The sequence below is a fragment of the Adiantum capillus-veneris genome, chromosome 4, assembly GCF_014529385.1.
Source record: "Adiantum capillus-veneris isolate H3 chromosome 4, ASM1452938v2, whole genome shotgun sequence".
Classification (NCBI taxonomy): Eukaryota; Viridiplantae; Streptophyta; class Polypodiopsida; order Polypodiales; family Pteridaceae; genus Adiantum; species Adiantum capillus-veneris.
In genome coordinates, this window is record NC_140934.1 from 93326940 (window position 1) to 93471118 (window position 144179).

At 43.7% G+C, this 144179-nt stretch overlaps 2 protein-coding genes across 3 annotated transcripts; both read left to right on the forward strand.

Moving 5' to 3' along the window:
- The first annotated feature begins 16617 nt into the window (after positions 1–16617).
- On the forward strand, positions 16618–91353 carry EOL1 (ETO1-like 1). Of its 2 annotated transcripts, none has more exons than XM_086510831.1 (6): positions 16618–16983; positions 17639–17784; positions 17926–19641; positions 19738–20029; positions 20263–20572; positions 90386–91353. In XM_086510831.1, exons 2-6 carry the CDS (start codon positions 17639–17641, stop codon positions 90604–90606), a joined length of 2685 nt encoding a protein of 894 aa, XP_086366957.1. In that variant the 5' UTR covers positions 16618–16983; the 3' UTR covers positions 90607–91353. The 2 variants fall into 2 exon arrangements, with proteins under 2 accessions (XP_086366957.1, XP_086366956.1); XM_086510830.1 differs by having other exon boundaries at positions 16619–16983; positions 17376–17784.
- On the forward strand, positions 41436–43055 carry LOC147459612 (uncharacterized). The gene is made up of 3 exons (XM_086510025.1): positions 41436–42317; positions 42412–42640; positions 42673–43055. The coding sequence occupies exons 1-3, from the start codon at positions 41436–41438 to the stop codon at positions 43053–43055; spliced, it is 1494 nt and encodes a 497-aa protein (XP_086366151.1).
- Positions 91354–144179: the final 52826 nt, after the last annotated feature.

A 144179-nucleotide genomic window follows, 5' to 3' on the forward strand; every position in this document is an offset into this window, starting at 1 on the left:
CACCTTGGCCAAGGAGGTAGTCCTTTGGACCAATTTTCCTTCTTCGCCGCCTCTTGCTACTTTCTGGTTTGTCTTCTACCTTAGCCTTTCCTTTCCTTGCTCTTGTTTCCCTCTCTTCTTCTGTCTCTTTCTCCCTATCATGCCTAGCTCTCTTATTGACCAAAACATCCACATCTTGATGCTCAAGGGTAATGATGTTGATAGCCCTACCTTCTCCATTTCCAGGCAACGGTTGCAGTTGTTGTTGCGGCGGCGGTGCTTCTAGTGCTTGTTCTTGATGATTTTTTTCTATTCTTCCTCGACCACATCCATATAGGGGGTATATCCCTCCTCTCTCTCTTGGTGGTTCAGGACAATCAGGGGCGTAGTGACCCTCTTCATCACAATTGTAGCATCTTCCTTGTAGCCTTCGTCCCCTACCTCTCCCAGCTGGCCGCTCCTCTCTTTGGTTCCATTCATTATGTTAATTCTTAATTCTTGCAACTGACCAGCAAGATCATGCAAAACCCGGGCCATAACGAGATCTAGACCTTGAACCACTCGCTCCACTCTATCATCCATTGTCACAGGGACCATTGGTTGCACCACAACTGGCTCAGTATGTGTCAGGCCTTGCCCCCACCTTCTCTTGATCTTCTTGCTCTTGGCCTCGGCCATTTCCACATCTCTTTCAAATGTAGTAGGCTCATCTTGATCGACCTTCTCCTGCCAGCTTCACCTGCTCCCATGTTTGATTTTTTTCTTCCTCTAAACCTTCAAACCACTCCCGAGCTTCTCCTTTGAGCGCAAGAGGAAATACGTGAAGCTTGGCTCTGTCATTCACAATGTGTATACCAAGCGTATGCCGCTCGAAGTCCGCAATCCAATCCTTCAAATCCTCCTTCCGTGTAAACACTGGCCGACTATACGCCATCCCTTTGAAGTCCCTTCTCCCTTGCGTGAGTAATTCCACAAAATTTGAAGTCTTGCACCTCAACCAAACCACCACTTTTCTTCAATGAAGCTCGAAATTCACAGCAAAACCGCTTCACCTGGGTGCACAAACGGCAAATTTCCGCTCCCCAGCGGGATCGCCAAAGGATGATGGAGCAAAAGATGTCGTGCACACACTCACACACCCAGACAACTCAACAAAACACAAGGAATTTACTTAAATTCCTCACCTCACTCACTACCACTCAAGAGTTCCCTAAAAACTCTACCCACAAGCTCAATTCAAACTCCAAACGCCTCGACCTACAAGCCCTTGCTGCCCGCAGACACTACAAGGTGAGTCGAGGTGATGAACACTTGAAATCACGCTTGATGGTGACCAAAATATACAAGAAAAACCATCAAAAAACCAAAAACTCCCGCCACAAAAGGCCACTCTCAAACCATTGCAAAAGCTTCCCCAAACTCCACTCTGTTGGACTCTTTGGAGTAGCGCCAACCCTAATGGCACCGATACAGGGTCACATAGTCTTGCAGAAAGCCGCACCTTCTTCCCTCAATTCCTTGCACACACACATCCATGGAAACCTCAAAACTTCCATAGACTCTCTCAAGTGAAAAATTGAAGAGAGAAAGCTCTCATTCACTCCTCCATACACTCGAAAACAGGACGGGAACGCAACGGAACTACACTAGACCACCTGTAGGAACCCTGCTTCCTCCCACACAAGAGGGGTGAAAGTGTTGATATTGCTCTTCCAAAGTCCTCCCTCAGCCTGGACCATCACGGCACCATGAGTGATGTGGCAATTTTAAGCCATTTCACACCTTTTTTGACCGTTTTTGGCCCAGTTTTGGCCAGTTTTGACCCCCGTCGGGCGTTTTTCGCGGGAAAAACCCCTAACGGACTCCAAAATTCACCAAAATTCACCAAAATTCGCACGCTTGATCCTCGATACCCAAAGAACATTTCCACATCCCCACATTCCATTTTTAACCACTTCTAGGGCGATGCACGTATCACCGCAGATTAGGCGTCGCAAATAGACAGTTACCGCATGTGTCAAACTTCTCGAGTGGGATGAGAGTACCCACACTTGTCACTTGCATTATTTACATTCTAGAAAGCTCAAAAAAATTATCTAGAGCGAAAATAAGCCACCTAGAACCATATCGAAGGCCCCGGTACCCTATCCAGATAGGTACATATGCTCGACTGCCGACACGCAAGCACACATATTTACAATGTGCACACGTTGCACCTTTTTTCGAACTTGAAACCACTTTGCAAAGCTCCCAAATGCATGTATTTACATCTTTTTGTACATATGACCATGCATATAAACGCTACTTTGTACACGCCAAAAGCCGTCTATCAACGTGTTTCTTCTGCTGTCAATTTGTTGTGTTCTGAAATGCTTTCCATGCGACCACAGTGCCATGTATGCATGATACCTCCAGTCACATCCAATAGCCAGCTCTTCCTCTTCTAGAGATATGGGTTCTCCGATCTGTCGAGCTGCTCTCACTGTCTTGTCCAACCATGCCATTATAGGGAATTCAGGTAGAGGAGCTAGCTCTGAAATCTTGTATATGCAGGTCTGCACTTCCTCCGTTAAACACCCCTTGATATCAATTGGAAGAATGAATTGCAAGAACTTATGCCAGTCGTGCGATTTCTGTCCTGACAGTTGATCGTCACGGGTGAATGCTGTCTTGAGACATCACATATATCCTGTTGGCGTCCTGAACTCTGAAATCACCCTTTTAACTTGTCGCTCCTCGCTTTTTAGCAATACCCCTGGCGCTCTTGGAGGCTTTATTTGGCCAGTTGCATTGGCGAAAGGCCACAGCTCTGGCATCTTTCCAACTGACTGCAAATCATCCTTGTGAATCTCGATTGTCTTTCATTCCCATGATTGTCTTCCAAAGGAGCTCTCCCACATTCTTGAATATATGCATTGGATCCAGCAAATGGTTAATTAGTAGATCATCCCAGTACGGCAACGTATGGAGAATGGACAAAACGTTTCATTTCTGGAATAGGTTGCCCCTCATGTTGCTCCCATCGGTGACGCCACTCTTGTACATGCATAGGATGACATTCGACGCGACCAAGCTGACCTTCGCGCAAGTGATGGCCATCTGGAAGGTAACGGTGGTGGCCTTGATAAATTGTCTTTCGAAAAGAGGCAGAATAGCGCACATCCAAAGACGGGCTGCAAATTGGACATGCATTGTATCCCGAAGTTGTAAGCCCTGCATATATTAAAGCATGATTCAAGCCAAGGCAAAGTGCTTGCGAATAGAAAGAATTTTGTAAATCAAGAACCATACCAGAAGCTTCTCCGTATCCTGGCCAATCATGCATAGTCCACATAAGAAGTCCATGGATCCTTGCATGCTGTTGTCCTACTGGTTCAACAGCATCTGCTATGTCGATCCCATGCCATAACTCCTGGAGCTCGTCAACTAGTGGAGCTAGATAAACATCCATGTTTTTTGCCTTGAACTTACCAGGTACAATCAAGCTTAATATCAAATGACCCTTCTTGATGGCAAGCCACGACGGGAGGTTGTAATCGATAAGTCACACAGGCCAAGTGCTCCATGACAAGCTTCTCAAGCCAAATGGATTGACTACATCCATTGCCATGCCCAAACGCAAATTGCGTGGTTCACTCTTAAAATGTGGCCTGGTATCTTCAATGTGCCTCCAAGCCTTTGAATCAGCGGGCACCCTAAATGTTGCGTCAGTGGATCTATTCGTAGAATGCCATCGCATCAACTTTGCAATGGAACCACAACGAAACATGCTTTTTATCCTAGGAATAATAGGGAAATGCCGCAACACTTTAGCTGGCACTGTCTCGCCAACCGCATCTTGTTTGTAGCGCATTGCTCCGCACTGAGGACACGACAGACAATCTACAAATTCATTGCGAAAAAGAATGCAATCATTTGGACATGCATGAATCTTGTTGTAGTCCAAGCCAATTGAGATCAATAGTTGCTTTGCGTCTGGCCTGGAGGGGGGCATTTCATTGCCAGCCGGGAGAAGTTGCTCCCGCAACAACCTGTTTAAGCCACATTAAATAAAAAAGCTTCCCAAGCACGTCACCGTTGCAATCGAAAAATCTCTTTTGTAAATTACGTACCTAAACAAAGCAATGATGCTTGCATCTGACCACCCGTACACTGATTGAAGATTCAAAAACGTCAGACAAGTACGAAGCACATATATTTTGGCGCCTTCATAGATTGGTTGACGTGCCAACTTCCTCAACATGTCTTCAGGAGATAGGCGCACGGTTTCTGGTGCTACTTCACTAGCGTTCTCCTTGCTTGTCTGGAAGAAGGCATCCAACATCTCCGCCATGCGGTCGTCTTCTGTCTGTAAGCCCTTTTCTGCTTCCATCCTTGGCTCTATATTGGTCGGACCTTCACGCATAATCCTTTTCCTCTCTCTCTCTCAGATGTAGGTGTTATGTCGCGAAAATCAATGCCCATTCCGTAGGAGTCGTATCGTAGATTCTGTACGATTTCTCTAGCAAACTCTTCGTACTTGTGCACATGCTCTTTACATATCCTACGCATGCGCAGGATTTGATACTTGCAGAGCGTGCACGAGCATGCAATCTTTTCCTCCATGTTAGTTGATGACGTTGCCATCAATGTTGTTTTAATATATATACTCCTCACAATGTAAACTACCTCGCATTCTCTAGTCTTGCCCGATCTCCGTACACCTCGGTCCAGAGGTGTACGGAGATCAGGACCACCGAGTCAAAATCTCGTCTTTATTGGTCAATTCCTATATGGGTAGACACATACGTGCACTCCCAGGTGTACATGACAATGCATGTAGCGGGCAAAACCCCTTTGCCTCTTTTAGTTCCATTGTTTCTTCTAGGAGAGAGACAGAGAGAGATAGAGAGAGTTTCTATCCTTTTCACACAATTGGTCAGCCAACCTAACTCTTTCATGCCGACTTTCTCTATCTACTATCTATCTCTCTCTCTACCTCTGTAGCTATCTCTAGTTAATTCTCTCTCTCTCTCTATATATATCACTCTCTATCTCTCTATTTCTCTCTCTCTCTCTCTCTCTCTCTCTCTCTCTCTCTCTCTCTCTCTCTCTCTCTCTCTCTCTCTCTCTCTCTCTCTCTCTCTCTCTACGTACCCTATCTCTCGTTCTTTCTCTCTCGATCTCGCTCTCGCTATCTCTCTTTCTCTCTCTCTTGATCTCGCTCTCGCTATCTCTCTTTCTCTTTCTCTATTTTCCTCTCTCTCTCTCTCTCTCTCTCTCTCTCTCTCTCTCTCTCTCTCTCTCTCTCTATCTCTCTCTCTCTCTCTCTCTCTCTCTCTCTCGCTCTCCACTTCCCTATCTTTATCTCTCTCTCTCTCTCTCTCTCTCTCTCTCTCTCTCTCTCTCTCTCTCTCTCTCTCTATTCCCTATCTCTCTCTCTCTCTCTCTCTCTCTCTCTCTCTCTCTCTCTCTCTCTCTCTCTCTCTCTCTCTTCCCCATCTCTTTCTCTCTCTCTCTCTCTCTCTCTCTCTCTCGATTCCCTATCTCTTTCTTTCTCTCTCTCTCTCTCTCTCTCTCTCTCTCTCTCTCTCTCTCTCTCTCTCTCTCTCTCTCTCTCTCTCTCTCTCTCTCTCTCTCTCTCTCTCTCTCTCTCTCTTTAATTTATACGAACATCTCTCTCTTTGTCCCTCTCTACCACCGCAGAGCTCGTCGCTTTACACCAGAGGCATACTGATCGAACGAGCGATTGAGCTAGGGAGATCCAGACGCCCACGACTGCGGAGGACTACACAACATCGACAGAGGCTACATCAGAGGATCTAGGTCACTTTGGCTCGACATGCACAACGCCTGATCAGACTACTAACCATGGAGGAGATTGATGAGATCCACCAGCGACCGATGCTGGATCTCCTATGATCTACCTATCCCAGCTAGCTGTTTTAGCTGCTTAGTCCACACCCAACAGTTTAGGATTCCATAATATTTTATTTTGTCATTTTGTCATCTTGTTACTCTGAATTTGTATCAGATCCACCACATTGTAACTTTCTGGTCTCATAGGTCACTTTGGCCTTTTGAAGACGTTAATATAACATTTCATTTCATTTCATTTTCATTTCTCTCTTTAATTTCTCTTTCTTTAATTTTAATTTCCTACGCATACATTCTCTCTCTCTCTCTCTCTCTCTCTCTCTTTAATTTTAATTTCCTACGCATACATTTCTCTCTCTCTCTCTCTCTCTCTCTCTCTCTCTCTCTCTCTCTCTCTTTAATTTCTTATTTACATACACACACACACACACATTTCTCTCTCTTTCTCTCTCTCTCTCTCTCTCTCTCTCTCTCTCTCTTTAGTTTCTTACACACACACACACACACGTTTCTCTCTCTCTCTCTCTTTGATTACCTACACACACACACATCTCTCTCTCTCTCTCTCTCTCTCTCTCTCTCTCTCTCTCTCTCTCTCTCTCTTTCCTACACACACACACACACACGATGTAGAGAGAGAGAGGGGGGGGGGGGGGGGGGGGGGGGGGAGTTTCATAATACCTGCGCAGTAGGTTTCGGCCAAGAGATCTGAGCGCGTCGCAGGCGAAAATGACCGCTTGCGCGCGGATTTCTCTTTTTTTCCCCTAATTTTTTGCATCGAAATATGCGTCGATATACTCGTGGTAATATCCGTCGATATACGCGTGGTAAAGTATGCCTTGCCACGCGTATTTCCATGCGCATATCGACGGATATTCCCACGCATATATCGACGGGCTGCAAGTACGTCGATAACCGCGTGGAAAGGTACGGCCGTCGATATATACTGCATCGATATCTTGATGTTATGTTGTAGTGGTTCTTGGATAGAACTTGACATATCTTTTGAGTCATAATGCCGCTTTGCGAACTGATTCGTCCTCTTTGTGCTTGAATCTGTGAATTTGTGAGACCATATTGTGAGCTATGCCTTCTTGCAAGAATTCCTCGATGAATTCTTCAAACAGCTCGTCTAGAGTCTCAAAATCACGTCTTGCCACATTGAGTCGAACCATGTAGTCACATCATCTTCCAGAGTTAGTCCAAATCCCGCAAATTGTGTTGCAAAATCAAAAACTTCCTCTGCTCTAATTACTCTTCCGAAAGCCGCTACGTGATCTCTCGGATCGTTATCTCTGGAGTATTTCTTGTTTACCCATTTTTGGATGTGGGATGGTCTAACTCACCAATTGTCTACAAATCTAATCATAGACTCTCCCAATCCTTCTCTCGCTTCAGGACGTCTACTATGGCTAGGTTCTTCTTCAAAGGGATTGGTTGTTCTCTTGGAGATTGGTCCATTGGGGGGATTCACTTTAGGAGGCATGTGTGCCATCTCTGTGATCATTTCATCTCTCGTTATCACTCTAGAACGGAATCCAGGTGGCTCCCTTTTTGGAATTCTCGTGTTTGGTGGAGGTATCTGTGGCCCTTCATTGACCAAATAATTACCTATTTCTAATGCAGTGTGTGGGTTTGTGCTTTCTATAGCTTTGTATTCTCGTCATACTTGTCAACAACTATAGATTTCCATTAACAGTCGACTCCGTATGTATAGACATATAAGAGATTGTAATCCGTCAGCTCTCCTCGGTATGGCTTTGAGCACCTATAAAGGTGGACCTCACTGTCATCAATGTATCCATACAGCCCTTCACTCTCATGATCTATCATCTGAACTCTCTCAACAAGATTGGTCTACAACAAGTTTGGAAGATCCATTGTGGACGGATGCTCCTCTACCGCTGGGATCTTGAAGCTTGTGTAAGTTGAGTTTGAATCTAAAGAGGACATGATCCTGGGATTAACATCTCTAGCTTGATGCAAGAAGACTTATTCCAATGTGTTCAAGTGCTTTGGTTAGGAAAAAGTCGAAAGTATGTCCAAAACCGCGCTTGTTTTCTCACAATTCTCTCAAATTGTCACAAAGACCAGCCAAAGTATCATTAGACTATTTTACTAATTTTGTTGAGCGTATGTGATGAATAATAGTGCACTTCAAAGATAATGCAATCAATGCATGAGCCTGGACATCTCTAACATTGCAAACAACTCAGCTATAGGCAAAACAACTCTAGCAGCAACATACCTAGCCTTTTGAACATGCATGCGTCATAATGTAAGCCCACATTGAGTATTTATCCCCATTCAGTGCAAACATCTTGAAAACATACGTCTCGTTGTCATTGATGGCGAGTGACTGCAAGTGATCTGAAAACTGCTTTGAAAGAGGAAAAACAAAGTAGGCCTAACATGTGCTTTGTAGCACAACCAATAGAGCGCTCTAAGGGACCAATTTTGCAAAAAAAACGTATTGACAAAGATTCTACACATGACGGAATTGCATGTGTAGTTTTTGAACACACCAATGTCTATGAGCTTTCCCAAAGTATTAATGGACCTGTTTTGACACTCACCAAAGCTCACCCAATTCAGCCAAAATGAGCAGGAGGATGCAACCTACCCTGATATCAATTGTTGGAATTAGGGTTGTAGGGATGCAAAGACCAATGCAATGGCACATTTATCATGGAACAAATCCAAAATTTTCTACAATATTCGTCTTCTAGCTCTTCTGCCATTTCCACATCGTTCCATTCTTGGCTCACTAGGGAAACTCAAAAGCCACCCTTTTGGCGTGTTTGTCACCCACATGTAATTTTGAGGCCTTAAACAACATTTTTTTAGCGTTGATCGATAATGAATGACCAGAAGGATCTTTGATTGTTGTTCAAGGATTACACTGAATGTTGTAGAGCTACCTGGAGCTTCGTTTTGATAAAAAAAGTTTCTGAATCCAATACCAGGAGCTCAAGTTATGGCCAAAGGAGTCAACCTATGCCTGGAGACTTCATACGCGTATGATGTCTACCGACTCAGAATTGCTCGAAACTTTAACTATAGACTCTCCTTGATGTACTCTAACTACTACAAGTCTCAATTTGTGACTAACACTTTTGGATAGTCTATTACTCCTTTTTTGTTTGGTTTCTTGCAACTTCTTGGGAGGTTAGATAAGCCAAAAGTGATCCAAATTGAACGAAACTTGGTCTCTAGGCCTATTTTGTGATGACAAACACTTCTATGAGCTTAGATGTAAGTTTTGGCTTCTAATTTGGTACTTGAAACATCATACGTGTATAATGTCTTTTGTGGCAAAATGAAGTGACTTTTATCCCAAACACTCTTTATCACTCAAGCAACTCTCAACAACTTTCAGAATTCAATTTGAACACTTTTTGTGCAAGTTATGGTCAATACAAGCATGAACCTTATCCAATTTTTGTCTTTTGGCCCTTTTTAGCCCAAATGCAATGAAATTTTGGCTAGGGACTTCTTTTATGATCTAGGACACTATGGTATACTCAAATGTCTGATTTGATCCATATGTGGCCTCTAAGACATCATACACGTATGATGTCTTTTGGTTCATATTTCACTTTTGCTTCCCCAAGGTACTCCTTGATGCACACAACAAGAATTTGTGATCACAACAAATTTTTGGATGTCAAAATTGCTCAAAATCACTACTTTCTCACCTTGACCTTCTTGTATCGCCAAAAATCTCCTTAAATTCAAAGTTATGTGTCCAAATGAGATGAAATTTTGCAAACAAGCTTAAATCATCATTCCCAAACCTCCTACGTGGTCAGAAGAGCAATTGGTCCTTCAGATCTTGACCTGAGACATCATATGCGTATAATGTCTATGTGCTCAAAATTGGATGAAACTTGCTCTATAAGCTTGTCTTGTGGTGCTAAACACCCTGGTATGCTCGATGTCAACTTTGGTCCCTAAAATTGCCCTTTAGACATCATACGCATATGATGTCTATCTGGTCAGAATGAGGTGAAACTCACTCAGAGGTCTCTCACTGCACTGATAACCCACATCAACTTTCAAAATTCAAATCCAACACTTTTTGTGCTAGATATGATCAATCCAAGCAATCACTTTGCCTAGATGCGTCTTTTGGCCTTTACAAGCCCAAAAATGCTTCAAATTCAATGAAATTTGGCCTATTTGCTTTCTAATGCTCTAGATCACAAGGGTGCACTCCGATGTATCTTTTGACCAAAAATCTGGTCTCTAAGACATCATACGCGTATGATGTCTAGTTGGTCATAATGGACTTCTGTTTCTACCGCAGGTGCCCCTTGGTATGTAGATCCTGATTATGTGCTCACAAAAAATTTTGGATGTCAAAATTGCACAAAATCTCCACTTTTTGACAAGGAAAATCCCCAACATAGTAAAATCCCTTCAAAACTCAATTTATATGCCCAAATGAAATGAAATTTGGTGTATGTGCTCAATACAACATACAAAACATGGGTGTAAAGTCAAAAGTTCATTTTGGCTGCCAAAATTACCCTCCAGACATCATATGCGTATGATGTCTGCTGATGAATTTTTGGCCAAAATTTAACCACAGCATGCAGCACAATTTTCAGGCAAAAATATGCTAAGAATCACAATTTTCTCTGTTTTTTTTAGTTTCCGACACTACGTCTTTTGTCTTTTGGGTGTCAAGAGTTGGTCAAAACTCTAGTTTCAATGTGCACCTAGGGTAAAACCCCCCTTTTGAACAGCCTGGTGTAGTCAAATTTTTTGGTCTCCAAATGCCTCTTGAGACATCATACGTGTATGATGTCAAACTTTACAAAAATTTAGTTTTTCTTCACAGAACCCTTGCAAATGCTCCCTTATATGCACATCACCAATCAGTCATGAAAAAAATGCCAACCCAAATCTGTTTTTTGCATTTTTACTCTCAAAAGAAGACTTTTTAGAGATCATGAATGCAAACAAGCACTTCAGTAAATAAATCAGTGATGAATAGCTCTAGATTAGAATCATATCACTTACCTAAAGCTACTCCTACACATCATATGGGGTTTTGCATTTCTGAGTAGAAAAACGCTTCACTACCACACACGGACTAGCAACTACTTTTATCACCTCACAAATCACTCGACCACCAACAACTACTCTAATCTACAACTAATGTTACAAATCCTAACTAAATCTATCTAGTCGCAGAACCCTAGTGAGACACACGCTTCCTGGCTATCCACTTGACCTTGGAATACCCTCTTCCGGATCCACTTAAGAAAAATGCTTTCTTTAGTAGAAAATTGCGCAAGCAACCATCACATGAGTGTTAGTAGGATTACCTAGTCAAGTCTTTGTGTCCCCGACAACGGCGCCAATGTTGCAAGAGCAAACCACACCACCTATAAAGTGCATGCAGCACTCCCTAGATCAACATAATGTCAATCGAGGACACAGATGACACGATAGGTTCACGAAGGCAATCTCTTTAGCTTGTCAGACTGAGACCATCCCACACATACAACACTCTGGAAGACCAACCAAACCACAATCAAGAATCTCACTACTCTCAACTACACCACCTAACCTACACACAAACGGAAGGAAACTCACCAATCCATACCAGAATCATACGAAACTTAAGGAACACCATCCCCTCACTAGGATTCACTTGTCTCAAAGCCTCTACACTCAAAATCCTCACTCCAAACACATATGCGGAAAACTTGTATGACATCATAGTAGTATGACAACAGAGCAAAGTTTTGGAAATGCCTAAAAACGAAATCTATGAGTACCTATGCGTAGCTTATGCACCACGATTCTAATGACTACTTGCACACATAAAATAGACATCGTTTGATACACGTACGACCACAAATAGCTCGTAGATTCGCTAACACACGAGGTTCGTTTCACATGGAATGATTGATGTTGTTGCGTAGCTCTCTCCGAGCCTATCACAATGGTGCAGTCGGATCTCCAATGTGATGAGCAAGCAAGAAGTAGCGCTAGGATGGAGCTCACGCTCTCTCTCTTTCTCTCTCACACACAGTCGATGGCAGCTCAAAATTGTGATTACGACCAAAGTTTTCCTTACAAAATGACCTAGGTACCTTATATACTAGGGCTACCATAGGTTAAACCTAAAATAGAGTTCAAAGGGTCAAATGGATTTGTATTTACAATCTGGAAGTGCCATCGCACCTCACCTTCTGCATCTAGAATAACTACTCATTACAAATGATGTTTTTAACCATAATCCGCAACATTTCATAACTCTCAAAAAATAAGGCTTTGTTGAGTTATGTCATACTATTGACCAATGGGTCAATAGCTATCAAATGCTCCATTGTTGGAAGTCTATGAAGGCTGATCATTACAATTTCTCATAGTTTTGAGCACCTAGCATTTAGCACGTGGTTGTGTAGCATCAAGCTTTACAACTGCAAGATTGTGATAACAGTTTTAAGTGATCCTACAAAGTTTTTGTTGCTTACAGGGATTGGATGCATAAAAAAAAGTCTAACATTTCACTTCAATAAAAGATTTAAGAATAGAAAAATCCATCACATGATTTTCCCATTGAGCACCGATTTGACTTTGAATACCACAAGCATGTACTATTCTATTGCACGATGCACATGTGCATGAATCCAAGACAATTAAAAAGTACAACAACAAATTAAAGCTCATCAATCATTATAGTTTGGTGGGTATGCTTGTTTTTTGTTTTTTGTTTTTTGTTTGCGCGAACAAAAATTCTTGAAGAAAATTTCAAGCACATGAATGTCAATCTCACATAGAACATGTACTAACTTAAGTAGTTTCTTAGTCATTTGGTATCAAGGGGTCTAACTGATAAACTCAAAGGGGAACTATGCAGTCTTCCCTCTAGTTAGTTCAACTCAAAGTGTGACAAACATAGGGGTGTGAAGAGCACATTACAATGCTAGCTTTTCAAAAAATATCAAGCAATCTATGTTTAGTATCAAAGAGAGGAAACGCCACAAGAATTGTGTGAATATCTTGGTGCAAAAGTGGAGGGTTATGCAATGGTCACAATACACTTTGTATGTAGTGGACTACACTCAAGGTGAGCCTATCACTTGAAGGCAAGCCAAGTGGTGGATAAGCTTGCAACCTGAACCTATCATATGGGTGGAATTTAAGACATTCTCCCAAAAATCATTCCTTCTTATAATGAGCAACATTGGAACTACATTGATTGCACATGCGTAAGGACAGGGACAGACTTGTATCCAATACGTCTGTGAAAAAATCTAGATGATATCTAGAAGGTGTGAAGGTTCATATGTGTGCTAAACAAGGATTGTGTACATACCCGAATTCTAAGTTGTTGTAAGATGAGCACAACATTGATTAGATCCATGATGATTCTCTAAGTAAGAAGAACATTGGCAAACTTAGATGGCAAGGAGCAATGAGAGGAAGTCACATTTTAGTCTTGTTGAGAGCATGCCTGAAAGGCCCGAATTAGGATGCATCTCTTTCTCCTCCATGAAGATTTGTGAGGGCTTGAAAAAAGAAGCTAGGCCATATATGTCTCTCATAGAAGAAAAGAATTATACTAGGAATTAACAGAAAGCACTAGACAAAGCACAAGAGGAAGCAGAAAGCTGTACACCCTAGTGTAGGTTCTACCCTTGGTGGATGCCTCTCGTCATTATTCAGTAGTCAAATCACATATATAAGTGCACTCTATAGATGCTACTTGACCGCCTCTGTGCAGTGATCGAGAATTTATAAGTTGGCTCATATGCATGGTACTATACAAGGCCATTGAGTCAACACCCATGGATGATGTTGCTATCAATAACTTTCTTGATTGCAAGCTGGTTAAGAACTTGTGATTTACAAGAACACCAAATTATTATAGTTATGTTGTCTCCATGATGCATGGAGACAATGAGGATGTGTGGGACATGGAGGTGAACAATTCCCTTAGAAGTGCAAGATCACAAGAGAGAGCTTGACTTCAAAGTTATGAATATGATCCTTGTGAATGTAGTCTTACATACTGTACGGTTTTACAACTTGGTTCCTTGCTCCAATGTCTTTATACGCACAATATAATATTTTTTGTGGCCAATGTATTGCATGTGTTGTTCAATGGGAGAATGCGATGTTCCTAGATTGCCCCCTGAAAACATAAACTTTGTATTGAGAAGCAAGCCCATTAATAAGCCCTCCTATTGGTTTGGCACTTAGTAAGTTGAGGAGGAGGAATGTCAATTAGCTGCCACATCCAATGTGGTTTCATCAAGGGGAGTACTTCTCCATGGGATTCATTGGTAATACTTATGAAGAAGAATGATAGGTCCAAGCATACAGGGTGAGAGAGAGAGAGAGAGAGAGAGAGAGAGAGAGAGAGAGAGAGAGAGAGAGAGCACCCATCCCATATGATGTACATCATTACAACCCTCCACCCTACATAGACTAAACACGATGAAAGGTCTAATGTTTGTCTCTATTCAGTGTCCATTTTGCACACCACCTACTTCAATTTTCTAGTCACCTCAAAATCTTTATACTGTTAAATCAAACCTTCATTCAGAACCATTGATTTTCCTTGAGATGGAAGGTTAGTAAAGCATGTTCATTAAATATTATACTAAGATTGCAATGTCCAATATCTAGGACACGTTATTTTAGTGGAAGGTTACTAGATGGATTCAACACATGACGAGGCTATTCTCAAGGGGCTATATCCCCCAATTCCATTTATACAGGATTGTGCTAAGATTGCAATTAAAATCTCAAGAATGCTCTATTCCTTAAGGAGAGAAGTAGCAATGGAGCTTTGGTAAGCTTAAGATGGCTTTAGCTATACTGCTCCTATACTAGCCATTGTGGATCCTCATATGCCATCTTTGAAGGAAGCCATTAGCATGAAACCACTTATTTGTCAGTTATACTATTTTTCATGTTCATGTAGATACTTGGTCAAACCAAGTGAGCGAACCAAGCTCTTGCAGACATACTATAAACATACATAAGCAAATCATGACTAGTTGGAGATGCTTATTAGGTCTTCTCTCAACAATTGTCAACATTACATGGAAAGTAAGGTGCTTCCCTCGTTCTTCTCAATTTTGCAATAACATTTTCTCTTGTTTTCAAGCCTTAATGTAAGACTTTTCATCTTGTGAAAGCTTAGCATTCTACAATAGAACATGTGAGGGAAGGTCTCTCCTAGTGGGGTTGGCAAGATGGACCATGAGGGTCATCATTGCCCCATGTTAAGCCTAGATTTTTCTCCATGGAAGACACTGAAAACCTAGCCCCAAGTTTAGCTTCACATACACAAATAAAATGCTATACTCGAATGCATGTTGATCAACATTCTAAATCATAGGTACATGGAAGGCACTTCTATGCAACCTCTTAATGGTCTCTAAGTGACCACAAATGGTTAAACACACAAGAGCCAACCTCAACTTTTGCAACATGCTGCAACTCAAGACTTTTAAGTAATGCTTAGTTGATAGGCAACACTAAGATGCACATCTCACATAGTTGAGTAACTGGACTATTATCCACCACCACCTCTTGAGGTATTAATTATTCCACATTCTACATAAAGCATTGGCGCACATTGCTTTTGGCTCTCAACATTGCAAAATGATATTGGTTCCATTCTCAATGAGGCTTGCGCACAAAGAGATCATCCATGTCAATGTGGGTGGGTGTTCCAAAAAACATGCATGGATAATGTTGGCTTGGAGAACCTTTTTCAACGAGGTATGGTGCATTTTCTATGAGTGGCAAACACCACATGAAACTCAACGTAATAGACCTCCATCATCCTCTCATGACAGCTGCAATGGTTTCTTTTCCTACATGGAAGAACTTTTCCTCCTCATATGGAACCAACCAATTTTCAATGTTTTCATCATGGAGAAGAAACTAGGCTTAACATGGAACTCATGGAATACTCATGGCTTGACTTGACAACACCATCAGAAGAGGCCTTCACCACTTCTGTCACATGAACATGAGTATGGAAATGCTTGATGAGTGCAATTACTGGCCATTCCCAAGAATGTCCATCTCTTTGCAACTTTATCAAATGTGTTCATTAGATATGCTCAAAAGAAGAAACGTTTTTTTTTGAAGAACAAAAAGCAAACATTTCTCATCCTATATCTTTTGTTTCATTGTTGAAATACTTCTACAATGCTTCAAACATCAAGGATTCGACCTAGATATTACTTGTTGCTTTGAGAAAATAAGTTGAAAAATTTAGGAATACTCATGCTAAGCAAGAGCTTAGGTGTGTCTATGAGGGGAGGTGGCTAAAAGGGTAAGGATGAAGATCCTTCGTTGTTAAGAAGGCTATTCACCTGTCAATGTAGATAGATATGCGCTCTTTCACTTTCTGGTTGCAGTGTAAATGATTATGAATTTGTCGAATTGTTGTCTAGATATTGACAGAAGACATACATTCTTTTTCACTTTCTGGCTGTAGTGTAAATGATTGTGAATATGCCGGATTGTTGTCTAGATATTGGCAGAACATTGAAATTGATATCGTTTGAAATTGAATTTTGGTTATGTACAATCCCATGGGCGATGCAAATTTGGGTTAGGTTTTAGGATGTGTGAAGTTGGGACTTGAAGCTAGTACTCCTGTGTGACAAGGGGCTCAAAGTCCCACTCACATCACAATTCACCTTGGGTGTTCGATTTGAAAACGAAAGAACCAGATAGTGCCCGCATTGGCTCTTCCACTTCCGAGCTTTACCAGACGGTCGAAAACACACACCATCGTATGCCCCACCCCCATTTTTGCATCTCACAAATAGACTCTGAGAGAGAGAGAGAGAGAGAGAGAGTGAGTGAGTGAGTGAGAGGTGCATTGTCTTTCCACCTGTTCATGAGTGATGAGAGGGAGAGTGCATTCTCTGTCCACCTGTGTTAGAGAGAGAGTGGGACGCAAAGCCAGGCTCATCATTCTCTTTCCGGCCGTTTATCTGCACAGAAGCTTCTTGCCGTCGCAAGCAACCCTCATCTTCCTGCTGCAAACGCTTGATGCATCTGTGCTATAACGATCCCGTGGTTTATTGCTGGAGCTTGGGGCCATGAGTCAGAGGCTGATTTCTTTTCACTGCTTCAAATCGATGCGTGCAGGTAAATTTGTACTCCCGTATCTTTCTCACACACACACACACACACACACACACACACACACACACACACACCCCGCATTCCACTGTTTTATTTCATAAGAAGGTCAGGGAAAGGGGGGCCCTTCTGTTCGTTGTCTCTTTGAAAATGCTGCACTTTAGGAAATGTGCACTCAGTTTGTATGCTAGTTATCTGTTTTGATTGTGTATAGAAGTGACCTAGTTGCAGTGAAGTGCCCATGTACTGCATTGCTCACTTACCATGACTTCTTACATGACTTTGATGTCAATTCAGCAATGCTGATCACCTGTAGAATCAATGTGCCGAACATCTTGGTTGATAACGTCTCAGCACTCAATGTATGATGGGGTTAATATTTGGTGTTTTTGCTATAGGTTTATCTGCATAGTTCTGCATGCCACAACAGTTTTTGCAATGTTGGCATTGGCTCGTTGTTACGTCATCAGGGGACTATCCTTTGTCATCACTCCCTGGGTTAATTTCAACTATGGACAAGTCCTGATGTAGGCGCCTTGTCCTCCTTAGATGCAGAAACAATGCAAGAGGCAGATGATATACTTTCCTAGGGCTGCCGGAATTAGTTTGGATTTCTTTTGGTTCATTGCAAGAACAGCTAACTTCGACCTTCTTCAACCAGATGAGAGGCCTTTGGCTGGCAGATTCATGTAAGGGCAGCCAGGTTCATGCACTCTCTCCCTTGGATAAATCACCAGATTCTTGGGTACAATTAGAGAGACGGAAATGCAAAAAGCAGTGGGAGGGGATGTCAGAACGTCCGCGCAGGTCATTTTTCTCCCTCTGCATCATAGTGTCTTAGGTCCCTTATTGGGCATAGCACATTGCTCATGATATCAAGAGCAATATGTTGGCTTACTTGTTTGGTTAGTGTTTCTGAATAAGTGAATCTGTGCATGATTTGTGCAGCTCTTTGGCTTCCAAGTTGGCAGATCCTCCAATCGAACCACATTTCAAGCCTCTAGACTATGTAGAAACTTTGGCTCAGCTACACGAGGAGATAGAGAATGCAGCAGAACATGAAAAGGCAGGTTTATGTTTGTTGCAGGCTTTCATTTTCAAAGGGCTTGGTGAGAACAAACTAGTACGCCGAAGTTTGGGAGCAGCCATCAATCTGGCTAACTCTCCACTTGCAAAGATTGTTTACAAAGCTTGGTTGCAGTTGGAGAAAAGGGGGGAAGATCTAAATAGTAGGTCTTCCATATTAGACAAGCATGTGGGACCAGCAAATTTGGATAGAGGTGCCTGTACTGCAAGTTCAGAGCTGAGCAGAGCCAGTTGTGATTCTGCAGATATGGACACTATAAGTGTTGGTAGTTTGGATGAAATAATTACGTTTTCGATAGGAAGTGAAGAAGTGATATGTGGTCGACAAAGGATTGCTTCTTTGTCTGTTCCTTTTGATACCATGCTGAATGGATGCTTCACAGAGTCGAAGTTGAAGCGGATAGATTTTTCACAGAGTGGTGTATCTGTGGAAGCAATGAGAGCTGTTGATGAGTTTAGTAGGACAGGTAGCTTGCCTCAATTGGAGCCTGATGGTCTTTTGGAGGTTCTTACCTTTGCCAACAGGTTTTGCTGTGAGCACATCAAAGAGGCTTGTGATAGTGCACTTGCAAATCTGGTATATACCCGTCAGGATGCTCTCATGCTGATGGAGTATGGCTTGGAGGAGAGTGCACCTTTACTTGTAGCATCATGCTTGGAAGTTCTTCTACAGGGGCTTCCAGGTATATTACAAAATTCACAAGTAGCGTCCTTGTTAAGCAGGGCTGATACAAGGATGTTCATGATGAGGACGCACTCTGCTTTTGCTTTCTATAGTTTGTTGAGTCAAGTAGCCATGGAAGAGGATGCCGGATCAGACTTGTGCATCATGTTTCTTGAGCGCCTACGAGAGTCAGCAACATCTGGAAGGCAGAAGGCTTTGACTTTGCATCAACTGGGGTGTGCAATGCTGGAAAGGAAACTCTTTTTGGATGCCCATCAACTGTTTGAAGCAGCTGTTGAGGAAGGTCACCATTATTCTTTGGCTGGTCTAGCACGTGCCAAGTATGAGCTGGGACACAGAAATGCAGCTCTTGCAACATTTAGCACAAAGTTGTGCAGTCAAAAACCCACCGGGTGGATGTGCATTGAAAGGTCTCTGTTTTGTGACGAAGAAGAGAAAATGACGGAATTGAACAGGGCAACAGAATTCGATCCCACCTTAACTTATCCCTATAAGTATAGAGCAGCAAGGCTCATGGATGAGTCCAAAGTCGATGAGGCAATATTGGAGATCAATCGCATTCTTGGATTCAAAGTCACTACGGATTGTCTTGAATTACGGGTGTACTTCTGTCTGGCTGCCCAGGATTATGCAGGTGCTGTAAGAGATGTTCGTGCACTGCTAACTCTTAATCCAAAGTATACTTTATACTCTGGTCGGGTAAGGGCCTCCAAGTTGCTGGACCTCCTTTCTCCCCATGTCGAACAATGGAATGTTGCAGACTGCTGGATGCAGCTGTATGATCGGTGGTCATCTGTGGATGACATTGGCTCACTTGCTGTTGTTCATCAAATGCTTGAGTCAGATCCTTCAAAAGCTCTTCTCTTCTTTAGACAGTCTTTGCTACTCTTACGGTGTGCCCTCTTTATTAGCTACTCTATTGAATTTATGGTGCACAAACAAAATGTCAAAAATCTTTGGTCTTGCTTAGTTAATGGATGATTCTGCAGGCTGAACTGTCCAAAGTCTGCAATGCAAAGTCTCCAACTTGCTCGAGAGAATGCCCCAACGGAGCATGAGCGCCTAGTGTACGAGGGATGGATTTTCTATGATACAGGGCACTGCCAGGAAGCAATTGTCAAAGCACAGAAGTCAATCGATATACAGCGTTCGTTTGAAGCTTTTTTCCTTAAGGCTTATGCCTTGGCAGATACAAATCGGGATGTTGAAGTGTCAAAAGAAGTGGTAGATCTTCTAAAAGAAGCATTAAAATGCCCTTCAGATGGGCTCCGGAAGGGGCAGGTTGGTGTTGCAATTGCTCAATGATCTGGTACAGGGTTGCAAGTATTCTTGTGCTTGTTTTAAGTTTGCTTTGGGTTGAAGTCATAGAAATGGGAGTGATTGGGGAATAGCAATCTTGTTGCTTTCAAATACCAGTGTTGTGCTTAATAGGTCTCCTTATCAGCACATAGGATGATTAATGTATCCTTATTAGCACATAGGATGATTAATATATCTTTACATCTAACATACAGGCACTGAATAATCTGGGTAGTGTCTATGTGGACTGTGGAAAGTTGGATCTGGCGGCAGATGCTTATCTAAGTGCTCTTGAAATTCGGCATACAAGGGCACATCAGGGCCTTGCTCGAGTGTATTATCTGAAGAATGATAGACCTTCTGCCTATGAAGAAATGACAAAACTCATTGAGAAGGCAAAAAACAATGCTTCTGCGTATGAGAAACGCTCTGAATACTGTGAACGCACGAAATCATTGGCAGATTTGAACATGGTCACCCAATTAGATCCATTACGAACATACCCCTACAGATATAGGGCGGCAGGCAAGTACTTTGAATATTTTATATGGCATATTGAGAGTTTGCTTTGCTTTTTTTATGCATGGAACTTTTGTTCGTTTTGCTGGCGAATAGATTAGCTGACAGTCTTGCACTCATTTGCGCAATTTGTCTTTCATGATGCTAGGCTTCATCACTGAGTCTGCCCTACATCTTTGAAGCCAAATTCACGCTGTTGAATTGTTTTTGACTAAATGCCCATGTATGGTGTGTGTGCATGTGTGGGAGCATATATTGAAGCTGAGTTATACCTGGTTCGACATTCACTATTGCGCATTCCAAGGGATGTCATAGCACTTAGCCAATACAATGCATTGCGGAGCCTTAATTGGAGGATGCCCATGTTTGTGTGTGTGCATGTGGAAGCATTGATACCTAGTTATACCTAGATCTACTCTCTCTATTGCACATGGGAAGGGACGTCGTAATATTTAGTGAATACAACGCATTATGGAACTGATGATTATAATTTTGTGGATTACTAGCTCTACCTAGTTCTACTCTCTCTATTGCACACTGGAAGAGGGATGTCGTAATACTTAGTGAATACAATGCATTAAGGTACTGATGGTTATAATTTTGTGGATGACTACCATCAATCATTATTTTCCATAGGTGAATGAGAGATTTTTGTAGATTTCCTCATCAGCATAGGTTTTTTTGTAGATTTTTGTAGAATTCCTCCTCAACATAGGTTGCCCTTAGGTGATCATTATTTGAGCTTCCATTAGACGATCAATGCAAGGAAGAATTTTTTTGAAGGGAGCGATTTTTTTTTTGGTAATTTGTGACATATGAATATAATGGCTTTCTAGTGAGGCCATGTCGTCAACAATGGTAAGACTCCAAATGAGGGAGAGGGAGAGTGAAAGAAACAGTGAAGATCAAACCGTGACACCTCGCTCTCCCATTGTGAGGCCTCACAAGAGAAGATACATGGGTGCCCATGCATCGATTTGCCATGCTAAGTCTCCCTCTTACCCTTTGGGAACGAAATTGCCACCCCCTTCCCGTTTTGATGCATGGTGAGCCTCCATGATATAAAGTGTGCAGAAGCTTAGGTGTAGAGAGTTTGAGGGTGTGCAGACTCTCTCTCTCTCTCTCTCACACACACACACACACACACACACACACATATTAGCAAAGTTGGAGGCTCTGTTGAACCTTGCGCACTCTCTTCCATGTAGAGCACACTCTAACAAGGATTCTCCAGTGATTTCTGGCAAAGAATTGAAGAAAAGTGTCGATTCCAAGGGCTGAATTTTAGCCATAACTGTTGTACGACTCAAATTTTTTAGCCCTTGGGAGCATATTCCACTTCTGTTTAAAGAGGAAATTCAGCCGTTAAGGCTTGGTTTGCAAATTACAGCAAGTGATAATAATTTCTTTTCTGATTGATCAGCAGAATATTGAATGTATAAGACTCCATTAGAATGGCCTTCCCTGATAATAGAAACAATAGAAAACTCATCCAGGATAGGAGAAACCTTGCTCTCCATTAAAGAGAGAGGGAGATACAGTGGAGTACCAGCAGAGGACAGGACATGCCCCTTGTGCAACATGGAACCTGAGACAGAGCTACACTATACATGCCGCTGCCCCGTCTACTACGAGATACGAGGCTGCTTCCATTGCTTGTTCAGAGAGAGTTTTGGACCACTCTCAAGAGTCATGGGATACGAAGATCAGAGATGTCTGGGTTTGTTCTTGCTCGAGCTGCGCAGACACAGAGATAGCCTGATGAATGGCGAGGCTAGCCAGTCTCAAAGACGGATCACAGACTTCTTTAGAGCAGACACGGGACAGCCGCAAGAGCCACTCCCACAACAGAGCTCCCCCTCGTCTCACACCAGAGGCACACTGATTGACCGAGCGATTGAACTGGAGAAATCCAGGCGCCCGCGACTGCGAAGAACTACACAGCATCGACGGAGGCTACGACAGAAAATTCGGAGCACGCTGGCCAGGCATGCAAGACGCCTGGTCAGACTACTAACCATGGAGGAAATTGATGAGATTCGCCAACGACTGATGCTAGATCTCTTGTGATTCAGCTATCCCAACAAACCGCCCATTTTTCTGCTTAGTTTTTGCTTGACTCACATCGACCAACTTAGGACCCCATAGTATATATCTTTGTTTTGTTCTGTTCTTAGGTTATGTTATTTTGTTACTCTGACTTTGTATCAGATCCACCACTTTGTAACTTTCAGGTCTCATAGGTCATTATGGCCTTTTGAAGACGTTAATATAACATTTCATTTCATTTCATTTCTCTCTCTCTCTCTCTCTCTCTCTCTCTCTCTGTGCGGTGCTGACTTGAATGTCCATTTTCTGTCCATATTTGTGGAGGTTCTATTTTCCAAAGTTGGAATTGTCACGTAATCAAAAGTCTTGTGTTTTTGTCCTGTGAGTGGTATCAGAACAAGCTCTTCTCTCTCTTCTTAAAGAGGGACGACTCTTGGCAGAAAGGCTGTCGTGGCAGACCAAGCTGAGGAGAGCGCTCTTCTCAAAGCTCGTTTTCAGAGATGCAAGTGGCTCTTTCTTTGCCAGAAGTGCAAGAATTGCTTGCTTACATTGCAAAAAAGGAAGGCCAAAATGCCTAAGATCCGTCCTGCCCTCCAACTGACAACATGAGAGCTGCTCTTGAACCTCCTGAAGAAATTCGAGAAGACTCTCTGGGAAACAAGGATACTGAAATCCCTCAACCTCCTCAAAAGCCAATAAGAGAAAGAACCTCACAAAATCCCTATCTCTCTCTCTCTCTCTCTCATAGAGAGGATCCAAAACTGTTTTGTCGCTCTTATTCTCCTCCCTTGTACTTTGCTACCAGCAAGGAGAGTCACACACTTCGTACCAAGCTAATTGTTTGAGGCTTGTTTCCTGACAATGAACTTTGGAAGATTTTGCTACAATCTACTCTGGCTTAAGTAGTCCTGCGGTTTGGAGATAGAGATATACACCCCTGGCAACGGAGCATGCGGTTCCATTTTACTGATGTACCTCTGTCATTGTCACATGTCTCCTTTTATTATACAGGGGGGAGATGGAGCTGTAGTAGCTGTAGTACTAGGGATGTGTGCATGGTTATATGCTTAGAGAGAGAGAGAGAGAGAGAGAGAGAGAGAGAGAGAGAGAGAGAGAGAGAGAGAGAGAGAGAGAGAGAAGGTTCACACGATAGACATGGAGTAGCGGAGTTCCACTCCCAAAGCTCTGGCCCCAAAACAGGGTTGACACATACGATCACGTACGATGGGTACACGTACGAAGACGTGCGGTACCTAAAAAAAATTTAGACGTACATTAACATAACGTATGATGAAAAAAAAAATTCATATATCTTACACACTACAAAAGAGATCAAACTCAGAAATTAGAACATGATAGATCTGAGTCTTACAAGTTAGAACATGAAAGATCTGTCCATGGACATTGGAAACGGCAATGTCCTGAAAAAGAAGAATCATGATCTCCAAAGTGGTGGCGGCCATAGTAGATCCGCTACCCGAGCCTCGCCGCACATAGGTCATGGTTGTTTGAGCCAATGCAGCCATTGGGCTCTTGGTCAAATGCAGTCGAAATTGCGAAACGATCCCACCCCACAAATCCCCCCCCCCCCAAAAAAAAAAGATGAAAAAAAAAACCTGGACAAGTCATGTCCGGAACGTACGAGTCGTATGGTACGGTACGAAACGTACGAATCGTCCCATACGCTGTACGAGGACAACCCTGCCCCACCTGGTGTCCCTTTTGGTATTTCTTTAATATTGCTTAGCTTCCTCCTAGCTAGGAATGCCAAAGTGAGCCCCCTCAAGTACGAATTTAAAGGCCCCCTGGACTCAAAAAGCAACACACATGAAAAGCTTCATGTCCCAAACAGTGTAACCGCGAAACGCGTTTTAGCTCGCTTGAAATGCGAAACGGGTGAAATGGCCGAAACGTTTCACCCTATAGGTGAAATGCTTGATTCTTTTTTTCTATAAAAAGTTATTTATTCATTATGTATACGCGTGTTCAAGGTTAACATAGCTTCTTCTTCTCTCTCTCTCTCTCTCTCTCTCTCTCTCGTCACATGTGACAAGAGACTCAGAGAGTTGTGTTGAATTGTAATTGACATTCATGTACGATTATATCATATATCTTAATTAAGATCGATCATTGGGCAAAAATGTGTGAACATATACATCGCATTGTGAACACCTATTCTGTTTATACACAATTGTATACATACACAAAATTGGCATTTCAGTCAGAGGTTTCAGTGAGGCCTTAGCTTAGGGTGAAATGTTTCGGGGTGGAACGCCCACATTTTGGGTTTGAAACGTTTCGCGGTTACGTTGGTCCCACAAGCTTCCCACGCCAAATTTGGCACCAAAGAGTAGTTCCATAATCATAGTAACAAGAAACGGTGTTTTGGGGGCTCAAAACAAAAATGCCGTTTCCTCACCGTTTTGGATCGGAAGAAACTCCGTTTCGAACCTTATTTTTATTAAGGGTCAATTTAAAGGGAAAAGGTAGGGGCTTGAGCGTCTGCTCCAGACTGAAGAGCTACGAGAGGCCCTCAAGGCTTAGGGCACTCCCGAGGGGTAGTTGCCCAAGGGAGCATGGTTTGACTTTGAGTTTCTTCTTGGAGTACTAGGAGGTCACATGTGCTTGGTCGAGACCTTTGAAGTGCCTCATTTTCCGCATTGGGAGATGCTTGACAGTAGGTTTCTTGTAGATTGTAGGTTGAAAATTGTGAGTTTTTGTTATATAAATTCTGAAGTTTTGTAGAAATGAAATTATGAGCATTGAATCATCTTTCTAGGCTTCTTGTTTTAAGTACTATATTGGGTTTTTTTAATAAAAAAAACCCTCGTTTCTTAACCGTTTCGACCGAGGTCGAAACTCCGAAACTTTCGTTTTTTCTATTTCCGTTTCGGATTGTCACTATGTCCATAATTTGTGAGTGTTCGTATAGCCCATGTTAAGATCCTCCACTTTTTAGGGGATTATCGTATAGTTTGCCACGTCAGCATATGGCTCCGCGTTTCGCATTGGTTGTCCATGTCTTTAGTTTTTAGGGTTTGTGTCCTCCTTGGCCGTTTGTCCACAGTTGTGGTCTTTAATGGGTCTTACCCCCTAAGAGTCATGCCATGTCACCAACTTTTGACAAGATGCCTTCTGTGTATGATGGGTAGGGGGGAAGGGGAACACACCTGGTAAACAAACAACACGCCCCTATAGCCCAGGATAGCCATTGCACCCCTAACCACTAGAGTTCACTTCAAAACTCAATAATTTCGTAGGCAAATCACCGTTTGTACACTACTACACACGCACGCACACGTGTGATCACAAACACCATCAATCACACTGTTTAGTCCGACTCACTGCCTTCACCACACACACAACCTCTCTATCCCTTTGACCATCGGGGGGGGGGCACACGTGTCGACACACACCCGGAAACACACGCACACAAGCAAAGAAGAGAAGGGGGAAATCGACACAAAATGCTTCTCTTCATGTTCTATGAAGCAATGATGACTTCATATCATCTATACGACACCATATACAATGGGCTCCAAGCCGGCACAAGCATCGACGAGCTCAACACATACCCTGGCAGCCATCTCGGCTCTGCACGAGCTTCACTCCTCCATGGTTGCACCTCCCTGCTCGACGTTCCCTAGCGGAGCAAAAAATTGGCCCCCAAGGCTCAAGCTTCTCTCTCTCCCACTACCGCAAGCTCTCCTCCGAGCTCTCCTCTCTCCTGCCAAACGAGGTCCCCTCGCAAAAGATGGGTCCCCTTTGGGCGTGTGTGGCCCCCCCTATTCTTGGTTGACCCCTTCTATTTTCATCTCGAACTTTGCATGTGATCCAATGCTTCCTATTTTCGGCAATCTTTGGCCCCAAGCCATTGCATGTGTGCATCCTTTTAAGTCCAAGGACTCAAGCCTCACAGTCACGGCGTTGTGATTGTGGGCACTCCCTCCTCCCAAAAGATTGGCGCCGTTTCAGGCACGTGCGGGCATCGGCCCTTGGAAAACTGCCACATCATCATCTGTGACGTGACGGCGGCGCCACCCATCTGTGCCCAACTGCACCATCGCGCGCACGTAACGCCGCCTCAGTAGCACCGACACAGCCCGCCATAGCCCATGGAGCTCCAAGAACTCGCCTTGTGATGCCCTATTGAGGTGCTCGTCGTTGGATATATATCGTGCTCTCCTGCCCCCATTCCTCACATATGGGACTCAACGAAGCCACGTGGCAGCCCATAAACCCTTGGCCCTTCAAGGCCCTCAAAAATTCCCCACAAAGCACCAAAAAATTCTTTTTTTTACCCCACATTCTCTATATTGCCATTTTTTGCTCCCAAACCAGATCCACCTTTTGTAAAGCCATCATCAAGGCTTGTGTTCGCGACTCTGATCCGTGGAGATTCCATTGTTTTTGGACTTCGCCGAGTTTGCAAAACAATTGCCTCAAAATTGCAAAAAACACCCGGCTTTGCACCACCATCTGTAACTAAGTCAGACTTTGTAAATAATTAATTTATTTACGAGAAAAGAATTATCTAATTAGTTGTGTGCACACCAGAATAGACTTAGCAGTTCTAAGGCCTCAGGTGAGCCTAAATGCGGGCTAGAACACCTCAAAGGGACCTTAGCAGAAATTACCCTGAAGCCCTAGTGATTGGGAAATCGGGTCTTCAGAAAGGGGTAAGCAGTAGCCTCATATTTTAGGCTCAGAAAAATACGCGCGTCAGTACAAGCACATGAATGAGATGGGGTCCTTAGAACAGTGACCCTAAGGCTAATAAAGCTAATAAAGCCTTAGGGTAAGTTTCGTTAAATTAAATTTAACGGTCCGTGCCCGGGCGGGCGGCCGGACAAGTGTGAACAGGTAAAGGCGGTGCAGTGCCGGTGCGGCATTGCGCCGACAGACCTTTGGTGTTCTCATAAAAGAATCATTGGTAGCAGTTGTTAGTTAGTTACACATTTTTAATTAATGAGCTAGAAGTTTTTAAAGTCAAAAGTTGAATGGTTTTTAAGTTTTTAAAGTAAGTGTGCCAAGTGGCACACTTACCAATGCAAACTAACTCTCTCTCACTCTCACTCTCACCCTCTCTCTCTTCCTAGCGCCCCCTCTCCCTGATGGCTATTTAGGAGCCCCCCCTCCCCCATTTTCAGGGCTGGCAGTGCACCTACCCCCCCTAATGTGAGCATGCTCTACGCGGTGGAGCCCTCCATTGAAGCTTGAGAGCAGCCCCTTGCGACATATGTGGTAGCCTTGTGCTCCCATTGTCAAGAACAAGGGATCTCACAGTCATAGACACCTTCTGGTGAAGTTTCATCGCGAGAAGCTGCCGTAGACGCTCTCTTAGCAGAGTGCGGCTGCTGTAATTCTATGTTTTCAGCCCCTAATCACCTCGATTAGGGCTGTTTTCAGCAAATCAGCCATAGAAATTCTCTTCTCTTTCCTTATCCTAAGTCTACACCAAGTTTGGCGCGATTCCATCGCGGAGAAGACCTCTGTTTCGGCGTAGGGGTGTGCACAGGTAAGAATTTCAGGTTATTTACAGAAAATTACAGCAAGCATGTGCGTGTGCATTTTGCTTGTTTTCTCTTTTGTGTTCGATGCATGAATGAATGAGCATGAAGGCAATACATAACGGAAGATGGACTCTCCTCTGTGAGAGCTTCCGATGAGCTGTTTTGGAAGATAGACTCTCTTTTCGAGAGCTTCCAACCAGTCTCGCAGAAGATGGGAAATCCCCTAAGCAGAAAGAAAGTGGAAACACTTTCTCAGTCAGTAGTCAGAACAGAACAGAAGAAAGAATAGAGGACGGGCGTATGCCCCGTTCCTGTGCTTGTAAAGATTCTCCCTTAGTAATAAAGATATTCTCTTTATGGGGGGGGACCAGCCCATCTTCTGGTCTCCAATGAAGTGTCAAGTTTTCTCGCTCCCTCTAATTCTCTTGAGTATTTGAAGTGCAATTAAACGTCAGTTTATGCTTCCGTATTTTTGTGACAGTGGTATCAGAGCAAGGTCCTCTCTCTCTTCCTGAAGGGATTGACGACTCTTGGCAGACTGCAGAAATGGAAGGACGCGAGATAGAGTTCTCTCTCCTTCAACAGCAGGTGGAAGAGTTGCAAAAAGCTCTCTCCTATCCAGAAGTCCAAAAGATTCTCCATACTCTTGAAAAAGGGAAGGAGAAAATGCCGATGGGGTCGGGAGAAATTCCGCAGAACCCAAAGGCGCCACAACCAAGAAAAGATCCTTTGATTGGAACTTCCCGCATGCACGAGAGGCAGAAGAAATCTCCAGAACGTCATGTGCGGTTTAATCCAAAAGTTCAAGAGCAGGATCCCCCTGATTCCCCTCAGTTCTCTTTCATGAAGGATCTGGAAGACATAGTTTCTCCGGAAGACATGTTTCTCGACGATCCGTCGCAGCAAGAAGTACATTCAAGGGAAAGGACTCCTGTCCCCAAGGAGTCTAAGCATCGAAAGAAGGAGCACCATAAGAAGAAGCACCACAGGCAGAAAACATTCAAGTCGGGAGATAAAGATGTGAAATTCGACACCTACAATGGACGGCGTGATAATGACAAAGCTTTGGCTTTCATCCGCCAATTTGAAGTTGCATTTGCTGAAGGGAATTTTAAAGAAAGATCCAAGCTTCGCCATGTTAGTTTGTACCTGAAAGGCACCGCCAGCAATTGGTGGTTAACCCTTATCCTGGAAGAGCGCAAACCCCAAGATTGGAATGCTTTCAAGAAGAGTTCTACGCACAGTTCCTTCCTCCAGACTATGAGGAAGAGGTAAAGAAAGAATGGGATCGACTTTCACAGTCAGAGAACGAAACTGTTCCACGCTATGTGGATAGGTTTTGGGACGTTCTCTTGAAAGTCACTCCATTCAAGAAGATTGACGATTCGGAGAAGATGCGCAAGTTTGAAGCAGGATTGCATGAAGCCTTGCAAAAGGCTATGAAGCTTTACCCTCGAGGTAACTTGCAGATACTTATGGAATCAGCCCGCATAGCTGATGGAATACATGACAAGGGTACTCCAAGGAAGATGGAGCAAAGCACTTACCATGCCAAGCAGAAGGCTCTCCATGAGCAACCTACCTCTTCTACTTCTTCTCAAAAGAAGAAAAGAACCGCCTCCGAAGCAGAAGCAAAGCCAAATCAGCCCAAGAAAAGGAGATATCTCTCTCCTGCTGAGTTGCGAACCTACATTAGTGAAGGAAGATGCTTCAAGTGCGGACAAGTTGGTCATATGAAGGGTGACTGTCCAACCAAACCTCCACAACCACCCTCCTCCAATGCAGTCCCAGATGTACAGGGAAATACAACCAAGGATGGAAAAGAAAGAGCTCTTCTCAAAGCATGGGGTAGTATAAACAACCAGCGGGCTCTTATTTTGTTTGACCTTGGTAGTACAGACAACTTCATCTCTACCCAGCTAGCTGACGACCTGAACTTGCAGCCCAATCGTTTTGGAGTCTCTATTCAAGCGCAATCAGCTTTCAAAGGGCAGAACTCAAACTCTACTCCAATCATAGGGAAGTTGAATCTAAAGGTCGACGACTACAAGGATCAAGAGTCTTTCTTACTAGCTTCACTTGAAGGATGCGATGTTATCTTGGGAATGCCTTGGCACTACAAGATGCATCCCATTCCTGACTATGTTTAGAAAACCTTATCTTTTGCTCATAAAGGAAAGGAGTATCTTGTACTTGCAGATGCAGGTGATTGGCGTATTCCTATCGCCAACCACATTGCCATCAAGAAAGAAATGAAAAAGTGTGTTTCAGCGTACTTGATTTTTGCAAGAGAGAGAGATGTGTCTGTTTCACAACTTTCTTCCTCTTTAGAGCAAAAAAGACTTAAGTTAATAGAAAGATATAAAGATTGTTTTGCAGATGAACTTCCAAATGAACTCCCACCTTCGCGAACTGAGGATCATACAATTGATTTGATCCCAGGAAGTTCTTCTCCAAATCAGCCCCCTTATCGAGTTAGTCTCATGCAGCAAGAGGAAATTCTCAAGCAGGTTAACGAACTTTTGGAGAAGGGCTTAATAAGGCCTAGTACTTCTCCATATTGTTCACCTGTCTTGCTAGTACAGAAAAAGGATGGCACATTCCGCATGTGCATAGACTATAGATCTCTAAACAAGATCACAATCAAGAATCGATTTCCAATCCCTCGGATTGACGACATTCTTGATAAGTTACAAGGAGCCAGTGTCTTTAGTCGTATAGACTTGAAGAGCGGTTATCATCAAATCCGCATAGCTCCTCAGGATGTGCATAAGACTTCATTTAGAACAACCTTCGGGTTGTATGAATTCTTAGTGATGCCTTTTGGACTCACTAATGCACCAGCTACATTCAACAGAATGATGGATAGAATCTTCCACTCATACAGAAGCTTTACAGGTGTTTTCTTTGATGACGTCTTAATCTTCTCAGAGACGGAAGACGAACACTATAAGCATCTCGCCTTAGTGTTTGAAGAATTACGCAAACACAAATTATTTGTGAATGCTAAGAAGAGTGAGTTCTTTCTAAAAGAAATCCACTATTTGGGCCATATAGTATCTCACAACCAGGTGAGAATGGACCTTGATAAGATTCAAGCAGTTGTAGAATGGCCTACGCTAACTACAGTACATGATGTACGAAGTTTCCTCGGCCTCTGTTCTTATTATCGGCGTTTCATTCGAGCTTTTGCCGCGATAGCAGGTCCCCTCCATGACCTGACAAAGAAGCGGATTCCATTCCATTGGGGGTCTGGACAAAAACAAGCTTTCGAAAAGCTTAAGTATCTACTCAGTCACGGACCCGTTCTTACCGTCCCTGATCTTCGCAAACCTTTCGAGGTATACTGCGATGCATCTGGAGATTGTGTAGGAGCAGTTTTGAACCAAGAGGGTCACGCGATAGCCTATGAAAGTCGGCGCCTTAAAGATGCAGAGTTGCATGCCTCCATATACGAAAAAGAGCTAATGGCAGTAATTCATGCTCTTTCCATTTGGAAACACTATCTATTAGGAGCTGATTTTATTATCAAGACAGATCATCAAAGTCTTCGCTACTTTCTCACACAAAGAAAGTTATCAGAAAAGCAGATGAGATGGACCAACTTTCTTTCAATGTTTCATTTTCAGATTTTACACACTTCTGGAACAAAGAATGCAGTTGCAGATGCTCTCTCCAGGCGTCCAAAGATCAATGCACTAACAACAATTTATCATGAGGAACTAGAATCTCTCAGCGAGATGTATCCTCAAGATCCAGACTTTGCCACAATTTGGGCAGATCTTCAAGCTGGTCACTCAAAGCCACCTTATTCTATCAGGGATAATACACTTTATCGTCAACAAGCAATATGCATAGGTCAGCCCTTACGACAAAAGGTGATGGATGAAGCACATAATTCTCCTTATGCCGGGCATCGGGGAATTGCTTCCACCACTAGTGCCCTCGAAAGGTATTTCTTTTGGCCAACACTCCGTGCGGACATTGAAAAACATGTACGTGAGTGTTTAGTATGCCAAAAAGTGAAATATGACAGACATAAAGTTTATGGCAAGCTTCAGCCGCTCCCTGTGCCTAACACGCCATGGGAAAGTATTGCCATGGATTTTATTACGGATCTTCCTCGATCCAAGAATGGAAATGATGCAATCTGGACTATAGTAGACAGATTCAGTAAGCAAGCCCATTTTCTTCGAGTAAAGAAGACGATCAAAGCTGATCACATGGCTAGAATATTTCTAGCTCAGATTTTTAAACACCATGGATTGCCAAAGACTATTGTCAGCGATAGAGATCCCCGCTTGACTAGTCTATTTTGGCAGGCATTGACGCCAACTTCAACAGGCAATAACTCTCGGTCTGGGCATCCAATTGACGAACAGTCACTTTCTACTCACTCCTCGTGCTGAACACTAGTTTTGCAAACCTTGTCAGGCTTCAAAAACTTCCACATGGCACGTCGATCGGGGCGATCAACTAAGCACATAACTAGCCCCCCTGGAAACTTTGACGGCTCATATCTTTCACATCCGAGCTCCAATTGATGATCTAAAAAGAGTGACGGGCTATATAAATCCATCACTACAAATCTATCCACTGTAACTGGCTCGGTCTACCTGGCACCGCCCGTCCTGTCCGTCTCAGATCTACAACCACCTCCAACTTCAAACTGCCATATCTTGCAATTTACATCTCCGTTTGATGAGCCGTTTGGACCAACTAATTCAACACTTCAAGCTCTACATATCTAAGCAAAAAACTTGCACCTTGATCCTCCTCCACTTGTCACCTTGTCGGGCCCTTTCGGGTGTCACGATTATGACTATGTTAACAACAATACATCTACTCCTAGTTGCAGATACGCGAAGTGCCATGCCAAGGAGGACCCCTGCGCTTGGATGGTCACACCCCTTCACCCAAAGGACGTGTCTCTTCGCCAAAAGCCACACTCCTTTGACGACTGGTCACACCCCTTCGCTCTACGGGTGCGACTCTTCGCCCAATGGTTGCAGCTCTTCGCCCAAAGGATGTGTCTTTACGTCTAAAGTCGTGTCTCTTCTCCAAGAGACGTGTCTTTTCATTTATGTCTCTTCGTCTCCTATATAAGGAGCCCTTGTATCACACAATCAATCAATCAAACACAGAGTCTTCTAAGTCTTGTCTGAGTATAGTTCAAGTTTCTTAAGTCTTAATCATGAGTTTAAGTACTTAATAAAGGATTAGTACCTAGAATCCTCACATCGGGAGCCCACCTTGGCCTATAAACTTCTTCAAAAGATTTACCAAAAAAATGCCCTTTTTGTGCTTGTCCTCGCCCAAAAGAAGGCTTAAACTGCTTCTTGGACGTGTCAACTACATTAGTGGAGGGTTTCTTTGTGGGTGGCATGGAAGGCTTTGTTGCAACATTGCCCTTGGCTGAAAATTGTTTGCCGAGAGATCCTCCTCTCTTGTTGCCATTAAATCCATTGGAATTTTCTTTTGATAGATTACTGGCCATTGTTGCGTTCTCAATCAACTGCGCCTTATTCATGACAGTAGTCTTCATGCAGGAGTACATGATTCCCTTGGGCAATAGACAACAATACTTCTTAGTGTGTTTTGACAATGGCACAAACCTGCAGGAGCTTACTGGCAACAATGCAGCCCAAAATTGCTTGTTGTACTCTTTAAGATTCACACTGTTTTCTGCATTTAACTCATGCCATGCTGTCATCACTTTCACTTCAAAAGTGTTTGTAAGCCATACAGGTGAAATCTCAAGAAAGTGGTAGCCTTGTGTATCTTTGAAGACTCTGTGAAATTTCTTCTAGCATAAGCTCAACATAAGCTGCATCAAACTGTTGAATGAAGGTCAAAGCCTATTGGTCCTCAATTCCCGTTAAAGTTTCAAACTTGATTGCTTGCCCACCTTCCTTGTAATCCTTAGGCTGACTCGAAGGAGTTAAATTGTCATAAACAGGTGCTCATAAAAGTGTTGCTCTAGAATTGACCATTCCAGCACCTACATCACTTGTTTTACCTGTCGGATTTGCATTTTGGGCATATGGCTGTGAAAAACCAGCCATACCAAAGTGTGCTCCAGGCATTTGAAATTGACCATAGGCACCCTGAAAACTTGGTTGGACACCTATACTACCATACATTTGGGTTCACCATGCCTGGTTGCATTGTCTTAAACACATTCCTACGCATTCAATCTTGCAAACCTATGGAAGGTTCAACCATAGCTTGAAACATTAAACCAACTCCAAAATAGCCAGCATATGAAGTAGGCAATGGAGGGGTTTGACGCATAGCCTATTCATTACTCCATCGACCATTCACAAATGGTTCCTGTCTAGGTAAAGCAAATCGTTTTGGATCAATGGACACCGACGGTTGCTCAATCATATGGGCTTTTCCTCGAGCATAAGAGATCCCTGTGCATGGGAAATCTCCCTTTCCAGCAACAGCTCAGTCATGCCCTGTGTATCGTGTGTAGGAGCTTGTAAGAACTCTTACATCCTTGGATTCTTGACCAACCACTAAAAAATTTCCATGCAGCTAAGCAACTGAGCTCTAAACAACCTTTCCTCTTCTTGAAGAGTTGAAGGAACTTTCTCTGTGCCATGTGAGGAAGATCCTTCTTCAAGTACCTGGTCTCTCTTCTCGGCCATAATGATAAGCTCTGTGCTGCTTTCACCCAGAACAATCCACGTTGCACTTTTTGAAGAAAAAGTGACTATCCCATCGATGGAACCATATAATTGGCGAGAACACAGCAGAGGGCGGTACTAATTCAATTACCTGTTAACCTTAAACAGAGGATTAAGAAGACGAGAGAACACAGATGCGTCCAACGACTAGATTGTCACTGCACACACGAAGACCGACACCCTGCAAGACTGGCGCCCCTTTTGGTATTTCTTTATTCAATTGAAAGCAAACGACCCAAACACTTTGACCAGAATCTCACCAAGCTGTCCAAATTTGTGAAGGGTAGAAATTGCAGGTTTTCGACCCCACTTCGGCAGCATAGCGGCGCCAAAATCTTGTGGGTCAAAAGTACAAGCCTAGGATGCATTCCCTTGCAGTTTTTTGGTGAGCTATAAGTAGATTTCAGCCTGTTGTAATTTTCTGTTTTGGTCATTGGCTGGTGCCTAAACTCCTATATAACCACCCCAAGGCTTCCCTTGTGTTATCTTGCAGTTTAGGCGCAAAACCCTAAACCTGCAAATAAACACAGCAAGCTGTAATTCTCTGTTTTTGAATTGTTTTGAGGGAAGCAAACACGTCTAATGCGTGTCTCAGGAGCTCCCACACGCAATGGGACACTTCCCCTTTGATTTGGAGGAGTTTATACGGGAGGAAACTCTGTTGACTCGCAATCTTTCGTGATGGCACTGTGCGTACGTGTGGGGGATTAGCAATTAGCTAATCCAGTTTCTGTTCAAAAGGCTCTTGCCTTGGCAAACGCGCATAAAACCCACAAGATTGTACATAGTCATTTGAGGAGCCCAACTAGTGGGGCATTACCATATGTGTAAGGGGGAGAGTGATGCATGAGAGCGGAATCATCGCGCTACATAATACTAGAGAGGTAGGCAAGCTTTCCATTAAAGGCTTCTGTCACAAAGTGATGACGTGGCTACCGATAGCAGAAATCCTAATTTCTGCCAAAAACCCTAAAATTATTGCAAACCCTAAGTTTTGCCAAAAACCCTAATTTTCGGAAATTGCGGAGGTGGATTTTTTTTTTTGGTTTTTTTTGAGCGACGCAAATCTCAGCTTTTTGGCTTTGCAAGGAAATTGGAAGAGAGATAAAGAGAGAATATGCTTTATTTTTACTCTCATTGAGAGAGAGAGAGAGAGAGAGAGAGAGAGAGAGAGAGAGAGAGAGAGAGAGAGAGAGAGAGAGAGAGAGAGAGAGAATCTGCTTTTGCTTTCAAGCTTTTGGGGCTTTGCTTTTGGGCATCCCTTGTAATCTTTATATACACGGTTTAGGGCTCACTCTGCAGACCATCTAGAACGCAGAGTCTGAGAGTGAAACCCTAACTGCTCTTTGCACTTTGACATTGATTTAATACATAAAGAAATACTGAAAGGGGCGCCAGTCTTTGGGGCCAATATCTCTAGGCACGGAACTCCGCCGGCCAGTGCAAATCTATTGTGATCTGTGAATTGTTTTGAAGTGGTTATTTGGTGCTGTCGCGATTGATTCTTGACTTGGAGTGTCTAAGTCTGTTACAGTGGTATCAAAGCACGGTCGATTTCTCTTCTACGGGAAATCCGATCCCCAATTTTTTTTCCGTGGCACCTATGGCTCACGCAAGGATCAGTCGACTCTCTCTGCATCTGGAGATGCGGGCAGGGATCACAACGAAGATTCAGACAGAGAGTATGGCCCACCTTGGCCGCCTACTTAGGCGGAGCAAAGAGAGATGAAGCGTCGTCAATTGATTGGCGATGCAACAAAGATGATGCTCAATTTTGCGAAGGATCGGAAATTGGCAAAATATATGAGCGAGACTTCTTTTCAGGAAGTGCATGCACAGTGGCAGAAAACCACTACACCACCCCTGAAACCCGCTCTCAAGAAACCTTCTGATCACAAACAGTACTCAGAGAAGGAATTAGAAGAGGTGGTTGATGCACGAATTGCTCAGCTTTTTGACGTGCAAAAGAAAGCCACAAAGACGGCAAAAAGCAGAAGAAAAGCACTGACTTCCCGGGATACTTGGGTCGTCAATCGACTTTTGACAAGGCAAAGAAACGGAAGAAGCGTGTTCGATTTGAAGGAGTACCCAGTTCTTCTTCTTCTTCTTCTTACAGTTCTTCTAGCTCTTTAGATTCGAGCGTAGAAGACCAGAAAAGGTAAAAAGCGAAGCAGGAAACAAAGCTTCGGAAAGGGCAAGGAAAAGGCAAAGAAGGCTAAATCTCGCCCAGAGACTGACAGTTCTACTGAGGACTCGTCTACAGACAGCTCAGATACCGATGACGAAAACTTTTAAAGAATTTTTACAAAGCCAACCAATATGACTTTCTCGAAGATAAAAGCAAGAAAGTCTGAGAGTTTAAGGAAGGTGGCCACTCGATCAAGTTTGATGCTTTTTCAAGATATGCAGATGCTTCGAAGGCTTTGTCTTTTATACAGCAGTTTGACATCACTTTCGCAGGAGGACGCTATTCAGAGCACTCCCAAGATTCGGAGAGTTGTCTCTTACCTTAAGGGGAATGCTCGTACTTGGTGGTCTACGCTTCTTTTAAACAAGACTGCACCAGTTAAATGGCTGAAATTTGAGAAGCTTTTTATTTCTTCTTGGTTGACGCAAGAATATAAACGAGATATATGAGCTGCTTGGAACCATCTTCAGATGACCAAGAAAGATACAATCAATGCTTACTGTGAAAGATTCTGGAGCTCTTTTCTACCCGCCTCTTCATTCAAGAAGATCTCGTTCAGAGAACAGATTGAGCGGTTTACCTTGGGTCTACCTACAGAGATCCGAGATCACTGCTTAGAGTAGAAGTCAGCTTCTATTCAAGAGTTGATGAGTCATGTGAAGCGGGGCTTTGCCATTCACTCTGGGAGTCTGACCTACCCCACAGATGAGGCCATGACACAACGAGCCGAACAGACTTCTGGGAATGAAAGTAGAAAGAAAACGAGCAACCCAGAGAAAAAGGATGCACGACCCAAGCTTACTCCTGAGGAGAGAGCTCGCTTTATTAGAGAGGAGAAGTGCTTTGGATGTGGGGAACATGGACATATCTCTGCGAAGTGCCCTAAAAAGGCACAGAAAGAACAGAATGATAAAGACGACGACAGGCCTGAGAGTTCGAGAGCAGCTGAAGAACGTGGCAGAAAAGACAGATAGAAAAGCAGAACTGGTACCACATGGTGTGGGACCTGCACCGAATCAAATGAATGAAAGTACAAACTTTGCCGCTTTTAGGGCAAAGTGAAGGATCAGGAAGCTCTTTTGAAGGAGCGAAGGCCAACTTCTTTTCACTTGAAATTGGCGGCTCGATTTGGAATTACGCCCGACAGACTGATGCCACAGGCGGAGGTAGTTCGACTGGCACCCAGACGGGATGTTGCCATTACACCGAGCATTGGCAAACTTCATTTGCAATGACAGGGGTGTTTAGGGCACGCGAGTGACGTTCTACTCGGAATCCCTTGGTACCACAAGAACTACGCTGTGGTTGACTACCAGGCCGAGAAAGCGACTTTGACAAATGAAGGGCTCAAAGAATTGTACTTGATGAACTTCAGTTTCTTTACTCAGTCTTTTGGGAGAGAACCGAACGATGGATAAAGGTTGAATATGTTTTGACATGATCAAAAGAATGCCAAGATTTTTCTCCACACTCATGCCGATTGCTTTTCAGAGAGCCTGAAGATCAGACCATTGACCTGATATCTGGAAGCATGCCACCGAACCGGCCACCTTACCGTGTGAGCCGAGTATAGAATGAAAAAGATTATGAACCCAGTGAAAGACCTCTTGGAAAAGGGTCTTGTCCAGCATAGTACTTCACCGTATTGCTCTCCACTGTTGTTGGATTTGAAGAAAGACGGATCTTGGAGAATGAGCATCGATTATAGCGCTCTCAACAAAATGACCATCAAGAACAGATTTTCGATTCCTAGGATTGATGACATACTCGACAGGTTACACGGATCCTTGTGCTTTAGCAGGATTGACTTGAAGAGTGGAGTGCAAATGGATCCGGCCAAGATAGACGCTATCCGTGATTGGCTTGATTTGAAGAATATCCATGAAGTTGAAAGCTTCTTGGGACAGTGTTCGTACTACAGACGGTTCATTCGAAAGTATGCAGAGGTTGCTTCCCCTTTGCATACCTTGATACAGAAAGGAGTCCCTTTTCTCGTGGGGATCCACAGAGGTGACTTCCTTTCAGTCATTGAAAGAGAAATTGACTACAGGACCAGATTTGACTTTGCCGGACTTGCAGAAGTCATTTGAAGTATTTTGTGATGCTTGTGGTCGTAGTCTGGGTGCGGTCTTAATGCAAGAAGGCCATGTCATTGCTTACGAGAGCCGATTATTTTCTAGGCCAGAGATGACAGCACAGATTTATGAGAAAGAGCTTTTGGCGGTTATCCATGCTCTTTCTCAGTGGCGGCACTACCTACTCGGAGCGGATTTGACTGTCTTTACAGACCATCAGAGTTTGCGCTACTTCTTGTCATAGAAGCAGCTTTCGGAAAAGTAGATGCGGTAGGCAAACATCTTGTCACAGTTTCACTTCCAGATTGTCCACGTGCAGGGACATAAAAATGTGGTGGCAGATGCTTTGTCTCGGAAGTTGTTGGTTCTGGCTTTTTCCGCGATACATCATAAGAGCTTCGAGGATATGGTCGACTAGTATGCCACAGATACAAATTTTGCAAATATTTTCACACGTATACGGGATAGGGAGACAGTAGCAGGATACTCCGTTCGGGAAGGCTACTTGATGAGAAAAACCATGTTGTGCGTTACACAACTGCTGAGAGAAAAGGTTATGACTGAATGCCACTGTCCACCTTTTACGGGTCACCGCGGCATTGCTACCACCATGAAGGGGGTAGAGAGATACTTCTTTTGGCCGAGACTCAAAAAGGATGTGGAAGAGTTTGTGCAGTTGCTTAGTATGCCAGAAGGTCAAGTTTGACAGGCATAAGGCATAGGGATTGTTACAGCCTTTACCCATACCCACCCGCCCCTGGGAAAGTATTGCAATGGATTTCATTTTTGATCTCCCGAGAACACAGAATGATCGCGATGATTTTCCGATTACATGGCACGTCTGAGACGATTGTCTCCGACAGAGACCCCAGATTTATGAGTTTCTTTTGGAAGGCAATTTGGGAGAACATTGGCATGCGGTTGCAGTTCTCGTCATCGTTCCACTTGCAGACTGACGGGCAATTTGAGATTGCCGATTCAGTGGTTTTAGTTTTATTGAAGTCTTGTATCTCGGATCAGAAGATCCAATGGGAAAAGAACTTACCTTTGGTGGAATTTGCCTACAATAACAAGATACACTCTTCGACGGGGAAGACGCCATTTGAGATTGTTGAAAGTGCTGCGAAGGTTCCATCCTTCCTGAGCACGAAAGGTTAGATATTTGAAGCGAATGAATATTCGTGAGATTTGGAGACGGCTTTTGCCAAGGTTCGCGAGACTTTGCAGAAGTCTCAAGAATGACAGAAAAAGGCAGCGGATCGCCATTGTCCCGACTTGAAACTGAAGGAGGATGATTGGGTGCTCTTATGTTTTGAGAAGGCACGCCTACGAAAGAAAAAGGGAAAGGAGAGGCTTTTTCCAAAGCTTAGTATGCGATACTACAGACCTTTCCAGATCATTGGAAAGATAAATGATGTCTCCTTTCGATTGAAACTACCAAATACTTGGAGGATTCACAATGCATTCCATGTGAGTCTCTTGAAACCCTTTAAGGGTGATGTTCCTGATGAGCAACCCAGAGTGGAAGAAAACGAGGAGATCCTTGTTCCTGAACAGATTTGGCACATAAGGATACGAAGACTAAAGGTAAAGTCCGAAGGCGGTTCTTGGTTAAGTTCAAGAACTATCCCGCATTTGATGCGAGGTGGATGGAGGAGGAGGACCCAGGGTTGTCCACGTCCGTCGAACGGAACGATCTGTCCGTTCCGTCCCGTCCCGTCCGTTCCGTCCGGGTTCCGTCCGATCGAAAAAAAAATGACCGTTGGCGGACTTTTTTGACTATTTTTACAGCCGTTTTGTAGCGCCCCGTGCTGGCAGTTTTTGAAAGCTAAAACTTGAACGTTGGGGGCCTTGGAGCCTTGGCCCTTGGGGCATCATAAGCCAATGTGCCAACCCCCCCCCCCCCCCCCCCCCCCCCCCCCCCCCCCCCCCCCCCCAGCATCCACACACACACACACACACACACACACAAAGCCACATGGGCCATGGCCATGGCACATGGAATTTGAATTTTGAAGCATGCTCTCTCTTTAACCCTCTTCTCCCTCTCTTCTCAAAACCTATATAAGGTTGCCCACCCTCTCTTCTTCTCCATATATCCCTCAAACTCTCTCATTCATCTCCTTACCTACTCAAGCTCCCTCAAGCTCTCTCTAGTCATCAAGGGCCAAGGCTTTAAGCTTTGGCACTCCATCAAGGCTTCAAGCTCCCTCATCTCCTTCAAGCTCTCCATTAATCCTTCAAGCTCTCTTCATCTCCTTCAAGCTCCCTTCATCTCCATTCATCTCCTTCAAGCTCTCCATTACTCTAAAGTTCTCTCATCACTCCCCATCCCTCAAGCTCTCCATAATGCCGCCTGCTCTTCATGAAGCCTTCAACAAGCATTGCCGCTACTTTGAAAGGGTGAAGAACAAGCAAAATGTTTGCAAATGGTATTGCAAATATTGCCCGAAGACCATGACCTCAAGCTCCACCCGCCTTATCATCCACTTGACCAAGATGGGAGGGGAAGCGGGTCCTTGTCCGAATATCCCCGACGACATTCTCCAAGAGTGCAAAGCAAAGTATCTCCCCTTGAAGACGCACAAGGCGGTTGCAAAGGCATCGGAAGAGGTGGTTCCGCCCGACCATGATCTCTCCGATTCGGGAGAGGATGCTTCTCCATCAATGTCCGTTGCATCTAGCGGCGCTACCATGGCCTCCATCGAGGGTTGTAGCGTCTCAAAGAAGAGCAAAAGAAGTCATGGTGGGCGGCCTCCAAAGCAAGCTACTCTTGCACAAACGGTGGGTGGAACTTCCGGTCCATTGTCTTTCCTCAAAGAGAGGCAACGACAAGCGGAGATAGAGATTGCACGCACCATCATTGAGTGCAATCTCTCTTTTCATATTCTTCGCACGGATCGTTGGAAACGCATGGTGAAGGCTATTGCCGCGGTTGGTCCATGTGAAGGGTGGACGGGAGTGTCATACCATGACATGCGCACCAAAAAGCTTGATGAAGAGAGGGCACGAATCGACAAGTCTCTTGACCCCGTGCGTGCCGGATGGGTAAAGTATGGTTGCTCTATTCTCACCGATGGATGGAGTGACCGCAAGAAGAGGGGAATCATTAATATCCTTGTCTCATGCCCTCTTGGCACCTACTTCTTGAGAGCGGTTGATGCGGGAGCAAGGGGGGAAAAGGTTACGGGTGCCTTCATTTACCGCCACATTCGTCAAGCCATAAAAGAGGTAAAATTTTGTATTCCACTCTCAAGTATCTACTATTTTCAATTTTGTCTTTTGCCTTGGCTCTTCTCACTTTCCCTTCTTTCTCCATATGTAGATCGGTCCAAGCAACGTCATTCAAGTAATCACCGACAATGCCTCCAATTGTGCTTCCATGGCCAAAAAGCTAGAGGCGGAGTATCCACACATAGTATGGACTCCATGTGCATCACATTGCATTGACCTCCTCTTGGAGGACATTGGCGACCTACCTTGGGTGAAGGACATTCTATCCCAAGCCCTCTCCATCGTCAACTTCATCAACAAAAAGGTGAGAGTACTTGCGATATATCGCACTTACTCCGGCTTGGAGTTGAAGTATATCGCACTTACTCCGGCTTGGAGTTGAAGAAGCCTTCCGCAACACGCTTTGCCGCTATGTGGCTCCTCCTTGAGCGCCTCTATGATGTGCAAACCAACTTGCAAAAGACAATGGTCTCGGATGAGTTCAAAGCATGGATTGAAGAAGAGACCCAATCATCCCAACAAGATGCAAAGGCCATCCAACGGCTTTGCTTGAAGGAGGAGTTTTGGCAAGAGGTCAAGGGTCTTGTCATGGTGGTATTGCCATTGTATAAGGTGCTTCGGATGACCGACATGGAAGGGTCTACCATAGGTGTCCTTTACCACTTCATGGAGGAGGCTTACAAGGAGATTGAGAGATCCACCATTCTTGATGGAGCACCCGATGGTTCACGGTAAACATATCACCTTATGATTTATGTACATTGTAAGTTGTCTTTTTCTATTCTACGGTTCTACCCTTCCATGCTTGACTATCTTTCTCTCTCTCTTTGTAGTGATGTGTTGGAGGACTCTCCAAAGAGAGATGACATTCTCTTCCTTGTTAAAAAGCGATGGGATTGGATGAGGCGACCAATCCATGGCTTTGCCGCCCTCTTGCATCCGGCTTTCAAAAAGCCATCCATCTTTGCGGATCAAGCACTTCAAGAGGAGCGCGACAAGTACCTTCCAAAGATACTCAATGAAGAACACCATGGAGAGTTTCTCCAAGAGCTCATCAACTATGGAGACCAAAGAGGCACGGCATTCGCTTCCTCGGTGTGTTGGAAGAGGGATTCGTTAGTGAAGCCTCTTTTTTGGTGGGAATGTTTTGGCTGTCAATTGCCTCACCTTCAAAGGGTGGCATTGAGGGTTCTTGGACAGGTATATCATATATATTAATAATTATACATAATACCATACCATAAATTATAAATTTATAATCTCAATCACGTCATCATTTGACATTCATCATTCATGTGACATAAGTCACCTCTCAATTGAAAATTCCCACAATTCAAATCTCATGCCTCTCTTCTATCATCTATGTGCTCTAGGATTGTTCATCGGGTGCATGTGAGCGGAATTGGTCGGCGTTTTCTCTTATACACACCAAGATCCGCAACAAGCTTTCTACGAAGCAATTGGAGCGGCTTATCTATTGTCGCTCCAATTTACGCAGGTTGAGGTCCATGCATGAGATGCCCATGGCTAGGCAGGTAATTGAGTTGGCTACATCATACTCTTTATTTATGCTTTCACATGTATGATGTATCATGTGCTCATATTTTTGGCATGCCAAATTGCTAACTCCATTAATCTTCTTGCATGTTGTAAATGACAAATAGGTGAATGTAGATGAATGCAAGCTCTCCATTGAGACTCTTAAGAGTCTCAACAAAGATCGCGATCCAGAGGAGGAGCAAATATTTCGAGACCTCTACTTGGAGTTGGAGGAGATTGATCGCCGTGTCTCTCGCACACGGTCCCGCAAGAAGGTGGTCGTGCGAGCTTTGGCAACTACAGGTAGAGGAGCTTCCACTTCGGTTGCTCGTGGGAGTGGAAGAGCGTCGGCACGGACACCCATGTCCTATGTGCGGCGAGGCTCGGGTAGCGGATCTACTATGGCAGACACCACTTTGGAGAATGTGTCCATTTTTAGGCCTGCGGATCCTAGAGAGCCAGAGTTTGATGATGAGGGCAACATCCTTAGTGAGGGAGATTATGGTCTTGCATCTAGTGCATCTGATGCAAGTAGTGATGAGGATGATGCAGCTACCTCTAGCTCAAGCTCTAGCTCAAGCTCAGACCACAACTCCGGTGATGAGAGCGATATGAGCACTTAGAACTCTCTCTTTATGCTTTAAAGTTTGCACCCATGCGCCATGAGACTATGAGTTGTGTGACGTGTCACTACTTTTTTGTACTACTTTTTGTCACTTGTATCTCTCGAGCCTCGACTCTCTACTTATGTAATGAATTATGAAATCAAATGCAATCATGATCATCTTTTTTCGAACATTGCCGTTTCCAATGTCCATGGCCAAATCTTTAATGTTCTTACTTGTAAGACATGCCCTTTAAGTTGTATGTACTTAATACTAAGTAGTTACTCATAATAGAGTAAAAGCTCTGAAAAATATATGATTTATTTTTTTGCATCGTACGTTACTTCAACGTACGTCTAATTTTTTTTAGTTCGATTAGTACCGCACGTCTTCGTACTTGTAACCATTGTACGTGACCGTACGTGTTAACTATGGGAGGACCTAGCAGATACTCCTCGGATTGTGAAACCTTACCACGATGCTTTGGTTTAGCATAGTCTACTCCAAACGGAACCCAAAATTCAGCTTGGCCGGAGATCTGGTGCAGTGGGATGCACAAGAGGGGAGTCACTCCACTCCTTTGTCAACAGATGTCTTGATTTTGATACTAAAGTCACTGATGTCTCTTTGAGCTTCAGGGATATTGAGAGCTGACAGTATTCTGCTGGATGACTTTATGAAATGGAATTCCTGATTATGATACTGATTTGTTCTTGACTTCTTTTGAGTGCATGAACTGATGGACGAAATGATTGCAGCATTTTGGTCTGATTGATTTCGAATAGACATGGTTGCAATAGCGGTTAGTCAATCGGACATCGATGAGGTCCCGATTGGACCTAGATGTGATTGCTAGCTACATTGCCGATAAATCATGGTCTAAGATCCGAATGAATGTTGAATGTCATGTGATGTCCTGTGATGTCTACTGATGTCCTGTGATGTCGTGTGATGTGACTATCGATTTGGCACATGTGCTAGATGTGTGTCCCTAGTACGTAGGTACTAACAGTCAGTGTCTGCTAAGACGGTTTATGGCTTTTGTCGGTTTTGCAGGCGTAATTGTGGTCGATTATCACGAACGCTTGCTACTGCTACTCGCCCCCCCCTTGCTACGCCATCGCCCCCCCCCCCCCGCTGCCCCTACACTGTCCCCCCACCCCCTTCAGCCCCTGCGCGTTGCCCCTCAGCCCACCTGCTGCCCCCCCCTGTCTGCACGCTGCCCCAAAGGCTGCCCGCAGCCCGCTGCCCTCCTCTCGCTTTGCCTTCCCCACTCCATCCCCTCACTTGCTGCTGCTTGTGCACCCGCACATTACACGGCTGCCCTCTTCGCCCTCGCCGTCCCCCCCTCCGCCCCCCCCCCCCCATCCTCTTCGCTCCCGAAGGCCCTCTGCACCTGGCTCGGCAGCACTTTCTCTTCGGAAAAGTGCCTGGCTGACTTGTTTGCAGGTTTTTTCTCCACCGCCCGCTTCTTCGACTTAGCAGTAGACACAGATGGAGGCTCCAGCTTCACCACAGAGGGACTCGCCTGAAGCCCTCTCGCCCGACCCCGCTGAGCCCACCATTCGACTTGCTCTTTCGCCGACAGAGCAAGCGAGCCTTGCTGCAGAGGTAGAACGCTTGCAGGCGACTTCTGTCATCTGCAAGGTTCTCGGCGCTCGTCCTAGTAGAGGAGAGCTGCGAGACCTTCTCCAGGCCCGCCTCCTCGCAGAGGTGGGCAAGATCTTGGATGTCCAGATTCTCGGACGGGGGTACTACCAGATTGAGTTCGAGACTTCGGAGATGGCCTCCAAGGTCATAGCTATGAGTCCATTGGCCATCCGAGCATCACGCGCCCACTTTCGACAGTGGCGACATGGTTTTGACCCGACTTTGGATGTGCTAGTAGAGGAGGCGGACATCCCCATCTTAGTCTGCTTTCCGGGTTTACGGAGGGAGTACCTTCCACTTCTCTCCAGGATTGGCTCCGCCATCGGGACTGTCCTGGAGACACCTCGTACGGCAGCATCAGTAGCTGCCAAGGCGGCTGGCATCCCTTCAGTTCGAGTTTTGGTCAGAGATACCCACACGCTCCCGAAGGTCATCCTTTTGCCTCGTGTGAGTGGGGGTTGGTTTAGAGAGAGTGTGGAGTACTCGGGTCTCCCGAACCAGTGCTTCATTTGCAGACAGATGGGCCACCTAGCGAAGGCCTGTCCACGGAGGAGACCACGACCCGCACCTCAGCCTCAGCCCCAGCCTGCCAAGGCTGGGCCGCAGGTACAGCCAGCGACAGCGCACAGATTCAGCGCCACCCTCCGAGCCTCGGGCTCCAACGGAGGAGGGGTGGCAACAGGCCCGTGGCCGTCGACGCCAGGGGCCACAGCGACAGCCTGGCACTCAGAGTGGCCCTCAGGTGCCTACTCAGCAGCAGTGGGTTCCCACAGGGAACCGCTTTGGTCCTCTTGAGCAAGAGGAGCCCCCTACGCCAGCCTCCACCTCCGCTTCACCCTCGCCAGCCGCTCCGCCTTCCGATCTCCCCTGCTCCTCCTCATCCCCTCCCCCGCCCTCTACTCCCGCCCACTCCCCACCTCGCCCCCGCCATGTCTCTGTCGCCCCACCCCGCTTCTCTTATCCCCCCCCCCCGCTCCCCCAGCTCCTCCCCCTCCTCCTGCATCAGTACCACAGTCGGCTCAGGAGACTGGTCCCTTGCCGGCGGCTAGGAGATCTCTTGGCAGCGCCTTTGCCACGAGTCGCCTAGCGAGAGAGGGTCAGCCCTTCATGCGACCCCCTCTGCAGATTCAGACATCTTCTCTTGCAGCTATCCCTCGTGGTTTGACGAGCATTGACCTCCGACGCCGCTGGGATTTCTTCGATTACGGGTTCACTCGCTTTCTCGGCGATTCCGCAGCAGACCACGAGGCAGCCTGCTTCAGAGTCCACGCTTTGTTCCTCGCCGCTAGGGGGACAGAGGCCTTGGACTCAGCAGTTGGTTTCTCCTTCCCCCTCTGTGGTAGGACTGAGACAGAGTGGTCCCTCGACTCAGTGGTGGGATGGTTGCATACACAGGTTCTCGAGTTCTCTCACCACATGGGAGAACTTGGCGTTACAGATTTGCTGCAGACTTTGTGGCCACTGGCCAAGTTTGCGGTGACACCCCCAAGTTTGCGATGTGGTCAGATTTTGTGTGGACGGATACCTTTTGGTCAGCTGCTTTTGGACCTGGAGGCATCCAGGGAGGGGTATGTATGACTATTGCGGACTCATTGCAGCAGGCCATTGTGGGCAGAGGGATTATTGTGCCAGGTAGGGCTCAGTGGATTACTATGCAGGTTCAAGGTGGCCTTGTGGGTTTCCTGAACATCTATGCGCCCAATGTGGCGAGTGCTCGTGCAGAGTTTTGGTCACAGATTGTTGAGTCTTTGCCACAGGTTGACAAGTGGTGTGTAGGAGGGGACTTCAACATGTTGGAGGACCCTTCTGACAGGATCGGAGGCAGCCATGCTAGTGTGCATGGGGTCGAGCTAGCAACTTGGGAGAGGTTGTGTATGACTTTGAGGGTCTCGGATACATGGCAGCATTCTGGCTTTGTGAGGCCTCCAGAGAGTCTTGCCTTCTCTAGATCGGACCGCAGAGTGGGAGGAGTGAATCTATCGCGCATAGATCGCTTCTACACTAGTGACCATTTCAGTGACTTGGGGGGATCAATGGGCATCCTGGCAGGGACATCCTTCTCGGACCATGTACGAGTGATCCTCACAGTGGCAGACAGGCAGAGGAGTGGGAGCACGATGCTTCGCATCCCAGAGCGGGTCTTGTTGGACTCAGCACTCAGAGAGAGGGTCGAGGCTCTATGGACAGAGGGCATGGACAGCCAGGCTCCACCTGCAGACAGAGTGGCCTCAGGCCTAGCTCAGCTTAGCCACTTCTTTCTCCAGGAGTCTCTGGCTAGACGGGCTGCAGCGAGAGAGGAGGAGCAACGTCTCAGACGAGGCATTGCTTCACTATAGAGGATGCAGGAGCAGCATCCAGACAGTCCATGGTTGGAGGAGCAGTTACAGCAGGCTCGACAGGAGCTTGCTTGCACAGAGGAGAGGCGCCATGAGTTTGCCTTTCACCGACAGGCATCTCAGTGGACTTAGGTGGGTGACAGAGTGACAGGTGCTTTTTTTGAGACAGTGGGACCTCGGCACTCGCATGCCAAGGTCAATCAGTTGAGGAGACCCGATGGGTCAGTTGTTTGTGAGCAAGAGGATATGCGTGCAGTTGCTACTGACTTTTACCGTGAGCTACTGTCGGCTGAGCGTGAGTCAGAGAGACAGGATGCATGCAGGGAGCAGGTTTGGGCACAGATGCCTTGTCTTGTGACTGAGGAGATGCGCCAGAGGCTAGAGATACCTCTTCAGCTTGAGGAGCTGCACACGGCTCTTAGGGCCCTCCCTCGTGGTAGCTGTCCAGGTGAGGATGGGCTGACTCCCAGCTTCTTCTTGGAGTACTGGGACCTGCTTGGCCCAGATCTTTGTAGTGCCTTTCAGTACATTCGGCACACAGGAGTGATGCTGGATAGCATGAGTGAGGGCCTGATTTACCTCATTCCAAAGGAGGGTGGCTCCTTGGATGAGATTCGACAGTGGCGCCCCATCACCATTCTCAACTCAGCCTACAAAATTCTCGCCAAGGCTCTGAGTTTGAGGATTCAGCCACTTTTGGAGAGCCTTATACATGGGACTCAGACAGGTTTTGTCAAGGAACGCAGTATCCTTGACAACATCTTCACTTTTTGGGAGGCTTCTGCCCTTGCACGGCTCCGTGGGGAGGACCTTGTGATTCTTCTTCTCGATTTTGAGAAGGAATACGACAGAGTTGACTGGGACTTTCTAGAGGGCACGCTACGCAGGATGGGCTTCTCAGATGCTTGGATCAGAGGGGTGTCAGCTTTGTACAGACAGGCTCACAGTCAATTGCTGTTGGCAGGAGGTAGAGGTGAGCGCTTCATGCTCACACGTTCGGTCAGACAAGGCTGCCCTCTTGCCCCTTTTCTCTTTCTGTTCTATGCAGAGGCGATGAGCAGATTTTTGGTGTCACAGCAGGTTGGTTTGAGAGGCTTAGCACTCCCTATACGGGGAGATGGGCTTCTCGACGCTGAGTTTGCCGACGACTCAGCCTTGTACTTAGAGGGCCAGGAGGCCAATCTACACAGATGTGAGCAGCCTTTGGAGACCTTCTGCTGTGCATCGGGCGCATTGATCAACTGGAGAAAGACAGTGGCTCTCTCGGTTGGCAGTGCTCCTGTGCCAGATTGGATGCCAGGAGAGGGTTTCAGGTGGATTCCTCCAGGGACTGCAGTTCGGTACTTGGGTTGTCAGGTTGGTCTGGACTTGTCCCCCGAGCAGCAGATTACTCCTCTTCTCCTGTCCATCAGGAGAAAACTGTTACATTGGAGCTCAGCACGACTTTCGCTGGCTGATAGAGTAGTAGTTGCCAACCAGGTGTTGTTGGCGACTATGTGGTACATCACTTCTTGCTGGATCTTCTCGAGTTCTTGTATCAGCCAGGTAGAGAGGCTGATCAGGAACTTCCTTTGGTCAGGTCGCGATACTCAAATTGCTCGAGCCAAGGTGGCTTGGTCGGTCATCACACTTCCTTGTTCTCAGGGAGGGCTTGTGTAACAAACTTGGACACTCCAAGTCAAGAATCAACCGCGACAGCACCAAATAACCACTTCAAAACAATTCACAGATCACAATAGATTTGCACTGGCCCGGCGGAGTTCCGTGCCTAGAGATATTGGCCCCAAAGACTGGCGCCCCTTTCGGTATTTCTTTTTGTATTAATCAATCATCAAAGTACAAGAGAGCGGTTAGGGTTTCACTCTCAGACTCTGCGTCCAGATGCCCTGAGAAGTGAGGCCCTCACCACTAATTTAAAGGTTACAAGGGATGCCCAAAAGCAGAGCCCCAAAAGCTTTTAAAATCAAAAGCATCAGTTCTCTCTCTCTCTTAGAGAGTCTTTTCTCTCTTTTTTTTTTTTAATAAAAAAAAAGCAAAAGCAAAATTCGCGTCGCTCATCATTTTCCAAAAATTTTTTTTTTTTTTTATAATAATCCGCCTCCGCGATTTCCGGAATTTAGGGTTTTTGGCAAAAATTAGGGTTTGCAGGAATTTTAGGGTTTCTGACAGAAATTAGGGTTTCTGCTGTCCGCCACGTCATCACTTTGTGACATACCCCCCTCTTGAAAGCATTGTAATCGACCGCGATTACGCCTGCAAAACCGACAAAAGCCATAAACCGTCTTAGCAGACACTGACTGTTAGTACCTACGTACTAGGAACACACATCTAGCACATGTACAAAATCGACAGTCACATCACACGACATCACAGGACATCACCAGACATCACAGGACATCACATGACATTCAACATTCATTCGGATCTTAGACCATGATTTATCGGCAATGTAGCTAGCAATCACATCTAGGTCCAATCGGGACCTCATCGATGTCCGATTGACTAACCCCTATTGCAACCATGTCTATTCGAGATCAATCAGACCAAAATGCTGCAGTCATTTCGGCTATCAGTTCCTGTACTCACAAGAAGTCAAGAACAAATCAGTATCATAATCAGGAATTCCATTTCATAAAGTCATCCAGCAGAATACTGTCAGCTCTCAGTATCCCTGAAGCTCAAAGAGACATCAGTGACTTTAGTATCAAAATCGAGGCATCTGTTGACAAAGGAGTGGAGTAACTCCCCTCTTGTGCATCCCACTGCACCAGATCTTCGGCCAAGCTGAATTCTGGGTTCCATTTGGAGTAGACTATGCTAAACCAAAAGCATCGAGGTAAAGTTTCACAATCCGAGGAGTATCTGCTAGGTCCTCCTCCTCCATCCACTTCGCATCAAGTGCAGGATAATTCTTGAACTTAACCAAGAACCGCCTTCGAACTTTACCCTTATTCTTCGTATCCTTATGTGCCAAAATCTGTTCAGGAACAAGGATCTCCTCGTTTTCTTCCACTTCGGGTTGCTCATCAGGCTCCCCATCATCAGGCACATCACCTTTAAAAGGTTTCAAGAGATTCACATGAAATGCATTGTGAATCCTCCAAGTATCTGGCAGTTCCAATCGGAAGGAGACATCATTTATCTTGTCAATAATCTGGAAAGGTCCGTAGTATCACATACTAAGCTTTGGAAAAAGCCTCTCCTTTCCCTTTTTCTTTCTTAGGCGTGCCTTCTCAAAAGTAAGAGCACCCAATCATCCTCCTTCAGTTTCCAGTCGCGACGATGGCGATCCGCTGCCTTTTTCTGTCGTTCTTGAGACTTCTGCAAAGTCTCGCGAACCTTGGCAAAAGCCGTATCCAGATCTCGCTTATATTTATCCGCTTCAAAGATCTTATCTTTCGTGCTCAGGAAGGGTGGAACCTTCGCAGCACCTTCAACAATCTCAAATGGCGCCTTACCCGTCGACGAGTGTATCGTGTTATTGTAGGCAAATTCCACCAGAGGTAAATATCTTTCCCATTGAGTCTTCTGATCTGAGATATAAGACTTCAATAAATCTAGAACCACTGAATTGGCAATCTCGGATTGCCCATCAGTCTGCGGGTGGAACGATGACGAGAACTGTAACCGTGTGCCAATGTTCTCCCAAATTGCCTTCCAAAACAAACTCGTAAATCTGGGGTCTCTGTCGGAGACAATTGTCTCAGGCATGCCATGTAATCTGAAAATCTGGGCCACAAACAGTCTCGCTAAGTGATCCGGCTTGACTGTTTTCTTCACTGGAATGAAATGAGCCTGTTTGCTAAATCTGTCAATAACAGTCCAGATACCATCGTGACCACTCTGTGTTCTCGGGAGATCAAAAATGAAATCCATCGCTATACTTTCCCAGGGGCGGGTGGGTATGGGTAAAGGCTGTAACAATCCCTGTGCTTTATGCCTATTAAACTTAACGTTCTGGCATACCAAGCAACTGCGCACAAACTCTTCCACATCTTTCTTGAGTCTCGGCCAAAAGAAATATCTCTCTACCCCTTTCATGGTGGTAGCAATGCCGCGGTGACCCGTAAAAGGTGGACAATGGCATTCAGTCATAACCTTTTCCCTCAACGGCTGTGTAACGCACAACATAGTCTTTTTCATCAAGTAGCCTTCCCGAAGGGAGTATCCAGCTACTGTCTCCCCATCCCATATCCGTGTGAAAATATCTGCAAAACCTGTATCTGTGGCATACTGATCGACCATATCCTCGAAGCTCCTATGATGTATCGCGGAAATAGCCAGAACCAACGGTTTAGGAGACAAAGCATCTGCCACCACATTCTTCTGACCCTGCACATGGACAATCTGGAAGTGGAACTGTGACAAGATGTTCACCCACCGCATCTGCTTTTCCGAAAGCTGCTTCTGTGACAAGAAGTAGCGCAAACTCTGATGGTCTGTAAAGACAGTAAAATCCGCTCCGAGTAGGTAATGCCGCCACTGAGTAAGAGCATGGATAACCGCCAAAAGCTCTTTCCCATAGATCTGTGCTGTCATCTCCGGCCTAGAGAACAAACGGCTCTCGTAAGCTATGACATGGCCTTCTTGCATCAAGACCGCAACCAGACTACAACCACAAGCATAACAATATACTTCAAATGACTTCTGCAAGTCCGGCAAAGTCAAATCTGGTCCCGTAGTCAATTTCTCTTTCAATGTCCGAAAGGCAGTCACCTTTGTGGGTCCCCACGGAAAGTGTCAAGGTATGCAAAGGGGAAGCAACCTCTGCAAAGTTTCGTATGAACCGCCTGTAGTACGAACACAGTCCCAAGAAGCTTCTAACTTCATGGACATTCCTCAAATCGGGCCAATCACGGATAGTCTCTATCTTGGCCGGGTCCATTCGCACTCCTGCTGCTGACACAATGTGTCCCAAAAAGTGTATCTCTGGTAGGAAAAATTCACTTTTCTTTGCATTAATCACTAACTTGTGATCTCGTAATGCCTGAAAGACCTGAAACAGATGATCTCTGTGTTCTGCCTCATTGTTGGAGAAAACAATGATGTCGTCAAAGAAAGTGCCAACAAATAGCCTGTACTCTCAAAAAATCCTGTCCATCATCCGGTTAAATGTCGCAGGAGCATTGGTTAAGCCAAAAGGCATCACCAAAAACTCAAATAACCCAAAAGTCGTCCGAAAAGCTGTCTTGTAGACATCTCCTGGCGCTATCCTGATCTGATGATATCCACTCTTCAAGTCAATCCTGCTAAAGCACGAGGATCCCTGTAACCTGTCGAGTATATCATCGATCCTAGGAATCGGAAGTCTGTTCTTGATGGTGATTTCGTTGAGAGTGCTATAATCGATGCACATTCTCCAAGATCTGTCTTTCTTCAAAACCAACAACACTGGAGAGCAATACGGTGAAGTACTAAGCTGGACAAGACCCTTTTCCAAGAGGTCTTTCACTGAGTTCATAATCTTTTCATTCTGTACTCGGCTCACACGATAAGGTGGCCGATTCGGTGGTGTGCTTCCAGATATCAGATCAATGGTATGATAAATCAGGTTAGAGTATGGGAATTTCAACCCGATAAAAGTGGGACAACTTGTAGAAGTTTACAGGTTTTTCTCAAGTGTAATAAGAATAAAGAAATACCGAAATGGGTGCCAGTCTTTGGGGCCAACAGGGTGTCTTTGTCTGCAACAAGCCGTTGTTTTGTTTTGAATTGTTGAATTCCAATCACAGGCTTATATGTGAAGTTCCTCTGTGTCTTTAAGTTGAAAAGTGTAAAGATCGGTGAAAGCTAAAGTCTACCGTCCTATGGGCGTGTTTCAATCAACCTCGAGGTTGGTAGGAAAAACCGTAGGCAACTTTAGAGGATTTCTTTCACCATGTCAAAAGCTTCCTCTGCAGCTTTAGTCCACTGAAAGCCATGAACCCATTGACCCATCTTCTAAACAGGATAGACATACTGCAAAATCATTTAAAAAAACCTTTATAAGTACTTTAACTTGTGCACAAATGAAGCCTAACCTTGGGCACTTGATGGGGGTTCCATCAATGCAAGAGCCTTTACCTTCTCGTGATCAGCTTCTACATCATTCTGTGAGACTACATGTCCTAATAAATGAACCGAAGGTTGTGCTAACTTACACTTCTTTGGATTTAATTGGGCGCATTCTTCATCAAAGGCACAGCTTTCGCTTCGATAGATGCTCCAACCGAGAACTATAGCATCCAATGTCATCCATAAACACCTTGACAAACCTACCGAGATAGGGCCCAAACACCTTGTTCATCCGTTCGCCAAAAGTTGCATATGCGTTGACCAAACCAAAGGGAATTATGAGGTAAGCTAAGCATTCCCATGGTGAAATAAAAGTAGTCTTCAACTGATCTTCAAGAGCTATACTAATGTGGAAATACCTCGAAAAACCATCCATGATCGAGTATTTTTCATGCCCTGCAACCAAGGTAGTTAGGTACGTAGTGTTTGGTACAAATTCGGTTCGTAAGGTACGTAATATAGAATGGATTTAGTTTTTAGGTACGCAAAATTTCTTACTTCTTTTTCACAAAGCCTAAAATTGAGAGTACTTCATACATTTATATATGTATTCACCAAGACTTCAAAGAAAGACTAGCAAATCAACAATAGACCATTACAAATGTCAAAAACTAGAGTCCACGACTCTAACCGAACAATGAAAACACAAAGTTGAGCTTAGCTAACCAATGTCTATAACCAAATAGTGTCAGATGTCTGTTTTCATGGTCACATAAAACTAAGAGCATTAAAATAAATACATAATGAATCATGATAATCCAAGACTTAAGTCTGAAGTCCCGACTTTAATAAGTAGTAAGTACTACAAATCGCACACTGCACTCAGTTGACACCTGTAAGAGAGGAGCACACACTGCACATGTCACGTGACACATCCAACCCTATGTGTCCGTGGACAAGCTACAACACGACAACGGTTTAGTCAGTCCAGTCAGTCTAGATTAGAAGTGATCTGGCACTTTTGCGAGTCTATTCGTAGACCGTGCATGCCCAGTCACTTAGTGTAGATGCATATTCTCTGGTTGCACAGAGCATGATCATAAGCTTTCCCATCAGAATCCATCAGAGTTCTTTAGGGGAATTTTCTAGTGCATTTAGCCTATTTTACCTATTTTTGACATTTTTCACTTATTATTTTTAAGTGACTTTTGTTGGAAAGTAGGTAGGGCAAATTGAGTAAGTTTGTATATAAGCAAACCTAAGCTAGCACCAAATCGCAGAAGAGGCAGTAGGAGCCAAGCTCAACAAGCAACTTCTCAAGCAAGAACCTTGGTGGTTTCCCCTCCAAGCAAGAGCCATCCCTAGCGTTTTCAGCAGGAGGTCATCGCCCTCGTCAGCAAACTGCAGACATTGGCGTTTTTGCATCACCGCCGGCAATCTGCAAACACTAGCATTTTCAGCCCTTGCCATCGCCAGGAGATCCCCCATGCCTAGCGTTTTTGGTCCTAGCAAGAACAGCCTCAGATTTCAGCCTTTGGACCATTGCAGAAGGTGATTTTCAGCCATAAAAGACCATCAGTTTTCAGCCCTAAGACCTGTAGAATTTCAGCGACAAAGATCAGCAGAATCAGCCCCAAAACCAACGCTTTTGGATTTGTATCAGATTTCAGCCCATAGCGTTTTTGGACAGCAGATAAAAGATTGCAGATTTCAGCCCTTAGGTCGGTGTCGTCATCCCGGTCGTCGTCGTCGACATAGCTTATACTTCCATCAGTCACGTGCATTCAGTTTGTACCAGTTTGTGTAATCATAAGTAGACCACTCTCGGCGACGAGAGTGGGGCCTTCGGAGGAGGGTTTTACAACGTCTCTGGTGTCCTATTCTCTTCTCTCTCTATCTCTCAGTCTCATTCACTTGCACGCACAATGTCCATTCACTTTGTTTGTGATCATAGCACTCTCTCATTAAGAACGGAAGGCTCTACCTTCCATAAGAACAAAAGAAACCTTGAGCACAGTTTGGAGCACTCATCTTGAGCAAAGTTCAAACATTCATTCCGTTGCACCTAACATTGGTATCAGAGCTTTGGTAGTGTTCTGTATCACTCAAGGAAAGAACCACAAGAATTTTTTTTTGCTTGTTGTGGTCGCATGAACCCAAGTTCGCTTGGGCGTGTCGATTCCTAATCGTGTTTTTGAAGAGTGACTGGAATCCCAGGAAAGAAGGGCTTGTCCAGCCTCCCCTTGTGCCTCTTCTCACTCATTGAGAGTGGACAGTGCACTTAGCGGCCGGCCAATCGACGTGAGGTGGGAAAAAGCAACCTTGGTGTGAGCGCAAGGCTGCCAAGGGGTGCGCCCGCGGAAAAGAGTAGAACTCGGGTGAAGAGAAGATCCTTCTGAAACACAGATTGCAAGCGAAAGAAAATCTCAAGAACCTCAAGACACCAAGAACCCCAAGATCCCAAGTTCCTCGTGAACTTAAGAACCCAAGACCACAAGAACCCACAACTTCAGAATGGTCATCACTCGAAGCGGAATGGATACTTCGCTTAGAGGTGATAAGCATGAGAGAGGCGAAGAAGAATTTTCCCCACCAGGAGGTTTTTCCGACCCTCCCATTTCCCCATCTACGTCAAGGATTGCACTAACTCCTATGGAGGAGTTGGAGCAGATGTTTATGGAAAGGAAATTAGAACGCGAAGCAAGAAATGCAGAAAGAAAAGCAGAAATGGATCGCAGACACGCAGAAAGAAAAGCAGAAATGGAGCGCAAACACCAAGAAAGAATGGCAGCCATAGCGTGTGAGCACGAGCAAGCACGCTTGGAAGCCAAAGAACGACAAGCCAAATTGGATCGTGAGCGTGCAGAAAGACAAGTAAAGAACAAAGAAGGAGAAGCCAAATTGGATTGCGATAACAAAGCAAGACAAGCAGAATATGTCCGCGAGAACAAAGCAAGAGAAGAAAAGAGCGACCAACACATGAAAGAGTTCTTGCGACTCTTTTCTCAAGTGCAGGAACAGAGGCAAGAGATTCGGGAAAAGGAGACTCTCTCAGCCTCTTCTTCTCCCAAGCATGACACACAAGATTTGCATGATTATGAGAAGCATGATGGTTTGAATGATAATGATGAGCATGATGTTTTGGATGATAATGATAAGCATGATGATTTGAATGACAATGACAAGCATGATGATTTGCATGATCAAGATGTGGTTTCTCACAAGCATGATGAGTTGCATGAAGATGACGTGATTGTTCACAAGGATGATGAGTTAGTTGATGCTTTTTCTAGCGAAGCTAACCTCGTTGCAGATTCGATCAATCAAGAAGGATCGATCTTGACTTTCAAGTCGAGGTCCAAAGAACCCCTTCAGGAAGAACCGATCTTGGCTCTCGAGCCTCGGTCCAAAGAACCCTCACAGGAAGTATTATGTGTTCGCATGATTCATATGCACGCATTGTTCGAGTGTTTCATTCGTGATCGTTTCCTGTATTTTAGTCAGCGTCTTTAAGTGATCCCTTTTCCTAGGCATGACATATTGTACGTTAAGCACGTTTCACTCATGGATGAGCACGAATGTATGCGGATTATTCATGAAAAGTATGCATTCAAGGACGTCACATTCCATGTCTCTTCCTTGGCACGACACAGTGGTAGAAAGAGCACATGAAAGTATGAGCACCAAGCATGGGCATTTCCGTTGTGAATTGCCACAGTTGATTGCTCTAGATCATAAGAGAGAGATCCGATCTCATGGTTTGCGTGTATGTGGTGAACGGTTTGGCACTCCGTCTATTTGTTCATCTACATTGCATGCACAATCTTTGAGGGAGACAAGATTTTTTCCACTCACTTTACATGGAATGGGTATGTTGATGGTTTTGTGTTGAAAGTCGTTTCGGGAATTTTCAGCCATGGAGATTCTTGAAGAAGAAAGAAGCATGACTCTCGACGAAGTTGAAGCATCGAAGGAGCCACAGAAGACTTTGTGTCGCTTTCGTGCGGCCCAAAGAAGAAGACTTTGTAGACCTTTATGAAGTTCAAGTACCGCACGACCCACACATCAAAGTGGGCCAGCGAAGAGTCCCTTCCAGGATTCCGGATGCTATTGGTGATCTCCCTCGACGCCATACAGTTCGGTACCAGTACCTCACTTTGAAAAGGAGGGGATGTCACGTGACACATCCAACCCTATGTGTCCGTGGACAAGCTACAACACGACAAGGGTTCAGTAAGTCCAGTTAGTCTAGATTAGAAGCGATCTGGCACTTTTGTGAGTCTATTCGTAGACCGTGCATGCCCAGTCACTTAGTGTAGATGCATATCCTTTGGTTGCACACAGCATGATCATAAGCATTCCCATCAAAATCCATCAGAGTCCTTCAAGGGAATTTTCTAGTGCATTTAGCCTATTTTACCTATTTTTGACTTTTTTCACTTATTATTTTTAAGTGACTTTTGTTGGAAATTAGGTAGGGAAAATTGAGTAAGTTTGTATATAAGCAAACCTAGGCTAGCACTAAATGGCAGAAGAGGCAGCAGGAGCCAAGCTCAACATGCAACTTCTCAAGCAAGAACCTTGGTGCATTCCCCTCCAAGCGAGAGCCATCCCTAGTGTTTTCAGTGGGAGGTCATCGCTCTCATCAGCAAACTCCAGACATTGGCGTTTTTGCATCACTGCCGGCAATCTGCAAACACCAGCATTTTCAGCCCTTGCCATCGCCAGCAGATTCCCCATGCCTAGCGTTTTTGGTCCTAGCAAGAAATACCTCAGATTTCAGCCTTTGGACCATTGCAGAAGGTGATTTTCAGCCATAAAAGACCATCAGGTTTCAGCCCTAAGACCTGCAGAATTTCAGCGACAAAGATTAGCAGAATCAGCCCCAAAACCAGCGTTTTTGGATTTGTAGCTGATTTCAGCCCATAGCGTTTTTGGACAGCAGATAAAAGATTGCAGATTTCAGCCCTTAGGTCGGTGTCGTCATCCCCGTTGTTGTCGTCGACATAGTCTAGACTTGCATCAGTCATGCATTCAATTTGTACCAGTTTGTGCAATCATAAGTAGACCACTCTCGCCGATGAGAGTGGGGCCTTCGGAGGAGGGTTTTACAACGTCTTTGGTGTCGTATTCTCTTCTCTCTATCTCTCAGTCTTATTCACTTGTACGCATAGTGTCCATTCACTTTGTTTGTGATCATGGCACTCTCTCATTAAGAACGGAAGGCTCTACCTTCCATAAGAACAAAAGGAACCTTGAGCACAGTTCGGAGCACTCATCTTGAGCAAAGTTCAAACATTCATTCCGCTGCACCTAACAGCACAGTACTTGTATCTTTGCTAAAACCAGTCCCTCTTAGCCGCAACAAAAAAGAAGGGTACAGATCCTATCTGTACTTACGGATCCGTATTGTATGGTTGTACTATACGGATAGAATCTGTACGTACGTACGGATGCAACCTGGCCTGCAACTTGGTTTGAAAATTTTAATGGCAAAGGGTAGTGATTGCATTGTGTAGTAGTATTAAGTGGCTTGTAATCAACACACACCCTCCATTTATCATTCTTTTCTAGTCTTTGTATCTACTGTGCTTTCAGTCTATATCCTTAGCCTAATCTTGTGCTCCACCCCCTTCGCTCCTCGTAGATCCTTGTACTCTGTTGCAAACACCTGGGGATAGGATGCGCACAATTGGGCATCGCCGTTCTTCTCCTGCTCAGTGAAGTCTTCTCTCAACATACGAGCCACCTCGACTGCATCTATACTATGAACATGAGACGGCATACCTTTTTATATGTGGGGTGTCTCTATGGAAACCCTGAACAAATCCGTATCAATCTTCGAAATGTCGTCGTCACTCTCTTCTTCTTCAATACCTGTGTAGCCCTCATCATAGGCCGTTTTGTCTCATACTTGGTAGCTTGTCCTCGAATCATCTTCATCTTCAGCTGCCATTGGATAGAGGTGGCTTTCTTTGGTCTTCAAATCCAGCACTACATTCTCTTTATTTGGCAAAAATCTCCAGCTGCTCGTCAATGTCGTACATCATATTGATGTAATCAACCTTGAGCTTCAAGAGACTCCTCATGGAAAAGCTCTGGCGCTTTGTAGAAAGGATGAAGCAATGCAGCCATCCCATGAATGGGACGACTCATAAAGGTCCATCGCCTTTCTGCAATGGCCAAGATGTTATCTCCGCTGAAAATTTCAGCAATGAAACAAAGTAGAATTGGGTTACACCGCAAATTGAAATGACAACAAAAAGATTTGCAATGAAATCTATAATCAATTTCGAAAGACAAGTACTTGTCCTGTGTCAAAGACTTGCACTCTGTAATGTGTCTCTCATCTCCATGAAGAGATGATAGACTAAGCCCAATGTAGAGTCCTCCATGCCTGTGACTCGTATAGGCACATACACTGGCTGCAATGCCACTGTCAAACTCTGAACCTGTGTCCAAAAGGACTCATTGAGCACCCATCACTGTATGTATTTAGTGGGCTTCTTCTGCGAGTGGTGCATCAATCTCCACTTCGGGTCCACGATTGTTTGAAGAAGTGGATCCCTCAATTTGAAGAGTCTGTGTAACACTAAATACATATAAGCAACACAGGTGAGTTTATCCTTGGGCACATCTTGGGGAGATTGGGCCAAAGAATGTTTTTCAGGTTGTGACTAACAATGCCTCAAATTGTAAGCTTATGGGTGAAATGGTCGGGACAGCTTACCGTGAGATTTCTTGGACTCCATGTGTTGTGCATTGTCTTGACTTACTCATGGAGGATATAGGCAAGTTACCTAGGGTATTGCCTATTGTTACAGATGCCATTAAGATGACCACCATTTTCCGCAAAAAACATTAGGCTTTAGCTATCTTCAAGAGCCACAATACACTTGACATGGTGCGGCCCTCCCTGCATGCACAACACGTAAGAAGTATGTGCAAAGTGCCAAAGACAAGATGACACAAGAATATCAATGATGTGCCACCTACGAACATCACTCCAACCATCCAATATGATTGTGCGCCCAAACTGCTCCCAAATTGCCTTGACCGGGACCAAGGTCTTATCTATCAAAGCCTTCTGCTCATCAGACACTGTAGTTGCGCATCTTGCTATACTCCACCCCTGACCATGAATCTATGTGGCCAACATCAGCTATAGCTTGGACCATTTTCTTCAACTGCTTAGTCCTCAAAACATTGAAGGAGATATACTCAATGAGAGTGCGAGCAATCTCCATCTCGTCAACCTTTTTACGCTCCTTCACCCAAGAAAGAGAGTTCACACGCGAAGGCAAGATGCTTTGCCTAGGTGTATGCATATCGCCGTCATCCTTGTGAGAGTGAGCAGCAGAAAGAGTGTGAGCCACGCGCGCCGAAAACGATGGAGAGAGAGAGAGAGAGAGAGAGAGAGAGAGAGAGAGAGAGAGAGAGAGAGAGAGAGAGAGAGAGAGAGAGAGAGAGAGAGAGAGAGAGAGAGAGAGAGAGAGATGATGATGTTGTATTTACGTCCTCGGGGGGCCAAAATGACCCATGGGACCACAAAAAATAAAAATCTACAAGAGGCTCCCCTCATGTGTGTAGAGGGGGTAGTGGGCTAGTAGCTTTCTTGTGTGTTAGTGTTGTGTGATGATCCAATACTTTGGCAAAGTAGATGCCTAAAGCTACTGGGGAGGGGTGTGTCCGAGAGAGAAGCTCCTCAAAGGTGACATCTCCTTGCAATAGCAGTGGGAAATCAACACGGATGTGTGCGTATGCTGGGCAGTCGATGGTGACATGGGCCTCGCTTTCCACTTTGTTTAAATTGCATTGTGTGCATGTCCTTCTATTTTCCTTAATATTCAGCCACCCTCCCGTTTCAATCTTGAGCATGTGTGATCGCGTCCGCATCAAAGTAATGGCCCGTCTTGCCCGGTGGGACATAGGTGTCCTGATATGCATCTGGGTGTCCCCAGTCTTGTAGGTCTCCCAATATCGTGTATTGATGTGTTTGCCCTAGTATTCAAATTTGGACCTGTGTATTGTTGTACTCCATCTAGTGTGTAGGGCTTCGAGTATGCTTCTGTCAAAATTCAGCCCATGCTCATGTTCAGTGCCTTCCTCTATGTGCATGTCCACATGGTCTCCCACATTCCATCTAGAGAACCATTTCCGTATGTCTTCTACGAGACTGGATGTGAGAAATTTACTCTTGTAATTCTTTTGCGGTTTACATCCGGCTTGCCATGCCATGTGGGGTAGACGGCTCTCCGGCATCATCTTAACTTTCATGAGGTATCTGTGTACCCTCTGTAAGGCTTGCATTTCCAAGGGTCTCTTGCCTGTCTCCAAAAGCATCACTGAGTATGGGGTGGTAGTTTTGATCCCCATGTGTCTACATAGGAATTTTTTCTGTATCTTTTCAATGTCATTCCAAGTGCTAGCGGGGATGCTCCCCCCCCATACCTCTACACTGTAAAGTATTGTTTGGGCCACGCATACATCAAATGCCAGAGACTTGATTTCCCATCGCCTTGTGACACTTTGCTTGCACATGTTCTCAAATTCATAGTATTTCGCTTGTCCTGCATCAATTCTGTTTTGCGCGCAACTTCCCCATGCATGGTTTGAAAGTACATAGATGCCCAAGTACTTGAACCTCTCAACCGCTTGGAGTGTTTGCCCGTCATACGTGATGATGGGCTGATTCTCATTTCTACATGTGTGGACTGACATAACCTTTGTTTTGGCTACATTGACGGACAAGCCCGTTGCATTGCAAAATGCATGTACTGCATCCAAAAGTTTCTGTAGAAGGAGGGCCTTGTAGGCAAAGAGAACCACATCATCGGCATATATGAGGAGCAGAAGCGTGAAAGTACCAATGCTAGGGTGATCTCCCCCCTCCCCCATAGCCTTGTTAATGAAATCATCAAGCTCATCTATGCATAGTCCAAAAAGCGTAGGTGACAAAGGGCATCCTTGTTTAACTCCCATAGTGCTCCTGAACTCTTGTGAGAAACCTGTGTTTGTCTTGAGTTTACATCTGACCTCTTGGTAGAGGCGTCCCACTGCTGCCCTGAGATGCATAGGAACTCCCAAAGTTTCCATACGTGACCATAGCCCTTGACGGGGTATTGTGTCAAACGCTTTCGTGAAGTCCACAAAACAACAATACAGGGTTTTGCCTTTTAGCCTGGTTTCATCCATCAAGACCCGGAGTGTGATAAGGTGGTCTATCGTGCTGTGGCGGGCTCTAAATCCTGCTTGTCTAATGGCACATTTCCCGTTATTTTCAGCCCATGTGCTAAGATCTTTCTCAATAATTCTTCCCGATAGTTTTGCCATACATGAGCTCACCATGATTGTGCGATAATTAGTGAGAAAATTGCGGTCACCTCCTTTAAAGAGTGCTTTCACCCAGTTTTCTTGCCAATCTTGGGGTAAGTATTGGTTGATTGCTTGATTCATCATATGGTGTATCCATTTCTTAGCCTCAATACCTGACCATTTCAGCATTTTAGAGGTAAGATGTAATGTGTCAGCTGCTTTCCCATTCGCTAGGCTTTTGAGGCCTTTAATGACTGCTTGGAAGGTGATGGGTTGTGTTCGACCTGAGCCCCTGTGTTTCTCGCCTCTTGAGTCCCCGACGGGCCATACAAAGTTTGTACATAAGCATACATTTCGTTTAGGATGAAATCTCCCATCACATCCCCTTTCTTCCCCTTCATGTTACGCCAAGCTTTCTTTGGCTCTTTCTTGAACCTGCTGAGGTCTAGTTGTTCTTTTGAGAGTTCATACATGCGTCTCTTTTTCCTCTTGAGTGTATTGTATTCTCTAGCAGCCCATTCCCATTCAGTCGAGTGTTGTGCTACGCCTCTCATCTTGCGTTTGGCCTCCTTGCATTTTGCATCAAACCAAGGATTATGAGGTAAACCCTTCCTAGTCTGTTTACCATTTTGATACTTGCCCATAGTAATTTTTGCCGCTTCCTCCATTGCATGTTGGAAGATCTTCCACGTCTCTTCAATGTCACAAGGCATGTTCCGGTCAAACAGTAAGCTATCTAAGAGACTAGCATAGTCCTCTTTCTTCGTGAGTTGCATTTTGTATGGCCAATTCGGTGTATTCATTGTGTTGACAATAGGCATACTGGGCATGTGTAGGCATATATGAATTGGGGTATGGTCGGAGGTTGGTAGCCTGCTACCGACTTCAAAACTATGGACCAAGTCCAATGCATCGTATCTCACCAAGGCATAATCATTTGTACTCCTCTCATGATTTGCCGTGTAGCAAGTGTATGATCCAGAGTGTACGAACTTATCCGCACCATTCATGGCTACAAGCTACATTGAGTTCATCATACTTATCATGGCTGACCCCTGTGCATTCATGATGTTATCACTTGAACATCTATCCCACATAGAACCAAGTATAAGTTCCCCATTGTTATCCGCAGGGTGCATTGAATGGTCTGTCAATTGTACCTGTGTGTTTCCAATCCGGGCATTCAAATCCCCAAGAAGGACAACTGCTCCCTCTTGTGCATACATTGCAATGTCTGTACATAGGTCAGCAAAGGGGTCATTTTTGGATAGCTGGTTTGTGTCATAAAAAGGGTCATTTTTGGATAGCTGGTTTGTGTTATAAAAAGGTGACTCTGAGAGAGAGAGAGAGAGAGAGAGAGAGAGAGAGAGAGAGAGAGAGAGAGAGAGAGAGAGAGAGAGAGCAGGTGTTCAACATGGATTTCTTACTTGGGGATCTGTCTCATGGTTGATGCCGATGCCCGGCCCCCATCTTTTCTACGAGGGCTCAGACACAGATCCAGCCTTTATGCTCACATCGACTTGTTATTGGCGAGGTACTTTGGCTATGCTACCACAAATTGCTTGCCAGGGGGATTCTCAGACACGTGATGAAGTTTTTTCAGTCATCACTAGTATTACACTATGGAATGTTTGGAGAGCTCTTTGTCTCCACATTCTAAGTGCGACTCCACAGCTCCTTCAGGATACCCTCACTGCCATTTGGCTGGACATCATTCATACGCTGATTTGGCAGTGGGATTCATCCTCAGGTACATCTCGAGCAGCCGAGGCACGCCGATTTGCCTTCCTTCGGTGTTGGGCTCGATCCCCACTCTTCTTCACACTTACAGGTGGCCAGATTACGTGGCATTATGCCCCTCCTCGGTGGTTTCTCCTCCACTCATCACACCGACCACCATGAGATTGTTCTAGGCGAGTTGTCACTATAGTGGCTCTCTTCCTTACATTCAGCTTGTACACCCCACGTGATAGGCTATTTTGGCATCCACTGGGGATTATATTGTACTCAGTAATATACAGCCCTGACTTTTTCCAAAGAGAGAGAGAGAGAGAGAGAGAGAGAGAGAGAGAGAGAGAGAGAGAGAGAGAGAGAGAGAGAGAGAGAGAGAGAGAGAGAGAGAGAGAGAACACAAGTGCTCTGCAAATGATGCTCTCAATACACAATTTGTATGACTACAAGATCCTAATACTGCTCCATTTGAAATGGGTCCCAAGCTGAGTCTGAAAACGCTCGTGTAGTAGAACACCGAGTGTCTGGGTTTCCTGCCCAATATGAATCGCACCAACCAAGTAAGGTGCAACCCTTGGAGCGACCATAGAACGCACCATGGTTCCAGGTGCCGTTGATGTACCGCAAAGTACACTGGGCACAATTCCAATGTCGCTGACGAGGTCGGGTGTTGAAGGAACCGAGGGCAGAAACTGTGTAACAAATGTCTGGTTGGGAATAAGTCAGCCATACTAGGCAGCCAACAACATTCTTGTACTGCTCCAAGTCAATCCGTGGGGAAGGATCGTGAAGTGATACGTTCTCTTTGGGCTCAAGAGGAGTGCTAATCGGTCTGCAGCCTGTCATCTGGAATCTCTCCAAGATAGCATTCGCATACTTCCGTTGAGAAAATAAGATGCTGTCTGGTGTCTGAAAAATCTGGAATCCAAGAAAACAGCGAAGAAGCCCAAGATCAGTCATCTCGAAACGCGTCTCCATAGCTTTCATGATCAAGTTGATCCTGCTGGTCCAAGAGCTTGTGAAAATGAGATCGTCCACATCGACAATCATGATCGCAACCAAAGAGCCATCAGAGACAACATAACAATTGGAATCTGATGAGATACGCCATAGTCCTAGCTTCACGAGAAACTGGTCAAGTGTGAGGTACCACTGTCGTCCAATCTGCTTTAGTCCATACAATGCTTTACACAACTGATAGACCCAATCCTCCTTGCCCGGTATACGAAACCCAGGAGGTTGCTCCACATAAACTTCTTTACCAAATCTCCATTCAGAAACGCACTTTTGACATCCATCTAGTAGATAGACCAACCAAAGTTGGTTGCGAGAACACTGTGCGTATGGTAGGCATGCGAGCGATGGGAGCAAAGGTCTCGTCAAAGTCCACGCCTGATCGCTATGTGAAACCCCGAGCAACAAGTCTCGCGTTAAGTTTGTCAATGGAGTGTACCTGTTGAAATCATCCACAAGCACAAGCAGAAATTGTGAGCCAGAAAATGAAGGAGTGCTCATTGGGCCACATAGATCAATGTGAACCAGTGCAAGTGGTGCCGAAACTCTGTTCGATGCCTGCTTTGGAAAGGCAACCCTGTGTTGCTTGCCCAACTGGCAAGCCTCGCATACGCCTGATGAGGAGCGTATCGCTGGTAAACCATCTACCATAGAGGTCCTAGCAGCCTGCGAAAGCTGTTGATAACATAGATGTCCAAATCGTGCATGCCATAGAGAAGACTCCGTGGTCCTACACAGAAGAGCAGCGAGGCGGTATAGGGAACCATCGCGCTCACCCCGTGCAAGGATAGTACCTGTCCTAGAATAAAAAATGGTGACTGTGCCACTCCCAAAGTGTATGTCAGCTCCCTGAGAGTCCAAACTCGACACAGAGAGGAGGTTGAAGGCCATGTCCCGAACGTAAAGGGTCTCCACTGAACTCAACTTCGGGTTTGAGGTAGAACGAAAGAGAGTAATCTGGCTTGTGCAAGACACTGGAATCTCATGGTTGTCACCCATGGTGACAGTCTGCCCGTGAGTCTCCCTGAGAGAGCTAAACCATGACTGTTGGGGAGTCATGTGAGTGGTGGCTCCGTTGTCAACAACCCAAGTACCTGACTGCGATGTAGCAAGAGCATTACCCGTCGTCGTGACAAGAGCAGTCTCGGCCGTCTCGTGAGAGGCTACAACTACAGTCGAGGGGGTGGCTGTTTCTCCCTGTTGGCCTCGTCTCGCTTCTTCTTTTTGCATTCTGATCGTGTGGGCCCTTTCTTGTGGCAATGGTAACATTCGATGTCCTTGTTCTTCTTCTTCTTCTTACCTTTACCTTTCTTGTTATCTCCTTGAACTATCAAAGCTCCTTCTGCATTAAGAGCACCTTCGGCTCGGAATGCGGAGTGCCCTCAATCTGTCTAAGGGAAGGGAGAATCTCGTCCCAAGTGGGAGAAGAGGTACGTCCAGATGTGAGCAAACTCTGAAAATAGGGATCAAAGCGTGGGGGAAGCTTGAATAGTAAGAGGCCAGCCATGCGTACCGAGGTGATGTCGCCTCCGGTAGAGACAAGGTCGTCCCAAAGTTCTCGCATGCGGCGGGTCAACCCATCAAGTGAGTTGAAATCCTTGAACCGGAGGTTGTACAAATCCCGTTCAAGTGTGATCTGTCTTGCAAACAAGGTCTCCTCAAATTGGTCAAGAATCCGTCTCCACAATGGTTGTGCATGCTCCTCTTTGGAAAGTTCCTTTGTGATGCGGTCCGAGAGGTTCATCATAAGAAAGGTAAAGACTCGTATGTCCTGATCGACCCACTCGTCGATCTGGGCCTGAGTGGCGGTGGGAAGGGAGCACTGAGTAGCGAAATGGGTGAAATCATTCAACCATTCCTAGAGTCGATGGTAGGCAATAATTGTGCGAACTCGTGTCCTCCACACAGAATAGTTGTTTAAATCCAACTTCTTCTCCTTAGCAAATTTGGTGAGGGCATATAGATGCCGACGTAGTCGCAGAAGTGGAAGTGGCCGTAGTCGTAGTGGCCGCCTTCTGGGATTGTTGTTGTTCTCCCTTCTGCTTCGAAGTCGACATGTCGTGTGCTCAGAGAGAAGTCCCAAAGGTAGATCGATATTACAGGTCAATCGCAGAAGAGGGGGCGCTCGATTTATGTTGGGGGGATGCTTTATTGAGAACGTGTCACAGGTCAAGAGCTATGGAGTGCTTTCTTTCCACTCTATGTTTAGTGTGGTGCTAGGAGTGATGACCTGCACACTACACACTGCTCTCTCTCTCCCCTACGTGCAGTTATGTGATGCCCCACAAGAGGGCTCTTCATTTGACTGATGTACAGTTGTGTGGGTTCATGCTTTTGTGCTGAGGCAAGAGCCTCCTTGAGCAGGAACAGGGGTAGCTAACTGCTACTCCAAAGCAGGCACCGATGAGGGTCATAACCTCACCATGTAGGTGCGTTTTAAGCATTGTGTATGCGCTGTAAATTGACTGTTTTTCAGCCGTACGGACGCCAGAACCCTTGGGAATCGTGCCCCACTGGCAGAGGACAGCTAGGGGACTGTTTGGGGCTGAAAAGAGAGCAAAAACCAGTAAATACAGCGTGCTAAATTTACTGTTTTTGGGCAGGAATCAGAGGGTATGCGTCAGTGGAAGTGAGTTCTAACAGGGGCATTGGTTTCACGCAAGTTTTGGGGTTGTTATGCTGCCGAAATTTGGCCAAAACTGGTAGTATCTAGCGGGATACAGGTAAAGGATTCCGAGGACTCTACTTTGTAATTTACCCTCTCAAAGTATAAAGAAATACCGAAAGGGGCGCCAATTTTGGGGCCTACAGGTTGTCGGCGTCTGCTCGGAGCATTCTAGCTTCCGAGCCGTGTGTGTACTTAAGTGTCAATTCCCGTTGCAGGTTTCCTTTGCACGTTCTCTCTGTGTGTGTCTAAAGCAAAGAATTTCGGGTGAAAGCCAAAGCCTACTGCCCCACGGGCCGGTTTTAGCTGCTCCTCTTGAACCTCGGAAGATGAACCACCAAAATCCCCAATAAGAGCATCATGAAAGACATCTTGTGTGTGCTATCCACCTATATTTTTTTTTTTGGTGCTGGTACTTCCGGAAAATTCTCTGCAATCACCTTGTCTTTGATATCCTGTGGTACCTTTGTGCACCCTTCACAATTATTGGTCGTGCCAATGTCTGTCAAGTGCTTGAGACACGAGAAATTGTACTCGTGAGCTGAAAATTGCAGTACTTACATTGCCATCGTCGAGTGCTGGAACCCGCTTGGCCTGGAGTGTTGATAATGCAAGTGGCATTGGTATGCTCCTACCAGTTTCGGTTGCATGACTTAGGCATGATGATTCTGTTGCAAGCAGCAAGAGAGAGAGAGAGAGAGAGAGAGAGAGAGAGAGAGAGAGAGAGAGAGAGAGAGAGAGAGAGAGAGAGAGAGAGAGAGAGAGAGAGAGAGAGAGAGAGAGAGAGAGAGAGAGAGAGAGAGAGAGAGAGAGAGAGAGAGAGGCCGCATCCCTGACAGTGTTCTCACCACTCAATTATTACAGCAGCAGATTCATGAGTTGTGGTCTTCGGATGCTTCTTATAGTGGACCCCCTGGAGAGTTTCTTGCTCATTGCATTTCTCAGTCTAGTACTTACTACCGTGATCAGACTGCTATCATTCATCGTCAGTTGAGAGTACGTGAGTCTGATCTTCACATCCCTCTTGGTTCCACTCAGCGCTTGCTTGAGGAGTGGCCTCAGGATGCTTATCTCGCTGCTAGACAGACGGAGCTCACAGAAGAGATTCGTCGTGTACAGGAGGCTAGGTCTGAGTTCACGCATCATGCTTCAGTGTCTCATTGGATAGCTAAAGCTGATCGAATGAATAAAGACTTCTTCGCGGCACATAAAGAACGCCCTCCTGGCACCACTCTGCGGACTTTGTGCGATGCTCAGGGGACACTACATATGCATCCTGATGTTATTCTTGATATGTCTGCAGATTATTTTGAGACAGTGTTCACTGTTGATGTATGCACTCTTGAGGTTTTACTTGCCCGTGAGCAAATCTGGCAGCACACTAGACATCGTTGTACAGACACTATGGCAGAGATCCTGTTGGCGCCTTTCACACTTACAGAGCTCCATGCTGCTATAGACAATCTTGATCCATCCTCCTGTCCAGGCGAGGATGGTCTCACTAGAGCCTTCCTTTTGACATATTGGGATGTATTGCATACACCACTGCTTCCCGGTTGTCAGGACATCTTTGACTCAGGATATATGCATCCGGCTCTTTGTTCAGGTCTCATATCTCTTATTCCGAAGGGGGGTGACACCACTCAGCTCCGACAGTGGAGACCTATCACCCTACTCCCTTCGGTCTATAAGATATTAGCGTTACTGACCAGCCACCGCTTGCGGTCGTTCCTACCAGATATTATTCATACTTCTCAGACAGGCTTCGTTATGGATCGATGCATTCTGGATAATATCTTCACTTTTTATGAGGCAGTAGAGTGGGCAAGATCATCTTTTGAACCCATGGCTTTTTTCATCCTAGACTTCGAGAAAGCATACGATCGTGTTGACTGGGACTTTCTCGAAGGATCTTTAGCCAGGATGGGTTCCCCTATGAGATGGATTTCAGGTATTTCTGCTCTCTTCAGAACTGCCAGCAGTGCTATTACCATTGGTGGCCGTGTCAGTCGCAGTTTTGAGCTTTCTCGATCTGTTCGTCAGGGATGTCCTTTAGCAGCCTATCTGTATCTTTTTGTGGGAGAGACTATGTCTGACTTTCTTCGTGCTCAGAGTCATGCATTTCGGGGATTGACCATGCCAGTACCTACAGCTCCAAACCTTATCGATCAAGAGTTTGCTGATGACACTATGCTCATGTTGCGCTATTTGCTACCTGCTCTTGATGCAATGCGGGAGGCCCTACAGGTTTTTTGCATTGCCAGTGGTGCACGCATTAACTGGCATAAATCCTTTGGGTTATTGGTTGGCAGTGATGACATACCTACTTGGGGGGCAGCTAATGGTTTCACATGGCTACAGTCGGGTCAGACATGTCGATACCTGGGCTTCCAGGTTGGATTTGATGTTTCCTCACAGCAGCTGCTTGCACCCGTACTACAGTCTATTCGCAGGAAGCTATGCCATTGGCCTTCACGTCATCTGTCATTGGCTGGCCGTGCATTGGTCGCCAACCAAGTCATTCTGGCTACAGTATGGTATACGGCTTCTTGTTGGATGCTACATTCTGGTGTGATAGCTCAGCTCCGCCGACTAGTAAGGAACTTTTTATGGAGTGGCACAGACGGGACTATTGATACTCGTGCTAGAGTTCGCTGGTCCATGGTCATTCTTCCTAGGTCAGAGGGAGGCCTTGGCATCATTGATCCAGAGTTACAGAGCCGCGCACTTCTTACCAAGCTTATTGTTCGGGGTCTTTTTCCCGGCCAAGAGCCTTGGAAGATGCTTCTTCAGGCTGCTCTTTGCACAGTGACTCCACGACTCGGCACTAGAGACGGTCATACTTGGCATTCAGGGTATCGTTTTGTCTTTACGGATGCTCCCTTGTCTACTTCCACCCTCTCACCCTTTCTCCGATCCTTCCTTCAGATTTGGGTTTCCATGAGACGGACTATCTTACGCTCACCTCCCTCATGTCGCGAGGAGATTGAGCGCCAGCCTCTCATTTGGAATGCTACAGTTCTTGATTCTTCGGTTCATCCACCTCGTCAGCTTGGAGAGAGGACTCACATTGATTGGGCTGCTTGGGATTCTGGCCATGCAGCCTCTATGCGGTTGTTTTATGAGACACGTATGTTGGATGCAGATTTTGTGACAGAACATTATGACATTGGTCGCGGGGTGCCAGACAGACTGCTTGAGATCGATTCTGCCGTTCCTTCACAGTGGGATGCAGTCATGCGCGGCACGCTTCAGATGCCTCCTCATTGTGGCTGGGAAGGCCTCTTTGACCGCAACACTCTCTTATTAGTTCGTTTGGACACCATTCTATTCACAGTTGATACTGACAACTCTCCGGGGATTCATGCTCGATTGACATACTCTGCCACTTCTCCACTACTTATCTCCTCCGGCGCTCGATGGGAGGCCATACGAGTAGTTGGCTCACGCGGGAAGCGTCGTTGTGTTGATCCCCGTTTTGCTTCCGCTGATGCTGCACTTTGGAGGCTTTGGGTGTGGGAGGGCCGTGCCCTATCGCAGCTTTACTGGGACCCAGGAGAGTGGCATTGGCCTCACTCAGATCCCACAGGGGTACCCGTATCTTTCTTTGAGTACATTGTCCGGATTGGAAGATTAGCATTGATGAGACAGCAACCTCAGCAGCCCACTCAAATGTGTTTCTGGTTACATTCAGGCCTCTCTTATGCCTATCTGCAGCAGTTTTGGTTCGCGATCTGGGATTTACATGTTGCTCGTCGTATTTCCTTTTTCATGTGGATGATTGCTCATGGGGGACTACCAGTTGGGACTTAGCTAGCTACTATGGGTCATGATCCGTTATGTACTCGCTGCCCTTTGCGTCAACTTGAGTCACCTGCTCACTGTCTTTGGTCATGCTCAGCTTCCCATGTAGCGTGGCTTGCAGTTTGCTCTCTACTCAGCAGATCAGGTGTTCAGCATGGATTTCTTACTTGGGGATCTGTCTCATGGTTGATGTCGATGCTCGGCCCGCATCTTTTCTACGAGGGCTAAGCCACAGATCCAGCCTTCATGCTTACCTCCACTGGTTATCGACGAGGGACTTTGGCTATGCTACCACAGATTGCTTGGCAGGGAGATACGCAGACACGTGATGCAGTTTTCTCAATCATCACTAGTATTACACTATGGAATATTTGGAGAGCTTGTTGTCTTCACATTCTCAGTGCGGCTCCACAACTGCTTCAGGATATCCTCGCTGCCATTTGGCTAGACACCATTCACACCCTGATTTGGCAGTGGGATTCCTCCTCCGGTACATCTAGAGCAGCCGAGGCTCGTCGATTTGCCTTTCTTCGGCGTTGGGCACGATCCCCACTCTTCTTCACACTGACAGGTGGTCAGATTACTTGGCATTATGCCCCTCCTCAGTGGTTTCTCCTTCATTCCTCACACCGACCACCATGAGATTGTTCTAGTCGAGTAGTCACTATAGTGGCTCTCCTCCTTTCATTCAGCTTGTACACCCCGCGTGATAGGCTATTTTGGCATCCGCTGGGATTATTTTGTACTCAGTAATATACAGCCCTGACTTTTTCTAAAAAAAAAGAGAGAGCATGCATGAGGAACTCAGAGAAGAGAGAGAGAATTTACCTGTGCAGAGCTCTCTGCAACTTGCTATTTCTGTGCAGTGAACAGTGTTCAAACGTCTACAGAGTGAGGCCTAAAAACTGCTTGTCCGGTTGAAGCAAAACCCTCAGCCACGCAAAAAGTCGTACAATTTTTTAAAATAAATAATTAAAAACAAGACCGTACGGATCGTCCCGTATGGCATGTTCCGTACAGAACGTCCGTATGGGTGCAGATACATTCCATACGTACGTGTTGAAATTACCTTGCTTCATGCGCACATTTGATATAGCCACCGTTTTAACCATTGCATCTCTTATAGCAGGCTCTGTCATAACACATACATGAGTACCACCGTGTCACAAACGGGAATGCATAGCAAAATAAAATATATTCGGATAAATAGAATTTATCAGTTAATACTGAAGCCAGAGTATCTAGAGAGAAATAGATAGAGAGAGAGAGAGAGAGAGAGAGAGAGAGAGAGAGAGAGAGAGAGAGAGAGAGAGAGAGAGAGAGAGAGAGAGAGAGAGAGAGAGAGAGAGTGAGAAGATCGACACAGTACTGGGGACCAGAAGATGGGATGGTCCCCCCCCCCCCCCCCCTCGTAATAGTATCTTTATTACTGAGGAGAAGTCTATACAAGCACTTGAATTGAACGTATTACCACGTTCGTTCTAGAATAAGACTTGATGGTTCCTGGAAGCCTCGGCTTCCTATTCCTAGGGCAAAACCCTATTCGAAGGAACTTCCGTTCCTTATTCCAAATCCTTGAGAATCAAGGTTCTCACCTTTGGATCTCACCTTCCAGACTCAGGGCATGGCATCCCTGCAACTCTTTTCTGACTCTGTTCTCCAGAGTCCTCTTTCTCTAGAATAACTCTGCTTTCCTGGACACGAAGTCCTTCCCTTGGGAATCTCAACTTCCATATCACATCTCGAGAGTCTACCTCTCTCGGATCCATGGATCTACTTCCCAAAATTCTGGTACGAAACCGTTGGGCTGATCTGGCTCTAGTTCCTCAGAGCGCTTTTCTCCTGCAGAGGCTCATGCCTTCCTCTGCTCCTACTCCCTCACGAAGAGGAAGTACATCTGTAATCAAATAATCAGAGATCATAACATTGAAATCGTTACCTTCAAAGTGTCGACGCTCGAAACGCAACTCGGTTCTCGAAAAGCAATTCCCCAGAAGAGATCTCTACATAGAAAATCATCTCTTCCAATCCTCCACACAAAAGAGGTGTGTTCTCGGGTTCCTTCTCGTAAATCAGCCCCGTCTACGATGTTTATGGACTGAAAACAGAGAAAAACAGCAACTTGTCGCGATGGAAACACTCTGTAGGCACTTCTTTGCGAGGGAACTCGCGCACTGGGTCTTGGCGACATCTGGTACACTTGGGGCAGCCATGGGCATCACCGGAAACTTCTTCTTTGCAGATGAAATTTGCAGCAACATCTTCTTCTTGCAAGAACTGATCTCCTCCTTTGAGTGAGGGCATTTGATGCTTTTATAGCTCCCTGGCCACGTCAAAGATAGCAGAGCGTCGGCTGCTCGCGTAGAGATCACTGCCGTTTTTCGTTTTTTTTTTTTTGTCCGTTGTTCTGCGTGAAAAAGAGAGAGAGAAAACGCCGGCTGATCTGTTGTCTTATTTATCAGATGGCTGCCCACTTATTAAGTGGGCGGCCAGCATATTTAAAAAATAGTCTGAATCTGCCCAAAAACTCAATAAAACCTTATAAGTTAAAAACAATGCTTTCACAGCACTTCCCAGGCGTCCCTGGATGCAATCACATGCACAGTTGCAATGCAGACATAGACTTCCTCGCGGGAAAGCATCTGCTTTCTTGAAAAGCAATCCCGCTTTCTCAAAAAGCACCTGTCTTTCCTCAAAGTTTCCTCTGAACCCATCTTCATTCAAGTGCTCGCTTTTCCTTGTCCACAATTCTAACACTGTTCGGAATTTCCTCTCGACTATGGATATCCCCTTTCAGATGCACCCGTCACCCACCTTGTGACGTATCAAGAATACCCATCACCTAGTCCTTTCCTACCAAACTTACGGTACAATCTCCTTCGCGATGCTCTATGTCACCTATCCTATGACGCATTAGAGATATCCGTTCCCGAATGGTCGGATACTTCTTTCCGATGCTCCCTATCACCCATCCGATGTGACGCATCAGAAGTACCCATTCCTGGTGGCCTTACCGACATTTCCTTTCAGAGTGCTCCTTCCATTACTCTAAATGACGCACTAGAAATATCTGTACTCGGATGTCTCCGGTGAGAAAAACCCTCTCACTTAAAATTCCAATAATTCATTTAGAATTATTTTTCTTAATGTTCCAAACGAGAAAATCCTCACTTATAAATCCAATGATTCATTTAGAATTATTTTCGTGTCAAATAAAGCCATTTTAGCAACATCCCTCTCACTTGTAAACAATTGTCCTCAACTATAGAGGTCCAACTGAACTGTCAGAGAGGAACCGGAAAAATTTCAAATCTTGCTCAATGGTGAGTTGAGCTATTTCTTTCTCAAAAGAGAACTTAAAATTAAATGAAACAAAAACTCAAAAAATTCAATACTTACCTTACCGGTTCATGTCCGTCCTCTAATACCTCGAGGATTTATTCAGAGATTGTGTATTGAGAGCATCATTTGCAGAGCACTTGTGCTCTCTCTCTCTCTCTCTCTCTCTCTCTCTCTCTCTCTCTCTCGGCGCGCGTGGCTTACACTCTTTCCACTAGCTCACTCTCATATGGTATCAATCGCCAAGAACGGAGAATCTTGATCGGTCCCTCCTCTCAGAAGCTAGCACTATCAGTTTTGAGCCCCTCCATCGCATGATAACTGCAAAATGAAGCCTAGCATTTTCAGCTCTAGTGTTTTCTACAGTGATCAGCCAGCGTTTTTGAATATCAGCTTGGCATTTTTGCACTTGCAGCCTTGATCTGCATCGATCCTCCTAGCGCTTCCCTCATATAGCAGAATCGCACCAAACCGGCATGAAAAAAATCTGCTAGCGTTTTTTGCAACACCTAGCGTTTTTAGACAGATCTGCGTTTTGCAGATCTTGCTGCATTTTTCCGTGTTTTGCTGGCGTTTTTGGTGATTTGCGGCGTTTTTCACAAAACGTTGATCTTGTGCACCTACGGGAGCGGCCGAGGAACACCAAGGAGTCTTCTACACTGCCTGGAACTTGCAGATCTACACCTTGGACAGGTATCTACACCCAATCGGCACCATTTTCAGTACTTATTACTTGCTGTTTTTTCTCTGTTTTCAGCCCCTCGACGGCTGAAATGTGCAAGAACCCTCTCCTCTGACACTCTGCAACACTCCCGCACCGATCGGTGGCGTACAGGCACGCTGAAATCTCTTCTACAGCAGCGTTTTCAACACCCTTTGTAGTGTTTTTTGGGCGGACAGCACGCTGAATTTTTACCTCTTGTGCGGTTGAACCATCCCTTGCTCGTCAAGGACAACATCCGGTGGTTGTCCGTGCGGTTATCTTGTACTGCTACAGCCTTGGGAACGGTACCTTCATCGACGACTTGCGATCTTATCGATCTACCTTTGGGACTTCTCTCTGAGTACGCGACCTGTCGACTCCGAAGTAGAAGGGAAAACAACAACAGTCCCAGAAGGGGGCCCACTACATCTTCTGCGACTACGGCCACTTCCACTTCTGCGACTACGTCGGCATCTGCCAACGCTACATCCAACAATTATGTCCTCACCCAGTTTGCTGAGGAGAAGAAGTTGGATTTACACAACTATTCTGTGTGGAGGACACGAGTCTGCACAATTATTGCCTACCATCGACTTTGGGAATGGTTGAATGATTTCACCCATTTGGCTACTCAGGGCTCCCTTCCCACCGCCACTCAGGCCCAGATCGACAAGTGGGTAGATCAGGACATACGAGTCTTCATCTTTCTTATGATGAACCTCTCGGACCGCATTATGAAGGAAGTTTCCAAAGAGGAGCATGCACATCTATTGTGGAGATGGATTCTTAACCAGTTTGAGGAGACCTCGTTTGCCAGACATATCACACTTGAACGGGAGTTGTACAACCTCCAGTTCAAGGATTTCAACTCACTTGATGGGTTGATCTCTGCCGGAGGCGACATCACTTCGGCATGCATGACTGGCCTCTTACTATTCAAGCTTCCTCCACGCTTTGATCCATATTTTCAGAGTTTGCTCACATCTGGACGTACCTCTTTCCCCACTTGGAACGAGATTCTCCCTTCCCTTAGACAGATTGAGGGGCACTCCGCATTTCGAGCCGGAGGTTTTGTTGATGCAGAAGGAGCTTTGATAGTTTAAGGAGGTAACAAGAGAGGTAAAGGTAAGAAGAAGAAGAAGAACAAGGACATCGAATGTTACCATTGCCACAAGAAAGGGCCCACAGGATCAGAATGCAGAAAGAATAAGCGAGACGAGGCCAACAGGGAGAAACAGACAGCCTCGACTGCAGTTGTAGCCTCTCATGGGACGGGGGGGACCGCTCTTGTCACGACGAAGGACCACGCTCTTGCTACATCGCAGCCAGGTACTTGGGTTGTTGACAGTGGAGCCACCACTCACATGAATCCCCAACAGTCATGGTTTAGCTCTCTTAGGGAGACTCACGGGCAAACTGTTACTATGGGTGACAACCATGAGATTCCAGTGTCTGGCATAGCCGAGATTACCCTTTTTTGTTCTACCTCAGACCCGAAGTTCAGTTCAGTGGAGGCGCTTTACGTTCCGGACATGGCCTTCAATCTCCTCTCTGAGTCGAGTTTGGACTCTCAGGGAGCTGACATACACTTTGGGAGTGGCACAGTCACCATTTTCGATTCTAGGACAGGTACTATCCTTGCACGTGGTGAGCGCGATGGTTCCCTACTCCGCCTCATTGCTCTTCTGTGTAGGACCACGGAGTCTTCTTCCCTATGGCATGCACGATTTGGACATCTATGTTATCAGCAGCATTCGAAGGCTGCTAGGACCTCTATGGTAGATGGTTTACCAGCGATACGCTTCTCATCAGGCGTATGCGAGGCTTGCCAGCTGGGCAAGCAACACAAGGTTGCCTTTCCAAAGCAGGCATCCAACAGAGCTTCGGCACCACTTGCATTGGTTCACATTGCTCTATGTGGCCCAATGAGCACTCCTTCATTTTCTGGCTCACAGTTTTTGCTTGTGCTTGTGGATGATTTCAGCAGGTACACTTGTGCTTGGTTCCCAAAGCTCAAGTCGGAGGCTTTCAATTTCATTCGAAATTGGAAGACGATGGCTGAAAAGGAGAAGAACTTGCACGTCAAATGTATTCGCTCAGACAGAGGGGGTGAGTTCACCTCGAAGGACTTTGCACAGTGGTGCAAGTCAGAGGGCATCCAACGCCAGCTGACTACTTCTTACACTCCTTCCCAAAACGGAGTTGTTGAGCAAAAGAATCGGACTATCATGGAGATGGTTCGTGCGATGCTTGCGCATGCTTGAAGAGGTGTGCAACACGGCGGTTTACATCCAGAACCATTCTCCTACCCATGCTTTGCAGGACATGACTCCTTATCAGGCTTACTACGGGCGCAAGTCCTCGGTCTCACACTTTCGAGTTTTTGGGTGTCCGGCCTTTGTCTATGTGCCAAAGGAGAAGTGACAGAAGTTAGACTTCAAGGCGAAGAAGCTCATCTTCTTGGGCTATTCATGAGAGTTTGACGATACCGCCTTTATGATCCTGACGCCAAGACCACCACAGTTATCCGTGATGTGACTTTCATGGAGCTCTTCAACACACCTGCAGAGGGTGCATCATCGAAGCCTATACCTTCTCTACCTCCTCCTCGTCCACCTCCTACACTTGATCCTATCCCTGTACCCTCCACACCGCAACCAATTACTTCATTCAATCATGCCTTGTCAGATTCCGATTCTGATGTGGATGATGGCTCTCCTTGGGTGGAGGCGGTCCCACCTCGCAAGGAGAAGTTAGTACCTGGTTGGCTTTACTCTACGGTTTCTTCCTCTAGAGTCACGAAGTTACCAGACTCGCCAGCCTCGACGTTCTGCACGGCTCAAGGACAAGCAAGTTTATGATGCTGTAGAGTTCGTGAACTTTGCACCAGAGTTATTGGGGAACGTGGCTTGGGGGCCTTAGAACACCGGAACGGCGTTCCGGCCGGCTGAAATTTCTGGGAACGCCTCTGAATGGACGGACGTTCTGGATGACAGTCTGTGACCGGAACGGTTGCAACGGCTAGAAACGTGCAGCTCTCAAACAGCTCTTGAGGCAGCCAACGGCCAAAAACAGCTAGCAAGTTCTTTAAATATTGCCCCCTCTTCCGCCATTCCTTCACAAATGCATCAAGGTCAAGTCCCTCTCTCCTGATGAGCGCGTAGCAAGAAGTGTAGGTGGTAGAGCACGGCAACTAGTGCAGGCTGAGTGCAGGCGACGAAGGGAGAGAGAGCCCACGATGCAGATCGAAATTAGGAGAGAGAGAGAGAGAGAGGCTCACGCTAGGTGGGGGAAATCAAGAGCTCACGTTTTTGAGCCTTGCATCCCTTTTATTATCTTTAGGACCATTTTGAAAATGTTGGGCCAAGTTCAATGTGAACTTGGCCAAGGGTTTTAAAACCCTTTGAAGCTATACAAAATGTACATTATGGGCTGGCCATTTAGGGCCTTTAACCCCAACAACCTCCCACTTAAAGGCATAAATGGCGCCTTTAAGCTAAGTGACTCCCACCATCTGTATGCATAGCTGATGTTGTGCTTTGGATAAGCACTTAGTGAGAGCATCTGCAGGATTTTGTGACGTATGGACCTTAACCAAATTGATAAGGCCATCCTCAAGCACTTCTCGAATGAAGTGATACCGCACATCAATATGCTTTGTGCGCGCATGAAACATGGCATTCTTCGCCAGACATATGGCACTCTGGCTATCACAACCAAGCATAGGTGCCTTGTCAGGCAAACAAAACTCACTGCATAGACGTGCCAACCATATGGCTTTACCGCGTGGACTTCGTGGTTGAGGAGAAACCACCGCTTCATACATAGCCTAGCACGCCTTGCTCGATCTTCTTTTCGATTTTCTTGCTCTTGGACTCGCCAATTGCCATTGTACGGTTGCAATTTTTCGGGATTTGAAAATCCACTTTTTTCCGCATCTTGGGGTGCAAGCACGCCATAAACTTGTCCAGCTTGAAATATTCACTATTAGCTAATTGCATAGCCGTCGCTAGCTCTCTTCAACTCTTTAAAACGGCCAAGAAATGCATTAAAATCTATACTTATATACCATTTGAGGGCCTCCAATTTTACGTCCATATTGACTGGAGACACCTCCTTGCGAAAATCGTGCAAAAAACCTGCTTGTAGAGCCTAGTATGCGAGCTGTGGTTCACCTTCCAAAGCATCGAACGTTGCCGTAGCCCTGCTGTGCATCACGCATGGGATGGCTTGCATTTTACTTTCTTCATCCAACATACGCAATGATAGCATATACAGCTTGAGATCTGCAATCCACTCGTTTGGATTTTCTTCACTCATGAAGGTGGGTCCATAGCTTTGCATCGCCATCTTCACTGACGTCAAAGAAGTGCTTTTCTCGTTAACCAAGGAGCAATTAGATGCTTCCTTAGTGGGGGACACCAGAAGATGGAAAGGGGGAAAGGAGAAACACACTCGACCCCACATAATATGCTTCTCTATAGCTCAGGTGTAAACAGGATGCCCCGAACCTCTCGAAAAACATGACAAGTAACCAAAATTTACTGCAATCACTTGTCTACGCACACTAGTGTGCATACTCGCTCGTAAAGAACACGGCTTGCCACAAACCAATCAAGACGTTCACCTCTCATCTCTCAACCGCATGCACAACACCTCTGTGTGTGTGTGTGTGTGTGTGTGTGTGTGTGAGAGAGAGAGAGAGAGAGAGAGAGAGAGAGAGAGAGAGAGAGAGAGAGAGAGAGTTGTGATGCGCGCACACACACACACACACACACACACACACTCGCTCGTAAAGAACACGGCTTGCCACAAACCAATCAAGACGTTCACCTCTCAACTCTCAACCGCACGCACAACACCTCTGTGTGTGTGTCTTTGCACACCACAACTGGCCAGAGGGTCTCTCTCTCTCTCTCTCTCTCTCTCTCTCTCTCTCTCTCTCTCTCTCTCTCACACACACACACACACACACACACACACACACACACACACACACACGCATGCGCACGTGCACGCAAAAAATCGACACCACGCCACAAGAGAAATGTAGAAGAGAAGGGGCTCGGAATGGCTATGATAGCTGGTCTCTTCCAAAAAAATCCTTTACAATCCTCTCTCTTCAAAAAACCATGGCTTCTCCTCCTTCTAGAAAAAGGCCCCTTCTTTTGAAAAACGTGCATAAAAGGGGGTTTCTTACATTTTGAGCAACTCTTTCTCCACCACTCACTCTGCCGACTTCTTTTAGCACCTCCCGCATGGCTACGAACCGCTCCGGTTAAGCCTCCCAACCACTAGTGCATGAGATTCCTAAGTTACCCATGGGCAAGGGAGCAATGATAGGGCCATCGTTGCTTCCCTTCTCTCTTCCTCAATATAAAAGGGGGAGCCTATTTTGGGCCAGCTGGCAAAGGCTGTGCGAAACAACCTGCAAGAGTGCCACCCATGGCTTCCAAAACCGCCAATATCTCTATATGGACCATTTGGAAGGCTCGTTGTACTAATATTCTGGGCTCACAATCTTCCCCTACATCCAACATTTTGAGAGCCATTTAGACTGAGTGGTTGCATTCTCTTCCCATTCAATGCAATACTTTAGGAGGATTGTCTAGGGTGTTGGAGTTGGAGCGGTTATGGGGGGTGGTACTGAGGTGGTGCCATGGCTAGGTACAACGAGAAAGAACGAGAGAGAGAGAGAGAGAGAGAGAGAGAGAGAGAGAGAGAGAGAGAGAGAGAGAGAGAGAGAGAGAGAGAGAGAGAGAGAGAGAGAGAGAGAGAGAGAGAGAGAGAGAGAGAGAGAGAGAGAGAGAGAGAGAGAGAGAGAGAGAGAGAGTGGCCTTAGGATGCTTATCTCGTTGCTAGATAGACTGAACTCACACAGGAAATTCGTAGCGTACAGGAGGCTAGGTCTAAGTTCACTCATCATGCTTCAGTATCTCATTGGATAGCTAAAGCTGATCGAATGAATAAGGACTTCTTCACTGCGCATAAAGAGCGCCCTCCTGGCACCATCCTCAGGACTTTGTGCGATGCTCAAGCAACACTTCATATGCATCCTGATGTTATTCTTGATATGTCTGCAGATTATTTTGAGGCATCGTTCACTGCTAATGTATGCACTACTGAGGTTTTACTTGCCCGTGAGCAGATCTGGCATCACACTCGTCGTCGTTGTACAGACACTATGGCAGTGATCTTGTTGGTCCCATTCACACTTGCAGAGCTTCATGATGCTATCGAGAGTCTAAATCCATCTTCCTGTCCAGGCGAGGACGGCCTCACTAGAGCTTTCTTTTTGACCTATTGGGATGTATTGCATATACCACTGCTTCGTGGTTGTCAGGATATCTTTGCATCAGGCTATATGCATCCAGATCTTTGTTCAGGTCTCATATCTCTTATTCCGAAAGGGGGTGACACCACTCAGCTTCGCCAGTGGAGACCTATTACTCTACTCCCTTTGGTCTATAAAATATTAGCGTTACTGATCAGCCATCTCTTGCGATCGTTCTTACCAGATATTATTCACACTTCTCAGACAGGCTTTGTTATGGATGGATGCATACTGGATAATATCTTCACTTTTTATGAGGCAGTCGAGTGGGCCAACTCATCTTCTGAACCTCTCGCTTTTTTCATCCTTGACTTTGAGAAAGCATACGATCGTGTTGAGTGGGAGTTTCTCGAAGGATCATTAGCCAGGATGGGTTTCCCTTCGAGATGGATCTCAGGCATTTCCGCTCTCTTCAAAACTGCCAGCAGTGCTATTACTATTGGTGGTCATGTCAGTCGCAGTTTTGAGCTCTCTCGATCTGTCCGTCAGGGATGCCCTTTAGCAGCATATCTGTATCTGTTTGTGGGAGAGACTATGTCCGACTTTCTTCGTGCTCAGAGTCATGCATTTCGTGGCTTGACCATGCCAGTACCTTCAGCTCCGGACCTTATCGATCAAGAGTTTGCTGATGACACTATGCTGATGTTGCACTATTTGCTAGCAGCTCTTGATGCGAGCCCTGGAGGTTTTTTGCATTGCCAGTGGTGCACGCATTAACTGGCATAAATCCTATGGGTTATTGGTTGGCAGTGATGACATACCTACTTGGGGGGTAATTGATGGTTTCACATGGCTACAGCCAGGTCAGACATGCAGATATCTGGGCTTTCAGGTTGGATTTGACGTTTCCTCACAGTAGTAGTTTGCACCTGTACTACAGTCTATTCGCAGGAAGCTCTGTCATTGGTCTTCACGTCATCTGTCGTTGGCTGGCCGTGCATTGGTCGCCAACCAGGTCATTCTGGCTACAGTATGGTATACGGCCTCTTGTTGGATGCTACATTCTGGTGTGATAGCTCAGCTCCGCAGACTCGTGCGGAACTTTTTATGGAGTGGCACAGATGGGACTACTGATACTCGTGCTCGAGTTTGCTGGTCCACGATTATTCGTCCTAGATCAGAGGGTGGCCTTGGCATTATTGATCCAGAATTACAGAGCCGCGCCCTTCTTACCAAGCTTATTGTTCGGGGTCTTTTTCCCGACCAAGAACCTTGGAAGATGCTTCTTCAGGCCCCTCTTTCCACAACGACTCCACGTCTCGGCACTAGAGATGGCCATTCTTGGCAAACAGGGTATCGTTTTCTCTTTACGGATGTCCCCTTGTGCACCGGCACTCTCTCACCCTTCATCCGATCGCTCCTTCAGATTTGGGTATCCATGCGACGAGCTATCAAACGCTCACCTCCCTCATGCCGTGAGGAGATTGAGCGCCAGCCTCTCATTTGGAATGATGCAGTTCTTGATTCTTCGGTTAATCCACCCCGTCAGCTTGGAGAGAGGACTCACATTGATTGGGCTGCTTGGGACACTGGCCCTGTTGCCTCTATGCGGTTGTTTCATGAGACACGTATGCTGGATGCAGATTTTGTGGCAGAACATTATGACATTCGTCGCGGGGTAACAGACAGACTGCTTGAGATTGGCTCTGCCATTCCTCCACACTGGGACGCAGTCATGCGAGGCACAGTTCAGATGCCTCCACATTGTGGCTGGGAAGGCCTCTTTACTCAGAGCACTCTCTTATTAGTTCGTTTCGAGACCATGCTGTTCACAGTTGATACTGACTACTCTTCGGGGATGCATGCTAGGCTGACATATGCTACTACCTCTCCGCGCCTTGTCTACCCCGACGCTCGATGGGAGGCCATATGAGTAGTTGGCTCCCGCGGGAAGCGTCGTTGTGTTGACCCCCCTTTCGCTTCCGCTGATGCTGCACTTTGGAGGCTTTGGGTGTGGGAGGGTCGTGCCCTATCTCAGCTTTATTGGACCCAGGAGAGTGGCATTGGCCTCACTCTAACCCCACCGGCGCACATGTATCATTCTTTGAGTACACAGTCAGAATTGGAAGATTCGCATTGATGAGATAGCACCCAGAGCAGCCCACTCGTATGCGTTTCTGGTTACATTCAAGTCTCTCCCAATGCCTATCTAAGGCAATTTTGGTCAGCCATCTGGGATTTACATGTGGCTCGTCGTATTTCCTTTTTCTTGTGGATGACTGCACATGCAGGACTTCCAATTGGGACTTGGTTAGCTTCTATGGGTCACGATCCGTTATGTACTCGCTGTTCTTTGCGCCTACCTGAGTCACCTACACACTGCCTTTGGTCATGCTCGTCTTCTCATGCAGTTTGGCTAGCAGTTTGCTTTTGACTTAGCAGAGCTGGTGTTCAGCATGGATTTCTCACTTGGGGATCTGTTTTCCTGGTTGATGCCGATGCCCGGACCGCATCTTTTCTACGAGGGCTCAAACACAGATCCAGCTCTTATGCTTACCACGACTGGTTACCGGCGAGGGACTTTGGCTATGTTCCCACAGATTGCTTGGTAGGGGGATCCTCAGACACGTGATGAAATCTTCTTAGTCATCACTAGCATTGCACTCTGGAATGTTTGGAGAGCTCGTTGTCTTCATATTCTCAGTGCGGCACCCCAGCTCCTTCCGGATACCCTCACTGCCATTTGGCTGGACATCATTCACACCCTCATTTGGCAGTTTGATTCTTCCTCAGGTACATCTAGAGCAGCCGCGGCTCGTCGATTTGACTTCCTTCGGCGTTGGGCATGATCTCCACTCTTCTTCACACTTACAGGTGGACAGATTACATGGCATTATGCGCCTCCTCAGTGGTTTCTCCTCCACTCATCATACAGACCACCATGAGATTGTTCTAGTCGAGTAGTCACTATAGTGGCTCTCAACCTTACATTCAGCTTGTACACCCCACGTGATAGGCTATTTTGGCATCTGCTGGGGTTTATCTTGTACTCAGTAATATACAGCCCTGATTTTTCCCAAAAAAAGAGAGAGAGAGAGAGAGAGAGAGAGAGAGAGAGAGAGAGAGAGAGAGAGAGAGAGAGAGAGAGAGAGAGAGAGAGAGAGAGAGAGAGAGAGAGAGAGGGACTCGATACACAACAAAAAACACAGAACACACTTTTGTGTGATTAATTTGTTCTTTCTAAAGCCTTACATATATAAGGCAATTTGCCATGCAAACTTGACTTTTATTGGATCTCTATTGCATGCCTATAAGAGGCTTTCCCACGGCTGACCGAAAAGGCCTTGGACCCAACAATCCCCCCCTCAAGCCCGAACTAGACATGCCGTCTCATGATATCTCGAGTTTTTGGTATACTCGTCAATCGTGAGTTTTAGGTTTTCTCACAACCAAGGATTTCTGGTGTATCCATAACCTGGTGCTAGATCAGTAACCCCCCCTTGAACAGATAGGGTGTAGGTCAAAAAATTAGCTACCAAAAGTGGAGTTTTTGGTTCATTGCCAAACCTTGGGTTTATGGTGTACCCAGTAACCTCATGAGAGTGCAACAAAAAAGTGCTGAGAACTGATAAAAATTGGGAGGTCTTACCACTTATTTTTGTGGCAGTGTCTATAACCCGTACAATTTTTGACATGGCATGACTGACAACAAATAAAGTAAAAAGAGGATTTGACTGGAAAGTTTATGATGGTTTTGATAATAGACAAAAGAGGACAACTCTATGATACCAAAAGCGATAAAAAATAATTTTGAAAACTTGTACTGTAATTTCGAAGCAGATTCTTCTTCATTCTGGCAATTGTCGAGAGAGAGAGAGAGAGAGAGAGAGAGAGAGAGAGAGAGAGAGAGAGAGAGAGAGAGAGAGAGAGAGAGAGAGAGAGAGAGAGAGAGAGAGACTCTCGATACACACCAAAAAACACAGAACACTCTTTTTTGTGATTAATTTGTTCTTTCTAAAGCCTTACATATATAAGGCAATTTGCCATGCAAACTTGACTATAACTGGATCTCTATTGCATGCCTATAAGAGGCTTTCCCACGGTTGACCGAAAAGGGCTTGGACCCAACATAGGGCAGCGGAGCAGCGTAGGTGCGACTTTCTTCACACATGAGTGACATCGTCAGTTCTTTTCACTTGGGAGCATGCCCACATCACATGGCAGTATGCACCTCCCCAGTGGTTCATTTGACACTCATCGTACAAGGCATCTTGATGTCTATATAGCCTTCACATTGTTATCTTGCAGTTGTACCCGTTGAGCATCTCTAGAGGTCTCTTCTACACAGAATACAGCCCCTTTTCTTCCCCCCCCCCCCCCCCGTTAACGTCGTAGGAAACTATCCCAAGGGACCTTTAAGATCTATCCGATGAGGAGAGTTGAACTCAAGACCTGTTATTCAAGAGAGAAATGGCATAACCAATCTACCACACTTGGGTGATAGAAAGGTTATACCATTTTCCTCTTTTTATTAGCGCGTGCGCGAGAGAGAGAGAGAGAGAGAGAGAGAGAGAGAGAGAGAGAGAGAGAGAGAGAGAGAGAGAGAGAGAGAGAGAGAGAGAGAGAGAGAGAGAGAGAGTTTTGTGTGGTATCTTAATGTGTTTTTGGCAGACATGTTCGTCTTGTTGTGCTTATTACACAGTATAAGGAGAGCTTTTCACCTCTTGGATTACATTAAAATGAATTGGCTAGAAGATCTTAGAGACTCATTATGAAAACCAAGATAGTTTTGTTCATCATTTTATGGTTTATTGAGATTTTCGAAATCGCACCTCTGTGGTGATTGGTGTCACGTACACACCTAACCCTATGTGCATGTGGACAAGCTAACTACTTGTAGGATTTAGGATAGCATAAGAAGTGTTCTGGCACCTTTGTGAGTGTGCACGCAGGACTCGCATGTCCAGGCACTTTAATGTAGTTGCATACCGTCTAAGAGCACCTCTAATGTCTGCTGTGTGTAGGTATTGGGGGGTGTTCCTGTCACGTGCACATCTAACCCTATGTGTACGTGGACAAGCTACTTCATGACATGGGTTCAATTCAGTTAGCTTAGGAAGTGTTCTGGCACCTTTGTGAGTCTGTTCGCAGATTGTGCATGTCCAGGCACTTAGAGTAGATGCATATCCTTTGGTTGCACACAACATGACTATCATATTTCCATTAGAACCCATCAGGATTTTATAGTGCATAGACCTATTTTCCCTATTTTAGCCAATTTTCACTTTTATTTTTAAGCGACTTTTGTTGGAAAACTGGGTAGGGTAATTTAGCAAGCCAGTATATAAGAAACCCTAGCGCTAGCACTCTCTGGCATAAGAATCAGCAGGGATCAGACATCCGGTAGTGCACCTTCTCAGCAAGACCCCCCGGCATGATCACCTAGCGTTTTCAGCCAAAGAACGAGCTTGCGTTTTCAGCTTTGCTGATCAGCCCAGCGTTTCGCATTTCCAGCAGCCTGGCGACAGTAGGACACAACAGATCACTAGCGTTTTTTGCAGCAGGTCAAAAATCAGCCCTAGCATTTTTGGATTTGCAGAACATCCTATTGTTTTGGAGATTTGCGGCGACAGATTTAGCCATAGCCTAAGCGTTTTAAGTTTTCAGCATATAGACACCGCAGTAGAAACCTCAAACCTCGCAGATCTCACCTTCCCGCAACAGATCCTCGCCGCACGGTCAGATCCACCGAAGTTTGCAGATTCAGCCCGGAAAACGTAGATTTCAGCATCTGCGTTTTCAGCGTGTCGTCGTTGCATCGTCGTCATCGCCTTCGTCACCTACATAGAGTCAGAATTCAGCAGATAAAGATTTGCAGATTTCAGCCCTTAGCGTTTTCAGATTTCAGGCCGTCTCGTCGTCGTTCTCATCAAAAGCATTGTAGAGATTTGTGCAATCAATAGTAGGCCACTCTCGCCATAGAGAGTGGGGCTTCGGAGGAGGGTTTTGACAACATTCTGGTGTTGTATTCTTCTCTCTCTATCTCTCAGTCTCAACACCTTCATTCACAGTGTTTGCCACTTTGTTTGTGATCATTTGCACTCTCACACTTAAGGAACGGAAGGCTCTCCCTTCCGTAAGTAAAAGGAACCTTTGAGCACAGTTCGGAGCACTCAAAGTTCAACATTCACTTCCGCTGCACCTTACAGTTCCCATATTCTAGCATTAGTACTTGGCCTAGGTAGTTTATCTACATATGAAGCACCTCTTAGTAATGTATAATTTAATGAGTGACTTGTAGAAAGTTGTGGGGTATAATAATCTAGGCGGCCTGCTTGACCCAGCATTTGCAGCCTATACCCCCAGGGTCATCAACCGGATAATCAGTCAGTTCCCCATCACGGGCAGCAGCACCCCTTGGCTTTTTTACCCAGCATCAGCCCCTCAGCTTTTTCATCGCCATCCCCAGCAGCAGACCATCCTCAACCTAGCGTTTTCAGCATAGAGTAGCAGGTCAGACTAGCAGTATCAGGTCTGCCAGCGTTAGCAGCTTCAGCCTCAGATCCATCATCAGAACCAGTTTTCAGCCGTCATCCTCTTGACATCGGCATTAGCAGATCAGCCCATTACCTCGTGGCAGTTGCAGATCCTAGCTAGACACCCTAGCGTTTTCAGTTTCCAGCCCTTAGCCTCTTAGATTCAAGCATCTTCCGCATGGTCTCATCAGCATCTCATCACCTAGATCCATTGTATCAGCATTTGTTCAATCTAAAGCAAATACCTCTCTAGCAATAGAGAGGTGGGCCCTTGGAGGGGGGTTTTGGGACCCCATCTAGTGTTAACCTTCTTTCTTTCTCTGTCACTCACTGAACCTTCACTCACGGTGGCATTCTCTCTTCTCTCCCTCAAGGTCTATTGCACCTCTCTCTCATTAAAGTAAAGGAACCTTGTGTATGTACTAAGCACTCATCCTATCACGACCAATCACTTCCAGTGCATGTAACAGTCGGCTTTAAATGTTTTTCTTGATTTGAGAGAGAGAGAGAGAGAGAGAGAGAGAGAGAGAGAGAGAGAGTTTTGATATTTGTTGTTGCAGTTCTGATGGACAGCCACAAAGAGAAGGAAGCCATCGAAGAACTATCAAAAGCTGTAGCCTTCAAAGCTGATTTGCATTTGCTGCATTTGCGAGCTGCGTTCCATGAGTGCATTGGAGATGCCACAAGTGCTTTACGGGATTGCCGAGCAGCTCTATCGGTGGATCCAAGCCATGTGGAAACAATGCAGCTTCATGTCCGTGTCTATAGCAGAGAGCCTTGATAAGAGTCATCCAATGGCCTTTTAATGTATGGAAGGGCGCTAAACATGGTCCTTCACAAACGTTGAAAGGCGCCTACTTGCTTGCATTTGACTTTATCATGGTGTACCATCATCTGTATGCTAAATTCACATGATGTTGTAACTATAACTAACGACGACGACGACAGTAAGGGGAAGGCGCAAGAGGAAGAGGAGAACATCATCCCTTTGTAATGAAGGCTTTCAAAATGGATGTAGTAGGGGAAGCAAGTAGAGCATGTGTTGTTCCCCTTCACAAGTTCAGGTGGCAATTGTTACCCCCGGTGTCTCTTTGGTTAATATTGCATAGTGCAAAAAGAGGAGTGCATTTCCTGCCTTGCCTTGCCCTGGCCTTTGTACTTTCGCAGTGAGTTTCGTGTGGTGTAAGTGTCACTAGTATTTCCTTTATGTGAGGAGGGACCCCCAATTCAGCCAAATGGAAAAAATCAATTAAACTCGACGAAGTTTAAGCGGGGCGGGGGGGGGGGGGATTTGGACGGTCAGAAGTTAATACAACAGCTGTAAAAGGTGTCAATGAGCTGTGTGCTCATTTTTATAAGCTCTCCTCTCCTTCCTTATATCTTACTCTGAAGGAATCAAGCTTGTAAATGTGAGTAGATCATTGAAAGAATAGGTGAATGGTCCGAACTTGGCGATGAAACTGCATATGTGACACAGACCTTGTAACTTCGTCATTCCTTAATACAGCCTAATTGAACAGAGACACAATTGATGATGCTATTCTCTTGCAGGTCTTGGGAAACACAGTGCATGCTTTAAGAAAGTTGCAGTGAGTTTGCGTTCTTTTTGGCATGCTCCAAATCAGCAAATAAGACATGGTAGATGCACATAGTTCTTTATTGGCCCCTGAAGGCAATAGTTTTTTCACAAAGAGCTTGGCCAACATTGTAGTGTTACGATTACATTTTCTTGAGGTTTTTGGTTTAAAACGGTGTAAAGGTACTTTGGATCTGTTGTCGAATGTTAAGCCGCTAAACCCGAAAAACTTGTGCGAGTATTGTACAAATGAGGCCTTGTGAGAGTATTGTACAAATGAGTCCTTGAAAATAGGTTGAATCGTGGAAGAAATGATCTTGGTTGGTTCTAAAAAAGTTAAAGAGTTAAAATAAATAGTGAACGTTTGCTATGGCTTCAAGCTACATACCTTGAAAAGTACTATGTATATGGTGGTGAACTTGAGACAACTTCCAGTTGATGGAGAATGAGAGGGGCATTATTAATTGGTTGTTGAGTTCCGTCATGCTAATATAAGTGTTGATGGTTTGCTAGCCCTACTTGATATACATGGGTATCTTTAAACTCTTTGAAAGGCCTCATTGTACGCTACTATATATGAATATTCGATCTTAGTAGCATACAATAAAAGCTTGCAAGGTTGGAAATGGCTAGTTTTTTCATAGTAGTGATAGCTTTAATCCTCAAGCAAGGGTGTTTTTGAGATGATAATTATTGAAGTTTTTGAAATAGTTTCAAAAAATACAATTGAAATGTCACCAAATGGATGGAATTGTGTGAAATTGCATACTTGATCCCTACTTAGTTGTTAGTTTCTTTGTAATTTTTTGACACCAATAACAAAGGGAAGGGGTCATTCACACATCTCTACTCAAGTAATGCCAATCCTACGTGCTTGTGGTTCTTGGATGGTGACAAATAAGAGGTTCCTTCCTTGAGATTATGACAAAAACAACAATAGTAGAAGATCATCATCCATCGTTCAGTGTTGTTACGTATGATTGATACAACGTTCTTGTAAACTTTTCTATGACAATTGTATATATTCACTCTTGTATATTTTTCTATGATAGTTGTATATATTCACTTCGTTTTTTTTTTCAATTGTAATGTCAATTATAAAGTCGATTCTTTCTATATATATGTATTGTCTGGTCACTAGTCCAATTCTATGGTGCAATATTTTATGTAAATCAAACTTTTGTTGTGTAATCTACACACACACACACACACACACACACACACACACACACACACACACACAAGCATATATAAATACAAAGATATGCGTACTTAGCTTTTGTCACAACTCTGTAGATGTAAGGTTGATTGAACTATAATGAAGCATAGCACTAAAAGAAGCATTAAATAAGAAACATTAGCACTTAGCCTTGTCTTTTGTGTGTGTATGTGAAAGAGTTTTTGAGGGCTTGTTTTGATCATCCACTTACTGTGTGACTACGGAGTTGGTTGAACATAAGGAGGCTTCACAAGTGAGGACTCTTATCTTTTCTTGGGATTTCTTTTGGCTTAGTTGTTGTCCGTCTTTGACATACCAGACTCTTACCACTTTATGGAACAGATAACACACATCATCCCTTGTACATATTAGAATGAGGTCTCATTCTTATAGCAATGTACAAAAATAATTTTAAGATAGAGTTGTTTTTGTGCTACCTCTGGTCACTTTTATCAAGTCAGTTGTCGTTTGAACTTGTATGTTCATTTGTGTTTATTTATTAAAATAGATTACACACACACACACACACACACACACACACACACACACACACACACAAGCATAGATAACTACAAAGATATGGTAATGAGCTTTTGCCAAAACTCTGCAGATGCAAGGCTAACTCAACTAAAATGAAGCCTAGCACCAAAAGAAGCATTAAATAGGAAACATTAGCATAAAAATAAGGTAGTTAGTGGGGCATGCACACTACTGAAGGTATAAATAATTAACACAACAGTAATTGATTATAAATCAGACAAAAACTTCACAATGTGAAGTTTTGCATGATCGCTATATGTCTACAACATATACCTAGATGAGTCTAGGATGAGCCCCAAATTCACCTTTCAAAGAAAATGCAGGGTAAAGGCTCATGACAGTCATCCACAGGTTAATGTAACGAGCAACATATCATGCACAATATCGACTAAATACTATGACATCCCAACTAGCATTGCCACTGCCCAATAATGGCCTCCAAGTAGGAAGTCAAGTATCCCCCCCCCCCCCCCCCCAAAAAAAAAAAAAAAAAAACCCATTCACACTAATTCTATTGATTGAACCCATTTATAAATTCCCTGTAATGAAGGGTTTCCTAGATCTCCAAGGTCTCCTTTCTTGGTCCCCTTAAAAAAGATCTGCTATTGAAGCTGCTATTGTGGCTCACATTCTCTAGAAAACACCTAAGTTGTCATTTGAATGCAACCATGCTTACCCTTGTTATTGGAATGCCTATTGTTTTTTCACTTTGTGCCTAGTGAAGCACTCTTAACCCCTTCCCTTGGACTTTTGGTTACCCCTCTTCAAAACCTCTATGAGGCATGCCATTATTTATGGCCCTCTTTGCACTATACAAAAATTCTAAAATCCCTTTAGGAGTACCTTCGAGGATAATCCTTCAAACCTAACCTTCAGAAAGTCCTCTTGGTGAGATTATGGACTTTTTGTGGACTTCCCTTTTGATATTCTCAACTACTTGCCCATTAATTGCCAGCCCAGGCTGTGCTTTGACTCCACTCTCCCTCTCTCTGCCTGACGTGCCTCACGGAAATGCTCTCCTCTCCTTGTCGACTTCTGCATTGATTTTCCCTTCTAGTTGATTGACGGGCTCTTTGCTCTTTGTTGTAGGTTTGGCGATACTCCAAACATCTTGGACTAAATTTTGATGGATTCTCCACTTCCATGTTTTTCTTAATGTATTCCATTGATCTTTATGCATGCTAATGCACTCATGGTTTGGGCACTTGCCATGGGGTACCTATGAATGGATGGTTGGCTATTGTTGAGAGCTCTATGACTTTGCGTAGCTGGTTTTCCCTATCACAAGAAGTTTTGGAAAGTTCTCACAATATTTCCCACATTGTGACTAACCTCAACATCACGAGCTTCTGTGAGGGAGGTGCAACATACCTAGCTAGGTACAATTGGGGGCAGGGGACCGCTGGCCCGGTTGGGGGCTGGTGGTCCCCTGCCCCAAATCGTACCTAGCTAGGTATGCCACACCTCCCTCATAGAAGCTCATGATGTTATGCATTGCATGAAAAACACTGAGAAAGACTCCGTTTTCCTACATGAGAAAATTTCTAAATCTTTTTGTGTATGCTTATTATGGTAAAACTCTGATTTTTTTCTATCATGGATGAGGAATTGGACATGCCTTTTAAATTTCCCCCAATGGGTTCCTTACCTAACCGTTGTTTCTTATCACTGTCATTTTTTTCGGGTTTAAATCTACAAGTATTCTCGAGTCTTGATATGGAGTATCTTGCCTCTTACACTGATGTTTGGCCTGACTATTGGTCCATTGTTCCATGTGATTTGAGGGGGCTTGATGGCCTCTTACCCCCTCTTGATTCAAGAGTGATCGAGAGAGTGTGGTAAGGAACAAAGTGCTACAAAACTCTGTTGTAAGGCCTTGAGTTGTGGTCGGTTCTCCCCTACTGCAATGGAGCTTGTTGAGAATGCATCCTCTTCACATGTTTCCTATTGTCTCATTCTGTTCTTTTGCCTTATTGGCCTACGTCTGAAAGTAATAAGGGAATGTAATGTGCTTGGGTGTATTAGGATTTTTAAAGCCTTGCACTGATTATTCATAAATTGATTTTAAGGAAATCCTGATGCTTTCCTGATGGGTAAATTCTCCCCGTATGAATCCAATCCTGTGATATTGTCCTTGATTGGTAAAAGTTTACTTTGTGATGATGATGTTAGTCTGATCTTTTGCTGGTTTTTTTATCCTTAAGGATTTTTTAACCTCCTTATGGCCTTGGGCTAATGTTGCACCTCTTGCTGTGAATCCGGGGAGAATTTTTGTAGTTACATTAGGTGTCACGATTGGTTCTAGTGGTTGCCTATTGCGATGCTTTGCTCATTTATCTCCCCGATCTGATGGTTGTTTGCAGTCAACTTAGGAATTTTACTAGCTATTTGCTGAGGCATGAAGTAGGACGATATGGCTCTAAATTTTTGCTAGATCTAATGGCATGCTTCACTTCTTACTGTCGGTTGTCACTAAAACTTATATAAGTTTTTGGGCTTGCTCTTGTATTAGCAGACACTATTAGCCTTAGTTTTGGTTCATAAATGTAGAAAACCTTTTGATTTCATTTGAGCTAGGGATGCTTGGCTACCTTATACTCACTTTGAACTTCCGTCCATGCTCCTACTAAACTCTAAGCTTGAATAATACCTATGGCTCACTCATTTTATAACTTTTTTATAAAAGGAGACTTGGTTGGAGCATATCCACTCTCCCATTTTGCTATCTTGAATTATTGGCTTTCCTTCTTTCTTGTATTACTATTTTTCCTTGATAATGCTATGGTTTAGGTCTTTCCTACTATTTGAAGTGTCTGGTTGATTACTTCTTATTTATAGTAACTCTACTTGAACCCTCATACAATTATTGATGTTGGCTTTGTTCTAACTATTTTAAGGGCTTCTAGCTGGAGTTTAACTAAGTGGTTTTTGAACCTTGTTTGATATATTGTGAATCTATTTAAGTCCTTTGTTACCTTATGTCTCTTCCATATTACAGAATCTAAAGTAAAAAGAAATTGTCTAGTAAAGCATGAATTGGTCAATAGGATGGTGTATAGCGTTCTTCATGGTGCAATACATTTTGTAGTGATTTCTATGGAGAGTTTTCATGCTATAAATGATCAATATTCGGTCTTGTGATAATGAAGTTATCAATGATGGGTTGTCTAACTTACCAAAATCTTGACCATACCTTTGTTGCTTTCTTCACAAGGATACCCTTGAGCTTGCTAAGATTAATTGGGCTTAGAGAATTACATGTCTTATTGACGGCTATTATGGATGATAGCTTTCAAGAATTCTTCACTTGATGGTACAGGATGATGGAGGTGATTGAATTTACTTAGGATAATGGGTTTCTTTGGTATATGATGCATTCTTCTTACATTTACAGGCTATAAGTACATGGTCTACATCTAAAAATGGTAAAAATGCCTTTCTGTAAGATCATGAAAAGAAAAATGTATTGAAAGATTATTTTGCTTTGGAACTATATCGGGGCTATCATCATCAATGGCTATGTAAAACCAAGCTGGATTTACTGTAAACTTATAAAAATAGAATACCTTCTTCAAACATCATAGTCTAGGCCTTTTGGTGTGATTATCATGTTGCTATCCCTATGGCTTCGTGAGCTGGGCTTTCCTTATTATTAGTTGACCTATGGACAAAGGGCTAGAAGCTCAGGGCTAGAAGCTCCCCACAAGGTAATGGTTGACCTTTTCTTAATGGTAACCCAATGGCCACATGGACTTAGGTCCTCCATGAAAACTTTGAAAGCTATTATCATCCTTGAGAAGTTAATTTTTGATAATTTCATATCCTACCATGGAATTCTATTCTATAGCAACATTCCTTTTAGAACCCCCATAAACAGTTCAATTATTTTCATTAGATTATGCTCCTACGAGTTCAAGGTGAATCTTCATAGTATATCTTTAGAGTTACTTTATGGTTTCCTACTAGCTTTAGCCCACCCACCCACCCACCCACCCACCCACCCTCCCTCCCCGATAGTTCTCTCACTTGGATTTTCATCCTTCACATGGTTTTTTAGTTTCATATGCACTTAGATCCTATGGAAAAGTATCCATGAACACTTATGATAATAAGCCATAAATCTATTATACCGGCTCTTAGAGATGACTTATTAGCAACTCACCATTAGAATAACATAGATTCATGTGGTAAGTATTAATTTATGAGGTGCTAGGTGTATAAATGGCCCCATATATGTAGGTTCTCTCCAGATTCTTTTCCAAGCTATACTCTTGGTTCTACATTGTTTCATTTTTTTATGGAGGTAAAAACTTCATCCTTGACATGGATTTCCATATCTACATGGTCTTATGTTCAAAAAATTTCAACGTCCATAAAGACATTGGGTTCTTACAAGTTCATGAAGTCTCATAATGTGAAGTGTTGAGAGTCACCCTATAATTTTTGGGCCGTAGGCTTTCCCTTGATTCATCTAGGGCCTATCATCTATGTTACCGTCTACATGTGGTAGTGATGTGTGTGAATACACTTAGGACCACCGGTGCATTTTTTCCTCACTAGGAGTTTCTTTCCCTTGTGCATTGTATATACGCCTGTCATTCTAGGGCTATCTATATTTCCATTGCACGCTAAGTAATACACTCTCTGTTGAGTAACTTGAGCTTCCTTCATCTTCTCCAAGCCGTGTGTGTTTTTCTGCAATCCTAATTCCAACAATTAGTATCAAAACAGGTTACATCCTCTCAGGCTTAGTTCGTCAGCAGCTCGAACACACACATGTTCACTTTCTCCGATTTTTGTGAGCTTTGGGGAGAGTTCGAAGGTTGGGAAAAGTTCGGGTAAGCTCGAAGAGCTTGGTCTGCTCAGAATTTTGATTTGGGCTCATTTCGGCCTCCGTTTCCACAACAAGCAGTACTGCATAGACTATTTCATCATTTTGTACATAAATTCTATCAATGCCATTTTTTGCATTATAGGACCTTATGGTCTTCTATGGTTTATGCTATATAGCACGTGTTGTTCCCGCTTTCCTTCTCCTTTTTTTTGGGCAGTTTTCACATCAGGTGCAACATTTACCATGGCTGACAACAACACAGATGTGTTCAAGATGTTTGCTGCAGAGGACAGATTGGATGGGGACAATTACCCTATGTGGGCTTATAGGATGTAGCATGTTCTTGTGTGAAAGGGAATTTGGAACATTGTGTAGGGCATTGATGTACGTCCTGGTTCAGAGGATACAAACGATGTTGAGGATGTTCTAGGTCTTGCTGCAAGGATCGCTGCTGTTAGAGTTGATTTGCCTATGATAGAACAAGCTCGCTGGGATATAAAAGATGCACAAGCTGATGCATTGATTGCATTGTCTATGGAGCGCACCATTACTCCTCACATTCATCAGTGAAATTGCAAAACAGGTTTGGGATATTCTGGCAGGTCTTTATGCAAGTCGCAACAATGAGACAAAAATTGCATTGATGCGTAAAGAGGTGGAGTCGAAGATTATGCATGAGGAAGATGACACGGACACTTTCCTTGCTGGTGTCAAGGATATCAATGAGCAACTTATTTGTGCAGGAGAAATCATTTAACAAAGTCCCCTTGTGCATACTATTCTTGATGCCATGCCAGATTCTTACGAGACTTTTGCTAGTACTTTAGGACTTATGACCCAAGGAAATCTTGAAGTTGTCAAGTTTAATGTAAAATGCACATTGATGTTGCAAGAGTCGCTTTCTAGAAAAAAATAGGACTCGACAACATGCAGTTGAACAGGCCTTTATTGCCGCTCAAAGAAAAGGTGGGAACAACAATGCAGCCACTTCTTATGGTTCTTCTACAAGTGGAAAATCACATGTTCCTAATGCTTCTACTGCCAGCAATTCGTCTAGAAATTTTGGTGATAAGGGCAAAAAGAAGATGCATTGCCATTATTGTAAAGATAATGATCACTTGATCAAGCAGTGTCCTAAGTTGAGGCCAAAGAGGCTAAGAAGAAAGAGGCTGGTTCCACTACTAATGTTGGTTCCACCACAAATGTAGCTACTGTTGAGTCTTCTATGAAATGAAAGTGTGATGCTGATGTTGATACAGAATGGGCTTTTAGTGCAGAGTGCACTTATAATCCTGTTGTCCATGATGCATGCATGTCAGTTGCTGCAAATTCACATATGTGGTATTTTGAGAGTGGTGCTACGATGCACATTACCTCACATCGTGATTTGCTACCTCTCTTGAGTCTGTCCCTCATGAGAATTCAATTACTTGTGCCAACAATGCCTCTTATCGGGTTCATGGAGTTAGAAAGATTGTGCTTACTGCTGCAAATGACAGTTCTTTCACACTTGTTGATGCATTTTATGTAGCTGGGATCAAGAAGAATCTTTTGTCTGCATTTGCACTTGCTAGACTTGGTCTTGTAGTCAAATTTGTGGATGACAGATGTACAATAGATGATCTTAGTTTTGGTGATGAAATTGTTGCATTGGGCATTTTATGCCATGGGCTATATAAGCTCACTTTGTATGACAAGTGTTGGCAGAATTTTGCAAATGCAGTTGTGGATTCTAAGACTATTTCAGATGCAAAACTTTAGCATGCACGTTTTGGACATTTGAATTTTACTAGTTTGCTGTGTTTGCAAAAATCTAATATGGTTGCTTCTTTGTCGCTCTTGAAGCATCTGTCAAACATGTTTGTGAAGGCCGTATTTTGGGTATGATGCAACGTTCAAAATTTCCAAAGGATGGTTTAGTTTAGGGCCACATGCAGGTTGCAGCTTATGCATAATAATGTTTGCGGGCCCATGTAAACTCTGTCCTTGGGCAATTACCCTTAATTTGTGACTGTCATTGACGATTTCTCCTGGCATGCATGGGTATTTCCGCTTAAAGCGAAGTCCAAAGTATTTATGTGCTTCAAACAATTCCTTACTATCGCTGAAAATGTCTTCGAAATGTACTATGGCCACCCTCTGTTTCGATCGAGGGGGGCATTATATGTCTCATGAATTTAATACATTTTTGGCTAGTTGTGGGATAAAACACCACTGTATAGTGCCTTATACACCGCAACAAAATGGTGTTGCTGAGAGGAAAAACAGGTCACTTACGGAAATGGCATGATGTATGGTCAAAAGTCAAGCTTTGCCTCATTCGTTTTGGCTTGAGGCCATCATGTGTGCCACTTATGTACTTAACATGTGTCCTATAAAAGCTTTGTAGTCTATTACTCCATATGAAGCATGGCATGATAGAAAGCCTTCTATTGATCACATGCGTGTTGTTGGATGTTTGGCATATGCTTTGGTGCCACAAATACAATGCAAAAAATTTGAAGATAAGGTTGTCAAATGTATTTTTGTTGGTTATAGTGCTGAAAGAAAACAGTTAGGGCACATTGGAAGTTGCAAGGAACCCAGTTTTTCATGCTCGCACAAAGCACATTGAGGTGCATTACCACTATGTCAGGGAGAGACTCTCAGCAGGAGAGATCAGCTTGGCTTATGTGCCAACACAGGACCACCTTGCAAATGTTTTCACAAAGTCTTTGTCCCGTGAGAAGTTTGAATCTTTCCGCAAAGCTTTAGACTTACTCCCCTTTGTGGACCGATCATGTCCTCATGGCATGACACTTCCCTTTACTCTATGTGCCAACTCTCGTTCACTGCATCATTCCAGTGGGGATTTGTTACCATATACATGTGGTAGTGATGTGTGTGAGCACACTTAGGACAGTCAATGCATTTTTTCCCTGACTAGGAGGTTTCCCCTCCCCTGCATTGTATATACACACATCATTCTAGGGCTATCTATCTTTCTATTGCACACTAAGTAATACATTCTCGTTGTGTGCCTTGAGCTTCCTTCATCTTCTCCAAGCTGTGTCTATTTTTTTGCAACCCTAATTCCAACAATCTAGATACAAAAATCTTCCTATGATGTATCTCCATTTCCTACAACCCAAAACCCTTTTCACCACATTCACACAGGCTTCTTAGTGCTTCACCATTCAATTTTTTCTTTAGGTAAAATTTCATATTTGATTTGGTCTTTCACATTTCCATAGATGTCTATTGAAGGATTTCCTATTTTCAAAGGGGTTTTGGATCCCTATAAGTTCATAGTGGCTCTTCATGAATTTTTGAGATTCACCCTATGGCCATTTTCCCATAGGCTATCACTTGAACCATTTTATGGCTTGTCATCTAATCTATTATTATGTATGTTGATTTCCTTGAACTCAAGACTCTGTGAACATAGAGACACATTACTACCCTTGAAAAATCTCTTAGATCAAGCTTAGTTCCTTTGATATTACAAGATCTAAAATATACCTTGTGGTCAAAGGGCCGTAGGCTCTCAACATTCTCATATTATGTCCTAGTAGAAACCCTATGACCACAAGGCCATATGTTAAAGGAACATAGGCTCAACAGGATCATATTATGTCCTAGTGGACCCCTATGACCACAAGTCCATCTGCCCCCATCGGTCATCTACCTAGACATGCATCTTTAGTTCATCATGTTTGAAAAATCCATAATGGCTTTGGAGACCCTCTCACCACATATCACTTCATAGTCACTTGTGGACACATTCCTCTCAAGTTACAAGATTTGATGCATGCCTTTTGTCCAGAGGACCATAGGCTCCCAACATGTTTATACTATGCCTTGGTAGACACCCTATGATCACAATTCCATATGCTACACCCACATCCTTCATCTATGTTAACTTCATGTTTGTAAAACCCGTAATGCCTTGGGTGATATCATATGGACAAAGGGCCATAGGCTCCCTAGATGTTCAAGGTGACTTTTACTCAAGGTTCTTAAGAGTCTATTATTGACACATGTCCATAGTAAAGCTATATTCCATATTGTAACTCATGCTTGGACCTAGAGGTATTCCCTTAACATTTTAGTGACGCACCACTCTCTTCAATTTCATTTTGCACAAATGTCATATGGTCATCGGCCCACAGGTTTCCTGAGTGCTCCAAAAAATTCTCCTTATGTTTCTTAGAGTTCACCCAAAGCCACATGACCATATATATCATATATTCATATCAACTCTTATTCTTGGACTCTAACCATTGACATGGTGTTTCACATCTCCATGGCTAGGTTTTTACAAATGAAGTGTGGCCAAAGGGCCATAGGCTCCTCATGGTTTCAGTCTATCTATTCATTGTCGAGAGTCCTTAGAGGGCCCTAGTATACTTCAATGGATAGATCAACATAATTCATCCTCACCCTGTTGCCAATTTGCACCCAAATGACCACATGTTTATACTATGTCTTGGTAGTCACCTGTGACCCACAAGGCCATAGACTCCCTCCACAATTCTTCTACCTAGACATGCATCCTTAACATCATGTTTGGGAAATTTACAAAAATACTTGGGAGACCCTTTGGCCACAAAAACTTGAGGTTTTACTTTAATATTCTAATTGAACAACTGTCTTTTCAATTTATCTCCTCACAGATGCCTATGGCCAAAGGGCCATAGGCTCCCTATATGCTCTAAGTTAGTTTTCCTTATGGTTTGTAACAATCACCTATGGGCATATAGCCATAGATAACCTATATCCCTATCATCTCTTATGCTTGTACTTGAACCTTCGACATGGTGTTCCACACCTCCTAGGAATGCTCTTCACAAATGTCCTGTGGCCAAAGGGACATAGGCTTATCTTAGTTTCAACGTGTCTATGTATACCATGTCTTGTGAGTATCCTAGTATAAGTAAGTTTGGAATGGTCATATGTCATTTGGTATTGAGGACACCCTATGGCCAAATGGTCATAGATACATTCTCACCGCTTTGAAACATTTTTAAACAATGGTATTTGTTGCAACATTGGAAATGGGCCCCAAGGTGACTGCCAAGATGGCTTCTAAGAGAAATTCCATTGAGAAACTATTCCCCATTGATGGCACTGGAGAGAACCCTGTGTCTTGGTACATGGATTTTTTCTTGACTGAAGGGGACTTTACAAGCAAGATACACTTTTCTTATGCAGTAGAGGATGGGTCTTTCAAAATTGTGGAGCTATTGAAAGCTTTAAAGAAAACACATAAGGCATGGACACGGTCCCTTGCAATAAGGTGACTACATGGAAACCAATCATATATTGTAGATACTATGCCATTTCAATGTGAGAAATTAAACAAGAAGGAAGAGGATACTACCATGTTGAAAACAATTTGGCTATTAGATAAGGTAGACAATGGTGAAGAATACACAACTATAAACTTTATTGAAGCTTTTGAAAGGGTCATGGATTATTTATCACAAGGTGGAGAGAAGAAGAAGAGAACAAAGAAAGTAATGTCAAAGAGCTAGAAGGAGATATGAAGCCAATAAAATTACAACTAAAAAAATGTAGAGAAAGACTTAGTTGTGGTAGACACACCTTTTCCTATGGAAGGAGTATCACCAACTCCAATTTTTGTAGAACCTAATCCACATGCCCTTTTAGATGCTATTGTTCAACCTGAGGAAGAAGTCTTGGATAAGCAATTGAAAAGACGTATAAGCAAGGTCTTGATGGATATGTGAGTATTGAAGAGTACTCCAAATTTCAAGTGCAGTTTGCAATGTTGATTTTAGTGGAGTTATGTGAACCTGCTCCAATGTAGTACACATGTAGACCGTTATCAAAAAAATATGTTTTATATTTGGTAAAATAGTTTGTTGGGCATCCACGGCCTAATTCCAATGTCATTGAATTAATTCCATTTGGTCCAAAAACTAATCAACCATTTCCATACAATAAGATTGAATTTGAGAAGGTGGAACAATATCACTACTAGATCTTATAAGGGTGACACTCAATCATGGCTACAAGATTATTTTAACGTAATCTAAATGACAAGAACAAATAAAGAAAATCATACTATGCAAGGGGATTAGCACGAATTGTGGTGATTGACCTGTAGATGTTCTTGTAGTTAGAATTTCAAGGATGGAGAATATTGAGATTCAAAAAATAATGAAGGAACAACCCTATGTAGAGATTTTGAAGCATGCTAGAGGCCAATGGTTGGCTTACAAGTGCCCACAAAAGCCAAAGGTTGGAGTGCTAAGTGACCATGAGTCAAGAGCACTGGAATGTAAGCAATAAAAGAAAAATTTCTTTTATGGATGATATGTTTGATCTAGTCTTTTGGAAACTAGCCCTTTTTGGAATATTGCTTGTGAATTATAGGCTTTATAGGTCTAACAAAGATCACCTTTAATAACAAAACTTTTGCTACGAGGGATGCATACGTGGTCTTGTATACTCAAGGCATTTATACAAGTGGACATCCATTCTTCTAGAAGCATCTTAAAGTAGTCGGGAGACAATAGACCACATCAATGTTTCAACGCTTAAGGGGGCTAGAAGACAAAGATGTTCAAGTCCTACAATAGGAGCTTGTTGACGGGAAGATTTCAAATTGGTAGATCACAAGGAGATGATGGATCTTGAAGAAAGGTCCAAGGACATAAAGCAAGGAAAGTGATCAACAAGGAGATGACAAAGATGTTCTAGGATAAAGACTCCAAAGTTGAGTTGTTTGTCCCAGTTGTCCTAGATTTGGTTCACTTGGTTTAGTGATGTTGTTTACTCTTGCAGATTGTAGAGCCATTTTATGCATATGTGAGCATCAGTTTTGACATTGCATTTGATCATGGTTTTCATGATTGTGTAGTGGTCAGATAATCTCCCACTTTGCTGACAGTTTGACATGATTTATGGTTGAGATTTTGCCTAAGATTTTTCTTAGTTTACAAGGGAGACTCCGCCAAATTTCTCCCAAGATTTCTCACCATAGTTTCCTTGGCATCCATATGGAAGATATGTGTGATAGCTCAGAGTGGACATTGATGACTCTTGAGAGACAATGGTCTTGTAGTTGCAGATATATGCGATGTTGACATTGTTATCACACAAGGGCACATTAGGCGCCCTTGTTTAAGATGTATGAGGCAGAAGTGGAGATGTATGTGAGATGCAAATGATGTTTTGACACATGCTAGAGCGGTGGCTTCATATGCCAGTGACAATGATGTTACATTTTCCTTTATCATATTTCTTGCTTACATGTCTTTGAGAGGTGACACTTCTCCCCGTTAATTTTGCTAGATGATGATGTAGTTTTCCATGTCACCACATCATGAGTGGTTCAACACATTGGTTTGGTTGTTTATACTTGGCGATGGTTTGGCGTTTGACATTGCAAGTGCAGGGGATCTTTTCTTGTCATTACCCAGGGGTGCATCCTGTACGCTAGGATATGTGTGCTATGTTTCTCAGCTGAAATAGATCTTGATCTCAGTGAGATAGCTAGGAGATTGTGGGTGTCAGGAACTACTTAGAGTATAGTCTTTCAAGATGCATTGTGGATTACTAGTGATTTCCAGGTAATCCATCAGTGGCTTGGTATATTCTATGCATGTATTTGAGGTATGAGATGAAATGGTCTTGGTTTTGTTGCTAGCATGCGTTGAGCAAGAGACAAGACGTGTCTCCTTTGTGGGTGAGATCCATCATGCTCACAAAGAGAATTAGCTGTGCAGGATGTGCCAATGGACTCTATAGAGATAGAGGTAGAGCGAAAGTGCTCTAGTGAGACACAACAAGTATCATCAAAGTTTGTGCAGACAAAAGTTGAGCAAATATACTCCTTAGAGACACAATGGATGAGAGGGACATAGCCACATCCCAATGTTGGCGATGTCACATCCATACGTGATGAGTAGTCTTGATGATGCAGTGCATACATATCGCATAGGAAAGGCTAGTACAATCAGGTTTGCAAAAATTTTGAAGGTGTTTGGGCATATCATGTACGACCTACTAGTATCGAGACCCGACCTAACAGCTACAATGGGAGCATTTGTAGAAGGGATTGTCAATTCTATAGTGCTTGACACTAGCATGATTCATTTTGGAGCTTTGTATACCATACAGAGTTGTCTGAAGGATTAACATGCAAGCTCTAGCATGGTACACACATTCATCTACCACTAGTACCAATATTGCTACATGTAGATCAAGTGAGCGAGCCAATGGGTGTAGGTTGAGAGAGTCTCTCACCTATTCTCTTATACATAATACTAGTTCATCTAGCAATACCACTTATTGGCACATTCACCTTTAAGTGGGAGATTATTAGGTTAAAGGCATTGTGCCTTTGCCACCTGAGTCTGAACATCCAATGTCCGGCCACCCATTGACCACAGTAACCACATTCACCTACCACTGGTACCAATATTGCTACATGTAGATTGACTGAGCGAGCCAATGGGTGTAGGTTGAGAGAGTCTCTCACCTGTTATCTTATACATAATACTAGTTCATCTAGCAATACCACTTATCGACACGTTTAACTTTAAGTGGGAGATTGTTGGGGTAAAGGCATTGTGCCTTTGCCCGGGTCCGAACATCCAATGTCCGGCTGCCCATTGACCACACTAACCTTATTCTTTATATACAAAAGAATAAGGAGTTCCTCATATCTTGGAGGCTTGCTCCACCCACACAGAACTATTTCTCATCTTCTTTATCCCGCATCACACGGTTCACACGCACTCTGTGCACCATTCACTCTTTCAATTGGTGTCAAAACCTTTAAGTGGAAGATTGTTGGGTAAAATTTGGTGTGCCTCTTACCCCGTCAGAGACGCCGCCAGAGGTGTCTAACCACCCATCACTTGTACACACCTTATTTTTTACTAGATAGAAGAATAAGGGGCTTTCTCACATATTATGGTGAGCTGCTCCACCCACATCTTGTGTTTTCTCTCTCTCTCTGTGTCTCTCTCTCTCTCTCTCTCTCTCTCTCTCTCTCTCTCTCTCTCTCCTTCTCTCTCTCCGCACATGCATTGTAATTGAAATCGCACACTCACACAAAATTCTCAAACTATGAGCACGTCTACCTGCAAACACTATGTAATGAGTCCAATTGATGAAAGCTTAGTGTTGGGTATGCAAGACCAATTGTGGTCTAGTTTGTCTGGTGTCTAGCCTGTGGGAATTGCCTCATAAGGCATGCATGTAAGAGAAGTAGTTTGCATGGCATGGCCACCTTTATATTAAGATTTTGTAAACAAAAAACACACTCTCTCAATATACATAGCGTGTCTTTGTTTCCTTGTTGTGTTGAATCTCTCTCTCCTCTCTCGTTCATCACCCTCCTTGCCTTGCACGTGCATGCTGTGGGATGCATGTCTAACCTCACCATCCTATCTTATTGTAGTATTAGTGAGAGCCATGATTAATTTGTCAATCCATGGGATGAAGCTGGCTCGACTAGTACATAGAGGCTATAAGAGGTTGTCAATCTCTCGGAAAACAACTAACAACTTGCATCTAAAGCTACACTCAAGTGACTGAAATCACCAAAAGCCAATCGCTCATCGACAAACAAATCACATCCGTTACAGCATCAAATAACATCCAAACGTAACAAAACTTCTAGGAAATATTTGTAAGACCTAAGCACACATGCTTATGGTCTCAAACCCCACTTTAGGTCAAGTTCCAAAATCACGATTATTAACAGTAGTGGATTTTTCATCTAGTCGTTTTTGACCCAGAATGCATCTAAATGCTTAGCAATGATGCCCCAATACCCTGCCTATGCGTAGTTTTCAATTTAAAAGTGTAAATTCCTAGTTATGATGAAATTAGGCTGCAGGTCAGTGATGCCAAAAGTTACGAAATACCGTGAACTGCTTACATCAATGCGTAGAGCTCTTACCTGCGGTTGCAATGCAACAAACACAATTGCAATGTGACAACCGGGGAGGGAACATGAAGCATGAGAAGCAGAGGAGTGAGTGCCGTTAGCTCATGTTGTGTATTTCTTATCCAAAACTTATAAAAAAGTTACAAAAATTGGCTTTTATACTTTAGCCAAGGCTTGGGGTAGTCAAAACTAATAATCTGGAGTTCTACCAAAGCAGGGCAATGACTGGCTGATACAATTTGGAAGCTTGTAGCCCCGGCTCATGAATTACAGAGTTTATCCCAGAAATTAGGAGTATTCTTGATTTATCAAAATAATAATTGTTTTACAAAGAGAACTCCGAAAAATGGTATCTGTGCTAGCTTGCTTCTAACATTCCCCCCCTCCTCGCCTGTGTCGTCCCTTGACACAACTTTATGGGCTGAAATAATGTTTGGGTTGACGGTTGTTAAGGCGGTCTTTAAGCGCAGCCAGTGCCTTCTGGTATTTGATTTTTCTTTCTTTGTCTGGCACTTGCAGAAATTGCATGGTCACTCTATTCTTCAGCTCCACCACTGAGTAGCCTACAAATTTGAATGTAATGTTGCTGATCACCGGTGCAAATATCTTCGTTCGCCAAGTGAACAATCCAGTGTAGAAAGCTTCTTCAAATGCCAACATATTGCTTGATGGTAAGAACAGACATCTGGCATAGAAGCCGTAAAGGATTTCTTTTGGAGGTTGCCCACTCAGATCATAGCATAAGCCTTTGTGATCTTCTAAAAATGACATCCATGGGGCTCCTGCTTGCTCAGGCTCATTAAAAGCTTGGATGAATGTGAGCAACATTCTGTAGATTTTAAATAACGTTGTGCAGGAGAGTTCCGGTAGAATCTTGAAGAAAGACATGGCGTCCGTTAGGGTTTTCACCATGTATTCCTCTGTTGCTTGTCCTCTCTCTGGAGCTGGCAATCTGGGGTAGTTAATCCAAGTTGGCCTCTTCTTTGTTAGTGCTTCATGCTCTTGCCATGTCCTTACTCTGGGGTACATGACAAAATGTGGGATCTCTTTGTAGGGCTGCAGGTGCGCTTGTGAACAGAATCAGATATCTCGAATTCTTGTTCAGCCAGCTTAACATCCACTTTGGGTGGTCTTTATCTGTGCCATCTTCTTGCATGTCTTTGTACAGCCTCTCTTACCTGTAGTAATTCCACTTTGATGAGAGGGTATGGCAGGGATTGCTGATGCCATTGCGCATTAATGTGATTGGGAGTGAGTTGAGTGATGTTGACAAAGTGTAGAACTCTCAACTCCTACTCCATTGCGGTTTTACACTACTCATCCACCTCTTGGGTGATCTTCTCTTTCGGTGCATCCTCCTCAGCTTTTGACAGCTGGACCATTGGCACTGTGTCTGCATCTATGTGTGAATCTGGAAATCCTCTTTATCACTCGGCTCTACTGTGGACTGTGTCTCAAACTCAACAAATGAGACCGAGGGTATGTGTATCTGTGGTGGCTCTGAAGTGCCTGCCTCTTCCTACATGTCCGGTTTTCCATCTCTGAGGAGTTAGTTAACTCTTTTGAGCTCTGCTATTTCTTTCAGGAGCTCTTCTTCTCTCTGGACCCGTATCAGTGCCAAGTCCCTGCGCTGTGATTGCTCCAGCTTTCACTCTAACTCAAGGTCCTTGTTCTTCTTTTCTAGTGCCTTGTACACTTCATCGATCCCTTTGATCGAGGCCACGGTTGGATTTTAGCTTATTTGCCATAAGAAGATTGCCTGATCATTGATTTTTTGTTCAGTGTACTTTAACGAGGCATTTGCAACATCTGATTGCACTTGAACTTTTTGAGCTGACAGGGACGTCGTAAGAAGTTCATTGGTAACTTTTATCAGCTGCTCGTCTTTTGCTTTCGGATAACTTGGTGAGCAGATCACCTAACTCCTCCATTTCTTTTTGCTGTCTATCTCTAGCTAGCTGATGCTGTTCAGCTTCTGTCTTCATTTCCTGCACTTGCCTCTGAAGATCGGTGATGAAAGTCATCCTATCTTCTAACTCTCCTTGGAGAGCGTCAATCACCATCTCAAGCTCTTTGGCCTTTGTGCTGCGGCTTAGTGCTGTTGAACGGAGTCTCTCCGTCATGTCTTGCATTTGCCTTGCATATTTGTTTACTTGTAATATTACCTCATCGTTTGAATGTCAATCCTCTTGTCCTACCAGCTGAGATGTGCCTGCGGCCTCATGTGTGTCTTTCTGCTGCGTCATAGCTGCTGGTTCTTCTTGCGTGGTGGTAGAGGGTTGGTCTTTTGCTTTGTCATTTTGAGGCCTTGTTGCCTCGGTGGTTTCTGGCTGGGTGGAAGTAGAGGGTGCTAGTCCAGATCTTGTTATCTCTTTTGGTGCCGGACTCACTTCCTTCTCTGGCTCGGTTCTTTATCTTGTGCAATGGTAGCCTTTTTTTCTGGCTCTTCTCCTTTATCAGCCTCTTGTGGAGATTCACTTGCCTTTTTCTCTTCAGGATTTTGAGTAGCTGTGGCGGCTTCCTCTTGTTCAATCTCTGCTTCTTTCTCTTTTTGTATCTCGTGTTGCTCAGCCTCTTGTGTGAATCCTGTTTCTTTGTTGGACTCAGATTCATCGGTCTTCTCTTTCTCAGGTGATGGTGGTGGGCTTGGCATGGGATGGTCTTGTTGTTCTGTAGGTGGTGAGGTGGGTCTGGGAGACTCGTAACCTTGTTCTTGTGCCTCTTCTCTAGCCGTCTCCTCAGCTTGTCTCTGTTCCACCGCCTCTTTGGCTTTCCTTGCCACGTCTTGTGCTTCCTTCAGCTTGAGGGCTTCAGTTTCTTGGTACATTTTGTCCAAACGCTCTGTCGGATATTCAGCCTCTTTTCTTGTATTTTGCTTCGTCCTTGGGCCTTTAAGTCCAGTAAGCACCCATTTCCTTGGGTCCTTCCCTTGTGCTTGTCTACTGCGCTGGTAGGCTTGTTTCTCTCTTTCAAAGCGTGCTTGTTTTTGTGCAGGCTCTTCTTGGTGGGCGGCCAAAACTTTTCTTTTCATTTCTTCTCTACGAGCTCTCTTTTCCTCGTTATCCGAGCTCTCACTGCTGTGCCTTTCCATTGAGCTGTCAGTTGATTCTTCATCGGATTTATACGATCTCTTTCCTGACCTTGTAGCTCTTGGAGATGGTTGTGCTGCCAATATCCATGTATTTTGATCAGGAGCAGGTGGTAAATTGTCAGCCATGGTATGCTATCCTCGTCAAGAATTCTGGCGCACTTAAGTAAGTGATTTTGCCTTCTTTCTTGGTGCCCTTCAAGGTGGTCAGGACGTATTGGGCGTGTTCCACTGGTTGTCGACTTGAGAACTTGAGTGAATGTGGTGGCAACTACGTGATTTGGTGCAGTGCACCTTGGTGGCCTTTTTGCCAAAAAATGGAAGTGCTGGTAGTACACGCGGATTGGCTCTTCCACTTGTTTGTGAATTAAATCGGCAAAGGTGGCTGCGGCAGTTTCCTTGGTAAAAGTTCCTACTATTTTCCTGTCCCTTGCTCTCATGGTCATTCCTTCTATGGGCAGTCTGAGGGCCTCTGCCACTATATCTTTAGTTATTACTACGTCGACCATGTTCCCTTGGGGGACAGTGATCTGTGCATTTCCATCTTCTTTAATGGTGGATAAAAGCTCGTAAGCTTTCTGAAAATCCACTCCGCAAGGCTCCTGTTCGTAGAAATCCCTGAGTCCTAGACTGCGGTTAGCCTCTTTGGTCTCTGGCTTTGCGGCTACATCATAGACTTCCTTTGGTAAGAGTTGCAACTCCACTTGATGTTCCTCTTCACTTTTGAACCTGTTGGTGAAGACTGTGGTATGATGCTCTTCTAGCTGTTCTTTGGAGAGATAATCTGCCTTGGCGGCTTTGACTGATTTTGGATCCAACTGATATGCGGGCAGTTCCTATAGCTTTTCCTTTTGGTTGAGCTTCTTCTTGGCCCTCTCTGATGCTTGCATGGCTCCTGTTTAGTGAATAGAGTGCAAAGTTAGCAGATTTGTTGAAATTTTCTCTGAAATGTCCTTTAGTCTAAAATGCTGACAATTTTGGTCCACTTTGCTTCATATCAAATTTTGAACAAGGATAGATGCATAAAAACATGCAAGGAACAAAACTGTAAAGTCAAAACAAATATTTGCAACCAAAGTAAATAATCGCGATTATTTACAGCTGAGCAAAATTTTCAACTTTTTGAAAACTTGGCTTCATAGGCTTGAAGCATATACCAATTACATGCTCTTGGTGGAATATGGGCTAGTTTGGATGCATAGGGTGAAAATGGTACCAGATTTTGACTTCAGGTCTCTGAAACAATAGATATAAAAGAAATTTGATATTTTGGGCTCCAAATTGATACAAACTTGGCTAGTGGGCTTAACACATCATGTATGATGGCAAAATATCAAAACTCCCCATTTTTGACCCGAAAGTAAATAATCGCGATTATTAACTTTTCTTCCAAAATTAACATTTTTTGGTACAAACTGGTTCTAGGCATTGTATAGATCCTGTATATGAGAGAAAGGTGATTTGGATCAAGAAATGTTGTCCATAACCCAAAATTTGGCTTGCAAAGACTTTTTTGCGTTTTTTGATAATTTTCCAAGTAATGGGTGGTCATTTTGGCTTATACTTGAGTTTTGGCATGTAATAGGTGTGTATACATGATAGGTGAGGTGAAGTGACAATTTCCAAGCAAAAATGATGCAAAAGTAAATAATCATGATTATTTTCAACAGTGACAAATTCTTTGCAAAACTCACAAATTTTGACCTAAACATATTCTATATACCTAAAATAAGTCCTAAATTGAATTTGGTCAAGTTTGGTCATGACGGTATCACTTTGTGCTTTGTTGACTCTGAAATCATCGTTTTTTGTGACTACACTGCCTGTTGGGTTGGTCGGTCAACTTTGAGGCTTTGGACTTGTCCGCAACATAGTCATGAGGCAACCTGTCTAATTCTGGCTCATTTGGAGTCAGTTTGACCCCATATGTCGAATTTGACGCTTTGTGGCCTTCAATCGGTTTTCTGCTTTTCGAGGGCTCTGCTTGATGAATTTCACCAAACCAATCATATACATTGTATATGGACATTGTGAGCAAGCCATCTGTCAAGTCAGGTTGGAATTTTGGCATTTGCCAAAAACCTAACTTTTCTACTGTGGACTCCCTTGACCCCTGCCGAATGGTCATCTGATGATATAGAAAGGTTCTATTATGTTAGGGCATGCTATGGTTCAAATATCATCTGATTTGGTCGAGCTGGTAAGCCGCTATGGTTAGTTTTTGGTCATAGGTCTTCGTGCACTGCTCGATTTCTAGGGTTTTTTCTAGGGCTTTAAACTAGCTATCGGTCGTACAAAATGGATCATTGACGAGTAAAGAACTTATTTCTCATGTCTCGTGTGAGACGGCGCTGAAAATGGTCAACTGTGGGCTCCAGAAAAGTCGCGCGAAAGAGGCCGAAATCTCTCTCTACAAAGGCTGCAAGTGGAAATGAGATGGTTTTAGTCTACCTTGGATATCTATACATGGGCTTCCCGAAACAATTTCCCCCAGATTCCCCCGTTAGTCCTACTATGCCGTGAAATCTATGTTTGACTCAAAAATTTTCCTGATCGGAATCCTGTAGCTCATTCTGCAAGAATTTTACAAAAGTAGGCCTTGCCGCCTAATTTAGGCTTCCCGCTTCCATCTTCTGATTTCATTGAAAATTTTTGTGCTTGTCCACCTTGTCTTTTTGATCACCATCGTGTCTTCCATTTTTCCATCCGAGCTTCCGTGCTATTTATTATTAAATTTTGACATATTTATTTGAAAAAATCAAAGAAAATAGCAAAATGCTCTAAAAAATTAAAGTGAAAATCTAATAATTAAGAGAATCTATTGAAAAAAACAACATTATTGTTTTTTATTGGAAATTTCTATTTTTAAGCTTCATTATCAATAAAAATGATAAAAAATATCCAAAAAGGACTATTTTTGATGATTTTTTGATAGTATATACACTATTTACACTCATCGGGACGATATTATCAATGAACTTTTCCTTGATGATGAATTATAAGGGAATTATTAGGTAATTTTGCAAAAAATCACACGTTAACATCGAACTTTTTCCTCCCTCTTCAAACATTGCCCTTGATTATTTAGTACTTAGTGCCCTTCCACCCCTCCTAGATGGCGTACTCCGGGACGACTGTGTGCATGGGTTAAACAATTGTGTCTAAGCATAGCCATGGTTGGCTCTACCATGCTATGAAGATCAATACAATTCAAACCAATATTCCGTGCAAGAGCTGGGTCTTGAGTAATTAACTCAAGGTTTCCGATGTCGAGGTTTGCTGCTGATGTCTTCCAAAGAGAAAATCTTGTAGTTTGTGTGCTCTCTGCTTAATTGTACCATCAGGATGCTTTAGCACACTGATTGCTTGAGTTGTTGGTAGCACTTTTGACTATTGTTGAGCTTTTTTCCACCATTGGTAGCTTGGTCTACTTGGTGCTGCATGTTGTGGTGGAGTCTTTAGAGACTTAACTCGCCATTGCTTGATTGGTTTTTCAGTTTGTGGAGAAGATAAGTGCTCCTTTTTCTTCCAAACCATTTCCATGTTAGGTTCCTTGCTCTGAGATGCTCGTCTCTGTGTTTTAACCCTTGGAACCTTCTTTTGTTTTATCGGTGATGTTCTAGGCACACAGATCTGAATCGGTTTATCCTTAAGCTGTGCTTTTGGTATCCAAATTTGCCTGACTCCTTGTATGCTACTTGTAGCATTTGATTGTCGAGGGGATGGAGAAGATTGACTACTTTGTGGTTTGGTCTGCTGATTGCTTTAGCTGATTTGCATCCCAATCTGGTACTACTTTGTATGTTCGCATCTAGGGAAATCCAAGAATCATCGTCTCATTCATGTGTTCTCTGGTAAGCATACAAATTGATGAGGACGTGAACATCCATGTACTATCACGTTCAAGTTGACTACTCCCAATGTTGGAGTTGGGTTCTTGTTGCATCCTTTGATTATCGTTATTCCTGCTGTCAATGCTTGACTTGTTGCCTTATTGCACGTGGAATAACTTACTGTATTTACTCTAGCTCCTGTGTCGACCAAAGCATTGGTGCTATGATTGTTGAGCTGTACTTTGATGCATCTGTCATCAAAGTATAGCTTAACAATCATCCATCTAACCAGTCATCATCTGTTGAAACTGCATCTTTAGGTAATTCCCATTGTCGATCATCTATTTCCAGAGTGTTGATGGGAATCGATATCTGTTGATTCTTAAGAGCAGCTTTCTGCTTGAGTACTCGAAGCCGAGCTTCCTCTTGGGCTTCATCAATAACCTGCTGTCATTTAATATTCCTTTGCTTGGCTGCATGTATTCTTTCTAGCAATCCATTGGTTAGTAGCAAATTGTATTTCTTTAAATGACATCCACTAATCCAATTAGCCATTGGTTCACCATCTAGGGTAGACAATTTTACTGCTCCACTTGGAGATACATCTTCAATGATAAACAGTCCGTTTTCCTTTTTCCGAAGCTTGGGAATGTGTTGCTTAAGGGAATAGAATAAAACTAATTCCCCTTTCTTGAAGATTTTTGTGATTAAGTAGGAATCAAAAAACTGTTTTTGTTTCCGCTTTTGTGCATAGATATGAGCTACAGCAGTTAGCCTTTGCTCGTCTATCTTTTCTAAATCGTCAAGTCTTTCTGACAATTCATGTCCAGTCCACTCAAGATTCTGTGCTACCCTTAATGTCGGTAATAGAAATTCTATTGGAAGTATGGCATCAAGACCATAGACAAGGTTAAAGGGTGTAGCATTTAAAGCTGTTTTGAATGAAACATGATAAAGGGTGTGGCATGGAGATTGATTTCCCAGTCTGTCCTTCCTGAACTAACCACTTTAGTCAGCACCGAGCTAAGAATTTTATTCTTAGGCTCAGCTTGTCCGTTTGCTTGTCGGTGGTAGGGAGCTGATTTGTTATGGATGACCATAAACTCATTAAGCAAATACTCGATTACCTCATTGAGAAAATGAGTTCCCCGATCACTGACAATCTCTATTGGCAGTCCATATCTCGTGAATACATACTCATATAAGAATGCAGCAGTAGTTCTGGCATCATTCTTTTGAGTTGATTTAGCTTCGGCCCACTTGGTCAAATAGTCCGTAGCTACAATGATATAATGAGCTTGGGTTCTATAAGTAGGTGGTTGTATTGGTCCAACAAAATCTATACCCCATTTTGCGAAAGCTCTAGCCCCCATCATTGGTCTTAAGGGCATGCTATCCACTCGTGTTGGCATTTTTTCTCGTTGACAAGCATCACACCTTGAAACATATTCTTTGGCATCAGCAAAAAGTGTTGGCCACCATATGCCTGCCATCAAGATTGCTCTTGTGGTGGTCTCACTAGAAAAGTGACCTCCAACTAATCCGGCATGTGCTTGTTCTACAATCGTAATATACTCGTTTTCATTTACACAAAGACACAAATGTTGATCTTTACCTCTCCTATACAATTGGTTCCCAATAAGAGCGTAGTCTCTTGCTTCAGTTTCAATTGCACTTTGACGGTGTTTACTCATATCCTCAGGAAATGTTTGGCTTGATAAGTAAGTAACGAGATAATTACTCCACTTAGGAACATGTGACATTTGAAACAATGTTACATGAGGTATGGGTGTTTGTTTTTGACATTGAGGGAAATCCTTCACAAAAGATTGAACATCTCTCCTCGTAGTCGGCCAAAATACTTCAAGTCTCAAGATTTGTTGCATAGTTTGGTCTTCCGCAAAGTGAAGTTCTACTATGGTAACATGTGCTTGACTTAGGTACTGTTCTTTTTCTTCAGGATTAATACATAAGAGCAATATCCCGTCTCGATTTCTTTTGTATAGCCTACCAGCCAGTAATTGATACATAGCCGATTGCTCGATTAGTCCGATTGTGATAGGAAGTGGTATTTGTGAATCCACTTGAGCAATTGCCATCAATGACACAATGTTTTCCAACCATCGAGGTATCATTTCCACGGAGAACAAATAGGCATCTGGTAGATCATCGTCTACCCCTTTAGGTGATTCTCCTGAAACAATCCTTTGACAAATGATCTGCTCGTTGATGTGTAGTTCCCTTTTTTACAACCACAATGAAATCAAATTTGAGAAGAATGATGAACCATCTCACTATTCTTCATGTGTTGCATGGCTTGTTGACCAAATACAACAAAGCTTGGTGGTCCACAAAGAACACAAATTTGTTGGCTAATAGGTAATGTCTATACTTTTTAATGGCATAGATCAGTGGTGGTGTAATTATTTTCTGCCATGTTCAATTGTCTACTAGTATAAGAAATAGGAAAGTCAATTTTCTCGTCTCCTGGTTGAGCTAGTATACAATCGATAGAAAAATTGGAAGCATCTACATGTACATGGAATACCTTATTTTGATATGGTGCTTTCAATATTGGAGCTGAGGTGAGAGCTTGCTTAAGCTTCATGAAGGATTCTTCACATGCCCGGTCCACTCAAAGTGCGTAATCAAGCTATACATGGGTTTTGCAATTATAGCGTACATGTAGATGAACCGTCGGTAATATCCACAATGCCCCATGAAGGCTTGCACCCCCTTGAATGTTGTTGGTCTAGGCAAATCAACAATGACATGAATATTTTCAATATCAGTAGCTATACCATTTTATAGACTATATGTCCAAGATTTTTTCCTTGCCTACCCATGAATGTGCACTTTTTAGGATTTAAGCAAATCCTATAAAGTCTACATTTTTTGAATACCTTTTTGAGGTGTTCAAAATGATCAGTCTGGATTGATGAATGTACGCATAAATCATCCATATATACTTCTAAGAATTTCCTAAGATATCATTTGAAGGCATGGCTCATCAATCTTTGAAATGTGGCTGGAGCATTAGTTAACCCAAACGGCATAACCCGATAGGTAAATATACCCCATTCTGTTGCAAATGCAGTTTTATGCTGATCTTTTGGGTCAACCAAAAGTTGATTGTATCCCGAAAAGCCGTCTAAGAAGCTGTAAGATTCTTTTCCTACAACTCATTCTAAAACATGCTCAGTTATCAGAAGAGGAAAGTTGTATAATGGTAGCTGCATTCACCTTTTTGAGATTAACACACACTCGTAATTTTCCATTCTTCTTGGGTACTACCACAACTGGAGACACCCAATCTGTGTGTTCAATTTCGTAAATGAATTTGGCTTCCTTTAGTTTTTCAATCTCTTCCTAAAATATTTCTGGCAAATGTTTCATTATATGTGTATGGTCTCTGTCTACTTGGTTTGGCATCATCTCTCATGGGTATGGTACGTTGACAAATTTCTGGATCAACACCCTTGAGATCCTTGTAAGACCAAGCGAAGATATCTCGGTATTCCTTTAACAAGCTTAGAAAAAGCTTTTCTTCTTCTTTTGTTAGGTCATTCGCAATGTAAGCAAGTCTCGGCTCTTCTCCTGGCTCAGCCAAGTCTATCCTTTTAGCATTTTTAGGTCCTTCGTAAGACTCGCCCTGTTTCTGTAGTTCCCCAACAGGTTGTTGGACTATAATTTTTTGATCTTGGAGAGTATACTTTTTTTAATAAGATGGAACATGTATTACATCCTTACCATCCTCTTTTGTGGTTTCCATTTCGGTTGTGTATATCTCCTTTAGAGCTTTTCTCAACACTTGATATTTCTTTTTCCGCTCGACTCTGGTCATGAGTGGTTTCTCATCCTGTGGGTTTGATTGAGTACCCTTCCTTGTTTTTCTCAATGTCTGAGACGTTTCTGAGTTTTTTTTTGAAGGATATATGCCACTGATTTTGTCCTTGACACAATTATTTGCACCTATCTGCATCAGAAATTGTCTTCTACTGGAGACTCATGGCATATGTCGTGTTTTCTCAATTTTGGTGTCTCTTTTGTCTATATCATTTTTGTCTTCTTGATTTTTGGTTTGGAAAGTCAAAAAACTTTTCCTCCCCTCCTTTTAAAAGTAGCTTAGGCTCTCATATGCTCTTTTTCTGGCCTCGAACCTTCTTAGGTAGCTAAGTGTTCATCTAACTCATCAGTTGCATCATAATAGAGGCCCGAAAAGACTTGTTGAGCTTTCATTAAGTCCTTGGGTTCCTCATCTTTGTCTTCAATGTTGAGGATTAAAATCATTTGGATGGGAATTATGTTGTAGCCATCTCATTGCAAAATTGAGTAGGCATAGACGTATTCACACATATATCCATTGTCGCTAAAATTTGAGTCCACTCGAATGGCTCAAACAAATGCTCTGGAAAGGGTTCAGGTATATAGGCTTTGTCTGTGCAGTCCCTTTCTAGGATACATTGTTCTCGTCTTAAGCTTCCATTGTTTGAAGCTCCACACATCCAAATAGGAGTGTCTTTGTTTAACCAGGATGGAAGTTTAGTTTCAGCTGAAGAGACTAAATCAAACTCTTGAATGGGTGTTTTCAAGACGTCTTTATAAGTGTGATCTTTTAGATTGACTCGTGTTATAGATCCCACTTGCTTCAAGTACAAATAATTGTTTCCCCAATCTTGGATAAGCTGTACCTATCGCATGAAAGGTCTTCCCAATATGATTTCATAGTTGATTTTTGTACCAAAGTCTACTATGGCAAAAGTGTGTTGATATTCAATTCCACAAGAATTGACAATCACTTTTTCAAGTAGCCCTAATGGTCTCTCAATGTGTCCGTCAGCCACCAACAGCAATTTCATTCTAGTTTTTCTAATGGCTCGCTGTCCCCAGGATTCCCATACTGCTTTAGTGGCTATGGCTATGCTAGCTCCACTATCCAGTATTGCCATGGTTTCAATGTCATTATATTTCACAGGGAGGGTAGTGTGTCCTTCTTCCCCTTCATAATATTTTCCGACTTTGTTCATGGGAACTGATCGAATCTCTTTGTTGTCCATTTTATTTTTCAATTTTCCTAAATTTTTCGAGATTAATCCCGTTATCCGCACCTTTTCTTGAGGGTTTTCCATAAATCATTCCATAAGTATGGTCTGAGCTTTAGTAGTTCTTCCAAGGTAAGAGTGCATTGGATGGGTGTAGACATGATTGAGTGAATGTTTTCTACTTCTAGGGTCTGTTTAGCTCTTTTTACTTGAGTGGTCTTACACACGATGTATTCATCTTCGTTATCTCCCAAGTAAGAAGGTAATGTTTTCAAGGTCAATGGTTTTGACATTCTTGAAGCTTCTGATCCGCAATCCCCATACAAGGATTGTACATCCATGTTCATATCAGACGGTAGGTTATCCAACCATACTTCCTCTATAGGATCTGACTTTAGAGTTAGGCTCCCATCATTGATCTCTCTCACTTTTTCCCATAAGTGTCCTGGCCAGTCTTCCTCTACGAATGGAATTCCGTCTAAGGCATCTTCGCTGTCAGGCACTATAAGCTCTGGTTCGTTTGGTTCAAGGTGGGGTTTTGCCACCACATCGGATTTTTCTTTCATTTCTTTTACCACAAGCTCCTCAAGTTTTGCAATACTTTCAAGCTTGGGTTTTTGTTTCTCTAGCATTTCCTGCGTGATTCTTACCAAATGTTGATAAGCTTCCAACTTTGCTGCTTCCATGTCTAGAGAAGGATAGTTTTTCCATTTGTTTTCTATGTTTTTGCCTGCTTTAAGTCCTACTTGGTAGGCTTCCAAGGCGAAATTAATAGGCTCAAAAATATTATCAACCAGAATAGATCCTCCAGATTTCACGGTTGTTTCCTTAAATTCAATTCCAGTTTCTTTCAACTTTTTCTGGAATAGCTTTCTTGCTTTCTCCTCGATTTCTACCCATTGTTTTTGTTTTCTCATCTCATATCTTTTGCTTCTGCTGCTTTTGATTCTTTGAGAAGAAACTTTCGTATTTTCCGAATCATCTGAGGAGTTGCATTTCTTTTTCTTGGCATGGGCTCTAGTGATTACCTTGATTGGAACAATTGGTTCACTCTCTGATAAGCTACTAGGTATCACTTGGACTACGTTTACTACGGTTTTACCATTGTTCAAAGGATTTTTTGGACAATCTTTCGGAAGGTGTCCTCAATTTTTGCAACATTGTATGCAATAGGGTTCAATTGGTTTGAGGTTTTTGTTCAGGCTCTGGACATTCCTTTTTCCAATGATCATCAGCACCACAGTTATGACAGTTTCCTGTTCTTGGATTCATCATGGGTCTTACCATGGGAGGTCTGACACCTTGATTAGCTACATAATACATTGGTACGAGCTCTGGTGGAGCATAAGTCACTATTTCTTCCATTGGTGGTGGATGTGGATTATAACAATCTGCTTCTACCATTACTGTAGAGGAACTAGGCTCTGCATAGGGTGTAAGAGGCACTAATGCTTGTTCATCTATGACTCCTTCAAAGTGCATGTACTTTACAGGCACTGCATTATGTCCTGGATACGGAGGTTGTTGTCCCAACACTGGTTGAGGTCTTTCCATACCCATTGGTGGTCTTTGAGCTTGGGCCATATTAGGCTGATATATGTACATGGGTTGTCCTTGCGGCCTCATGGGCACGTACTGAACATTCCCATCATACTTTGGTCTGAAGTAGTACTCGTGGGTCTCATGGTTGGTCCATTTATCCTTGGTTGCACACCATGTTTGTGGCCTAATTGGTTGTTCCTATTGAGGTATCCCTTGTCCTGGTCCCCTCATAGGTGCTTTTTGCATGTTGTTCATCATGTCATTCATCCTTTTTAGCATATCTTCTATGGCTGAGAGTGGTGCTGCAACTGATGTTCCCACTTGTGCTGGTTTAGTGGATGCTGTTTTCTTGCTTTGGTGATCCTTAGGGACATCTTCTTGGTTGAAAATTTCACAATTGTCTCCTAAGTCAATAGCATCTGACACACACGCTTCTAGGGTTGTATGGTTTTTACTATAGAGTATAGCATGAAGTTATTTATTTAGCAGTCCCTCCAGAAACAAAGATACAAGTCGTTCTTCTGTAGGTATCTAGCTCTAGGCATCTAGCAATGTATTGTTTCATTTGAGTTGCATAATCCCTAACAGACTTACCATGTTTCTGTTTAAACCTGTAGATTTGAGCTACCGTATTATGTTTGATCCCCGTTTTGAAAGAAGCAGCTACAAATCCTTGAGCTAATGTATTCAAGTCCATGATTGACCTTGGTGGAATGTTTTGGAACCATGTCAATGCTTTTCCTTCTAATGTCGTTCCAAACCCCTCGAATTGAGTATGGAAATCGAACATACGTTCTGCTCTTAGCACTTGCTTAAAGCTTGCTAAGTGGTGTATGGATCCTCCGATCCACTGTATTTTCTGGCCCATTTTTGAAAATGAGCTGTTCTAATGCGTCTGTTTGGTTCAACTTCTGGTCTTTTGGCAGTTGGTTCTGTTTCGAGTCCTTCAAACCAGTCTGTTGGAAATAGTGACTCATGTAGCCCTGGACTGGCCTTAGTGTCACCCGGTTTTCTATGAGATGAGGTGGTTTTTGGTTTCTTTACATTACTCTCAGACGATCTCTCACGGTGTTCATCTCTTGGAATTGTCTCCAATCCTTGCCCCAATATCCAATCCCGTATGGAATGCCCTTGGTATTTGGTTTGTTCTACCTCCTCAGGAGTCATCATAACAAAGTTGTTATTATAACAATCCCTAAACAGGTAGGTTGGTAGGTCCACTGATCCCTTATCTTTGATCTTGAAGATATAGATGATCTTCATGGCCGTTAGTTGTCCTGGTTTGGCATGCGGAGTCCACAAAAGATCTTTTATGTTTCTATCTTCCCAACAATAGACCCCGATCCTAGTATTATCCGTACTAAGCCGTTTCAAAGGCTTCAAGTCTACTTGATCGTATCCCTCAAATTCTAAAGTTGGTGGTCCTTCCTTTGCTGACATATCTGGGATTATGGTGTTTACTTCTAATCCCCATTTATCTATCAAGTCAGGGTTTTCGACTTGTAAATACCGAGTTCCGTTTCGATCCATGTATATTTTTCCTTGTTTGTTTGACCTACCTCTTCTTTGAATTCAATCCCATGGTCATCAATGCGAATAGCATACTCCTCGTTAGGGTCTAAGTAAACCTGGGCTCCATGACGGTTAGTCTTGTAAAAAGATAGTATATGCTTATAGCGCACTGTCGTTCCGGTTTCTGAGTGAGTCGAGTAAGAAGACATTTCGGATGTTAAATTTGAAGAAGTGTCTGAGACTTCTTCAAGAATTGTGTGCAAGGAATTGCCTTGATTCACGCTTTCTTCGGTGGATACTCTACTGGAGGTTTCTCCGAGTATGCCCTGATTTCCTAGTACACAACCAGATCTAAGGTTCATATAGACTTATGAAGTCTTGGATAGAGTACTCACCTTTGGGTTGACTTGTTGTCAATTTCCACTTGATTCAATTGCAACTTTCTGTGAAGCCACTAATTCCTTGTCTGCAACCTGATTCCTGTACAAATTTGATCAAGTTAGCTATTCTTCTATACAGACAGTAGAGCTCTTGATAACTCTCGTGATTGGTCTCTATGTATCACTTCCAATCGAGCTATGGGAGTCAAAATTTGACTTTCAGATTCGACTTAGCAAAAATTCAAAGGTTTGATATGCAACCTGGAAACTGTGTGTGCCCTGTGGCTTTCTATTATGTTGGTCTAACACTGTCTAAGTTCAAAAGTCAAAATTGATGTCTCTGGATAGCAGAAGTAAATAATCGTGATTATTTACTTTTTGTCAGTTTTTTGCACTTTTTGGATTGGTTTAGCAAGTATACAACTTGTTAAAGTCTCTGGACAAGTTCAACAAGTTTGGACAAAATTTGTTCAACTTTATCAACTGTTTTGTGTTCGTAGACTCTGATTTCAAGAATCTGGCTTAAGTCTCACTTTTGTGATCCAAATTTCACCAAAATTGATTTGTGAAGTTCACTTGGTATACTTGACCTTGTGGTATACTCAAACTTGCAAATTTCTCAAGTTTTGAAGCAGATGTAAATAATTGCGATTATTTACTCCAGCTATATTTTTGCAACTTTTTGCCCCAACTTTGACACAAATCTGTTAAGCACCTTAAGTTAAGGTCACTAGCCAAGTTTCATAAAGTTTGGATAATTTTTGGTCAAATGATCATCAATTATCTGTCCGCAAACTAACTTTGCAATTTTAGTCACAATTTTCACTCCAGTGATCCAAATCTTACCAAATTTTCTTTGTGGGCTTATTACAACATGTTAAAACTAGTGGTATACCGACTTGGTAAAAAAAGTTGAAAAATGGGCTAGACTTAAATAATCGCGATTATTTACATCTGACAAAATTTTATAAATTTTTGATCAACTGATCATGTACACATGTTTATCACATCAACATAAGCCTATGAATCAATTTTCAACAAGTTTGGACAAATTATCCCAAAGTTACACTCAAGATTCAAAAAGTCAGTACAAACTTTAGTTTTCACCCAGTTTTTTGCCAGTTTAGTGATCCAAATCTCTTGGGCCTTTACAAAAGTTGTTTGTACACATGCAATGAGTCAATGGTATGAACCTTGGTCAATTTGGAGCAGAAAGTTAATAATCATGATTATTAACTTCATGCTTGAAATGAACACTTTTTTGCAATTTTTTCAAAGACAGTCCTTTTGTTAATGCAGCCTCATGGACAAACTCATGAGTTATTAGGAGAAATATGGACTTTGCATGGGCCTTTTAAGGAATCCTAATTTTTAGAGATTAAGGCTAATGTTGTGTAGGGTTAAGGGGACAAGGGCATTCAAGAAGGGAGTTTTGAGTAGGCTTTTCTATCCTTTTTTTAAGACAAATGTAGGATGTGGACCTAAGAGGTTACTTTCTCTCTCTAGATTTTTGAAAGTGAAGGGAATAAAGGGGTGTGGCCACATCAGCAAAAATGTGGGTCACTAAGAGCCAAAATTTGAATTTTTTCAAAAAACTCATTTTTACTTATTTTTGACTTAAAACTCCCTACCAATATATATACATATCCCAAAATCATTTTTTGACCCTTTTTTTTACCTACAAGCTTTGAAAGTCCATTTTTTCATAATCTTTTCGCTCAAAAAATAAAAAACACTTTGTTCTCTCCTCCTCCTCTCTCCTCTCCCTCCCTGCCCCTACCTTCCTCCTCGTCCCCAATCTCTCCCTCCCCCCTTCTCTCCTCCCATCTTCCTCCCTCTCTCTCCCCCTTTCTCTTTTCATCCTTCGCTTCCCACGCAACAGCTGTCATGGTGCTTACGGACATCACAAATCATTTTCTTCCACCACCACATACTCTACACACCAAAAGCGTACATATTCGTTTGTCCATGGTGTTTGTACGGAAGGCCGTATGTGAGGGTGATCAAAGGGCATCACAGGAACGTCGTGCCGCTGGTGAGACGAATGTTGACATTTTAATGGACGACCATTTGTACCCTTACGATCGTATAAGCTACTTCCATCCATCCTTTAATAGCCTTTTGATATTTCTTCAATATCTTGGGAGGGGAGAAGCAGACTTGTTAGGCTATTGCAAGCGGTTGTGTATGGGTGAAGGTTCTTCTTGCATATGTGGATGCACGAATTTCAAGCTCTTCAACTCAAGACGGAGACATTACAAGAAAGTATTGCCTCTTTGGAGAGGGAGGTTGAAACTCTTCAACAAAAAATGTAGGAAAAGGATGCCCATATTACGAAGCTTGTCAACACCATCACATATTTGAAAGAAACACCCCTTGGTGCAAGGGAGCACAAACGCACGTATTCATCCATTGAAACCCTTGCACATTTAGGTGGAGCACGCAAACACGAGTGACAGCCACAAGGTGATTTGTTCTTTACTTGCAAGATACATTTTGGAGCACGCAAACGATGAGTGACAGCCACAAGGTGATTTGTTCTTTACTTGCAAGATACATTCTTACTTCACACTATTTTCTAACATTTATCTTAATGGTTGCTAGAAACTTCATCTAGGAGGCATGCGGTGGAACAAACCAAGATGATCGAGTCAACCTTGTCACTAGTTGTTTCAATACCCATGATGTGATTTCTATCTTACAATCACCTGGGGCTTGTCTTTGTGGTTCTTGAAGCCAAGGAGATTTTCTTTCCAATGATGATCTAAGTTTGTACGATTTCGCACACGGTGACGGCCAATAGCAGATGACTGTATGTATATCGAAGCACCTTTGGGGAACTCTTGTGGCACCCACTCATCATCTATACCTCTTGTGTTGTGGCATGCAAGTGCCGTGACCTCATCCTTTGGCCGCTTTTTTGGAATAGAACTGGCCATGGGTGTGTGATGGTTGCAACCAAGAAGGGGTTGGAAAAGGGGTTCGAGAGAGAGAAAATCACTTTTTGACTAAGAACTAGTTTTGGGAGAGCTTTGGATAGTAAAAATGGATGTTTCAAAAGTTTTTGAAAAAAATTAAAATTTAGGGTTTTTTGGTGCACGTTTTGACTTTTTGAGGTCAAAAAATGCTTTTTTGACCATAGAATAGGTTTAGGGAGTTTTTACGAAGATAAGATTTGAGTCTGGAAAATTTTGCAAAAAATTTCAAAATTTTAGAACTTTTTCAAAACCGGATAAAAAAGGAGGGAAGTTGGAGGTTCCAGGTGCCTGCCCCCTCCCCCCTCTTACCTTCTCACTAGGTAAGAGGCCATTAAGAAGTGTAAAACTACTTTGTCTCCCTATGTTTTTGAGGGCTTAAAGTGTGTCCACCACCCTCTTCTCATTGGCTGGCCTCTAATTAACCTTAATCCCAAAGGGCCCCTAGAAGGTCCATATTTTTCCTAATGGTTGTAGAGTCCAACCGAGGACACTAAGATACACATAGTACATGTGTTTGCATGGCACGTACGTTAGTATTTGGGTGTTTGTTTGGAAAATCCTCCCAAGTACATCAAGGGAAGTCTGCAATGGTTACAACATATGTCACCCCCTTTTGAACTGAACTAGGAGTGCTAACGTGTAAAGCATGCAATGCGTTTGGCACCAATATAAACTCTCTCACAAGCTTTCTTGCATTCTTCTATCCAATTTTATTCTCCATTGAAGTCCTTGTTTAAATTTGACCTCCATCTAATATGATTTTTGTCTCTAACTTTTGCACAAAAAGGACTAGGTTGTGCTCCACATTGCCCACTCTTTTTTGTTTTTTGGAGTGGCGGCGGGGGGGGGGGGGGGGGTTTACATGTGTTGTTGCATTATTGCCTTGCAGCATGAAACCATTTGTTTGTAGCATCTCAATCTCTTACGGTCTCTTCCATAACCTACATCCCTGAGGTAAGCCCATGAGTTCCAATAATCATCTTATCAATATTCCAAGCATGAGTGTTGCTATTTGTGAGGGCCATGCCACGGACTGTTGGCTACACCATCTCCAAATGGATACACCACAATTCCTGACATCCCCCTTGCTTGAGACCGACACCAAGACATGACTTCTCCCGCTCTTCGGTGCCAACTCAAGGGGGTGATAACATTCACTTTTCTCTTACAAAACCCTTAACCCCGAAATATCTTACCTTATCGCTTTGAAATTTCCAATCAAAGTCATTAGACTAAATATGAACTCAACCTTTCAGGGTCATGGGTGTTCTCTAGTTCACCCTTGGTTCAAGGTCACTGACACTGTTTTCTCGGTTATGGCCGAGCACAGCAGTTGTCAGGAGTTTTTTGGAGCAAGGGATTGCGCATATGTACATACCCATGCATGGTGCATCAAATAGGGAATTGCTCGTTTTTCAGAGCCAGGTGGTTACGTGGGGCCCACATGTGTACAGGTAGGACAACATGTACATAGTGCATCAATTTTCACTATTACCAGTACCAATGTGTTTTTCTATAATAATGAGGAGTTGGTAGCGCATAAAACATCTCGAGGAAGCTATCCACGGGCCGCGACATGAGGTAAGTAGGTGCGTCAGATGGCATCTAATGGCGTCAGGAGGTCGAATGGGGTCAATACTTGCACGTGGAGAAGTACGGACACAACGTGGGTGTTTTCTTGTGATAATTATGCAGAGAGGTCATCACGAGGACCATCTTTTGGGGACACTTCACGTGATGGCGGGATGCATTATTGGAAAAAGTTCAGCGACAGGTGTGTGGATGATGCAAAAAGGTGACAACTATGCACTGTGAGGCCAGTTTTTGGCTTGTTCGGGGTCCGTTTGAGGTCATCTAAAAGGCCAAGGGTGCCCAAGTGATAAAGCTAAGTGTGGGAACTGAAAAAACAGAGAGAAGACCAGAAAAAGAGTGGAGAGAAGAGGAGGAACAGCCGCAACTGTGTTTTTGCTCATTTTGGAGCCTGTTTTGGCCGTAAACTGCTCATCCGAGGTCGGATTTGAGCACTTTGACATTGTAGACTGGGGTTTTGGGCCGTTCCGAACGCGATGTCGTTGTCCACTTTTCCAAATTTCTCACTGTTTTTCTGCTATTTTGGCCGTGTAAGTTTCTCCTATGAGCAAAGCTTCTTCTCCAATTTGTGATTGTATTTGGCATATTTTACCCATATTGCGTGAGTTATTTGTCCCATTGGTGTTGGCTCAAGCTCAATTGTATCTAAACATAAAAAATTCTCCTCTTTTGAGCTGAGTTTTTGAGTGTGTGTGTGTGTGTGTGTGTGTGTATCTCTGTGTGGAGTGGGCAAACAGATAGTCTCTCTCCTCTCACTCCATAGGTGCGTTCCCTGTCTCGGCCAGGTGTGTTGTGTAAGCCGAGTGGTGCCCCATAGTGTGTGTGTATATCCTTCCAAGAGTGTGTGTCGGGTCATTATAGAGGCGTTCTGTGTGTTTCCATCCCGCTCACATTCTTTTGGCGCCCCCACTGAGGATCTTCTGCGAGTACCTTCAGCTTCAGGAGTAGAGATTTGAGATTGTAAACTACAGGTTACAGGTCAAAGGGACAGATACAGGTACAGGTGATTCACACAGGTACAGGTAGCTGGAGTATAGTGATATACTAGCAGTGGTGTCACTTGCAGTTGTTGTGGGTATGCATCATTTGGCGCTGTTTGAGCGCATTGTCTACTGGTATTGTACGTTACTTGTGGAAACTGCCATTGTACGCCTTTGTAGAGCCATACTTGGTTATTTTTGGCAGTCCCAGCCATTTCTGAGACTTGGTCTAGAAGATAGTCATTTCAGAGACTTGACTATACATGATTTGCATTAGCCTTCGTGTGAGGGTCGATAGCGTGAGGTTTTATTGAGCCGGGGGATTCTCAAATGTGGAGATCCTTTCAGTGATACAGGTAGCTGGAGCATCCTTTTCATGACCTCGTCGTAGGCTATGTACTAGTGATTCCTAATTGATGCTCGGATTCTATTGTTGGCAGTTTATGCAGACATATACAATCTCTATTTTGGGTTCTCACTACTCTACTTCTGGGGAAACTCTGCCACAATTTTTCCAAGTTGTGATGGCTGGTTTTGTGGTCTTTTGAGCCATTTATGCTGTTATGCTACTGAAATTTTGGCAAAATCAAAGGATAAGATAGGTGTGCTTTCTTGGGAGCTGTACGGTTGACTTTAATGGATGATCAAAATGGCCCTCAATTTACTCCTGTTCATTTAACACAAAGAATCCAGATAAATGTTCATGTGTCCAGGAAGATTTTTTTCCAGCAACACATAGTCTTTATGTTTGGGCCAAGAAGATTAAGAGAGATACTGGAATTCCCTTTGCCTGTTGTAATTCCAATGATTAACTATGAAAACTCATTTGATGTGCGTGTGTTTGTCCTTATCTAAAGTTGAGCTCCATTGAAGTTTCTGGGAATTGAGTCAGTCAAAAGTTTTGGGTTCTTGCACGTGTGTTCGAAGGGGTTCTCAAAGCATCGTAACTTGGGTAGCCATGGCTTTCTCTTATTCGGAGTTTCATGGAAGAAGTGATGAAGATGTGGAAGACTTTTTAGAAAAGATGGAGGTTGCCTGCATTAGAAACCAGATTCATGACCATGCGTAGATGTTACGTCTTCTCCAAATCTATTTGAAGAGTGATGCACGAGTTTGGTCCAAAGCATTTGAAGAAGAGTTGCGTGGGGCTGATCCACCCGTAAGGTTGAGTTGGGACAATCTACGGCATGGGTTGGAAGTGGAGTTTGTGAAGATAGAAGATCCTGACAAAGTGTGGCAAGAAGTACAAGGTTTGGTGCAGAAGGAAGGTGAGCCAGTAGATGCGTACATACGTAAGTTTTCAATGGCATGGGAGCGGATGTGCAAGGCCTTAGCACCACAGGTACCCCCACCTGACATGATGAAGAAGGATAGGTTCTTGGCTGGTCTTTGGGAGAATATATGTTGGAGAGTGGAGCTAAAGAAGCCTAGGACATATGAAGATGCACTAGAGGTAGCAAGGAACAAAGGGTGGAAGCTGAGGAAAATGAGCTAGCTCTAGGAGTAGAGTCTTTGCCCATGAGGTTTGAATTTCAGCCTATGGACTCTTTACAAGGTCGCATGCCAGGGGTTCATCATGAACCAGTGGTTGCTGTTACTCCTCAGGTTATGCCAGCAGTGGTCACTACAACATTGCAAGATGATGTGTTAAGGCAAGATATGAGGCAAGTGGTAGACTTAATGAAGAATCTTAGCCTAAACATGCTAGGTCAAGTGGGAAACAATCGAGGTCGAGGGAGGTTTGCAAATCAGCCAGGAGGTGAGGAAAGACCTAGGAATGGTGGTGGAAAAAGAAATGGTAGGTTCTGGACGCAGACGACCACATGTTATAATTGCGGAGAGTTGGGCCACATCAGCCCGCAATGTGATAAGCCACCAAGGATGGGGGGAGACATGTATCCATTGCCAAGACAGGTACTAACTAGGTCAAATGATTATGGAATTGAAATTAAGGAAGAAGGAGGAACCAGTGGATTAACCCAGGAGGAAAAGGGAAAGACAAAAGTGTTAAGTGTAGTCACCTTGGAGAAGGCATCAAAGCTAGAGGATGCATTAGTGATGCCTATTGGGAAGAGGACCACAGAGGACAAGGAAGGAAGAAGTGCCCCAGGTCCTAGTAAGAAGAAGGGAAAGAGTCATGAAGGCGAGGATGTCAAGGCCAGGAGGAAAAGGAGGGCTCGTCGCAAGTTTCATGTTTCAAATTTTTCACTAGGGGATGGGCAATTAAGCTATGACTTGAGGACGATCTGACGAGCAGGAAGGTAGATGTTACTTTTGGGTAGCTTATAGAGATGGTGCCTAAGCTAAAGCGACAGTGGAAGAGGATGGTTAACCCAATGGAGAAAGAACCAGAGAGAGGTTCAGTGAAGGTATTGGCAATGGATGAGCTACCAAACATTTGTCCAATAGTAGATGTGTGGCATAAAAGAAAAAATCTAGGACAAGGTTATGTGGATCGTGGAGCCCAAATATGTGTCATAACACACTCATGCGTTGAGAAGATGGGTCTTACAGTGATTGGGGTGTCAGGCTTCCGAATCAGATTGGCAAACCATCAGAAAGTAAAATGTTTGGGTGTTGTAAAGAGCTTAGAAGTGGAGGCATATGATGCAAAGGCGGTGGTTGATTTTCATGTGATGCCAGCGGGGTTGGGAGCATATCCTATCATATTGGGCAGACCATGGTTACGTGCAGTGGGAGCTGTTCAAGATTGGATACGTGGTATGATTAGCCTCTATGGAAAGACAAGTGCCAAGAAGCTTTATAATATGGACACAAGGAAACGATTGGAGGAGCTTTATGAAGATGAGGATGAGTCTAGTGATGAAGACTATTCCACAATGTCTGAAAAGGACAATGATAGTACTACCAGCAGTGATGAGGATGCTGATGTTGCATTTCTTTTGATGGATAAAGAAATCTAGGAGTCTGGTTTAGTTGCATTTGTGAATGAGGTTGAAGATGAAAGTGAAGGGCCTTATGAAGTGATTGAAGGGCTGATGCAAACCAAGGGTGAATTATCAAAGAAACAAGAATTGATGACACAAATGATCAATGGAGACCTCTCAGCTATGGAGAAGGAGATATATTTACACATGCAGGTCTATGCCAAAGTAATTGATGTTTTTCTTGATGCAAAGTTGATATATGGAATCTCTATAGGTTTTCCTTGGGAACCAGGTGGAAGCTTGATTAAGCTTCTGATGCAGGGAAAGCCAAGTGTTTTTGTGTGGGATCCTGGTGGAATGAGCATCTACTAGTGTTGTTGCTGCTGAGCATGAATGCTCTAACAGCATGAATGCTAGAGATATATTTACACATGCAGGTCTATGCCAAAGTAATTGATGTTTTTCTTGATGCAAAGTTGATATATGGAATCTCTATAGGTTTTCATTGGGAACCAGGTGGAAGCTTGATTAAGCTTCTGATGCAGGGAACGCCAAGTGTTTTTGTGTGGGATCCTGGTGGAATGAGCATCTACTAATGTTGTTGCTGCTGAGCATGAATGCTCTAGCGGGCTAGGGGATGGGAAAATTATGTCAGGAGTTTTTTGGAGAAAGGGATTGCGCATATGTACATACCCATGCATGGTGCATCAAATAAGGAATTGCCCGTTTTCCAGAGCCAGGTGGTTATGTGGGGCCCACATGTGTACAGGTAGGACAACATGTACATGGTGCATCGATTTTCACTATTACCAGTACCAATGTGTTTTTTATAATAATGAGGATTTGGTAGCGTGTAAAACTTCTCGAGGAATCTATCCGTGGGCCGCGACATGAGGTAAGCAGGTTCGTCAGATGGCATCTAATGGCGTCAGGAGGTCGAATGGGGTCAATACTTGCACATGGAGAAGTACGGACACAACGTGGGTGTTTTATTGTGATAATTATGCAGAGAGGTCATCACGAGGACCATATTTTGGGGCCACTTCACATGATGGCGGGATGCATTATTGAAAAAAGTTCAGTGACAGGTGTGCGGATGATGCAAAAACGTGACAACTATGCAGTGTGAGGCCAATTTTTGGCCTGTTCGGGGTCTGTTTGAGGTCATCTAAAAGGCCAAGGGTGCCCAAGTGATAAAGCTAAGTGTGGGAACTAAAAAAACAGAGAGAAGACCAGAAAAAGAGTGGAGAGAAGAGGAGGAACAGCCACAACTGTGTTTTTGCTCATTTTGGAGCCTGTTTTGGCCGTAAACTGCTCATTCGAGGTCGGATTTGAGCACTTTGACATTGTAGACTGGGTTTTGGGCCGTTCCGGACGCAATGGCGCTGACCATTTTGCCAATTCCTCACTGTTTTTTTGCTATTTTTGTTGTGTAAGTTTCTGCTATGAGCAAAGCTTCTTCTTCAATTTGTAATTATATCTGGCATATTTTACCCAAATTGTGTGAGTTATTTGCCCCATTGGTGTTGGCCCAAGCTCAATTGTATCTAAACATCAGAAATTCTCCTCTTTTGAGCTGAGTTTTTGAGTGTGTGTGTGTGTGTGTGTGTGTGAATCTCTCTGTGTGGAGTGGGCAAACAGATAGTCTCTCTCCTCTCACTCCATAGGTGTGTTCCCTGTCTCGGCCAGGTGTGTTGTGTAAGCCGAGTGGTGCCCCATAGTGTGTGTGTATATCCTTCCAAGAGTGTATGTCGGGTCATTATAGAGGCGTTTTGTGTGTTTCCATCCCGCTCACACCGTCACAGCATTTCCCTAAGATTAGTGTATTTAATAGCTACACAAAGCCCTCGTTCCCAAGTTTGATCCCCGCTCCGTAGATCGGAATCCCTTATCCCATTTTTGACTTAGCTTAATGGACAACATAAAATTGGGTTCAACTTTTCGGCCAACAAATTAACCCTTTCGAATCCACCCACCCACCGAATCGTTTGATAAATGCACCTTCTCAAGGTATACTATGATACTAGAAAACAGTATCCCAATCATGTTAAACCAAGAATACATTTAAAAACAAAAAGAAAAACTCACAATTGTGAGTGAATTATATTAATCAACCCCAATAATTACAAGGTCTTGTCATGCTCGTGTTGAGCCATGACATCATCCAGGGACCAAAATTATATCGGCTATCAGGGCAGCCATCCCAACCAACTCGCCCCCTTATACTTGATACATAAGGTCCATTATCATGTTCTTCTAAGATCTTTTAATTATCGATAGCCAAGATTTCCCCCCATCCTAGGCATACCCTCTGCTGCTGACCACAAGGAACAAGTAGTCTTAGACCAGTCCTCCAAGTGTTGCTTGCACCCGAGCGTCCATATTAGCACTTTTCTTTCTTGTATAATTTTTGCGAAGCTTGCCACCTCAAGGCCTCCTTCAAACACACGGTGGTTCCTTGTCTGCCATACATTATGTAAGAAGAAGTACCTGATGATTTGAGTGCTAGTGAGGATGGCAAGACCACCATAATTCTTCCCTCCAAGGAGTAGGTCAGTCTTGTAAAAACCAAATTTCCATGTTGTTTGGACCCACTTGCATATTTTCCCTGCAAGGCCTTTGATAGTTGGGCAATCCATGAAGAGGTGGGCCAGATCTTCAGTAGCCAACCTACACCCCAAGCATCAATTTGACCCAATCCCTCTTTCCTGAATCTTCACCCCCGTCGATAGAGCACCCCAAATTACCTTCCATAAAAATACCTTCATGTGCTGCAGAACCTTTGGCTTCCATATGTTCTGCATTACTTGCTCCCACCTTTCCTCCGGCCATTGTTTTTTCCATATCTTGTTAAGGGGGCTAGAACAATTGTTCTTATGAATCATTGTATGGTAAATGTCTTTAGGATGGGGTTTCCATAAGAGACTGCTTCCGGGCCATTTCCACGCGTTCCAGTCAAACTCCGAATCACAGATAGGCATCACTATGTTGTCAAGCTCTTTCCTCACTTTGTGGACCAGCAAGACCTCCAAGCTATTCAGTTGGTACTGGGTAACCAGAAGGTCGATGGTTTTTCAACTCTTGTTATCACTACGCTAGAAGTTCCCCAGTTGATTCAAACCCTTAGTATTCAGCTTCCTGGCTGTCTCTATCCAATAGGGAATTTGTGGCGGATCTACAACTTTGGAAAGCCAGGGGGACCAATGCAAAATGGAGTTCTTGAAGTATCTGGTTTTTCCCCCCCACTTTAAGAATCCTGCTTCTCTATTGCATTTTCTTACCAATTCTCTTGAGCTATCCCCCAGTTTTAGGGTAGTCCACGTCGGGGGCTAACAATGGAAGCCCAAACTTGATCCTGTTTAGCCAAGTAAACAACACATTTGGTGCAATAAGCTTCTGCATGGGCCATAGGGTTCAGAATTCTGAGGCCTCCTTGATTCCCCGATCGAGCAACTGATTTCCAACGGGCCCATTGCCATGGCCTGGAGGATTTCGTGTTGTTTTTCCATAAAAACCTTTTCACTGGTTTTAAGAACTCTTTCGAGTGACACTTCGCCTTCTTGAGAAGCGGGCTAGTGAAGGCAATATAAGGAATCATAAAGGCATTTATCACTTTTATCCGACTTGGGAATGGGAGAAGAGCATACTCCTACCTACTCATTTTTATTTTTATTTTTTCAAGCACCCACTCAAATCTTTGCTTGTGAGTTACATCCACCCCCAAGGGGGCTCCCAGATGTCTGAAGATATTCCCTTTTGTGACAATCTCCCCCGACCAGTCAAAAGGGTCAAATGAGTCATTTTCCGATAGGGAGATCAGCCTTGACTTCTATATATTACATTGGGACCCCGAAGCTACTGAGAATATTTGTACAATCTCCAGATCTTTCCTGATGACCTGGGGGCACGCCTTCAAGAAGAGGAGAGAATCGTTTGAAAAAAGGTTTGCTAGGAGTTGGCTATTTCCTGGCAAAGCCAGGCCTTGCAACTCCCCTCGTTCTGCACTAGCTTCAAGGATTAAAGGATGTGATCCTATGGCAAAATGCAAGGGTGCCAGAGGGCATCCCTGCTTAATAAACCTTTTGGCCTCAAAAGAGCCCACAATTCTATCATTGAAAAGGAGCCCTAACTGGATTCCAACTCCCAGTACACTTACCAGGCGACATAGGCGTGGCCCAAAGCCCAGAGCTTCCATGACGACTTCTATATATGTCCATGTTATTTTGTCATAAGCCTTATCCAGGTCCAATTGTAGCAATACACACTCTTGATTTGTGACAGTTGCGTACTTGATGCCCACCATTGCTGCCAAGATGTTATCTTAAATGGACCTTCCTTTGATGAACCCATGCTGATGGGGAGAGATGATCTTGGTTAGTAAGGGGGCTAGTCTGAGGGCTACAACTTTAGCAATAATATTGTAGGCCATCGACATCATCGTTATAGGGCGCCAATGTTTCAGTTGAGAACAAAAGATCTGTTTGGGGATGGGTTTGATAAGCCCTCTCTTTACACTTATCTCCAGCGACCCTTCGACAATGGCTTTATTGGACAACCTTGTGATTGGGACCTTGAGATCGTCCCAAAATTCTCTATAGAATTCCATTGTCATCCCATCCCAACTAGGGGCTTTTCCTTGACAAGGGCTTGCAATGCTAGTGAACATTCGTCTTCGAAAAATGCCCTTTCCATGAAATTAGCTTCTGAGTGGGGAATCTTCTTCTTGACACTCTAAAGTAAGGACCCTCTGGCTTCTTCCACTTCTTGGGACTGGATCTCTGGCCGTCCAATGATTTGACTAAGATAGCTCAACATCAAAACAACCATCTCATCCTGGTTATGAACTGCTGTCCCTTTCTCATATCAAGCGAGTGGACGAAGCCTTGGCTCTTCTTGATTTTTAAAGCCCTAAAAAAATGAGCTTGATTAGAGGATTTAGGTTGAAGGGCAGCCCCCCTGGAGAGAAGCCTTGACTTTTTGATATCTTCTAACTTCTCATTAGCAAGGTTAGATTTGGCTTTGAGCCATTGTTTGTGCTCATCCTTAGTAGCAAGCCCATTGGCTTTTTTGGAGGTAAGCAACTGTATCTCCACTGTAAGATGCAGAAGGTGTACCTCCCCCGAGGTTTTGATTGCTTTCTGGATGCTCCAAGCAAAGAGGTCCGACGCATTGTGTTTGTGGAGGTTGACATCTTTTTTGAGCTTACCTTGTGCTTTCTTGGTTAGATTCCTGAAAAGAGGGTCTTTGAATAGGCGTGCCCCTGTTACTAACAGTTTTTTCCCACCTCTTGGGGTCTGCTCCTCCCCTGTATTCTTCTTAAAATGTATGTGATCCAAAAGGCTTTTTTTTGGGACTACCTTCATCTTCGTCAACGACGGTATCCAGTCAGCTTGGTGTGAGCAATAGCATCTATCCAGCCTGGAGTCAGTGTGGGCATACTGGAGGCTTGTGTAGGTGAACCCAGGCGTGCTGTTCCATGGGCCGATTTCCCATCAATCAATCATCACCCATTTTTTGCACAAAATTTTCCATTTAGACCTTTCCGAGCCAGCCAACATACTAGAGGATCCCGTTCTATCTCTGCTCTTTTCTACCATATTGAAGTCGCCAACCAACAACCACTCACATTCAATAGGAGTATCTCTAAGATGCATCCATAGTTTAGCTCTATCTTTTGCATTGCAAGGGCCGTACACATTCACAATGGTAAAGGGATGCCCTTCCCATATGATTCTAATCCCCAGGATTCTGCCGAATGGGTGGTTTAGAACCAACTTCGGCTCCAATTCTCTGTCCACAATGCTGAGGACGCCACTAAAGCCGTTACTTCCTTCTCCACAGAATAATAGTTTCTTTCCTAGCACCTGGTTTCTCTTGCTATGGGATCTAAGTGGTGTTCCTGGATGGCCCAGAAGTTGTCTGTCTTCTCCTTTTTTATTTCCTCCCAGAATAGGGTACTCTTCTTACGGGTTTTCAACCCCTTTACGTTACAAGATTGGATAGTGAGAGACTCCATCATTAATGAGGGGTTCATTGGGAAAGAGGAATGAATTCTTCCCCCCCCCCCTCCCTCTCCTTGGTCTTAGGAGAATCCGGGGGTTCAAAGCTTGGGGATTTCTTTTCTTGTAGTGCTGCAAATGGATTATGCAGTGGGACAGTGAACCCCCCTCCTTTCAATGGGGTGGAGGACGGACTAGAACCTTTCACCTCAAGTGTTCTCACGACTTGAAGTACTTTGGAGTCTCTTGCCACTACCTTCACTCTTTGGGCTCTTTTCAGACCAGGGACTTGAACAGCCGTCACCATTGTCACTGTCATAAATTTTGGGGTAGCAGTGGGAGTAATGATCTTCTTATTATTGCATTCACCTTTGGAAACTAGTTGTATGGGAATCGATTCCTTCACAATATTTTCCTGCAATTTTACATCCATCATACCTTCCCTATCCTTCCCTGCATTTGCCCCTTTGTTACTACCTCCTTGCTTCTCCAGCGCTTCCATCTGGGTTTCCATTTCACTGGTGGCCTGTGCTGCCGGAGCTGCAATACCTTTAGACTTCAAGGGGCAGTCCTTGGCGAAGTGTCCAAAGTTGTTGCATTCAAAACATGCTCCGAAGTATGTTCCAAAGTTGAGCAGAATAGTAACAAGCCTAGCTCCGACATTGATTACCATGCTCTTAGGTGGCGTTTTAGACACATCCCAGCCTATACAAACCCTGCTTGCTAGGTATAAATAAGGGAGTGCCAAATTGACTAGCGAGCATCCTGAGATTATCGCACAGCTAGCTAGGCAGTCCCACAAACTCAACCTAGACTGGATGTTACCCTTGTAGAGAATCAACCGAGTTGAACACTGGCTCCCAAGGCACCACACAGACTGTAGTCCTATTAAATACTAGGGGCCCTTTGTTGAGGATATTTTCCACATCGAAGGCCTCTTCAAATCTCACAGAACAAAACCCTTTATCTAGGTAAAAAGTTCTTTCAACTACTCCTCCATGACCAAGGATCTGAGGGCCCTGAAGTCATTGAATCATCTCAATCCTGTTCAGGATTCTTCCACTGAACCCAAATACTAGTGTTAGCTGAGCTTGCCTGGCTAACTGTTTTTTGATAAGCGTTGGTGGAATCGCTACAGTAATAGCCTCGACAACCTCCACTTGCTGTAGCAAAGACTTTCTTAAAATAGAATAGGCTCGATCTGCCAACCCGTCTTCAACTAGCCCACTGTAATCTGTTTGGGAGCAAGTTCTTTTGTTGTTGTTAGGGCCGACCTCAATCATTTTTTTGACTTCCATGAGCTATTTTTGGGTCTAGCTCTTGTATTTTGCAGTTTTTTGATATCCCCTTCCCCCGACGTCCCTTCCGATGAGTCTTTTTCATAATCCTTATAGCTAGGCCCCTTGAGTATGCTCGCAAATCAGATGCCTGGCCTGCGAGCTGCAGATGTACTTGGGGCTTTATTAACGTCCGTACATCATGCAAACTATTCCATATCCTTGAAAGTGTGCATTTATCAGGTCATTCCCACCTTTTTCTTTTTAGAATATTTTACTTCATTTTTTTCTTTAGTATTAGCAAAATTATCTAGTTATCTTTCAAGCAATCACATATACTCCTCCAGCATATCCCTATCCTCGTCCCAGGACTTGGGTATCCTGTCTCCTTTGCCACGTGTGGAGGTGGTGCCTTGACACAATTTCTAATTCTTATTTTTCTTTATCTTGTGTGGGAAAGGCTTACAAAAATAATCTACTCTAGATTCTTTTAAAATCAATAATCTGCGAAGCAGAGCAAAGGTCGGGCTGATGAGGACAATTGGAAAATATCCCATTTAGGTTCCTAGCCTTTCCAAAGTTCCTGTCTACCAAACAATTAGAGTAGTTCCTTGATTAAATCACATCCTCATCTTTTATCTTAATCCCTTCATGGATCCATTTTAACGTCGGCATCAGGCCTACCTAGACTAGGCCGATTTCCAAACGCATCCGCGGGTCCCTATCACCCGACCGTGACATACTCCCATTCGATTGCATTTCAAGGACCAACGGTTATCAATCCTAGCAAAAAAGGACCATCCCCCGTTGCATCCTAAACATTTGCACTGGCCTTTTCCAAACATGTAAGACAATGTTCACACTTTAAGCTAGGGCTATTTGTGTCAAATCTTCTCCGTAAAGTTTTAATCCTAGTTTAAATTTAGATTAAGCTCCTTGAGTTATAATCCCGTTGTTCCTAGTTCATTTTAATATTTACTCAAACAAGAGTCTAAGAAACAACGAGTCTCTTGGGAGTTAAGGCTTTATATTGACACAAGTTTTATGTTCAAGCAACAGGGGCATCACTTCTGTGAGGCTATCCCCTTACTCTCCTCTTTGAATTTGCAAAACAAACTTGAAAGTAGGCAAACTTGAAATGAACAATGCATATGCTTTCTACAATGAGTTTTTCTTTGGTGTGATCTATGCGTGGTAAACACAAAACTTCGAAATGCACCAACTTGCAATCTTGAGACATATAATCAAGAAACGTTCTTTGAGTGCTTATGAAAGAGTGAAACCCTTCCATGCATGGTAGTGTAAGCGCAAAAAAAATTGTGAAGTGCCTAAGAGGTGACATACTAGTGTAGTGAAAAATGCTTATGTAATAGTTTATGAATGATTAACAAATTCTTCTTTAAGAAGGGATTTAAGCATACCTTTGCTACACACAAATTCTTTCACTTATCTTGATAGCTTATCTTGATAACTTATCTTTCTTTAATAACTTATTTTACTAATCAAAAATTTCTCAACAAGTTACTTACTCACCTTATCCTTATCTTCTCTTTTACTTCTTTATCTTTTTCTTTTTCCTTTACCCTTATCTTATCTTTTCTTTTATGTTAATTTTTCTCAAAATGAAAAGCTAATTTCCTATGCATTGGTTATGTCCATGTTCCCATGGCATAAGCCGAAAGTGTCTTGTGAGTATACTTTGGTGCTTAAATTGAGCCTGAATTTTTTTCGAACATTTTTTTTTCTATTATTTTCTTTTTCTTGTTCATCTTTTAAGTCAGTGGCTTAGATGTGTTGGCCTTGCGTAAGGGCTAGGAGAAGTCCCTTACAAACTCTCCAACAAAAAGAAAGAGCTATCCTCAGCTCGAAACAATAAATAAATCGTCAACCACACGTTACACCTTTAACTTCTAAGTAACGCTAATTTGTTCTTCTCGAGCTGGATCATCTATATAAGGCACAATTAAACCTTATCTATAACAATATTCTTATCTTTCTCTTTCTTTGGTTTCTCTTGACAAATACAATTAAATTTGTTCTTTGCTTCCTATATCTGATATTTTGTAGAATTCCCTGAGAGAAATAAAATATGGCTAACTTTATTCGTATATTCATTTTGTAATTCCATACAATGTTCCGCGTCACAAAGGATAACACTAATCTTGTTATTATGTAGCAAAAACAGTTAGGTTACATTGCTTGGTTGACATAAAAAGTTAACAAGACGGAACTTGTATTCATCGATTACATCCAAAAGAACAATAGGATCATAAAAAGGTAAAAACACATTACAAAAGGTGAGAAAATTGAGAAATAAGGCATTCCCAATCTTTCTATGAAGCATCTTCAACGGAAAGATACACCTTTTCTACAAAGAAAGAGCACTTTCCTTGCTTCACGTATAGCTAGGATTTTTCTAAGAGTTTCCATCATATGGCATGCAAGTTGTTCTCAATCTTCTTGGGTGCTTGAAAATATGAGATTGTCATCAAAGAAGTCCACAACAAAACCATCTAGCTCTATTATGAAAGGTAACTTATGAGACGATCAAAGGTGGTAGGGGCGTTACCCAGGCCACAAGGCATGACTGTGAATTCATAATGTCTAAACCTCGTATTGAAAGCTATTTTTGGGGTAGATTCTTTTTTTATCCCAACTTGGTAGTAGACTAATCTGAGATCGATCTTGGAGAAATGTCTGGCATCCTCTTCTTCTAGTTAAGTAGACACATCATCACTCGTGCCTAAAAATAAATGTGGCTGCACAAATCTGAGTAGGGTCTTCAGATTCTTGTAATATCCAAAATCCTCTATGAGTGCTCTAACATTTAATGCACTAGTAACTTGTGTGTAGTGGAAATTGATAACATAGTGAGCATTTCATTAAGAACAAGTTCCTAATGAGCATAGAGAGAGTACTTAGTTTGAGAAAGAAACATAGCAATTAACACCTAGCTAGTTTGGCATAGACAATACTTGAAAAGAGAGAGAAATAGAACAATTGACAAAAGTTGAGGATCGGATTTACATGGAGCCGGTTCCCCCTCCAAAACGGCTTTGTATTATAACTTCTACCATTAAAGGAGGCTTTTGTACAATACAATCTTTATGTTCATTGACAAAACTTGTTGGTGCAGTGAAGATGAAAGCTTCATACACCAAATTATGCTTGAAAAACACACCTAGTGTCCCTATCCTCAGTCCCAAGACCTCACACACCTTCAAAAATGGTGAGAGCTAGCAGGGAATGAGGATAGATTGAGAGAAGAAGATGTATCTTATGCGAAAGAAGTATTCTCCTCACATAATCACTCTAATAGCATAGCTTAGATTAGAAATTAGCATGGTAGAGGAGATGAGCATGCCATTGAAGCTTGGCACTTGGTTGGATTTGCATTCCATAGCCAAGAGTTGTTGGTGTAGGCCTCTACTTCTCAATGCTTGTAGAAGAAGATGGAGTGCTTGCTCAACACATGAGTTGTGCGTGTGTGTGTGTGTGTAGCAAAGTGTGTTAGACTAAACATGCCAACTCTCTCTTTACTTGGTCGACCCCTCTTCCCTTTTGCTCTTGCTGGCTTCCCATTGGTTCTTGTACGGCTTAACCAATCACAAATAAGAAGTATAATTGATAGCCTTGTGACATGTGTCCCCCTTTCCCCTTTTTGGAGAGCTTTAGGTAATTAAATAATTTATTCAATCTTCTGGCCAATAGGAATCAAGCAAGCCATTGGGCTGTTGGATGCTCATTGGACCCCTTGGTAGATTGTCCAGTAGTCTTCTAGGGAGCTTTATTTCTATTGGTTCTTTTATCAAGGATTTTTAAATTGATTAGACTAGTTTTACTCTAGCCTAATTCTCATTGATCCACCTCTCTGGCCATCCAATAGGATTTGAGGGGAGATTGGGGGCAACTGGGCTAGGAGCCTGCCATGTCCATTCTTCCCTTTGGGGAGAGCTTGGGTGTGTGTGTGTGTGTGTGTGTGTGTGTGTGTGTGTGTTTCTCTACCGTTAGGGATCACCGCCTCCTTCCGAGGGATGTGGGAAGACTTTTTACTCTCCCATAACCATCCAATTTTCCCCTACTTTGGTCATTGGACAATTGAATTTAATTTAGGAACTTTAGCCTATGGAAGTCTTAATGGAGCTAAACCTTAGGTCTTTTAAGATCCATTGGTGCACATTGCTCTTTTGCAGATTGTCCCCCTTTGGATCCCTATATTCCCTCTTTAGGATCCCTACTGAGACTGGTCTGGCAACCTTACCAATGTTCTAGCTTTAACTCCCTTGGTACCTCTCCATATCTAATGATCAATTTAACATGAGAAATCTATTTTGGAGAATTAGATCTTAGTTTTTATGACATTACCTCTCTCTTGAAATCATAATTTTCCTCGACTATGAGGTAGAGAAGATAAAGCCTAGTCATTAGTCTGTTTGCTAGCGGGTAGAGGATCCCTATCTTACCTAAGGACACCATTTTAGAATGGATGACTAGTCCATTTGGTGCTTGATAGCCTTAGCTATTGCAAGCATGTCTGCACATTAGTCCGTATCAATCTTCCATAGTAGAGTGACGTGTTCGGGAGACAATGAACATGATCCTTAGCTATCGCAAGCATGTCTGCACATTAGTCCGTATCAATCTTACATAGTAGAGTGACAAACTCTACTTGGTTTTCATGGAGATGTCGTCTCCAGGAACATGATCCTAAGCATGCATACTTATTAACATTTGTGCACAATCAAGAAAAAGAGAATCTTATAAGACAAAAATTTTGTTCATTTATACATTTATACATTTGCTTACTCTAGGGAATCATTGTAAGCATTGATAAGTTTTAGGTTATCCTTTACTTGTATGCCTTCATCCATCTAGCATCTTCAAAAGGATAATTTTTAAACTTGATAAGATATCGTTGGATAGTCTTACCGCCTCATAATACCTTGTCTTTGTTTTGGAGAATGGACTCGGGCTACAACACTTCTTCTTGGTCCTCGATCTCCGGTGGGTCTTCAATGGTTGCTTCTTGAGGTGGATCTCCTTTGTAAGGCTTTAGTAGGCTCACATGGAAAGAATTGTGTATGAGCCAATGGTTGGGCAACTTGAGTCGATAGGTCATCTCATCGATTGGCCTAAGATTCTGAAAGGGAACATAGTACCTTTTTG

Excerpts from the sequence above, each read along its gene's own strand:
- EOL1 (XM_086510831.1), top strand. The coding sequence starts at position 17,639 with ATGAGAGGCCTTTGGCTGGCAGATTCATGTAAGGGCAGCCAGGTTCAT. Across the intron at positions 17,785-17,925 it reads ATGTCAGAACGTCCGCGCAG|CTCTTTGGCTTCCAAGTTGG; the intron begins GTCATTTTTCTC and ends TGATTTGTGCAG. Across the intron at positions 19,642-19,737 it reads CAGTCTTTGCTACTCTTACG|GCTGAACTGTCCAAAGTCTG; the intron begins GTGTGCCCTCTT and ends ATGATTCTGCAG.
- LOC147459612 (XM_086510025.1), top strand. The coding sequence starts at position 41,436 with ATGCCGCCTGCTCTTCATGAAGCCTTCAACAAGCATTGCCGCTACTTT. Across the intron at positions 42,318-42,411 it reads TTCGTCAAGCCATAAAAGAG|ATCGGTCCAAGCAACGTCAT; the intron begins GTAAAATTTTGT and ends CTCCATATGTAG. Across the intron at positions 42,641-42,672 it reads AAAGGTGAGAGTACTTGCGA|TATATCGCACTTACTCCGGC; the intron begins TATATCGCACTT and ends TTGGAGTTGAAG.